The 144,179-nt window shown below is 36.6% G+C and overlaps 2 protein-coding genes and 2 pseudogenes across 3 annotated transcripts in view; 1 reads left to right on the top strand and 3 right to left on the bottom strand.

Moving 5' to 3' along the window:
- Window positions 1-20,676: 20,676 nt before the first annotated feature.
- Window positions 20,677-21,990, bottom strand: LOC109442108 (septin-10 pseudogene; annotated as a pseudogene).
- An 18,800-nt stretch (window positions 21,991-40,790) lies between these two features.
- Window positions 40,791-108,821, bottom strand: SLC30A9 (solute carrier family 30 member 9). 2 transcript variants are annotated; one of them, XM_019751918.3, is made up of 18 exons: window positions 108,560-108,821; window positions 98,588-98,737; window positions 88,437-88,499; window positions 85,494-85,593; window positions 83,091-83,183; window positions 82,629-82,711; window positions 77,228-77,286; window positions 72,886-72,953; window positions 70,603-70,705; window positions 64,205-64,260; window positions 60,673-60,808; window positions 59,047-59,086; window positions 58,151-58,222; window positions 57,615-57,722; window positions 55,170-55,335; window positions 51,085-51,214; window positions 49,141-49,254; window positions 40,791-42,231 (listed from the first exon to the last, which is right to left on the bottom strand). In XM_019751918.3, the coding sequence occupies exons 1-18, from the start codon at window positions 108,669-108,671 to the stop codon at window positions 42,187-42,189; spliced, it is 1,698 nt and encodes a 565-aa protein (XP_019607477.2). In that variant the 5' UTR covers window positions 108,672-108,821; the 3' UTR covers window positions 40,791-42,186. The 2 variants fall into 2 exon arrangements, with proteins under 2 accessions (XP_019607477.2, XP_074180719.2); XM_074324618.2 differs by lacking the exon at window positions 88,437-88,499 and having other exon boundaries at window positions 108,560-108,809.
- Window positions 68,368-69,316, top strand: LOC109458361 (glycolipid transfer protein pseudogene; annotated as a pseudogene).
- A 21,390-nt stretch (window positions 108,822-130,211) lies between the features above and the next one.
- The window catches only part of TMEM33 (transmembrane protein 33), an 18,590-nt gene continuing 4,622 nt past the window's right edge, over window positions 130,212-144,179 (bottom strand). The window contains exons 5-8 of the mRNA XM_019751919.3: window positions 143,613-143,680; window positions 142,525-142,658; window positions 137,483-137,566; window positions 130,212-132,958 (exon numbers count right to left, since the gene is read on the bottom strand). Of these exons, the coding sequence (XP_019607478.1) occupies window positions 132,829-132,958; window positions 137,483-137,566; window positions 142,525-142,658; window positions 143,613-143,680 (416 nt within the window). The 3' untranslated portion in view covers window positions 130,212-132,828. The remainder of the gene's footprint in view (window positions 132,959-137,482; window positions 137,567-142,524; window positions 142,659-143,612; window positions 143,681-144,179) is intronic.

Consider the following 144,179-nt stretch of genomic DNA (forward strand, 5'->3'; position numbering starts at 1 on the left):
CAGGCTTTTAAGTAGTTATCTGAAGCAGGGGTGAGAAACATTTTGTGATACAGGCTAGGAGTAATCTTGAGTTTAGGATTGAGACACTGGTTAGAAGAGTAATTAAAACCAGGAGCTAAGGAGCTAAGAAACAAGGGAAACGGAGACCTAAAATTGTTATATTGAGGGGACTTAAAATTTCTCTAATGATGGAGACTTTAAACTTCTGTAGTAAGGGAGCTCTCCCGTATCAAAAGTACATGCCAGTTCAGGAAAAGAATTATTCATACCTGATTTTGTGTACTCCTAAATCCTCACTGAATCATACATTTTTCTTTTCATGTTTTCCCCCTCTTAAATCTGTGGTTCAGACCTCCCATGGTTGTCTGTGTCCCATAGACACAGTTAGTGAAAACATACCTGGTGTCTCAGCCACTTTGTCAGGAAACAGATGGCACAGTTGATTTGAGAAGAGTTTAATAAAGACACTTGGAACAAAGGTGTGGGCAGGGTGGCCTGAAACTATAAGGGTGAATATAGTATCCAGACTAGTGCCAGCAAGCACTGTCATCAGCCTGAAGGGGTGAGGTGAGTGAGTGGTTGGTAGCACTGGAGTTAGAGACAGCTGCCTGCCAGGAAATGAGATCCACATGTGAAGAACAGACTGCAGAGCCTGCAGGGAGGGAGCCAGGGCAATCAATACTCTGACTTCCCTCCTCCCTCCTATCTCCTTCTGATGCTCCCCTTTAGCCCAAAGCAAGCAGAAACCAGAGGACAAGAGAACCCACTGATGTCCATACAGGTCAGCCCCCTAGGACATGAGCAAGGTGAAGAAGGGAAAGAGGGAAGCTAGTAGGCACAACTGATCATGGAGATGACCTCTGGTTCCACCTCCCTGAAATCCTGAGCGTTGATTTCTTTACATAAATGACCTCTTAATTCTTAATAACTTGAATAGTTAACATTTAAGTCAGTAGGTTAAATGCTTCACTGTCATTATTGCATTGAATCTTCTTAATGAGCCAAGAAGATAAACTAATATTATCCCCACTCTACAGATGAGTAAACTGATGCTTAGACACATGCCCAAGGTCACAGAGCTAGTACTAGTAGTGGTGAAGGGGTGAAGCCAAGATACTAATCCAGGTTGTCCAATTCCAGGCGAAAAGCCCATGTTTTATCGACTCCAGTAAAACATACATTTGAAGGCATTATCTATAAGACTTTCAAGACTGAAGGAAAAGTTACAACAGTGAGGCTGAAGTGTACTTGAAGTGTACTTTTTCTTCTAATAAAATGCTTTTTCACTACTTCGGTATCTCGTTCAATTCTTTGCTCGAGACGCCAAGAACCTGGACATCGTGCCGAGAAGGGCCCACTCTCCGGTAACATTATTAAAAGAGAAAGTACACTCCAAAGAGTTTGGAGCGGGCCCTGAGCAAAAGCAAGGCTCAAAAGGGCCAAAGGGCTCAATGGCTCAAGGTGGCATTATCAGGAGAAAAAGTACATTCCAAAGGGTTTGGAGCGGACCCAAGCAAAGGCAAGGCTCAAGAAGTTACTATCTTTTAAGTCTACCCAGCTCTGGCTAAGAAAACTAGAATTTTTCTCTCAATTTGGCCTGAGAAGACTGCTGCTAAAAATCCTGGAAAAATGCACAGATGAATATTAGTGCAATTCCTGGGTTCCAGGTGAGTCTTGGTTCTGATTCAGTCCTAAAGCTCCACATAGACATATAGTCTCAATGCCCTCACCAATAGTGCTCTGTATTCATTGGTCTTGATTTTTAGAAACATTCTTGTTTCTAGGAGTGAATGAATGAATGAATGAATGAAGTGGGATAAAATACATCTAAAATAAAGTATCTTGGTCCTTGTACTTATCAATTATCAGATTTTAAGAAATTGTTAAATCATGGTTTTCAAATAGTTTTAAGGTAAACATTCATGGGAGACAACCAAGATGGCACCGTAGGTAAACGCTGTGCTTACCTTCTCTCACAACAACATCAAAATTACAACTAATTTACAAAACAACCATCAATGAGAATCGCCTAAAATCAAGCTGAACTGAAGCTTTTCAACTAAGGACGTGCAGAAGCAGCCACCTCCAGACTGGTAGGAATGTCAGAGACACGGAACAGACTGGTCCCACACCCGCGTGCAACCTTTAAAGATTGGGAGAGCTATTTCGGCTTTGGGTGTCGCCCCGCACCCTCTAGAGGAGCGAGAGATCCCAGCCCCACCCCAACCCAGTGTTCCAGTGCCAGAGAAAGACATTCCCATAAATTTTGGTTGTGAAAACCAGCAGACATTGTGACTGAGTGAGACTGAGTGTGGCTGCACTCACAGGGGCTCCTCTTAAAGGGACCGCATGCGGACTTACCCACCAACAGAATCACTCACTCTGAGCGCCAGCACTAGGGCAGCAACTGGAAAGGTGGCAGGGACATATGGTGGGGAACTGAGTGGTCTGGCTTGGGACGGGGGCTGGAGAGGCGGCTTTCTCCTGGATGGAGGAGCTGGTGGAGGCCGTTGTTTTGTTATTAAACCACCCCCCCTTCCCGGTGTGCGAACAAAGGTGGCCACTATTTCTGAGTCTCTGCCATTTGTTCCCCCACCCTGGCGATTTTAGACCTGGTCCCGCCCAACTTTTGGGCCAATGCAGGCTGCTTTCAGTGGCTTTTTCATGCAGACCACCTGCTTTGGCTCAAGCTGCAGACTTTCCTTTTCCTGTTTTGCAGGACCCAGACAACCAGCATCTGGCTTGAGTGTGTCCTGTACCTCTGGCTGAGCAGCCATACGTCGGCACTAGCAGCAGGCAGCTTTGGTTCGCGGCTTGGCCTCTCAAGGCTCTTCCAAGCACAGCATGGATGGCAGACATCTGTGGATTTCTTTCTGGCTCCCACTGGATGGCCCCGGGTGAGGCACAGGCTGTGGCTGAAGTAGACTTATAGTGGGTCCTCTCCAAGGTGATCCTGGGGCTGGTGCCCCCAGTGGCCAGCTTCAAAATGAGCTGGGGCATCACCAAGCTGTCTCCAAGTACAACACAACCAAGGCGTGGATTGGACAGGCACCAGGGTCTTGCAGAGGCAGATCCTGCTCCGTAGGGTTAGCCCCTGCACAACAATTCTTCCACTGTAGTCAAGGCCAGTCCTAACAACCAGTGAGCCCAAGGATCAGTCCCTCACACTGATGTACAATTATCAACCAAGGCTCAACTATGAGAGGGGGGCACACACAACCCACACAGGGATGCACCTGGAGCACGTGGCTTCAGTGACCAGAAAGACTGCGCCACTGAACCCCACAGCACACCTACTACATAAGGCCACTCTACTAAGACTGGAAGACATGGCAGTCCTACCTAATACACAGAAACAAACACAGGGCAGTGAAAATAGGGAGACAAAAAAAAACATGTCCCAAATAAAAGAACAGAACAAAGCTTCAGAAAAAGAACTGTGTAAAACGGAGATAAGCAATCTATCAGATGAAGAGTTCCAAACCCTGGTAATAAGAATGCTCAGTGATCTCAGGGAGAATGTCAACAGAGAGATGAAAACCATAAAAGACCAGTCAGAAATAAAGGATATAATAATGGAAATGAAGAATATATTACAGGGAATCAACAGATTAGATGAAGCAGAGGATCCAACCAGCGATGTAGAAGATAAGGTAGCAGAAAACACCCAACCAGAACAGCAAAAAGAAAAAAGAATCCAAACAATTGAGGAGAGCTTAAGAGGCCTGCGGGACTCTATCAAGCATACCAACATTTGCATTATAGGGGTACCAGAAGGAGAAGAGAGAGAGCAAGGAATTGAAAACCTATTTGAAGAAATAATGACAGAAAACTTCCCTAACCTGGTGAAGGAAATAGACATACAAGCCCAGGAAGCACAGAGAGTCCCAAACATGATAAATCCAAAGACACCAACACCAAGACACATCATAATTAAAATGTCAAAGATTAAATACAAAGAGAGACTCTTAAAAGCAGCAAGAGAAAGGCAGTTAGTTACCTACAAGGGAGCCCCCATAAGACTGTCAGCTGATGTCTCAACAGAAACTTTGCTGGCAAGAAGGGAGTGGCAGGAAATATTCCAAGTGATGAAAAGCAACAACATACAACCAAGATTGCTCTACCCAGGAAGTCTGTCATTTAGAATTGAAGGACAGATAAGGAGCTTCCCAGACAAGAAAAAGCTGAAGGAGTTCATCACCACCAAACCAGTATTACAAGGGATCTTAGAGGGACTTCTTTAAGATGGGAGAGGGGGTAAAGGATGGGTGAAAGGGGAAGGGATTAAGAAGTACAAATTGGTTGTTGTACAGTAGTCATGGGTATGTAGGGTATAGCATAAGGAATATAGTCAATAATATTGTAATAACTATGTATGGTGCCAGATAGGCACTAGATCTATCAGAGTGATAGATGGGAATGAGGTTTGGGGGCAGGGTGGGAAAAGGTGAAGTATAGTCACGGGATGTGGAGCACAGCATAGGGAATATAGTCAATGGTATTGTAGCAGCTGTATAAGATGTCAGAGAGGTAGTAGCTTTTGGGGGTGGGTTATCACTGTACGAGGGTTTTAAATGTCTAACTATTACATTGCTTTGTACATCTGAAACAAACAAAAAGATAAACATTCATTCTCATTTCATAAAAATGTTAGGGCTCAGGTTAATCTTGATTTTTTTTTTACCATCTTTACTATTAAAAATCAAATTTCATCATGGCTCAATAATATTTAAGAATACCACTAATGAAAATGAAATATAATGAAGAGTAGGCTGCTTGGATGAATAGAAGCAAAGGGAATGTAATGATAAATAAAGACATTTTTTAAAACCTAGGATCCACTTTCCAGCAATAAGTAAGACTTAAAAGACAAACTCTTGGGGGAGCTGGTTAGCTCAGTTGGTTAGAGCGTGATGCTCTTAACAAGGTTGCTGGTTCGATCCCTTGGGCCACTGTGAGCTGCACCCTCCACAACTAGATTGAAACAACTACTTGACTTGGAGCTGATGGGTCCTGGCAAAACACACTTAAATAAATAAAAGTTTAAAAAAAAAATGCAAACTCTTTTCACACTCCATAGATTCTAGAAAGAAACTCAGGCCCTGTCAAGATATGAGGAACAGGGATATGAAAATGTCTTCTAGTCTGTCTCTTTTTTTGTGCCAGTGACAAAATTCTTTCTCCTTCCTGACAACACAGAAGCATTTTCAATTCAACTGATAAAACATAATTGTGTTTGATTGTGTTGTGTTTTCTATTAACATTTTGAGCTAAATAATTACCCTTTCAGTTTCTGGTATATTTTTGGATAGACCATTTTTTCTGTGACTGCAGAAAAATGTCAAAGCCAAAACAAGACATGTGATGTATGAAACACGTGATAAAATAAAAATTGGTTGATTGGGTAATGCTGTCACCTTTCTCTTTAAGTGTACTTAATGGGGGAAATCTCATGAATCTACAGTTAACTACAAACATTCAATTATGAAAAAGTGTACAATCTTAGTGAAAGGTTTAAAGGAAGCCATTACTTTGAAGTGTCATTAATAATTGAGAAATTATGGATAAAAGGAATTTAAAGATCTTCTAATTCATCAGGCAATTACCATCACTTACAGGAAAGTAAGGCCCAGAAAATTCTAGTAACTTGCTCAAGTTCATGAAGCTATTTACTAACAGTACCTAAATGGATATCAAAAAAGTACTGTACCCTAGAACTATAAGGTTTTTATAACCACTTGTCCAAATTTCTTATTGGTGTCTCCCTTTTTTCCTTGGCTGGCAGGAAGTTCAGTGTTAAGTTCTATCTCAATTACAGCTTCCCTTAGCTCATCTTTTCTGGTATGCTTATTCTCTACCACCATCATTCTGTTCTTGTCTTTGCATTTATTCTTGAAAGTTTATTGTAATAGTGCTTTATTATTAGGAGCTGTCTATTTCTACCTGGAAATAGGTGAAGTACAGATAATAAGTATATTAGAGTGCTTCCCGGAACATAAATTGTAGTGTTCAAAAGCTAACCTCAGAAATAAGACATCTCCTTCACCCCTCTCTGCCACCTACTCCCCCGTTCTCCAACACCAACAAAAACATTTCAAGCTATTTGTCCAACATATGGAATCTACCTTCTCAACCCCACCAGGGTTCCATCTCCTCTTTGTCTATGTGAAGATAAGAATCTGATGGATAAGGAAAACTTAGGAACTTGCCCAGAAGTAAGTTCATGAGATGTCTAGGGCATCCGACCCCTCCCTCTCTGGGATCTTAGTCAGGAGCCTTGAGCAGAGCAAGCTCTGAACAAATATCTGTTGTCTGAGAAGCGTTGGAAGAGGAAGTAATTTAAGGAGTAAGAAGCAACTGTGGTTTTAAGTTACTGAGGTCTCGGAGTTAACTTGTTACCGCAGCATAACTGAGTCTATTATTGACTCATATTACAGAAGCGATTCTAACTTTTGGGTCAAGACCACTTTGAGAGTCTTATGAGAACTGTGTACTCTCCCTTGGTGAACATACACTCAGAATTTTCCAGAAAATTTCAAGAAAATTTCAAAATTTCAAATTTCCCTAAAGCTTATCCAGGGTTCCCATGTTAAGAACTCCTAATCTGGAAACTTCTCCTCTGCTCAGAATCACTTTTTATCTGACAGATTATCTTAGTTTTGTTTCTTTTATAGCATTTGTTGGCTACATAGAAAGGTTTTGGAGTATAATATACTGCTTTAAAATGTAATATGAATTGCTCAAATTATTAGTCTAGAAAGAGGGTATTGGAAAGACAAATGGATGAGCCTGTTCTGAAAAATGAAAAGTTTACTATTAAAAAAGCATTGTGCTACAATCATTGAAACAAAGCATCTTTGCTCCCCTAAATACTAGAGCATATATTTCTCAAAATTATGCCAAGTCTTAATCTGGTGGGTTCTTTCATATTAAAATCTTTATGGTATACTAATAAAAATATTTATAAGGAAACATTTTTAACGACAATTATTCCAGTCTAGAAACAATACTTCCCATTTCGTTAGCCAGACAAGCCTGCCCATTTATATTACAGGCAGGCACACACCCCAGACTCAGCCACCCACACCATTCCCTGCATGTTCCTGCCCTACCCTCCCTCCCCTTTGCTCTAATCAGAAAAGCAAAAGGAATTGTTTGAGTGCCTTTACTCTGTGCAATGATGTCTGTTCAGCAAGCAGATGTTTCTGTTGCCTAGGTACTTAGTGCCTAGCCATGAAAATACTTGGGGAGAATATTTGAAATCTGGCCACTTAAATTTGTTCCTAAAATGAAGCTACTTTTACTAACAAGTAACCAGATAACGATCGTGCTTTTCTAAAGTAACTTTAAAATCATTGTTTCTTGTCTCTTCCTGTTCTGGTTCTTAGCCAACAACTAACAAAAACCAATTTTAGTTCTCGTCTCCCTTTTGAGCTCTCTGAAGACAAACACCCATTTTATTTTATATATTTTTTTCCTTTTTTTTTCTTTCTTAAGCATTTATTAAGAGTTTAATTTGCTAGGTACTATGTAAGTGGTCAGTCCTGGGCCCTGTCCTTGGGTCTCCAGTTCCCTATCACCGGAAAAAAGATGGGATATGGAGGAAGAGTATTATGATCTTTTCAGGTGACACTTGGGCGCCTTTCACACCAGCTGCAGCTGTCACTGGGCTCTCACCAATAGGCTCTGCAAGAGTTGCTCTTGTTGAGACAGGGAAGTGGGCTCCTCCAGGTACCATACCTGGCTCAGTTTCTCCCAGGACACAGGTTGTGATCAGGACACAGGTTGTGATGAATGCAGTAGGATCTGGGTGTGCCCTGGACATTCCACAGGTTCCACAAGTTACCCCTTATCTTAACAGCTTTTTTCAAATCATCCCCACCCATTTTTTAATTTTTTTTTTTAAAGATTTTATTGGGGAAAGGGAACAGGACTTCATTGGGGAACAGTGTGTACTTTCAGGACTTTTTTCCAAGTCAAGTTGTCCTTTCAGTCTTAGTTGTGGAGGGCGCAGCTCAGCTCCAGGTTCAGTTGCCGTTGCTAGTTGCAGGGGGCGCAGCCCACCATCCCTTGCGGGAGTCAAACCGGCAACCTTATGGTTGAGAGGACGTGCTCCAACTGAGCCATCCAGGAGCTCAGCGGCAGCTCAGCTCAAGGTGTTGTGTTCAATCTTAGTTGCAGGGGGCAGAGCCCACCATCCCTTGCGGGACTCGAGGAATCAAACTGGCAACCTTGTGGTTGAGAGTCCACTGGCCCATGTGGGAATTGAACCAGCAGCCTTCAGAGTTAGGAGCACGGAGCTCCAACCGCCTGAGCCACTGGGCCGAGCTGGGCCGCCCCCTCCCCCGCCCCCCGCCATTTTTAAATGTCCTGACGAAGTGAAGAGTTTTCTTCTGAAGTCCTATGGTTAACGCCTGTGTTACAATGAAAAATTCCTAGTTAAATCTTTATTCTTAAAAAGATTTAGTAGAGTGGAAAGGATGAATAACTTTCAAAGTAATTGAAGGCGGCAGTCCTTCCTACTTAAGAGACTACACTAGAAATATCTTGTGAAAAATAAATCACTTGGGTCCAAATGTGCTAAAGGTGAAAGAATTGTTTTATTACTAAACTATACTACTTATTGTCAACTTTTAGCTTGGTGATGTTGTGATAGTTTCAAAGTCTTCATTATGTTGGTAAAGGAAGAAAATGGCTATTCCTGTTGAATTTGTGGATAACAGTGAATAGCCAAAGGAATATCCTGGAAATTTAAAGGGAAGCAACATTACCATAGCAATAATTCTCAGGGAAAGGCAGGGTAGTTCCTATTTTGCCTTAAATTGCTCCAAATGGGTCATCCTACTATCTACTATGGTATTCTATTGCTTTCACAGCACTTATGACAATATTATAATTGTATATATATATATATTACTCTGTATAAAGTTTGTATGCCTCATGAAATTTTTACCTCTGTAATGTCAGGGGACGTAATTCATTCTTTCATCTTTTTATATCTTTTACCTAGCACAGATACTGGCATATTGTATGGAGCTCCAAAATGTTTTTTAACATGTTAGTATACTGTGCGCATATGCATGTATGTATATACATGGGTGATGCACACAGCAAGAAACTTGAAAACTTGAAGAGATCTGTGGTAGGTGATGTAGGTTGTCCCCATTGGGGTCAGTGAGACAATACCATACCATACAGCAGTGTTTCTGGTTGCTCACACCATCTCATCTCACTCCCTCAATTATAATCTCCTGACCTGTGAGGAAGAGTGAAGATAGTTGGGAAAACACTCAAGAAATAATTGTGTATCTTCACTGTAATTTGAAAAGTGAGACTATAATTTAGTTATATAGGCCTGCAGAAATTTAAATGCCAATCATATGCACAACTAGTGAAGACCGGTTTAGTTCTCCAAATTATTCTATACATACAAGTAGCTAGAATGCATACACACACATAATACTACAATACCTTAGCATTAAATAAAGTGCATAGACGTTGGAAAGACACATGGAATCTGAGTTGAAATCCCAGCCCCCAATACATACTGAGTGTGTCACAGTGGGCAAGTTATTTAAAGCTCTCGGAGTCTCAGTTTCCTTATCTGTAAAATGATATTTACCTCTTCAACTTGATACAAGAATTAAAGCTAACATCTTGCTTTTTTTTATTTTTTGTCTTGTGTTTTCTTTGTTCCTTGTTTACCGCCTTGTTTTGGATTAGTTGAGTATTTATTGAATCCACTGTATCTCCACTGTTGGCTTTTTAGCTATTCCTCTTTATGTGTGTACATGTGTGTGTGTTTTAATGGCTGCTCTATGATTTACAATATACATCTTTAACTTATCACAGTCTGCCTTGAAAGAAAGTTATGCCCACTTCATTTGTGTAAGAATTTTACAACAATGCACTTTAATTTCTCCCTTCTGTCCTTTATGCTATTGTTGTCATGTATTTTAATTCTACATTTTATGGGTTTTTAATTCAACTCCATTTTGGTCAAAGAACATACTTTGTATGATTTAAATCCTTTTAAATCTATTGACACATGTTTTACGGCCAAGCATATTGTCTTTATTGGTAAATATTCCGAGTGCCCTTCAAAAGAATGTACATTTCTTTTTGGGGGTGGAATGTACTATACATGTCAAATAGGTCAAGTTAGTTGATAAGTTGTTCACATCTTCTATATACTTACTGATTTTTCAGTCTACTTCGGTTGATTATTGAGAGAAGGCTGTTGTGTGGATTTATCTATTTGTCCTTTCAGTTCTATCAGTTTTGCTTCATGTATTTTAAAGCTCTGTTTTTAAATACATAAATACTTAGGATTGTTTTGACCTCTTGAAGAATTAGCCCTTTTATCATTATGAAAACGCTTCTTTATCCCTGGTAATACTTTTTATTCTGAAATCTACTTTGTCTGATATTAATGTATCTATTCCAGCTTTCTTTTGAGTGCTATTGGTATGGTATATAGCCCATTCCATCCTACTATGCTTAACCTATGTGAATTTTTATAATTACAGTGGATTTCTTATAGGAATCATATAGTTGGGTTTCACTTTATCTAATCTGACAATCTCTGCCTTTTAGTAAAATTGAAGTGTTTAAACCATTTTACTTACTTTGATTAATTGATTTTAAATCTGCCATATTGCTCTTGGTTTTCTGTACGTCCCAACCCTTATTTCCTTTTTCCTCTTTTTTGACCCTGTTTTGGATGTTATATTTTTATGATTCCATTTTATGTCTTTTGTAGGCTTATTAACTGTAGCTCTTTCTTTTCTTTTTTTCTTTCTTTTTTTTAGTGGTTGCTTTATAGGTTAGAGAATATATCTTCAACGTATCACAACTAATATCCTTCAAGTAACTTATCACAAGTAATATGCCTTCAAGTAATATCATACCACCACAGATATAAGAACCTCATAGCAATATACTATTTCTTCTTGGCTAATATTTGTGCTATTGTTGTTGTACATTTCAGTTCTACACTTGATATATACCACATACTATATTATTTTTGCTTTAAACAGTCAACTATCCATTTAAGTAATTTTTAAAATAAAATAAAAATTTTGTATTTAATCACTTCCCTCACTGCGTTTAATTCCTTTGTGTAGATCCAGATTTCCATCTGCTTTAATTTTCCTTTTGCCTGAAGGACTTGCTTTAACATCTCTTGTAGTAGAGGCCTCCTGGTGATTAATTCTTCCAGTTTTGTATGTTTGAAAACATCTTTATTTTACCTTCATTTTTGTAAGATATTTTCACTGAGTATAAAATTCTAGTTTGAGAATTTTTCTTTTTTAGCATTTTAAAGGTGTCAGTTCATTTTCTTCTGGCTTGCATCATTTCTGATGTTAAGTTTCCCAAATTTCTTATCTAAGTATCTCTGTAACTGTATGTCATTTTTTCCTCTGACTGCTTTTAAGATTCTTTATCACTGTTATTTTAAATTTGACTGTGATGTGCCTTGGTGTGGTTTTCTTTATATTTATTCTGCTTGGGGTGTGTTGAACTTCTTGGATCTATGGGTTTATATTTTTCATCATATTTGGAAATTTTTTTGAGTCGTTTCTTCAAATATTGTTAGGCACGGCCAGAATGAGTCACGGGAGACCAAAGTTGGTCTATTAGAATTTATTTGGTGTATTTGAGCTGCAGGAGGTCAGGCTAGAAAAGACCATAAACTCCTCAAGCAAAGAGGGGTATGGAGCTTTATAGGAGGGGGTAAACGAGGCTGTTCCCCCTTCAATGACAAAGGGTTTCAGGGCATGACTAAGCCCTCCAGCTCCACACCCTGGGCCCGGGCCCACTGATCACAGGCCCCAAGGAGATAAAGCAAGACGGAATCAAGACAAGATGGCTTTTAACATAAGGTTTCTGCTCCTGGCCTAAATATGACTTAACAAATATATTTTCTGTCCTCCCTTCTTCTCTCCTTCTGGCACTCCCATTATATGTTTGGACAGCAGAATAATAGCTCTTCAAAGATGTCTACATCCTAACCTCCATAATCTGTAAATATGTTAGGTTACATAACAAATGGACCTTAAAACAGGGAGCTTACTCTGGATCCCCTAGGTGGGCCAGTGTAATTGCAAAGTTCCTTAAAAGTGAAAGAGGGAAGCATGAGAGAAAGAGTGATGCAATGTGAGGACGTGACTCACTGTTGCCAGTTTTGAAGATGGATGAAGGAGGCCACAGTTAAGAAATGCTAGGAGATGATCCTTCTCCAGAGCCTCAAGAAAGAAATGCAGCCCTGTCACAACTGTGAGACCCCAGTTAAATTTATAACTTACAGAACTGTAAGGTAATAAATTTGTGTGGTGTTGTTTCAAGCCACAAGCTTGTGGTAATTTGTTATAGCTGCCATAGCAAACAAATACACACATATATTGGACAGTTTGATATTGTTCCACTGGTCACATGGGCTCTTTTTTTTTTTTTTGGCTGTGCTTTACTTTGGATAGTGCATATTGCGTCAAGTTCACTAATCTTGTCGTTTGCAGTGCCTAATCTGCTATTAATCCCATTTAGTGTATTTTTCTTTTCAAATATGGTATTACTTATTTCTTAAAGTTCCATTTATTATAAATATATACATATATGGGTATATATATATATACGAACACACATAAATATATGTATATATATATATATATGTGTGTGTGTGTGTGTGTTCATTCACATCTGTCTTCATTAGGTTCATGTTGTCAATGTAAGAAACATCAAACACGTAGAGAATTTTTATAAGAGTTTATTTGAGCCAAACTGATGAGATGTGCTGGGGAGCAAGATCTCAAATGCTCTGGAGAACAACAGTTTTGCAGTTTCTTTAATGCATTTGAAATGAAGGAGGGAATGTAAGGAAGATTACATGAGGGTGAGAGAAAGCAAGGCAGGGATCAGATTACAGGACAGTTAAGATCATGTCTCTCTTGAGGGTGATCTGCTTTAGAAGGAGGGATCTGAAAGGGGCATTTCAAAGATGTGTTAACCTAGATACACAGAAACAATGGACAGGGCTTGCTTAAGGCAAAGATCAACCATTTACTAAAGAAGGTATATGCCTGGGGTGTGACTGCCCGCCATGATCTGCCCAGTTAGGAATTCAGGGTCAGATCACCCTGTGAGGTTACCTTCCACAGAACCCCTTTTCATCCACAATGTTTTCATTTACATTCTTGAGCAAATCTATATTTATATAGCTGTCTGTATGTCCTTGTCTGCTAATTTCTTCCTCTCTGTCCTTTCTGGGTCTGTGTGTATTTATTGATCGCTTATTCTCCTAGTTATGGGTCTTTGCCTGCTGTGAATTATTGATCAGATGCTAAATAATGTGAATTTTATGTTGTTGACTGCTGGATTTTGTTGTATTCTTTTATAAAGAGCTGGGTTTTGTGCTAGTATGCCGTTACTTGCAGATCAGTTTGACTCTTGCGAGGCTTGCATTAAGCTGTGTTAGGGCAGACCCAGACAAGGTTTCCTCTGAGGCTAACTTAACTGCACTACTGTGTGATCATTCCAAGGGCTCTGCCAAATGTCCTGTGCATTATAGGGTCTCTCCCTTCTGACTAATGGAAAAATGAACTACGCCCGGCTTCCTGTGAGCTCTGGGAATTGTTAGGTTTACTGATTTCCAATTATCGTTTCCTCAGTTTTGAGGAATTTCACCACATACATGCACAGATCAGTACTTAACCAAAGACTCAAGGGACTCTCTTAAACATACACAGAGCTTTCTCTTTCTGTACCTCCCTCCTCTCTTATAATACACGCAACAAATTCTATCTTCCTTGACCTTCAGTTTCCTCTCCAGGCTCTGTTTGTGTTACCCTTATCTGTGCTGGAGGCAGTAAGCAGGGCAATAGTCAAGGCCACTTCTATTTGAAATACCTTCAAAAATGATAGTAATAATATCAGCTAAAGTTAATTAGGCTCTTACTGGGAATAAAACAGTATAGTATTTTACATCTGATGTTTTATTTAATCCACCTGAGGTTGCATAATTCTGTTGCCTTCACTTAATAGGTAAGAAAACTGAAGCAGGTGAGTAAAGCAACTTGCCTAAGGTCACGCTTACACTGTGAAGCAGAGTCAGAATTTGAACCCAAATGTGCCTCCAAAGCACTAGCTACATAACCTCAAGTATTGTCCTTTTTCATTAGGTAAGAATACTTAAAAGGAGGCAAGATGATAAAATAATGAGACTATTTTCTTTAACCAAGAATCCAGAATTTATATCTACAGGCATTGTTCTTCAAATTAATGCAGTAAGTATATTTAAAGGATGATAACTTATTTTAACAATGTTCATAGCATAGTTAGGGCTCCTCCTGTAAAATGAATTGATGAGCCACAAACAGAAAATAGATTTTGTGATAGTGTTCCTTATTTTTAACCCAAAATAATAATAACCCAGCTCCCATCCACCATTCTTGGGTCCAACTAGTTTTGACTGTTTCCAAAAAAGTCAAATTTATCCTCAGAGGATGAAGATAGCCATCATTTCACCCAACCTATTATTACAAATTGGTCACATATACTCTTTAAATCCCAAGCAGGTGTTCCAAACATAACCTGAAGATGGCAGCATTGTCAGAATAAGATGATAGACTCACAAGGGATTAGTTTTAAAGGAACACTTAGTTGATCTTTAATGTTTATTAAACATACCATTGACATTATTTTATGGTCATACTTTGGATGCAATTCCAAAGTGTTTCAATTTTACAACCCCAATAACTACCTATATGTTTTTAGAGATACATCTCTTGTAAAAGCTGAGATATTCCTGTGCCAGTAGACTGCATAACCAAATATCTGAAGATAATCTTATCCTTAGATAGTCAAAGTGTGGTTCATGGACTAGCACCTTCAGAATTACCTATGAGCTTGTTAGGAATGCAAAATCTCAGCCCCACTCCAGACCTACTGAATCAGGAAATCTGCATTTAAGCAAGGTTCCCATGTGATTTGTATGCAGGTGAAAATTTGAGAAATACATTCTAGCTGATCATATAAAGAGACGACATAATTTACAGTACCAATGCAACAACTAATGAGAACAAATGAATTCTTTTCTGATAGAATAGTCAGTGGTGACCACTTTTAAAAGGAGAAAGTTAATTCTACAGTTAAGTTTTAGGAATGTTAATCTTCAAGAGGACTTTAGCCAAATTGTGTTGGACTAAAGATGAGTATCAAAAATTAAGTAACTAAACCGTAAAAGTCCTCAAAGAAAACATAGGACGTAAGCTCCTTACATGGGCCTTGGTGATGATTTTATGGATTTGATGCCAAAAGCAAGAGCAACAAAAGAAAAAATGAACATGTGGAACTATATCACACTTAAAAGCTTCTGTACAGCAAAGGAAACCATTAACAAAATGAAAAGGGAACTTACTAAATGAGAGAAAATATTTGCATATCATATATCTGATAAAGGGTTAATATTCAAAATATATAAAGAACTCATACAATCAAACAGCAAAAGCAAGCTAATTAAAAAATAAGTCATGGAGATGTAATGTACAGCATGGTGACTATAGTTAATAATACCGTATTGCATATTTGAAAGTTGCTAAAAGAATAAATCTTAAAAGTTCTCATCACAAGACAAAAAAAAAATTGTAACTATGTATGGTGATGGATGTTAACTAGACTTATTATGGTAATCATTCTGCAATATATGAAAGTATTGAATCATTATGTTGTACACCTGAAACTAATATAATGTTGTATGTCAGTTAAACTTCAGTTTTAAAAAACAGACTGCTTGCGTTACAAAAAATGGGCAAAGGATCTAAATAGACATTTTTCCAAAGAAGACATACGGGTGGCCAATAGGTACAAGAATAGGCACTCAACAACGCTAATCATCATGGAAATAAAAATGAAAACCACAAGATACCACCTCATACCTGTTAGAATGGCTATTAACAAAAAGACAAGAAATAACAAGTGTTGGCAAGGATGTGGAGAAAAGGGAACCCTTGTGCAGTGTTAGTGGGAATGTAAACTGGTGCATGAAAAACAGTATGGAGGCCCCGCAAAAAATTAAAAATAGAACTACCTTGTGATCCAGCAATTCCACTTTGAGGTATTTATCCAAAGAAAACAAAAACACTAACTTGAAAAGATATGTGCAATCTCATGTTCATTGCAGCATTATTTTCAATAGCCAAGACATGGAAACAACCTGAGTGTCCATCAATGTATGAATAAAAAATGTGTGTGTGTGTATGGAGGAGTATTACTCAGCCATAACAAAGAAGAAAATCTTGCCATTTGTGAACAACATGGATGGATCTTGAAGGTATTATGTTAAGTGAAATAAGTCAGACAGAGAAAGACAAATACTGTATGATCTCATATGTGGAATCTTAAAAAAATAAAAAAGCTACACGCTGGTGGGAATGTAAATTGGTGCAGCCACTATGGAAAACACTATGGAGGTTCCTTGAACAATTAAGAATAGAATTACCATATGACCCAGCAATCCCTCTTCTGGGTATCTACCCGAAAAAGTTGAAAACATGTATTTGTAAAGATATATGTACCCCTATGTTGACTGCAGCATTATTCACAGTAGCCAAGACATGGAAACAACCCAAATGTCCTTTGATGGATGATTTAATAAAGAAGATGTGGGACATATATACAATAGAATAATATTCAAAAATAAGAAAGGGTAAAATACTGCCATTTGCGACAACATGGATGGATCCTGAGAGTATCACATTAAGCAAAAAAAGTCAGATGGAAAACTAAAAGAACCATATGGTTTCACTCATGAGGGATGTAAAACATAAAGCGACAGACAAACAAACAAAACAAACAAATTCATAGACACAGTGGTTACCAGCGAGGAAAGGGGTAGGGAAAAGATGAAAAGGGTAAGGGGGTCAAATACATGGTGATGGAAGTAAACATTGTGTGGTAAACACACAATGCAATATATAGATTACATACAAATTTACACTTGAAATATATATACAGTATTGTTATTAACCAATGCCAACCCAACAAATTTAATAAAAAAGAAAATCGTAAGAGAAAATATATTTACAGTACTGTATGTGTTTATTGAAAAAAATCTATATATAAGTGGACATAGGCAGGTCAAACCCATGTTGTTCAAGTGTCAACGGTACTCAGTAATCCGTTCTCCCCCATACCTTCAGAGCACCCTTACCTATTCAATGTAAATCATATTTACAAGGTAGGTATTGTTGTTATTGTTTTGTTGATTATTTGCTGTTCAATATCTGAAGTATAATTGAGATAAAATGTGGGTCACTGAATAAAAGGCCTGACACTTGTATTTTTCCTTCAACAAGCAGTCTTTGATCTACTTAAATTCATCAATAATAGATTAAGCACATTAGCATTTTATCTACTTCCCACAACCTCAAATCAGTTTGAAACTTAAAAAACAAAACAAAACAAAAACCCATAAAATTATACCTGTGTGTTTGTATGTCTATCAAATAGTATGAATTTGACAGGTTGGCCTTTCTTTAGAATTCAGATATGAGGGAAATTGTGTTTAATTGATGTGATAAAAACAAAGGGAAGGAACAGAGTTGAATAGCCAAATAAAAACGATTTGCTTCTCTTTTACGTAAGAAGCCTGGAAGTTATATCAACAGTTGTAATTCTCAGTTCACTTTGTTTCTCTTTCCCCCTCTCTGACTCCAATCTAGCTTATTTTGGCATTAAATAATTCAGCTCCTTTCCCTTTGTAATAGTCTGTATTTGGGGAGATGAAGACAAACTGCTTAGACCTTGAAAAACACATAGACTCCTCGGGTAGATGGCATCTGCGAGGACTCAGAACTCCCTCCACATTCTATAGGGAAAAAACAGAGCCAGGTGCATTTCTTCCCAAATCAAATTAGCTGCAAGATGCCACATCCAATTGTGGCAAATTGATGTGAGAGTTTGTGATGTCTGCAGCAGCTCTCCCAGCAAAGGTCACCACGAAAAGACACAGACACCAGGCGGGGGTGCAGCAACTTGTGCTAAAGCCGCTCTGACAATAGCAGGAAGATGTAAAATGCCATCAGCTTTTTGAAAATTGCAAGCGAATCCAGTTGTAAGTATGTATTCTAATTGGATTTACTGTGCCATCATTTACCTTTTTAAGGATGTTAACATAACATTATGTTTAATTGAAAAAATGGGTAGTTAACTATTCAGGAGAGACTCTCCAGCCCCCCATGTAAGCCACAGTCTAATCAGCCACAAAATATAGGATGCCCTAATCACATCGCCAGACAGTTTTCTCATTTCTTAAATAAAATTTGCTTATTTACCACCCAAAATTAACTAAAAATGTTGACATGTGACAAATTTGCTCGTCTTGATCGTTGTTTTTAAAGATCTCCCCTGACATTAACAAGTTTACATCATGCTTTCTGACATTTAATTAGTCATATTTTATTTAATTAGCATGGTAAGACATCTAAAGCAATCCAAATGTTTTCTGAAATGCCCAAACAGGAGACGGCAGTTCCATACATTGTGAAAGACCAGGCATATCCCTACTCAGACTGCTTACCCAGTTTGCTGAGAAAGGAGAGTATGCTCTGGTTTCAACAGATTATTTCAGGACCCTCGTCAAAATCTGTCTATAAAGTACATATACTTTCTAAGCCAACTTAACCCAGGACACGTCTCTGCTTGAAGGTAAAAAAGCTATCCACTTCACCTGGCAATCTCATTCTATAACTATATTTATTGAATAATGAATGGATGAATTAGAACATTGTCTTGGAAAAGATCATTTTATGCGATTGAAATTCTTTCCTCTCACAACTTTCTTCTCAACTTCTCATGTACTTTCTTTATACAACTACTGATGATTTTCAGGGCACCAAGACTGCTATCAAAGCAGGTCTTAAATACAATATAGACATCTATTGAGCACTTATTATGTCCAGGCATCATGCCAAGCACTTTCATGCATTTAATCTCTCCCCAAACACTAGGAGGTAGGAGCCATTATCACTTCCACTTTTTAAGCTGATGAAACCAAAGCTTAGAGATGGTTACTAACACCTGGCAAACAACTGGCCAAGTTCAAGATCAAACCCACAACTTCTTGGAGCAGATCAGAGCCCCTGTAAAAAATCACCTGCCCCTCAGAGGGCAGATTTATGCTCAGAGGCAGTTCCTCAACTCTGTTCACACTCAGGCTACACTATTACAAATTCAAGCCTGAGCACTTAACCAGTCCACAGCTCAGCCTAACTCTTTGGTGGTTAGTCCCACTCTTTTTGTGGCTGGTCCTACTCTTAAAAAAAATATATATATATATATATATATGCAAGCAATTCAAAGTACTATGGAATATCCATAATAAAAAGTACAAAAAAAGAAAAAGAAAATGAAAAAAACCACAATGGAAATTTTATTTCTAATTCTAGAATGTAAATTCTGCTCCTTTCATACTGTACCATGGAAATGGTAACAAAACCCTGCCCTAGTTTACCTAGTAAGATTTCATTTTGTTTATTTTTAATTTTTTTGGTAAATATGTAGATATATTTTATTAGTCCAGAGTAAATGGCAGTTTTATTTACAATATTCAAGTACAAAAAAAAGTAAAAAAATACATACCTATGACTGTTAAGAAAAAATTAATTGTTCTGAGAATACTACAAAGGCACTCAATTGAAACATCCCTTGAGATATGACTTATCTAAATGTTTATATGTTTAATATTTAGATTTTCAGTTATTTTCTTAAGAAATATATTTTTTTGTACACCTGAAATCTATGTAATTTTACTAACAATTGTCACCCCAATAAATTAAAAAAAAAAAAACAAACCTAAAAAAATATATATATATATATTTTTTTAATAAGACGATTCAACCTTCTTATTTTTTTCCCTGAAAGACAGAGTTTAAGCAACAAGCATGTAATACCCTAATGAAAATACTGTGATAACACCCAGGTTTAAAGGTATGTATCACTAGAAAAGGGTTTATATACCTGGATGTTTTTACTTTTAAACATATTTTGTTTCCTCATAATAACACACCAACCACAATAAGACACACTAAAGCATGGAAGCCATCATTTTGTATAAAATTTGATACCAAAGCTTAGGATCATGTCACCAATTGCTCACATCAAAAATTAAAAAGTTCTATAAAACTGTTGAGAGGTCAGTATCAGGTACATAATACATTTTAAAACACATTCCCAAAATTTTGCTTTTAGTATGTACCAAAAAAAAGGTTCATCTTGGAATACAAATGCAATCCGTTAGCCATATCTGAATGAGTTCTGTACTTTCAGTGGCACTGACACTGCTCTGTGGTACAGTGCTCTGCAAAGTGACAATAGGTGGGCAGCAGGAGGAACCATCTAGATTCATCACAAACCAGCGACTTAAAAACTTCTAACAACAGTGACTATGTAAGTGCTATTGTTCATTCTGGCTAATGTATTGACCTTATACTTAAAAGTATTTTTTCATAAATGGCAGTCACTAATTGGCCATTTGTGTGACTGGCAGTCACATAAATTGGACATTTGTCAGATACAGAATAAGTGATGCAGCAAATAAAAACAGCCAGAAAATCACAGCATACTTGTAACATTTTAATACATTTTGCTTGTGATGACCGTCTGTGATCTGGAAGCTTTGTTTTACATAAAATTGGAGTTCTTATGGTCCTTGTCGTTCCTCATTCAGGTTGCCGCCCGTTGCCATAAAAGTCTGGTTCTGGTATATCTCAGAGGTAGCTTTCTTGAAAGAGAAAGAGATTATTTCTTCTTTTAAAGTCTTCTCTTTTCTTCAAGCTTCTTTGTGTCTTCTTGGTGAACTCTTTTGGTGCTCAAATATGGTCGGTAGCTCTCTCTCGGCTTCTTTCAGAATGGCTTCTTTCTGTTTTTGCTACAAAACATCTGCTTCATTTTTTCTTTGTTCCTCTGACATTCACCATAAAATTTGTGGTTTTTCCTTCATAGGTTCTTGAAGACTGAGTGGCTTATGCTCTGGGCCCATATCAGTAAAGCCCGTTTCCTCCAGTTTGTTTGCAACCCCTGGAAAGTTCATCGTGTAGAGCCGAGTGTGTGTCCATTCTGGCAGATCCTCCATGTTTGTACAAATGAGCAATTCCTGGAGTTTTACAAAGTCACAGTGGTTTTCATTTTCCTCTTGTACAACGCTCCAAGGTTACTGGTGGGATGTGACCATTTTATTTCTAACTTTTACCTCATCCATACTTCCTACAACAGCAAATGGCAAGTGTCCATTCATTGATGCATGGATTTTAGCAGTAGATTCAAAACCTGTTGAACTGGTATATCTTGAGGCCACTGCTGACCAATTCACTCATGAGCTTGATCTTAAACTTCTGTAATTCAGTTTTAGAAATTCCATCTGCTTTGGCAATCACCAGTGTAATGTTCACCTTGCTGTGAAGACTCTTCACAGCCAAGAGATCCAGTGTCTTCAGAGAATGGCCTGTTGGTGAGAGGAAGTCGAGGCAGCATGGATACGAGAACCGTGGTAGTTAAAGAGAGAGAGCGCTTAACCTTAGGTTCTTCTTGGAGACAGGCCTCAAACTGAGCATCTGTGTAGTCAACTACTGGTTGTTAGTTCTTGTGATTGTTTATTTGGTCACCAAATCCCACTGTATATTCACAATGTTGAATTTCAATCGAACTTTACTTCCTTGGCATTCATATGTCCGAGCTTTAAGTCTAACATGTGGGTAAAAACGTGGAGATTCACTGTCTTCAAAATTAGTATTAAAGAATGTATTAATCAGCGTTGATTTTCCAATTCCAGTCTTCCCAACAGAAAATATTAAAACAGAAGACTGCTGAACGGATCAACTAACCAGTAGATTTGCAAACTCTCAAAACCAACATGGCCACATAGTTAAGGAACAAATATTTTGTTGGTCTCTGGTCATCATCAGATACTTGGGAGGATGTACAAGGTTTTGTTGCCATGTGAGACTGAAAGAGGTCAGGTTCTGGAGTAGGAGCTGAGCTAAGCAGGCTGGGGTCCAGCGAAGCGACAGTCTCAGCCCCGGTCGCCTGAGCGGTGTGTCCCAATAGCAGAAGGAGCCAAGGGGGCCAAAGAGGCTTAATGAGCTGGGCGGCCTCTGCTGGAGGTCTGGGAAAGGGAGGGGCTGAGCCTGGTGGCCTCAGTGACCCATGGATACAGGAGCGCCTCTCCATGTTTTACAGAACAAGTCAGTGCAGGGGGAGGGTGACTGGAGGACACTGGGGAACGTCAAGATTTCATTTTAAATGGCGCTGTAAATCTGAATGTGCCTCCAAACTGAATGAATTTCTTTCTGTACGTAAGTTAGTTCAACTTTTTAAAATTCCAGTAAGTAAAAGAATTACGTTTATTTTGTGCAGGTGAGTAAGCTAAGATGTCGGAAGGAAGGGGGCAATAATAAGAGAGCAATCAGAGATTTACTCTCTGCCTTCACCTTGACCATACAAAATCTCAGGGGAGATTTCTAAAAACACCCAACAAATCTGTTTCAGATTTAAATGTCTTCTATGTGAAAGTGAGATAAATATAACTTTAAAGCATTTACTTAAATATTTCATGGATACAAATCCCCCATATCTGTGGTTACACCATCCACTTTCAAATTTTTCCTTCCTTCAAATAGGGAATACAGATGTAGATTTTATGCTAAAATAGTAGAGCTCTAAGTGCATTGAGAACATCATTTCAATATGGCTTTTACTAATGCAGACGATTTTAAAAAAATGAAACGAGGCAGATACAATAGCAGAGGCGCCACAGATTGAACAAATATCACTTAACCAATTACCAATTATCCGTGCTAATGAAGGATGAGGCACAGACCTGATAAATTAAAACCCCAAATAAACCGAATGTTGGTTTAACCAATGATCCATCCCCTTTTGCAAGTGTCTGAGGAACAGCCTCTAAAATGACTGATCTGAACTTTACATCCTCACCCTTCCTCCACCTGCCCACCCTCTGACTGTGGCTCTGATGGGCAGGAAACCGGTCAAAGGGCAGACAGCTGGAGGGAACTCAAAGGGAGTAGGGGGGACTCACAGAGTGGAGACTCTGCCCTTGGATAATTGAGAGTTGATTGGATACACAATGGCCTGGTATTGTCCACTTCTCATTTTGGATGAGGGGCCAAAGCCAAGCCTGACATAAGTAGCTCTTTCCTGGACCTTCCTCTCCTGGGCCATCTGTGAGCATTCATGGGTGACAGCCATATTTGGCACATTCCTTGCTTCACTTCTCTCTCCTCCCGAGTGATCAGGGACTGAGCTAGGCAACTCCAGCCATACCAGAAGTCTGGTTCTTGTCATTTTGCAAAACCTCAGCCTGGGTTAAACACTGGGAAGGACTGAAGGGGCTGCAGAGGAACAACTTCAAATCATTTGATGCCAGGGGGCTCCAAGCTACAGGATTTCATGGGCCTCTGTTTTGTTCCTGAGTTCTGCGATGCCTTCCTTTCTTCTGGTACTCTTGTCCCGTGTTTCTTCGTCTGATTTCTTCTCCTACTCTGCTAACACCTTAGTCTTCCATCTTGCCACCCATGTCTTTCACCTTATGTTTACTTCGTTGGTGGCCTCACTCACCTCAGCATCACACATCCTGCATGTGACTGGGGTAATAGCTGGTTTTCTGATGCTCCATGAGGCACCTCGCCCAGGGCTAACATAAAGCTAGTATGCAACTGAATGGTCATATCATTTGCTAAAATGTCTGAGCCTCCAGAGTGCATCTCTGCTAGCCTGGCCTTGTCAGCCCAACACTTAGGTACCTCTCCCCCCCACACCTCTCCATGTTTCTCTAAGTAAAGGGTTAAAGTTGGACACAGGAAGGGATCTACTTGGCTTCCATTCTCTTTGGCTGCTGCCCTTGCAATGCCATCAGAAAGACATTCTGCCTCATCACCCCATAGCTCAGATGCACTCACGGTACCCCTAGGAACCTACAAGGCCAAGTGTTTATAGGCAGCAGCAGGCAAATCAGTACAAAATGTTAAATATTTAGTCATTTGCAGATCAGAAGTTGCTCTCAGATACTATGAGCAGGTCTCTGACTCATTTATGACCAATCACATGTTAGACGCTCGTATAATTTAGGGAAAAGAATTCTACTTATCTTAGAATTTCAAAAACGGTTCACAGGTGCATGCTTTTGTACATACTCCTTAGTCTACCTGGAATGCCCATCCCAGCTGTGCTCACCTGACAAATTGCCACTCATCTTCTAAGACTGTTCAAGTGTCACCTCTTTTGTGCAGTCTCTGAGGACCCTTGTCTATTTAAGGAGTCACATGCTCCCCTGTGTTCCCACAGAGGTTTGTACCTTTCTCTATCAGAGCAGATATTGCCTTGTGTTGGAGCTTTTAGTTAACCCATCTCTCTCTCCCACTGAGCCAGTATTTCTCAACCTTGGCAGCACATTGGAAGCACCCAGAGAGTTTGAAGACACAGCAATAATTGGGTCTCACACTCAGAGATTCTGATTTAATTGAGAAGAGGTGAGACCTTGTCACTGAGAGATTTAATACTTCCTCAGGGGACTCTAACATGGAGGCAAGTTTGAGCTCCACTGCACTAGACTGTGAGCTACTCAAGGGTAGTTATTATGTCTCCTTCATCTTTATAACCTCTACCCTTGGCACATCCATGGCAAATAGTAGGTGCTCAGTGAATGAATGTATATCTGCCTCAGCTGGCCTAGGTGATCAGTTAAGGGCCCTGTGGCAGAGGCCGCCAACTTTCCATCAATATTCTTTTTCCCCCTTGTGGGAGAAGTGGTAAAATTGTTGGCTGCCGTTACAGGACTGCCGAGGAGAAAGACCACATTTCTTGGTTCCCCTTGTAGATAGGAGAGCCTAAGAAAGTAATTCTGGTCAATGGGATGTGAGCGAAAATAGTGTGTGCAACTTCTAGGTTATGCCCTTATGAAAAATGGTCATATCCTTCTATTTCCTCTTTTCTTCTTTCCTGCTGGGGGGAATGCTGACCTGGTGATGGTGGGCCATCATGGACCATGCGGATGAGAGTAACAGGATCGAAGGGACCTGACCCCTGATGTGGAGCCACCCTGTTGGCCCTAGAGAAAGATATAAACTGAAGTCACCATTATTTGTGGTCTGTTACTGCTTTCTACTGTTAGTGCCTAACTAATTCAAAAAACAATTTATATTTTACTACTATACTTGAGCTCGATAACTCTAGAAAAACTTGTCATAACTCCACTCAAGTCTGGCAACCAAGATGTTGCTCCACAGTGATGACACTTACTTGGGTGTCTGATGGCTCCCATCATTCTTAGAGTAAAGGCCAAAATCCATGACATGGCCATCTGCCTCTCCAATCTCACTCTGCCCTCTACTTCGCTTGGTCTCTCTGCCCTAGTCTCACTGGCCTTCTCTGGGTTCCTCCAAGGAGCCATACGTTTCCACCGCAAGGTCATGGTATGAGCTATTTCTTCTCTCAAGAATGATTTTGCTCCATGTTTTCATCTAGTTAACTTTAACTCATCCTGCTGTCCTTCAGATCTCAGCTTGATTGTCACATCTTCAGGTCTCTCCTGACCTGTCTCACAAGGTAAACCCCATATTACACATCTTGAAATTCTCTGCATTCATCACAGTTGTGATCTTGCATTTGCTGATATGATCATCTAATGAGCAATTGTCTGCATCACTAGACTATTAGCTCCACAAGAGCAAAGCCTGTGGTTGTTTTTATTCACCATTGACTCCTAGTGCGTAGCATAGAGATGACCGTTTAGTAGCTCCTCAATAAATATTTGTTGAATGAACAGATAAATAACTAAACCCAAGAGGATAGTCTTTCCCTTCTATTGCAGATCCAAGCAGAGATGGGGAAGATGGAAAGCATATGGTTAAAACACTAAGAAAAGAAGGACTTTATGTCATAACACTCTTGCCAGAGAGCATCAGCCAGCCATGATCTTGCTAGAGGAAAATTAGCCAAGTGTGACCTCACTAGCCTCAACCCCAAATTAAGTTGTTCTTGGCACATTAGCCACCAGATCACAAATAGGTAGCCTGGCTCAGCTCTGGGTAGCAGCAGTTCTTCCTTGAGCTCTCATAAGTACTTACTCTTTCTTCTCTTGTTTGTAGGCCCATCTGCCTAAAAGCTCCTTGGTCTGAGCTCCCCTAAATGGTTATGAGCTCTTACCCAACATGGTTCCTCTTGCCTGGCATCACCTCCCCCTGCCCCTCTCCATAGTATCCAAGTCCTACACACCCTTCAAAGCCAGAGCTTATTTTGTCTCCTTCGGGAAGATTTGATGAGCTACACTGACTTGTGAGAACTCCCCTCACCCCGCCCCCAATTTCAGGAGTTTTCTTAGGAGCATTCAATAGGCCCTCATGATAAATTGCCTAGGTATGTTATTTATTGTTATGTAACTATATCATCACCCCAAGTAGAATATAAATTCATTGAGGGCTGGAATATGGAGCTTTTATTCTTAGCACCCAAAACAGGGATGCTTTCTAAGCATGCAGTGAAGTGTGTAGTGTTTGTTTAGGAGATGACGACGATGACATGGGAAGTATGTATTCTCTTCCAAAGACTGTTGGCACCATGCTAACCTATAATTCTCTACGCCAGAATCAGGGCAAGAATGGAGTGCAGATGGGTCTTAACTCTTTCATTATGTTAACTGATTTCAAGTTTTCTTTCAAAATGTGTCAGAAATCCATGAAAAACCAAAAAGTTGATATTTTGACAATTTTACACATTTAATAATAATTTGTGCTGCTTTGTATATAAATGACACTATTTTTATGTATAAAATTTTCCTATTGTTATTCATTCTTGAAAAACACAAAAATATAGAAAAATGTACATCTGCTTTGCTAAATTCCTTTCTGGAACTTTCCATCCACACTTAGCAGATGGAAATATTCATTTGGATACATCTGACTGTCACCGCAAAAGGGTTAAGAAAAGATTTCTCTCCAGGAGTTAAAGTTAAGTTCCTTTCACACCATGAGGGCTCTAACTTACACACCGCCAAGTAAAATAACTGAGATCTAAATCTCAAAATTGCCCAAGGCAGTGAAAACCTTGAGTTAATTGAAGACGTCTCTTTAAACTTTGATGGCAGTAAAAGAGAAAAAATTGAACCAGTTAAAAGAACATTTATCTTGGGTGCTAGCCCTCTCTTTTGTTGTATTCACCTGATACCTCAAAGCCCTCCACACCTGACCGCCTGATTAATTAATCAGAGAGAAACTTATGGTTTCTTTTCTGAGAAATACTAAAGTATTTTTTCAAAATATGGATTGGTCTGTTTGCTTTTATCCGTCCATGTGTCCCTCCCTTTCTTTCCTCTTTCCTTCCTTTCTTTCTCTCTCCGTCTTTCCTTCCTTCCTTCCTTCCTTCCTTCCTTCCTTCCTTCCTTCCTTCCTTCCATCCATTCAGCCAGTCAGCAAAGATATATTGAGAGTTACCCATATACTAGGCCGTATTCTAGGCATGTGATATATGAAAACACACGAATAATGGCAGCAACCAAAATAATGGCCAATGCTTTTTTGAGTGTTTATCACATGATAGATACATACAACGCTGCATTTAATCCTTCCAACAACAATTGATGTACAGAAAAACCATTGTGGTGCCTTACCCTCTGAAGCTGGCTGAAAGCTGGATCCCTGTAAGGTCAGTCCACAATATTATTTTTGATTCTCCTACCTTGTTGCCCAGAGTGAACTCAGATGAATTCTCTGCAGGAAGGCCTCCCTCGGTTCTGGAGCATACTCTAGGTTGCCACTAAAGTAAGACATTCTGTCTCTGAACCTCAGGGAGGGAATGTATTGTAGACTCAAGGGTTCCTGAAGGCATGCCCTATATAAAAATATAGACTCCACCAAATGTGGCAGGGGACCTACTAGAAGTATATGGTACTCCACTCTAGAATGCAAATAAAGGGACAATAAGAAGTAGGAATGTACGCAGGAACAAGCAAGGAGTTTCACTGGGTTCATTTGATGGTGGATATTAACTCCTTAACTACAACCTTTCTAATTTGGTCATTAAGTGATAACATAGGCATAAAAAAATCCCTAACCATTACCACTTACATTAAATGTTTCACTCCTCCAATACTTCTGGGGTTACCTCCTCCTCTCACACACAGTTTAGCCCTGAAAAAATACTTGGGTAATATTACCAGGTAACCATATGTGATTCTTCTTAGGGTACTGGGCTGGCACTTCTGCTGCTCTTTTATTTGATAAAACTTTTCAAATACCTCCTGCCAAACATGGGAAAAGTTCTGGGGATACAGAGATGACACATAAAATCATTGACCTCAGGGTGTTCACAATCCAGGTGGCAAGACAGATGAATATACAATACTTACAAAATACTACTAAAGGCACGCGCACGGTGGTATGGGAGGAGAGAGGCAGCACACCCAGCTTGGTACAGGAAAGCTTAGAGAAAGGCACTTGGAACAGGAGACACTGTGCTGAGTCTTAAAGGGGTGACCCAGGTGGAAAAGGAAGACAGAGAGGGGGGGTGTGGAGGACAGGCACAGGGAAGCACGTCCTAGTCAGTTCGGGCTGCTACAACAAAGCACCATAGGTTGGGTGGCTTAAACAACAAACATTTATTCCTCACAGTCTGGTGGCTTGGAAATCCAAGACGAAGGCACCAGCAGATTCGTTGTCTGGTGAGAACCCTCTTCCTGCTTTGCACATGGCCACCTTCTTGCTATACTGTCTTGTGGAGGAGAGAGAGAGAAGTCTCTGGTCTCTTCCTCTTCTTCTAAGGGCACTAATCACATCCTGGGAGCTCTACCCTCGTGGCCTCGTCTTCTCTAATTCACTCCCAAAGGCCCCACCTCTGAATACCAACAGTGGGGTTAGGGCTTCAACATATGAATTTGAGGGGGACACAAACATTTAGTGACCAGCACGAGTACAAAGGCAACGATGTGAGAGTATGAGAGAGTAAGGCGAGAACAAGAGAGAATACCTAGGATTTGGGATGCACTTGGTGTTGTTGGAGCTCAGGGTACTGTGCGTGCAGCGGGAGAGGCAAGCATTGAAGCCTTAAATGCCATGTTGAAGTTAGACTTTATTATGAATGTAATGGGGAGTCATTGAAGGAGTTTAAGTCAGCAGTGACATGATCAGATTTACCTTTTTAAATGATCATGATGGCATCAGTGTGTAGAATATATTTGAGTGAGGCCTGACTGGAGACAGAGAGGCCAGTTAGGGAACTATGGCAGTGATCCAGGTGAGAGATGATGAAATGGGGATGACAATAGGGGACAGATACAAGAGCAATTTAGGATATAGAATTAGAGGAGGAGTTGGCCACAGATACGCATTGGAAGCTGAGGGCTGAGCGAGTACTTGAGGATGACTTCCAGACTTCCAGCTTGTACAAGTTGGAAAATGAGTAAGAAGATCTGGGGAAGGTGGGAAAGAATGAACTGAATTGAGGATATTCTGAATCTAAGAATATTCTCGATCATCCCAAGTGGAGATGTTTGGTAGGCAGGTTATTCAGAAATCCATTCTTGACCCTCTTTTCATTTCAGTCAATTCTCTTTCCTTGAGTAGTATCATTGCTCACACACATCAGCTACCACCTAATTGCTAGTAACTCTCAATTACAGTGGTACCTCGGTTTTCAAATGTTTCCATTGACGAATATTTTGGTTTACGAACACCGTAAATTTTATGGATCTATGGTATCACTAGATAGTAAAATTCATGCTAAATTTGCAGATTTAGGGGTTGATTTTAAAGGTCTGGAATGGATTAATCCGTTTTGCATTACTTTCTATGGGGAAACCACACCTCGGTTTTCAAATGTTTCATAACTCGGTCTTCTGGAACGGATTACATTCGAAAACCGAGGTACCACTGTATTTAAGTTCTACATTAATCCTTCTTCTCAGCTCTAACTTCCTGGATCCAACCACTAATTAGGTATTTCCTCTTGGATGTCTCATCTCAGAGGTAGAGTGACTGCATCCTATCACCAGGGTAATCTATCTAAATCTGTGCTGTCAAATACAGTAGCTGCTAGTACTATTGAGTATTATTACTACTGAATACTACTGAGTACTTGAAATCTGGCTAGTCTGTCAAGAAATAAGAATACAAGTCACAGACCAGGACAAAAATGTTTGCAAAAAACATATGTAGATAAAGTACTGTTATCTAAATCTCTTAAAACCCAACAATAAGATGAACAACCCAATTATAAAATGAGTAAAAGACATGAACAGACACCTTAATAAAGAAGATATGCAGATGAAAATAAGCACATGAAAAGTTGCTCAACATCATATGTCATCAGGGAATTGGAGGTTAAAACAACAAGTTATCACTACACACCTATTAAAATGTCTAAAATTCAACATTGAGAACATGCTGGTGAGGTTGTAGGGAAACTCTACAACGAGAGCTCTCATTCATTGCTGGTGGGAATGAAAAATGATATATAACCAGTTGGGAAGACAGTTTGGTAGTTTCTTACAAAACAAAACAACATGATCAAGCAGTTGTGCTTCTTGGTATTTATCCAAATGAGCTGAAAACTTATGTCCATACAAACACCTGTACACAATGTTTACAAAAGCTTTATTCATAACTGCCAAAACTTGGAAGCAACCAAGATGTCCTTCAGTAGGTGAATAGATATACAAATTGTACTCCATTCAAACAAGGGAATATAATTCAGCACTCTAAAGAAATGAGCTGTCAAGCTGTGAAAAGACATGGAGGAAGCTTAAATGCATGTTATTAAGTGAAAGAAGCCAATTTGAAAAGGCTACATACTCTATGACTCCAATTGTATGAGATTCTGGAAAAGGCAAAACTATGGAGATAGTAAAGGATCAGTGGTTCCCAGGGGTTAGTGGGGAGAGAAGGATGAATAGGCAGAGCACAGAGGATTTTTAGGGCAGTCAAACTACTCTGTGTGGTCCTCTCATGGTGCATGTATGTCATTATTCTTTGTCAAAATCCACATAAGGTACAACACCAAGTATAAACCCTAATGTAAACTATAGACTTTGGGTGAGAACGATGAGTCATTGTAGGGTCATGGGTTGTAACGAATGCACCGCTCCGTGAGGGATGCTGATAGTAGAGGACGCTGTGCAGGAGGGGACAGATGGGAAATCTCTGCATTTTCTGCTTGATTTTAGTGAACCTGAAACTGCTCTAAAAATTAAAGTCTATGTTTTAAAAATTTGGGACAGCTCTGATGGCCATTCCAGAAAAAGAGTCCAAAATTGTTTTGAAGGGTGAACTAGGCACTGGCGTCGGTGCATAGCTTCCCAAGGGGAGTACTTTGAAGGTGGCCATAGTGATATTCAGCAATGAGGTGTGTGGCACTTTCTCTAGGATGAGTTCGCGAACTCAATTGTCAGACCTCGTATGCGGCTTGCATTCTCTTTCTACTGGACAGTCCTCGCTTAGACTATAAAGAAGCCAGCACACGAAACCAGGACTCCTGACTTCTAATCCAGGATGAGCCATTCACTCAGCAAACATATCTGAAGGACCTACGCTGTGATGAATGAGGCAGAGATGGTCCTTGCTCTTGCTCTTGGGAAGCTCAGTCTTTTTCTGCCTTATTATTGAGATCAGTGTAAGAAACAGTTTTGAAAAGTACACAGCACCTGAACAATACAAAGAATAACACAATTTCCAGGTAGAAAGAAGACATGCTCTGATTTCCGGATGAGAATTAGAGATATTAGAAATCCTTATGTAGGTAGAAAGCCGTGCAGTCCAATAATTATGACCAATTAAGTGACCTGGCTTTGGTATTGAGGTTATGCTTGAGGATAAAAAGAATTATGAGGTCTATACAAATTATAGTTTCTGGCAAATTAGTCCAGGCTGGGAATCCCTGAATTGTCCAGAACCAAAGGAGCTCTGCTAAGAGGGTTTTGCCTATCGACTAATCTTCGCCTTGGTAGTAAAAAAAGAGGTTGGATTTTAGTCAACGTTGCCTCTGCCAGTGCTGTTGGACAGAAGAAATCGTCAAACAAGGTCTGAAGGGAAGCTTAAATCACACATAAGGAAATGCCTTAAGCAGCAGCCACAGGGCAGAGGCAGCTATGTTTTGAAGGGCAGCTCAATTTGAACCAAGCCCTTGGGATGGCCGAGGAGCTCAATGACAGCTGATCAGAAGCCCCATTCTCTGCATGGATTGAAGGGTGGAGAAAGTGGGGGCTGGCACCAAGCTTTATGGTGCGCTTAGCAAATGTCTACCTCAGGGGCCTGTGCCCTGGAAGGAGCCCTTCCAAGACTAAGCCTCTCGTTTTACAGATGAAGGGGAAGGAGCAGCAGGGGGTGAACCGGGTGCTGGTTGAGCTCCTGCTTTGTGTCGGGCCCTGGGCGACTGTGGGAGCCCAAAGGCAATAAGATGGTCTCTTCTTATACCCTCATGATAAAAATTTTTAGTGAACACAAAACCCTGAAAATTGCCTGTGTACTTTTTAAATCATAAGATCCATGAATGTATATGTATTTTACCATCTGTGCAGAACAGAGGCAATATATATTATAATATATATATATATATATATATATATATATATATATATATATATGCATATATGCATTAAATAGCTATAAGAATACAGGACAAACTTGTAATAGTAGCTGTCTCTGGGAAAAGTCAATTGGTAACTAGGGGTCAAATACAATTTTAAAATATTTTTAAAATTTTTGATAAATGCTAACTTCCACATCTTTCCATTTTTCCTACGTGGTTCAAGTCAATAACTGACAGTTGAACTAAGTGTTATCTTCTGGATATGTCTCTCAGGTGCCTGTAAGTAATGCTTGCAACTAAATCTCAGAAGTGACAGACAACGCCTTGACTTCCATAAAACATCAGTGGCCCATCCCAGTCCCATCCCACCCTCCCCTTAGTCCCAAGCAATCCAAGTTAGATCCAGCCAGTTGTTCTGATCACTGAACATTAATTCGCGTGCTTATTTTATAACAAAATGAGTATTTCATTTCCATTTTTGATATAATGTTACTTTCCTTTGGCTCTTCTGCCAACTAGAGTGACATGTAGAGAGCCAGACTATCTGATTTCAAATCCTGACTCTGCTCCTTAACAGCTGAGTGTCCTCAGACACATGATGTATCTAGTGTATCTCACTTTCCTCATATGGAAAAATGTGAATAATTCTTACTTCACTGGCTGTTTGTAAGGATGAAATGGATCAATGTATCTAAAATAGTACCTGGTATTAAACAGCTCAAATTATCCTGTTAATAGATATGATAATATAAACAGGTATGTTTTTACTTTAAATTCTTTTTTTTTTTTTTTTTTTGCTTAGATACCCAGGACATAGATTGCTGGGTCATATGATAATTCTATTCATAATTTTTTTTTTAAGATTTTTTTTTTTTTAATTGGGGAAGGAGAACAGGACTTTATTGGGGAACAGTGTGTACTTCCAGGACTTTTTTTTTTTTTCCAAGTCAAGTTGTTGTCCTTTCAATCTTAGTTCAGCTTCAAATTGTTGTCCTTTCAGTCTTAGTTGTGGAGGGCGCAGCTCAGCTCCAGGTCCAGTTGCCCGTTGCTAGTTGCAGGGGGCGGAGCCCACCATCCCTTGCAGGACTCGAGGAATTGAACTGGCAACCTTGTGGTTGAGAGCCCACTGACCCATGTGAGAATCGAACCGGCAGCCTTCGGAGTTAGGAGCACGGCGCTGTAACTGCCTGAACCACAGGGCTGGCCCCTAAAGTCTATTTTTTAACCTCTAGAAGCTCTTAAAGACAAAGATATGATTCTGTAATTTCGTATGTAAATTCTAAGCTATAGTGCCTCCATTTTCAATACATTTTGATATTTGGGAAGAAACTCTATATACCCTCTCAAAATACCTAATTGCTGGTGTTTAGCTTCTTGTGAAAAAGAAAACTGGATGAGGCAGGCAGGACTTGATCTGAACCTTAAGGAAAGCACAGGAATTAGATGAATGGTGGCAAAGGAGAGAGACCTCTAGACCAAAGGCATCACATGAGCAAAGCAACACAGATGAAGTTCAAGGTGATTTATTAAAGGCTGTAAAATGTGCCTGATTGGAATTAAGGACAGGTTGTGGGAGAAATCGGAAAGAGTTCGACGTATAAATTGGAATGCGGTTAAAACACTTTAATTCATTAAAATATAAGGTACTTGAACTCCAAAAAAAAAGAAGAAAGAAAACTGAAATTCCTACAGGATTAGTATAGAATTCAACTTGGATCCCACTTCAGGCTGGTTCTAGATTGCAGCTTTTGGAATTTTCATGTTTTGTAATTTTTTTCTCTAAATATAGTATATAGATACATCTCAAAAGAAATCTAATTTTATCAAAATGTAATGATAATACCTATCACTAAGGGATTTTAGATTTGCACTTTACCATCCTAACAGTATATTAATAGTTCCCGTTATACTAAAAACTGATTACAAAATGATTAAGAGTTGTTATACTTCGGTAAAACCAGGAAAGCTACAAACTAACAAGCACACTCAATGAATAATAAACTCTGTTAAAAAACACGGGCATGAGAGGCGATTCAAGACGGCAGAGTAGTTAAACACTGTGCCTGCTTCCTTCCATGAACACATCAAAATTACAACTAAATTATAGAACAATCAACCTGGAAAACCATCTGAAGTTTGGCTGAACAGAAATTTTATAACCAAGGATATAAAGAAGCCACGTCGAGGCTGGTAGGAGGGGCAGAGATGCGGAGCTGGTTAACCCCAACCTGTGTGTGGCAGTTGAGAAATGGGAGGGATATCTCAGCTGCGGAGGTTCCCCCAGAAGGGTGAGGGACCCCAAACTCACACTGGCCTCCCCAGCCCAGAGGACTGGTGCCAGGAAGAGGAGCCCCCACAACATCTGGCTGTGAAAACCAGTGGGGATTCTGACCATCCAGGTAAGACAGAAGGTGGCAGGAAACTCAGACATCCTCTTAAAATGCCCATGCCCAGACGCTCTCCCAGGCACTTACCTCGGCTCCAGCGTTGGAAGAGTAACTCTGCGGGGTGTCAGAGACATACGGGGGCAGACTGAGTTGTGAGTTGTGTTGCTTTGGGCTGAGGGCTGGAGAACAGTTGCCATTTCCCTGTGAGGTCCTCCTCATATGTAGCCAGCCGGCAGGGGCCATCTTTCCTGTGTTGAGCCCGCCCCCACATGGCCAAATCTGAATCTGATTGGTCTGAGCTCCACAGCTCCACCCTGCTGACTCACTGGGACCCTGCCCCATCCAACTCCCCCAATGCCAGAGACACTTTCTCCAAGAGCAGCCAGCCCACCCATATTGCATTTTCTTGGAAAACTATCAAGAGTCTGACAAACCCCAGGCAGCAGCAACTGACCTCGGTGTGCTCTGAGACTTGCTGAATCACTCTAGGCTCATTATTGGCACCAAACCAGAGCCCACATTAACCTGCTGACCACAGCTCTTCCCACTCTAGTGACTCCCTGAGGCCCTACTTCACCCAACTTGTGTACCACAAGACTTTATCAGTGTCTGAACCTTAAGGGAGCCGACAGATGTCCTGGCATTTTGCATAGCTATCCTAGGTCTGGTACTGGCAGCAGATGTCCTTGATTCACAGCATGGCCTCTCCCATGCACTTCCAGGGTCAGCAGAGTCAGTGAACTACCACAGATCACTTTATAGCTCTTACCAAGTAGTCCCCAGCTGGTCACACAGTGGCTGACCTGGGCCTGCACCAGAGCCTGTCGCACAAGGCCCCAGAACCAATTAAGTTCACGAACTTGTTGCACTAATGTTGCTAACCTTTTTTCATATCAGAGGTATATTCATTATGAATTTGTACCAACTGGACAAAGAGTTAACCAAGTTTACTGTTTGGAAGTGCTGAAAAGGCTGCGTGAAAAAGTTAGACTACCTGAACTTTTCGCCAATTCATGGCTCTTGAATCATGACAATCAACAACACTGTGGGTTTTTAGCCAGTAAATAAAAAATTGTATTGGAACACCTTCTGTACTCATCGCTTGATCTGGCCCCCAAAGACTTCTTTTACCTGAAGATAAATATTGAAAGGAAAACATTTTGATGACATTCAGGACAAGGGTAATATGATGACAGCTCTGATGGCCATTCCAGAAAGAGTTGCAAAATTGCTTTGAAGGGTGGACTAGGTGCTGGCATCAGTGCATATCTTCCCAAGGGGAATACTTCAAAGGTGACCATAGTGATATTCAGCAATGAGGTATGTAGCAATTTTTCTAGGATGAGTTCACGAACTTGTCAGAACTTGTACTTGGAGGTTGGCTTCAAACCACAGCAGAGCACTAGCCAATTAGCCCCAAAAGCAGCACACTCAAAGGGCAGTCTCCACAGGCACCAGAGCCCGCTGGGGCAATTTCCACTCTGTGGGGTAAGTGTCCTGCACAGCAGCACGTAAGCTGTGGATGTGGCCAAACCTCACAGCCAATCGACCTGAGGATTATTCCAATCTACTGCCATGCCAATAGCAACCAAGGCTCAACTATAACAGGAGGGCACACATAACCTACACAAGGGACATTCCTGGAGCACCAGAGCAGGTGACAAGGGAGACTGTGCCACTGGGCCAAACAGGACACTTAGTACAGAAGGCCACCCGGCCAAGAAAGAAAGACACAGCAGATCTACCTAATACATAGAAACAGAGAGGCATCCAAAATGAGGAAACAAAGAAATACATCCTAAATGAAACAAGAGGAAAAATCTCCAGAAAAAGAACCAAACAGAAGGGAGTCAAGCAACCTACCAGACACAGAGTTCAAAGCAATGGTTATAAGAATGCTCAAGGAACTTAGTGAGAACTTCAACAAAGATAGCAAGTATAAGAAAAGATATAAAAACCATAAAAAAGAACCAGTCAGAAGTGAAGAATAACTAAAACGAAGACTACACTAGAAGGAATCACCAGCAAACTAAATGAAGCAGAGGATCAAATCAGCAACTTGGAAGACAAGGTAGCACAAAACACCCAATCAGAACAACAAACAGTAAAAAGAATCAAAAAAAAAAAAAAAAAAAAGAGGCGAGTTTAAGAGACCTCTGGAACATCAAGCATAACATTAGCATCATAGGGGTACCAAGAGAAGAGAGAAGGCAACTAGTAACTTATAAGGGCGTTCCCATTAGTTAGGTGATTTCTCTACAGAAACTTTGCAGGCCAGAAGGGATTGGCACAAAATATTCAATACAATGAAAAGCAAGGACCTACAACCAAGATTATTCTACCCAGCAAGGCTATGATTTAGAATCAAAGGACATACAAACAGGTTCCCAGACAAGAAAAAGCTATAGGAATTCATCACCACCAAATCAGTATTACAAGAAATGTTACAGTGATTTAAGATTTTTAAAAAAAGATCAAAATTATGAATAAAATGGCAGTAGTTACATACCTATAAACAATCACTTTACATGTAAATGTATTAAATACTACACTCAGAAGACATAGGAGGGTAGAATGGATAAGAACAAGACCCTTAAATATGCTGCCTACAAGAGACTCACTTCAGATTATAAAACACATAAAGTAAAGTGGAAAAAATATTTCATGAAAATGGAAATGAAAAATAAAAAACAAAAACAAAAGCTGGGGTAGCAATACTTATACCAGACAAAATAGACTTTAAAACAAAGGCTATAACAAGAGACAAAGAAGGAACCGGTAATCCCTCTTCAGCGTATTTATCAGACGAAACCCAAATGCTACTTCGAACATATGTGCATTCTTAAGTTCACTGCAGCACTGTTTACAACAGCCAAATTGTGGAGGCAGCCTGGGTATCTGTCGATGGAAGAATGGGTAAAGAGGAGGTTGTACATATCTACAATGCAATATTGCTCAGCCATGGAACAGGATGGGTTCTTGCCATCTGCAGCCGTGTGGATGGACCTGGGGTATACTGTGCTGAGTGGGGTGTCAGACAGAGAAAGACAGATGCAAGGTGATTTTGATTATACGTGGAATCTAAAGAACAAAATAAAACAGAAACAAACTCAGATACAGAGAACATATTGATGGTTGCCAGATGAGAGGAGGTTTGGGGGTAAGTGAAAAAGGGGAAGGGATTAAGAAGTACAAATTAGTTGTTACACAGTACTCATGAAAATGTGGAGTATAGCATAAGGAATACAGTCAATGATATTGTTATAATAACTATGTATGGTATCAGATGGGTACCAGATTTGTTGGGGTGATAGATGGGAGGGGGTTGAAAGACAGGGTGAAAACGGTGAAGGGAGTAAGAAGTACAAACTGATAGTTACAAAATAGTCATGGGAATGTAAAGCACAGGGAATATAGTGAATAGCATGGTAATAACTATATATAGTGCCAAGTGAGCACTAGTCAGGGGGATCATTTCTTAAATTACACAAATGTCTAACCACTATGCTGTACACCTGAAATTAATATAAAATAATATTAAATGTCAACTGTAATTGAAAATTTTAAAAATGGGGGAAATGTGAAGGGAAATAAGAGGTTCAAATTTCCAGGTATAAAACAAGTCATGGGGATGTAATGTACAGCATGGGGAATACAATCAATAATATTGTGATAGCGTGGTACAGTGTCAGATGGTTGCTGCACTTATGGTGATCACTTCTTTAGGTATATAAAGGTTGAATAACTATGGTGTACACCTGAAACTAATATAATATTGTATGTTACATATATTTTAATAAAAATCTTTAAAAAATAAATTGAAAAAAATGTACAAAACAAACCATGGGCATTATTTTTAAGATAAAATGTATCCAATTACACTGTTTAGTTCTTGACACATGAGGTAGAGAAGGATTTGTTTAAAAAACATTTATCACTGGGTAAAAAAATCCCAAACTAATAAGTGAACTGCTATTATTTACACATGACATTTATTAAGAAAAAAAACATCCTGAGGGACCAGGACCATCTTAACCTGCCAGCAAAATCAGCCAGTTGAATTATAATGTAATAGAAACAAAATTTTCTTTTCCCATAAAACCAAATCTACGAATGCTAGTAAACTTAATGCAAATATAAAGGCTGTCAGACCAATCTGCTATATAAATGCCTTCCAAATTTCCATTTAAGAGACAGGGATGAGGGATTTAGGGGAGACAATCTTTGAATCAACATTTTACCTTCAATTCTTTGCTTCACTGACTTTTGACAGTTTGGCAAATTGGGAGTCATCACATTTAAAGGAAATGCCAAAGCCTGACAAAAGCAATCTGAGCAAGATGGTATAAATTCCCAAAGTCTGTAATTTTCTGTAGTTCCCAGCATTCTACCTCAAAAAATTTATCAGATTTAAAACTTAAGCCATTTCCTTTAGATGGTATAATTTTAGCGAAAAGCATTGCCCAAATAATGGGATAATTGAGATAACACTAAAATCATATACCCTAACTTCAATCTTATGTCATTTTATTATTCTGGGTTATTTGGTGTGTGTGTAGGATGATATATGTAGAGATTAACTTTTGGTGGGGAGAACGTGAAAATTTTCCAATCTGATCCTACCTCACAGTTTCCTCTACATGTTCAGGAATCTCCCTCTTTGGAATTGGATATACTGGCCCCAGCAGGGTCTACTTAAAAATAGGTCTCCATCCCTCCTCCTCCCTCTGCCATAGTCTGAAAAATGTGCCACCTTACATAGTTTGGGGACTGATTAGATATTCATTCTCAGCCAAAGCTGACAACAAGTATACTTCACCTCTGATTGTTCCCAGATTTCAGCTTAGTACAAAGAGGAGTCATGGGCCCTTGACCGCCCGATTCTCTCTCCAACATTACTTCTGCAATTATTCTATTACAGAAGCTATTTTCCTTGAAACTATTAAGATTTACATACTTAAATATTCAAATGCTATGGATCAGGGCAAGACTTGAAGAAGTATTAATTGGAAAAAAAAACAAAACCAAGAAACCTGAACAACTACATATTATCTTAGTTTTAAAGAAAAGGGCCAAATTCCCTAATTTTAAAACTCAAATTTGACTCGTTTAAAAGGAAAAAAATATAAACCAGAGATGTCATGAATTTCCTGAGTCCACAGAAATATTCAAATTGCTTGATATACTGTAGTTTATGTCAATTTTTGCTTAAACAAACTTTAAATTATCAGTGAGGAACAGAACTAGAAATAAAAGACAGAAGCATAAGCCTTTAATTATTTAAGAATAGGTAAAACCTCAATGAAGTCAGATTAAAGAACTCACAGAAATAACAAGAATTGGCTTTTTTTCAGAAAGTCCTAAAATAACACAATTTGGAATAACTTCTGCCTATCAACTTTGAGGTTTTTTTTTAATGAGTTAATTATTCTTGTCTAGCTACGTGAAATTTTTCAGAGTAATTTTACTAGGAGGGAACTGGATATAATTTGGTGCCTTCCCATATGGCAGTGACATAGAAAAACAAATGTCAGGTGGGAAAGGGGAGGAAGAAGATAGAAAAAGTATATAGAGTGAATTACAACGGGTAAAAAAATGTTTCAGGAAAAAGTAAAGGTGAAGAATTTGAAACCATACAAAGAGAATCAAATTATATATATACATATATATAACAATTTTATATCTTAAAAAATCAAACTGGAATATTATTTCACTTAGAATGTACGGCATGCAAAATGTTCTATAATGGTAAAAAAAGTACACCAATGTAAATTTTCCAGTAAATGACATTTCTAGATAAAAAATTACCATTACAACCCCTTCAATCAAATGTTTATTTTCTGTTTCCAGCATTACAATTTGCTGTAGTTTATAAACTTCAATCTAAGTAAGTATTTAGACACGGACCTCACACAGGTAGTTAGGTGCTCATCTTAAGCACTCACTTATCCAGCAAGAGATCACCTAGCCACACCCTTGCACGGACAATGCTCACGGCTACCTGAACAATTTAAAGTGCGTGAGTTGTTTTGATGAATGGAGACAGAACTGTTGTTTTGCACTAAACTTTCAATTACTGAATTGCATGTTTTTTCACCGTGATACCTTATGATCATTAGAAAGCTACTTACATACAGTTATAGTCATATATTATACTAAATGCCCATGTGTAACTGTAAGAAACTCATGTTACAGACACACTATTTATGATATTATACAAAATCATGGCCACAAGTTTCTGCATAAGAGATTTACTTCTCTTTCTCTTAGAGCAAGAAATATCCCACAGTTCAGATTTACATAAGTAGTGCCTCTTTAAAAATAAATTAAAAATAAAATGCTGTTCTGTCTGTAAATTATAAATATTTCTTGTCCACTTTACAGAATGTCAAAGTACTTATAAATGCATCATCTCCTAGAAAATACACATTATGGCACTGAAGCCAGTTAAAAAGCAAAAACAAAAAAACCAGTCATTACACTGGCCCATGGAACTATCTAGGGTTATTTTACCATTAGAAAAATTAAACCAAGTAAAGAAAAAAAGTGAAAGAGAGATAAGGAATTTTAGAAAATAGCAACTACTATGACCTAAAAGAGTGTACTGAAGTGCCTTCCTTCAATTCAGTAACTAGGCCAATTCTGGAATGAACATTTATGGGTAACCAGTTTAAGAGAGTATTCCTCTTAGTGCTCAGGGCAAAATTACAAGGTATGTAGAAATCATTTCCACATTCTATAAGGAAAGACAGACTTTAAAATGGAGTGACTATTTAAAAACCACAAACCAAGATTTAGCCAGCATGTTCAAGATTGGCAGGTTTTGATGGAGTGAAATCTTCAGTGGAAACAAAATTAAAAATCATAAATCTATGGATGTTGCTTATTTTACCAAAGTGAAGAAAGGAAACATCATTGCAAGGTACAATATACCCGGACAGGGTAAAATGAGAAAGTAGATCAATTTAAGTAACAAAAGTGGTCCCTACTAAAACATAAAAACATGATTTCCAAATTGCTTCAACTTGTAACACATCTCTTAAAAGTACAAAGTAGTTTTTTTCTGTGGACCATTGAATTGCCCTTTACATAAAATATTTCCTTCATCTTAAAAACGAAAAATGGCTTCTGAACGGCGCTGACTCCTTCAGTGTGGGAGAGTAGGCTCGACAAACTTGTTTCCAAGCTCCCTCCAGGGTGATTCATTCCATCAAATCTATAATATCTCCAAATCTACATGTCGAACTTCAGGATTTCGTTTCTGGAAGGAAAAAAACACCACCACATTACTCAGTGAAACAGAATCTTCTGTTTCCTTTTATTCCTTTTGATCACCAAAGCCAATGAAAACATTTGGTCAAAGTATTTCCTTGTAGCATACTAGCAAGAGAAATATTTGCATAAGGAAGAAAATAAGATCAATAGATAAAAAGATCAAACACACTATAAATGACACAGTAAGTAGTCTCATACCCCTGAGTTTTGTTATATGTTCATTAATACAACAATGGATTAAGAATCTAGTATGTGCCAACCGTTGCAAAGCACTGGACATATGCTTGTTTGTGGTGAAAAGAAAATCACTGCAAAACAATAACAATCAGAAAAAATACACTGGGTGGGCCGGTTGGCGCAGTGGTTAGAGCACAGTGCTCATAACACCAAAGCTGCCAGTTCAATTCCCACATGGTCCAGTGAGCTACACCCTCCACAACTAGATGGAAAAAACGACGACTTGACATGTAGCTGATGGGTCCGAAAAAACACAGTTACCCAATATTCCCCAATTAAAAAAAGAAAAAAGAAAGAAAAAGAAAAAATACACTGATATTCACTCATTTTAGTAACAATCCATTTAGTCTTGGGCCAGGCTTTGTGCTAGGAAGTGGAACTATGATTATTAAGTAAGACTCTGTTCCTGACCCTGAGGGCCTCAGTTTAACCAGCAACACAAGTGCAGCAACAACCATCTACAAGCTTAAGTACTCACCATATAGCTAATAATAACAGTTAACATTTAATGAGCACTTATTCTTCTGTCAAGTACTATGCTAAGTAAAAGGCTTCACGTGCATGTACTTTTCAATCTTTCGTAATAACCCAATTATTTCCATTTTACATATGGGAAAACTGAAGTTTGAAGAAATAATCTAAACTGTCCAAAGTCACACAGCTAGTAAGTGATGGAGCCAGGATGGATTCCAGGCCTGGTTCCAGACCTCAAGCTCCTCACTATTACAATGTACTAAACAATAACTCTGGGAACAAAAATGTGCGATCTATTACTTATGCTCATGAGATCCAGAAGGACTTCACTGAGGACATAGTATCTAAGTAAGGTTTGAAGGCGCTGAGTTTTCCAGATAGGTGATGAAGAGGGTCTAGACAGATGAAAACAGCGTGACAAAGTCAGAGAGCCTGGAAAGTAAGTACTGACTGTATGGTATAGTTAGCACAGCAGCTATGGAAAGGGCAAGATGGTAATGAGGCTGGAAAGGGAGGCAGAAGCCAGGCTGTGAAAAATCTTAAATGCCAGCTTACAGAACTTCAATAACAACGAAGATATCTTTGTTACATGCCTGTCCTGTGCCAGGCACTGAAGCATACAACAGTTTACAGGAAACAAATAGTACCTGGTTCAATGAACTAGTGTCTAGTAAGGTGAGGAGACAGAGGTAAATAAGCAGGCAATTACAATATTCTGCTACTATAGAGCAAAGTAAAGGTTCTGGCTTTCCCCCCACAGGTATATAAAGGAAGGATGCCTAACTCAATTCTGGAGGAATTGAAAGTGTAATAAAATGTAATATAATGATATTGTCAGAATAGAGGATAGAAGAGAGTATATAAAATAACAAAATCTACACCTATCAAAAACAAAATAATGCTGAAATCAAGAGGGGCAGTATTAAGACTTTAAGTAAAAATACGGCAGTAAATATAAAAGATGCGAAAAGTATTAAAAGTGGTTATCTTTGAGAAATAGAATTAAGAATTGAGGAGGGTGAGGCAAGTGACACTTATTTCTGTTATAAGCTTTTCAGTTCTGTTTGACTTCATAAACTTTGTATATTACTTGACTAAAATTGTAGAAATCGCAAGGGAAAAAAGCTTCTCTAAGTGATTCTGATAACCAGTAAGGATCAATCGTTTCTAGCTTTAAAAATATCCGAGGAACATCTATATATTCCTCATATTAAAGGAATTCAGTCATAAAGACAAAACTTGGTATAATATTGGAGTTTAGCTCCAGTTAGAGCATTCTACTGAATATGCACTGGGATTTTTCTTATAACTTGTGTTGTTCAAGTGTAGCTGGGGATACTTTCTCCTGGATTCTAATGCAAGAATGGCCAGGGACCCCCAAACTTGGGGAAGGAGGCACACTTTTCTTTTCAATGTTTTCTTTATCTTAAAGTATATCTGAAACTCCTTAAGTTCAATATGGAATAAAAAAAGATTTCCTCAAAGAGAAATGAAACTGAATTTTATTTTCCCACTCCATTCAACTGTTACCCATTCCAGTATGACTTGAAAAATTTTAGTTTTCATGGAAAGTTTAAAGTTATTCTATCTAAAATCACTATATAACAAATGTGTGCTAATAACAATCTGATCTCAAGAAAAATAAACCAAATAGTCTGCTTTTTTAAAAAAAAATAATTTTCAGAGAGAAAACAAATCAAATTCCTAAAATATAATAAATATGCCAAATACAAAGTAGACATATAAGTATGTTTGCTAAGTGAATGAATGAATTAAAAAAATAGGATTAATATCCTTAAATTTTAATGTTTAGTGCCTAACAAGCTACTATGTACATAACAAACTGAAAAAATATTTGTTAAGTAGAATTGAACATCAATAATTGGTGTACAACTTGTAATTTTCATTCATTTATTCAACAAATACTTATTAATCTATTACGTCCCAGGCACTGCTCTATGCAAATTGGAACATTTTACATACCACAGATTTTATTCCAGTACTCATATTATGGAGAGATAAAAACCAAATTATGTAATTTATTTTGTAATGCTGCACTCTTGAGGTAAGAAAATGCTATGGGATTCAATTACAGAAGCAAAAGCTAAAGAGCAGTGTATTTAACTGGAACATTACTTATTAGGAATTTGCAAATGTTGTGACATCTTCCCACTGAATCAATTCCAATAGAATTATTTCCTCCCAAACACAAAAAAACTTCATGGAGGGAGAGAGAAGAGTCTATCCATAGACTGAAATATAGAGGTAGAACCAAAAAAAACCTTTTACGTTAACAGTTCAAAGAACTTCAAAATAATGTTTCTCACATTTGTAACATGGGACTTTATAAACAAGCTTCTATTATTTTTATCATCTTTACTAAAAATATCACTTATTCTAATTACTCAACACATTGCTATTCCAGTGCAGAATTTTATCACTGAGTGGGACGTTCCAAAGTAATTCAACAATTACTAAAATTTAAACTTCGAAGGCAACCATGCTTAGATACTAAAAGGGAGGGAATATGCCAGTGTACAATGTTTTGATTTTCAAAGAAAATCAGTTTATTTTCATGACAAGAAAGAAGAATTACATTCATGCATTCCCTTTGGTGTCTTAGAAGAACTTTCTTTGACTTAAGATTACTTATCCTCGTATACCTTATTACCTTAGTCAAAGATGTTTCCACCTGAAAACTTGGCATCCTGGTTTGAAAGACTTATATAAATCAAAAACACTTATGAGATAGTTCAAACTATTAATGATTAAATTGCTTCTAATTAAAACACAAAGCTAACAAAAACAATAAGCTTATCTGATTATGATAAGAGTACAGTTGAGAATGATCAATTTGGTATTTGTAAGGGTGAAATTCAGTAAATCAGTAGTAACACGGGCTGAGCTAGCTGCAGTCTGACTCACCACACAGCTTGCTATCTAGCCACGTGGAATTAGACTCAGTTTGTTTGCAGTTTGATCCATCCTGATATTCATCTGTTTTCTCTTTGTTTCTCTCCTTACCTACAGCAGCTATCAGACTGCTCTGGCAAACTCCTTTCTGCTACCATTTCTCTTACTCCTGTCTCAGCAGCTGTCCCTATCAGACTCTGGCCCGGCCCCCTCCCACCCCTACCCCCAGCACCAGTGTTTCTTTCCTTACTACCAGAGACAGCCGTCATCTTTGGACACTGTCATGGGCACTCCTCTCTGCCCTAACTTTAATAAAAACTTCCTTTACTCTCCCACTTTGCAGAGTCTGTGAATGCTTTCACCTTTTGCGAACAACCAGGGGTTAATTCCACGCCACAACAGTATTTATTCTTAAATCTGATTTCTGACTTATTGCTTCTATTAAAAAGTAAAACTAAAATATTTAGTTTAAAAGCTCATTATTTTCCTTGCTAGGGTGATAAGAACAGATAGAATGGAAAAGCAAAGTTTATTCATTCTTGTGTCACTCTGCACAAAAATAATCGCCTCACATTTTATTTAGAAGAGTGGTTCTCAAAGTAGTACGCTCCAAGGATAATTGGGGTCCTGAGACCTTTTCAGGAGGACCCCAAGGTCAAAACTATGTTCATAATAACAAACACTAAGATATTATTTGCTTTTTTTAGTATGCTGAAATTTCCTCGGATGGCATAAAAGCAATGGTGGATCAAACTGCTGGCACCTTCACAAAATTCAAGGCAAGTGGCACCAAACTATACTGGTAGTCATTTTGTTCCTTTACTGCCACTCACAGTTAAAAAAACAAAGAGGTAATTTCACTTTAAAATGCCCTTCTTAAAGTAGTAAAAAGTACTGGCTTATTAAACCTGAAACCCTGAGTACACTTTAAAAAATATTCTGTGACAAAATGGAAAGTATGTACAAGCCCTTCTGCTTCATACTGAAGTCTGATGTCACAAGGAGAAAGACTGTGATTGCTTGAGTTACGAGCTGAATCAGATGCTTTTTTATCTAAACACCGCTTTTACTTAAAAGAATAACCAAGAAACTACGGTTATTCAAATTTGGGAATTTCGCAGGCATCTGCTAAAAACTTAACAAAATGGGTCTGTTACTTCAAAGAAAATAACTAAAAGTATTTGTTGCTAATGATAAAACTCAGGCTTTCAAGTGAAAATTAGAATGTTAGAAAACTCATACCCACCACTGTGCACCTGACAGCTTTTACTTAGAAATGTAACATTTGAAAGACGTGCATAAATTGTTAACCAATTATTTTCCAAATGAACAATTCATAATGTGAAAGAATTGTTGCATGGGTAAAAGACTGATTCCGATTGACCACCAGATTGTAATATTAATAGTGTAGAGAATTAATCAGACCCAAAGAGAGCTCTGGCCTTTGCCTGCTGGCTACTGGGAGATGATCTTTAGGCCCTTGGGACATCCTATCCTGCCTGATAATTATGTCTTTGCTTATGTTTGGCCACAGTCTCTGCTCTACCTCCAGGAGGGGCTGAAGATGAAAGGTCATCTCAGGCAGTCAAGCCCAATAAAAATCTCTGGACACCAAGGCTTAGTTGAGAGTCCCTGATGGGCAACACTCCTTGCAAACTGCCAAACATTGTTACCAGGAAAGAAATACTGTCCATGACTCCATGGGGAGAGGACACATGAAGCTCTGTGTCTGTAACTCTGACCTATGTACCTCTTTCTTTGGCTGGTTTTAATATGTATCTTCTCATTGTAATAAAATGTAACTGTGAGTTTAATAGCATTCAGTGAGTTCTATGAGTCCTAGTGAATTTCCTAACTTCAGGGTGCTCTTAGGAACCCCTCTAACTCTGCAATTGGTGTTAGAAAAGAGGGTGGTCTTGTGGACTGTGCCCCCTACACGAACAGTATATAAAAAGGTCATTGATATAGTTTCAGATTCCACATTACAACTAAACTTTAAGATGCTGTCAGGTTTTAGTGTAATATTTAAAGAGAATATCACAATTATCTGAAAAGGCTACCAGAACACTTAAAAAGTCTCCTCCCTTTCTTCATATTCAACCCAAACAATATATGGCAGCAAACTGAAAGCAGAACAGATATGGGAGTCCATCTGTCTTAGATTTTTGCAAAAATACAAAACAATATCACTCTTCTCATTATTTTTCTCATTTTGGAAAATAGGTATTTTAGGTTAAATGTTATTTATACTAACATGAAATAGGTTTATTATGTTTTTAAATAATTATTTAAAAAATTTTTCAATTTTAATTTATGATTTGGTAAATATCAATAAATATAAATCAAATAAAAGCTGTTGGGATTCTCCAAAATTTTTAAGAATGTAAAGTGTCCTGAGACCAAAATTTTTGAGAGTTGCTCATCTACAAATTTCAAAATTAATGCCTGATAAAGCTTATGAATGATAATATTAACAAAATCATCTTATTTGAAATGATTCTATTAATCTGATCAGATATCTAGATTCTAAAAGAAAGGATAATAAAGCAGTGATAGAAATGTTTCCCCTCAATTTTTGTTCATGTTTCATTTTAATTTTAAGCAAAACTAAAGAATGGTCAACATCAACTGAAGAAAAGGCATTGCCTTCAATAAGCTATGTATGTTAAGATCATTTACAAGTTTTATTCACTACAAACAAATAGAACTCCAATGTCAATAAATGACAACTGGAGAGCACTGAGACATTTTTTTAAAGGCAGTCTGATCAAGTAGTATTTCAGTAAAATAACCAATAGGTTGTAATGATCACCAACTGAACAGAAACAAACAGAAAATATAAAGTAATGTCAGATGGACTAAAAGCAAGATGTATGTATATGTTTAAGGTCACATGTTATTTTTTCCTAACTTTTGAAAAGTCTATAGTTTTCTTTTCACCTTTCTCTAGAAACTTTCTAAATGCTTCTTATTTAAAAACAAATAAAAAACATTTGATTATTTTAGAAACGAAGCAAGTAGTACAGAATAGTGACTAGAAGTTCGGAATTTGGAATTGAACACATAGGTTCAAATCCCAATTCCTTTATTTCTTTGAGCAAATTATCCAAATTCTCGACCCCAATCATTTTCTCGCCCACAGCTACTAATACATTATGGGGTTACTGAGAAAATAAGGATAGATGTGATACAATTAGGATAGTGTCTGACACAGAGTAAATACTCAAGAAATAGACATTATTATATTATTATTATTATGCATATATCTTACTTTCAGTTCCTTCTCAAGTCTATCTACTTCAGCTCCCAAAGTATCAATAATATTTTCTCCATGTTTAAGCATAAAGGTCTCTAGTTCTTCAGGAGTTTTCACTTCTTGAATTTCCTATTAAAAAAATGATAGCAAGAAAACAAATACTTTTAAAAATCGCACCAGTAAGTTGATGATTTCTTGAAAAAAATTGTAACACCATTAAATTTAATGAAAAATGAAAAACATTCAAGCTATTGGCAATGAACCACCTATTTCTGAAAAACTTAAATTCAAGAAAAAACTGAGTACAAGGCTACACTATGGCAACATTACAAATTAGTGGGAAGAGAATAGACTATTCAATAAGTAGTGTCAGGGCAATTATTTTTCTATAAGAAAAAAATTTATATTAAATCTCTACCTCAAACCATTAAACAAAACAAACAATTTTAAGTGTACTAAAAACCTAAGGGTAAAAAAAACATAAAACTTCTAGAAAAAAAGTATTTTTATGATAATGGGATAAGCAAGCATTTCTCAAGCAAGATAATAAAACGCATAGAGAAAAAGATTACAAATCTGACGTTAAAATTACAAACCAGAAAAAGATATTTGCAGATACACAACTGAGGAAGGATTAGTATCTACCATATTAAAAGTATTTACAAATCTGTCAGAATAACAGAAATTAAACAAAGAAGTAGAGGGAATCCCAATGGTCAATGAATTTCAATGTTTATTAACCTCACTACTACCAGGGAAATATAAATTAAAACAAGATACTATTTCACACCTATTATAATGACAAAAATTTTAAAACTCTGTCAACAGTCTAGTAAGAAATTACTCTGTCAACAGGCTGGTAATAGAAATTTGATATACTAATGATAAAAGGTAAATTGACTCACTTTGGAGAAAAATTTACAAATGTCTAGAGAAGTTGAAGATATGTTTATCCAATGTATCGTCTATTTTAAATCTTTCTATACATTACCCTAAAGAAATTCTTGTACATGTGAACAAGGAAACATGTATGAGAATGCCATTGTGGCAGGTTTCTAACAGTTTAACACAGGAAACAATATAAATGTCCACCAACTGGAGACTGGATAAATCAATTGAAGACATTCACAAGATGGAAAATTACATAGTAATTAAAGTAAATTAACTAAAGGTATATATATTAACACGGAAGAATCTCAAAAATATGCTGTTAAGGAAATTGCAGAGGCAATCATACAATGATACCATTCATCTAAATTTTTAAACATCCAAAATGTTGTTATATATTATGCTAAAAAATATATTGAGAAGTATAAAAACCTAAATAGAAATGACAGGTACTAAACTCAGGATGATTGTTAGTTTTAGGGACGGAGGGAAGAGAATAGGATCTAGAATGAGAAAACAAGGACTTCAACCGTTTTTGTAATGATTTCTTTAAGATCTTAAACAGATACAGTAAGATAAAATATTAGAATTTGACAAAGGCAAGTGATAACCTCTGTGCTGTTCATTATATTATCCTCTGTAAATTCTCGTTTAAACTAGTCTTAATAAAAAAGCACGATTCTGGAGACACAGAGATCTGCATTCATATGAGCCTCCATATCATGGCTCTGTAATTTTAGGCAAGTTATTTAATCTCTCTGTGTCTCAATCTGCCCATACATAAAAATGGAAATATTATTTCTTTACCTCACAGGGTAGAGTAAGTAAGATAACATATATAAAATGCCTGGCACATATAACAAGTACTTTAATAATAAGTTTGCACTTCTGTTGTCTCCTCCAACCCACTCTACAGTAAATAAAAGGGTCTCTGTCAAATTTTGTAACCCTAAGAAGTTGAAAGCTGAAGTGACTTTATGAGCTATAAAAGAAAAGTTTTATCTCATTTACTTAAAAAGTAATTTTCTTTACTGTTGGCTTTGTAAAAAAACAATAAATATATAAACTTACTTGTAGCATTTGGTCAAAATCTTGTTTTTCCAAATATGATCTTGTAACAACTCGTCCATCAAAATCTACTTCTGCCTTAAATCTTACTTTACCTAATCCCAAATCTGTGGCTTTAACATCATGAATTGCCCTGCAATCAATAACAATGCTTATAAATTTATGCATACACACACAACATACGTATAAATTTTAATAACACAAAGTCTAGAATTGTTTTTTCTATCAGTGATGAAAATGGACTAAGATGGCTTTCAGAGTGTTCACCATTAAGTACCAACTATTATTTTTCCAAACAAATGTCCATTTAGCTCTGTTTATATGCCTTAGAAAGGTGTAAACTTAATTATTTTCTGGTAATCTGTATACATGTGAATTACAAAGTTGGTAGATTTAAAAAATCAACTTTAAATTGCTTTTCTACAATATGGTCATTCAGATGGTCTTTCCATTATACCATTTTGCCTCCCAGAATGGAAAGCAGATGCTCAAGCGTAACTGTTTTTCATCCTCCTGCCCTAACCCTCCGGAATCAATCTTTCCTAAAAAACCGTTGAGAAATTAGTATCTTTCATGGTAATCACCATAACATCTTCTCTTTATAGGATATATAAGAGAAAAGGAAAACACTGAATCCTGGGGACATAGAGAGCTACTGGGAAAACAAGCCTAAATGAGACTCCAAGTACTCTTAAAATATTGACCCTAATTTCTGAGTGACCTTGAGCAAGTTACTAAATATTGAGTCTAAAACGCTTTGTCCATATAAATAAAAAAGCATATTTATCAACTATCTGGGATGGAAATAAGAATTAATGATTCAATATTTATAGTTACATATGCCCAAGTTGAAATAAAACTAATCCAGATCGGCAAGAGGCTATATAATTTATTGATTTTTTTTTTAAAAAAAGCATATTTACTTCAATCCTCATAAAATATTAATAAACTTTATTATTTAGCTAATACTTGAATAGCAGCTAGTGAAAATATTCTAATATACTTTTCCCTTATTTTCTTATATAGAACTAACTGCCGATAAAAAAACCTGATACGCAGTTTCTGTCATGGCTCTTATGATCCCTGCCTCCTGTGTTCAAAGTCCTTGTGCAATGCTCTCTCCTTGAATGTGGGCTAGACCTAGTGACTTGCTCTTTACCAACAGAACATGGAAAGTGATGAGATGCCATTGCCGAGATGACTAATCTATGATTTTTATCTTGTTCATCCTCAATTTCTATTGCCTTCTCAGCTTGCATACTCTGATTAAGCAAGCTGCCATGTTGGAGAGGCCCATGTGGCAAAAATTACTAAATCCTGTCAATAATGAAATGCGTAAGCTTAGAAGCAGAGCCATCTCCAGAAGATGACTGTAGTCCCACCTAAAATCTCGATGGCAGTCTGGAAGAAATCTTAAAATAGAGGATCCAGGTAAACCATGCCCGGATTCCTGACCCACTGTGAGATAATAAATGTTGTTATAACTCATTGAGTTTTGGGATAATTTGTCACATAGCAATAGATAATTAATACATTGTCTAAAAACTATATGAACTTTCTGGATTATTAACATTTATTTTTTCCAACAACTTAATATACCGATCTTTACTCTTCCAGAAAATTGAAAATTTGCCACAATCTTTCCATTTGCAGCTCCTTTTTTAGGCTTTAATTATAAACAATATATGCAAAATTATACACATATACAGAGGGTACCCAAAAAATGTATATATAAATTTTAAGAAAGGAAAACTGTATTAAAATTCTAATACTTAATATATACCAAAAACAAAAGATGAATACAAATGAGGTTTGACTTCTGTAATTACAATAAGTGCTCAAAGTGGTTACCATCAGTGTCCAGAAACTTTTGATTACGGCAAACTACTGCTTGAGCAACGTTGACCGAAGTGTCTACTTGTATACATTTTTTTGGCACCCCCGGTATGTACCTAAAACAGGACACCAAAATACATGAAGCAAAAACTAACAGAAATGAAAGGAGAAATAGGCAATTCAACAATACTAGCTGGACACTTCCAAAATCCTACTTTCAATCATGGATAGAATAATTAAACAAGAACATCAACAGGGAAATAGAAGGCTTGAACGCTATAAAGCAACTAAACCTAATAGACATCTATATTATACTCCATGCAACAAAAACAGAATACACATTATTCTCAAGTGCACAAGGAACATTATCCAAGATAGATCATGTGCTAGGTCATAAGACAAACTCCAGTAAATTTGAAAGGATAGAAATAATACAAAGTATAATTTCTGACCACACTGGAATAAAATAAGAAATCAGTAACAGAAAGACATTTGGGAAACTCCAAAAACATGGAAATTAAACAACACACTCCTAAAAAACCAATGGCTAAAGAAGAAATTAAAAGTGAGATTAGACACCTGAAACTAATAATAAAAAATACGTAAGATTAGAAATTTCTTTGAAATGAATGAAAATGAAGATATAACATACCAAAACTTACAGGATGCGACAAAAGTAGAGCTTAGAGGGAAATTTATTAACTATAAAAGGCTACATTAAGAAGAAAGGTACCAAATCAAAAACTTAGCCTACCATCCTAAGACACTGGAAAAAGCAAAGTAAACCTAAAACAAGCAGAAGGAAGGAAAACTGTACAGATAGAGCAGAAATTCATGAAATAAAGAATAGAAAAACAGAAAATGAATTCAACCAAAAGCTGGTTCTCTGAAATGATCAACAAAATTGATAAACCTTTAGCTAGACTGACCAAGAAAAACAAGAGAGAAGACTCGAATTACTAGAATCAGAACTGAAAGGAGACATTACTACCAACACTAAAGAAACAGAAAGATCTACAAAGAACTACTATGAACTGTTGTATGGCAACAAATTGGATAACTTAGAAGTAATGGACAAATCCCTAGAAAGACACAAAGTACCAACACCAACTCAAGAAGAAAAAAATAATCTGAACAGACCTCTAACATATAGAGATAGAATTAGTAATCAAAAAACAACCCACACAGAAAAGTCCATGCCCAGATGGCACTGCCACGGAATTCTACTAAACATTTAAAGAAGAAATATTATCAATTCTTTACTAACTCTTCCAAAAAACAGAACAGGAGGGAACACTCTCAACTCATTCTATAAGGTCAGTATTACCTTGATTCCAAAATCAAAGACATCGCAAGGAAAGGATATTAATGTAGATTAATTTACATTAAGTTACTAAGCCTAATGCTGATTTTATGAATGCTCAACTTCTATTTTGATACAGCTAGGTAACTACTTTTCAAGATTAAACATAAAGGGCTTAGAATATAGATCTAGTAATCATTTACTCATTTGTTTTGCCAATTCAGATATACAGGTCATTCTTAAAAGATTTAACTTAAAGATTTTAATTGTAACAGAAGAAAAATACATTCTTATTTTAAAGTTTAAAATATAAATGTAGCTAGTGGAAAAATTGGGATTTTAAAGGTTGTTCCTTCCACTTCACCCTGAAACCACACGCTACTGAATTTCACTGAAAAGTACTATTAGAACTCTGTATTTCTTCTGATTATCTCCTAAATTTTCAGTACTTTATTCTTACATAATTTAAAAGATAAAGAGTATAAGGAAAAACTTTTAAAATAAGCTAAAACAATAAGTTTATTTTCAAAAGGAATATAAATTATACTTAATTTGGTAATCAATTCCCCATGAATAAAAGTCTTCTTAAATTGAATATATTCAATTTGTAATTATAATACAAATATAAGGCAAATATAAATATTAAAGTTCCACTTAACTGGTTCCACATTAAGTAGGCAACTACTTTGCAAACTTCTGTTCCAATTACATCATCTAACTGTTTTTTATTCTAAAAATTAGACATACAAAATTTAAAGGGAAACTTAAAGGAGTTTCCTAAATGTTTTCATACTTCCTTTCTTGTAAGGATGCAATTCTAAAAGTAATATATTTAAAAGTTCTGAAGGCTATAGGGCTCCAAAACTTCTTCTGCAAGTATTTACAAACCAAGCATTTCAATTTCTTAATGATTTTGTAAATGTTAACAGCATCATGGGATTTAGCTGACCTTACTGATGGATCATTCTCTAGGAGTTCAGTAAGCCGCTGCACTTGCTCTGGCTGGATCGATCGCCCTAAGAGTGCTTCTGTGTTAGTGTAGATGAGGAATGCTGAGACCACACCTAATAAGGTGCCCACACCCAAAGAACCGAGGCTGTCATACAGTGGATTGCCTAAATAAAGCAAGTAAGACGTGAGTAAATTAACATTTTCTATTAGCTCAATGAGCAAAAAACCAGAATCAGTAAAACAAGGGATTTGAAATTCATTCCAATTCCTTTAATGATGTTCTCTTAATAGTCTTACCATACTACAAAATGTGGATGATACAACTTGCTTCATATTACCTATGAGTATTATGGGGTTTAATTATTTAAAATGTTTTTTGCACCTGGTCATTACATGGGTGAGGGTGAGGGTGAGGTTCAGGGCACTTTCAGCTTAGAGAATTCATATACATGTTAATAATACAATAAAGAGTCCATTTCCTTTAGCAACATCAATAGCACTTTTCCTAGCCTAGGTTGACAAAATAATTGTGAGATCAAAAGCTGAAAGAAATAACCATTTTTGTGTCTTACTCTTACCAAGGTTCTGTGAGAGAATTAAGCCATATAAAAAATTATATGGGTCACTTTTTTCTTATTCAATCAAGGGTGATACATAGCTAATACCACTCTAGGTTAAGGAAAAAAAAGTTCATTCCTTGCATGCTCTGGGGACCTCAGAGCAGTAGTTCTCCAAGCGTGATCCCCTGATCAGTGGCCTCAGCATCACTTGAGAAATTAACAGAAATGCAGAAACTCTCAAGCCTCACCCCAGACCTCCTGAATCAAAACCTGTGGAGGTGGGGGTCTAGCATTCTGTGTCTTCCCAATCTCCAGGTGATTCTGATTTTAAAAATTGCCGTCAGTTATTAGGGCCTAATGCTCTCCCAGAACCAATGAGCAGAGCTGGTTTACGTACAGATTAATTTATATAACACATATCAATAGATATTACATTTTAAAACTTTGTAGTAAACTTTACACACAGGCTTTTATGATTAGAAGTCTTTTTATTCCAAAAATAAAATGTCAACATTATATTTAACTCTCTTAATGCTTAGTAAAACATACATTTTATTTAAAAATCATATTAGTTTTATTAACATTTAGTCAAAATAGAACACTAAAAAGTAAACTCACTTATCTGTACTAAAGTCTTAAAAATGATCTACATAAATATAATCCATTGAAACATAAACCACTAGGAGGTCTGTAATTATATATAGAGTTCAAACTTTAATATTGCTCCTAGAAAATCAAATTTAATTATTTTTAATTAATAATTTAATCCAAATTTTTAATTATTTTTATTTAAAAATATATATGTATAAACAATCCTACAGAAATCAAGGAATTAACTGGAAAATATTTTATTGATTTCTTAGCCTGTTATTTAAGTTAAATGAATTAATTTAACTACTTAAATAAATTTAATTCATGTGAAATACTCTTAAAACATAAAAATTTTATAAGTTTGATTTGACTGGCTAACATTATGCAAAAGAAAATAACTTATTAAAAGTTGACTTATTCATCAAGTCACACTTTTCTTAAGCCTAAAATTTTGCTAAGTAATAATTTATGTCCAAAAAATATATAAAACAATACAGTCAACCAGAAAAACAATAAAAACTTTCAGAAATATTCTGGATCACAGTGAACATAAGAGAATGCTCATTTAATCTTAAAATGTCTATTTAAAAATGAGAAAGTCCTATTCATATTTCTGACTATTTTAAGAAACAGTGCACAACTGTGAGAGCACACAACCTAAAATTATTTTAAATATAGAACAAATGGGTAAGAATGGAAGAAATTACATTCCAAGCGAATTCCAACCTCAGAAATTTGAGTCTTTGCTTACTAAATGGTTCTTTTGTTTTAGGAAAAAAATAATAAAAAGAGTTTTGTGTTTTCTTAGTCACCTGTATTGTACGAGCCTTCAAAACACTTAACTAGCTACCAAAATGAGGATGGAACCAACTTGAGAGTCAAGGAAATAGGAAAGCAATAGCACTTACTATTGGCACTAACAGTGAAAAAGACAAATGAACAAGAGCCACAATATATATTTATTTAGAACTTTAGAGTTTATTAACATTTCTGTCTTGTATATTATGTTAGTAAAGCTTTTGAGGTCACTAAGACAAATATCAATACTTCCACAGGTAAAAAAAAACTTAAAGCTCAGAATGATTGTGTAATTTATAAAGTCACAGTTACAAAAGTTTATAGAGCATTACAGAAATGCTCAATTAACAGCCATCTTTATTTCTAACTACGAAATTAGCATCCTACAATCTATTGGTTTAAAATTCTTCAATGATACAAAAGAAAATTCTCACATATAAGAGAATTATTTACATAGTACAAATAAATCACTTTGTAATTTAAGGAAGAGTTACCTGTTATAGACGTAAGGCCCATACAAGTGGCTGCTATTGTCACGCCCAAGACTGCTGCCGTATCCTCCAACAATATAACATTTGTACTTGGATCACGACTTTCCATTACTTATCATTGGGGGAGAGATAAGAAGGAAACTTTCTGAAACCTTGATACTCTCAGGAAACATTTTAATAAATGTCTATTTAAAATTAAGATAAATTAAGATTAAAAAATGTATGAGATCCTGATTTTAAAAAGCCTGCTCAATGCAAACATAATTTCTTGGCTTAAATGTTCAAATTGCTTTCTCAAGTTATATAAGCATATACAGAAATATTGTAGTTCACTTAAGTTAAACCCAAATATAAAGTATTCATGTTCAAACCACATTACATTCTCTTTTTAAAAGAGCTAATGTATATCAAAGAGCCACACATAAGGAAGACACTGAGACATATTTTGTACATATTGATAAAGAACAAAGTGATAGTAGTAGGCAATTTTAAGCAACTAGAGGAGATGAAATAATACATCCGGTTTCTAAAATACATACCGTACTTATAAAACGACATTCCTTTGGCCCGTGCACTCCTACGAAGTTCATTGACAGCAACAAGAAGTGTTGCTAAAAGAAAGGCATTCACATTAGCAAGGAAGAAACTTCATGCCTCTAAACTTCAAAGACAGTATCTCAAAAGATAAGTAAATATGCACAACATTCTAAGACCAGGGTTGGCAATAAGGAAAAGTTCTGTATTAATTAGTCATTATCAAGATCCCAATTAATCATCATTAATATAACGAATCCCATATTTCTTAAGATTAATAATTTAAATGTCATTACCGCGACAACCTTAACTTATTAGATAGCTACTATTTGGCAGGCCACACACTAAGCACAATCACTTGATCCTCCCAACCTTTTGAGGCGGGTGGTGTTATCACCCTTTTATAGACTGTCAAAGATGAAGGAAACACTGCATAGAAAGTGACAATGTTGCAGAAGCAAACATACTATGAGTAAAGCAGTAAATTAGGCAGTTTCATACATAACAGTAGCACTTCTGTCATAATACTACTATAGCTGAAACTTTCAGAAACTTTGAAATATTTGTATTGCAAGAAGAGACAGCCTTCTCTAATTAACACGCTACTAAAACTTGATTTTTAAAACTCAGTATATAGTTATATTTCAAATGGTCTTCATTTCAAATGTTGTAAGTTTTCTGATACTATATTCAAGAACAGAAAAATAGCTTTTCCCTTGCCCTCATACATTATAGGAACAACCATAGCACATTGTACACAGAATTATTCCCTAAGAGTAGACAAACCTTAGATTCCTATTCCCAGTTTTATTTAATCAATGGAACTCAGCAGTCTATAATAACGGACTGTTGAATATATATTACTAAATCAAGAATAAAGTGACACTATGACAGTACATACCTCCTTCCGATACCAATGATCCTGCTAAAATACAATATGCCTAGAAAATAAATATTAAAACAAAACATAAATTAATATTTCACTAAAGAATCACAACTGTTCATGTATAAAGTTGTAATGTTTAAAATGGAAACATAAATTTGATTCCAAGCCAGATAAGGATCTTGACGGAAACACCTCACATGAAGAAAACGAGATGGATGGTATCTTCATGAGGAAACAGATAAAAGCTTTAAAATTTAATGGCCATCTCACTTTTTAATACTTAGAAGAGATTTTATACATATATAGATAATATATATAAATATATATGCCTATATATAATACATATGTTATATATACAAATATATATATCTATATGTAATATATATATATCAATATATATTGATATATAGGTGTATATATTTTCTACAGAATGTTATACCATGGCCTAAGCTAAATTCATGATATAAAAGATAAAAGAGTTACTTAACTGGCATAAAATTTTTTTGGAAGTTCAAAATGAACACAAAGATTTAAAATCTGGGGTTGTGGATACCAGATGCAGTAAGATCCACATCCACACCCAAGTAAATTCTGAATTTGTTTGGATGCCCAGGACCAAGAGAATCCTTCCTGAATCTTAATTCAAAAGATAAGCAGCTATAAAAAGTAATCAATTTTTTTGGAACACCATTTTCTTTGCAGTCCCAGGACACTACTGAATTAAACAGTCAAGAGAAACTTTAATCCAAGGTACATAGAAAGAGTTAACCTGGTAACACAAATTTTTAAAAAATTTAAATGAAATTCAAACCAAACATCTGTAGAATTTTCAACATTACCTTTTTGGACCAAACACAAAGCAACCGCAGCAGAAACAGACTGGAATTACACCATGAGATGCAGAAGCTAAGAAGGGGTGCTACGTGACCAGTTTGTGCTTGTCAAGGGAGCAATAGTCAGAGTGGTGAAGTGAAGCAGGGTCATCTCCAGTAAGTGCCCATGACAGGAAAAAAAAAATCTTTAAATCTCTACAAAGGCCAGAGGAAACCAGTGCAAAACGACACTGATGCCAGTACTGCAGTACTTTCTTGTCCCCTATCCCTACCCTTCAATGCAGTTAGAAGCAACCTACCGGAAGGAAGTAGGAAATAAGGGTAGAAGCCCTGGATGGGAAAATACAGAATGCTCCCATCCTCCCATTCCTCCAGTGTAGGCTTCCTACCAGGACAAGGGAAAGGAGAAGCTTTAACTTTAAATACAATTCCAACGTGTTACTATCACATGGGACTGGATATTTTAATTACTGACAGATTATTCTTGGGACTAAAAGGGAATAGAAGCCTTCTTGTTCTTTAACAGGAACTACAGAAATTAATGGAACTGACCAATATTTTAACCAAGGAGACAGTGCTTACTAATTGTACCTACAGAGCTGTTCTTGTTCAACATCACTAAATCGTATGGATGTAGAGGTCATGTTCAGATGTTCTAAAAAACACAACTGCAGATACATACCCCTAAATGACACAGTCAAGAAAGTATACGTTAGCCCCATTCTTTAACATCAGTATTACGAAGGCATTCTACTGTGCTTCAACACTATTTTATATTACTTCAAAACTGAGGGGTTGGAAAGATTACCCAGAGAAGGGATTCCATTGGTTGAGGATTAAGCAATCCCATGACTCCATGGTACCACGACAATCCTGCACCCATCATGAAAATACCAACACCACTAATCAGTGAAGCAATGTAGCGCATATTTGAAAATCCGTACCTGAAATATAAAAATTACAGTTACAAGAAATACAAATGATTTCCTTTCAAAATGTTTACTAGGTCAATAAAAATCTTCTCACAGTATTAAGATATTATGGTTTTATATTTAAGTAAAGTGTAAATGCCAAATTCAAATCTAATCAGAAAATCAATATATAAAGTGGAAAAAACTGCAAGATCTTTGGAAATACATAAAAAAAGTAAATATGATTTAATCCAGGTATTTTCTAATCCTTTTTCCATATAGTCTGTTTTCATTTAGTAGTGCTATTTTATTATAAGACTCGGTCTTTATACTATAATGTAATGTAACATAACATAATATAATACTGGGTCTTACATTAATTTTTGCTCCAAAAGACGCATTAGAGCTGATTGTCCGGCTAGGTCTTATTTTCGGGGAAACGGGGTATTACATACTGCAAATGCTGATAAAATTAATCTTTTTAAAAAATGCATTCAGATGTTTAATGAACAGGATAACATTTAAATTTCCTTGTAATGCAGCCAATTGAATTATTTTGGTCTTCTTGTATAGACAATAAATGATTTACATTACCTATAATTTGACGTTGGATACTTGTTGCTGGTTCTGATTAGTTCAACAAACAGTAACTGACTACTATTATTAGGACTAAGAGCTTCCGTTTTTCAGGGAGTTTTATGACAATTTTTTTAAATCTCAATTCTTTTTTAAGCATCTTTGTTTATTATGTGCAATATTTTGTACTGCTGTATATACCAATAAAATACTGAGTATTAAGAAGTTCAAAAATATGACATACTATGATATAAAAAGAATCATTCACCAATAAAAGCATTTCCTGGGAAATTTACCCCCAAATCCAAATTCTATGGTACCCTCTGGCAGATGAAAATTTAAATAAGAATTCTTAATTAAAGTTGATTTTTACATTCTTTTTGCAAACATGTAATCTCGACATAGGGAATTCTTACTTGCTTTATAGATGTGACAATGTTCTACCAGCTTGATTTAGGAGGAAAATTTACTGTCTTCTAAAGTTTCCCCCAAGGTAATATAGGATACACACACACACACACACACACACACACACAAAATAAAATCCTGAAGTAAATTAAGATCTAAATTAAATGGCATGACTTTTAGGAATTTATAGGTTCTTATTGAAAATTTTAATTCTGTAGATCTGCACTGTCCAAAAGAACTCATTAGCCACATAAGACTATTTAAATTTAAATTAATTGAAACTAAATAAAATTTTAAATGTAGTTCAACTGCACTAACCACACTTCAAGTACTCAACAGCTACTTGTGCTAGTAACTATCATATTGGATAGAGTTTGTAGAAAATTCTACTGGGCAGCACTAATGTATAATAGATTATTGAGAAGAAATCTTGAAAAGAAACCTTTGTAACCTAAAATTCTACCCTGTTTTTAGATTTTTGGTGTATAAAACTACTCAGGAAAAAAAAAAGACTTTTTAAGAGAGTAAAATATTGTAATGATATGTAATTAGCAGACGAGAAAGCTAATTTTCTCTATACTAGCTTATTCATAGTTCTAGGACATTCAAAATATGTTATTATTTATAAGAAAACAGTAGTGTCTTGCTTTCAAGTAGAGAGAGGAATTTATATAAAGCACAGAAATAGACTCTTTTACAGAAATAAAAGCACATTTTTTTGGCCTTAAGATTGATCAAATTCTACTACTGAACTATGTTTTAAAAAATGATGCATGTGGAATTCAAGTTTTACCCGGTTATGTTAGAAGAAACAAACAAAAATCTCTGTATCAAATAACTGATATGATTCAAAATAATGTATTCTAAAAGGCACACTGATTTTACAAGTCAATAATTTGAAATATTAACAGAATACTATTTGTAAACCACTGCAGGAGGATTAAAATAAAGTATGGGTTTACTATAAATTATCACTAAGATTTTAGATTGAGTGGCCCATTAGTCTAAATATGGAATATACTTCCTCTGACCAAATAAAACAACTCTAAGATCAAAATATGTGCTGTTTTTAATTATCAAATATGAAAAAAATAAGATCTCTATGCTATGTTACAAAACATAAAAATAATTTAAACTCCATTTTCAAATTATGAGGTGTGATCAAAGTGAATGTTTAAGTTTTTAAAAATTATAGTAAAAGACACACTGCCATTAATCACCCTCAATATACTCCGTCTCGTTTCAAACACACTTATCCCACGTTCTTGCACTTTCTGAAGCAGTTCTGGAAATCCTCTTTTGTGATTTTCTTTACTGTGTTTTCCCAAAAGTAAGACCTAGCCGGACCATCAGCTCTAATGCATCTTTTGGAGCAAAAATTAATGTAAGACCCAGTCTTAAATTATATTATGTAATATAAGCAGTCTTATATTATATAAGACCCCCGGGTCTCATATTAATTTTTGCTCCAAAACACGCATTAGAGCTGATGGTCCGGCGAGGTCTTGCTTTCGGAGAAACATGGTAGTTGCGCTGTCATGGCTGCCTCCATGTCCTGAATGATTCTGACTTTAGGGAAAAGCCAGAAGTCGCACAGTGCCAGATCTGGTGAATAAGGTGCATGAAGACACACTGTAATATTTTTATTTGACAGAAATTGCCGCCTACCAGAAGCAATGCATGACATGGAGCATTGTCATGATGGACGATGATGTACAGCACACTTTAAAACACAGCTTCTCTCAACCGTAGCTCACACCCGACTGACTGCACTGAACCAGTTGAAACTTGTCACACACTGTTACTAAGGTTCGAGGCAACACTTCTTGTATTGATGATCCCTGTCTTTCCATTGGATGGCAGCAGAATTCACCCGTATTTCTTCATCACAATGGAAATGCTTCGTGTCACACATCGCTTCTGGTACCGCAATTTCTGTCAAATAAAAACATTATGGTGTGTCCTCATGCACCTTATTCACCAGATCTGGCACCGTGTGACTTCTGGTTCTGCCCCAAAGTCAAAATGACCATGAAAAGTAAATGTTTTGAATTGGTTCAGGACATCAAGGCAGCCACTACAGCGCCACTAAAGATGCTCATGAAGAGGACTTCCAGAGCTGCTTCAGGAAATGGCCAAGAATGATGGGATAAGTGTGTTTAAAGCAAGGGGGAGTATATTGAGGGGAATTAATGGCAATGTGTCTTTTACTGCAATAAATTCTTTTACAGTTAAACATTCATTATAGTTTTTAATCACACCTTGTGTACCTTAAATTTACTTCGATGCAGCAGTGAGTCCTACATTTGAGATACTTCAGTGGAACAAATTACCAAATCTTTAATATGAAACTACAGACATAGGAACACAGATTTCTAAAAGTCAGTGGCTTTTATTTCAATGACTTGCCACCAAAACAAACAAAAATAAAAGTAATGTACTTACGGATGAGTAGGATCTGGTGTTTGAACAGACTTACTGATGCCCAGTGCTAGTAAACCCTTTGAAGAAGGAAAAAGGTAAATAATCATTAGCAAGATAGGGAGTATAATGTGGTAAAAACTAATCTAGAGAGTACAATCTGACAATGACAAAGAAACAACATACGCATGTCCAACAGCCCAGCAATTCTGGTTTCTAATACTTAACCTGAGAGAAATAAAGATGAATCCAAGGGGTTCAAAACACCATTGCTTGTAAAGATGAAAAATGTGAAAGCTACCTAAAAATCCATTATGGAGGAATGGCAAAACAAATGATGGTATAGCCAAACCACAAATTACTTCTACAATAGTTTAAAAGAATGGAGATGAAATAGAGCTATCTGTGCTGACAGGCTAAAAGCTCCTAGACAAACCTAAGTGTAAGGGGGAAAAGAAAGTTTAGGAGCAGTATGTACAGCAGAACTTATGTTTTGTAGTTTTTGTGAACTACATACAATGTAAAGCACAGGAAAAGGTCTAGAAGAATGCATATTTGTATTTAGCTATATTTATACCTTTGAGGAGGGAAGTAGGATTAGGGTGGTCTGTAATATCTGATTTTTTATACGAAGAATAATTTGTATAGCACCAACTTAATACTTTATGGGACTCTACTGGGGCTTTTAGTCATGGCGTCCTCCTTCTCTGGCCACAGGATGGGCACATGTCCCAGACTGAACCAACCACAGTGTCTCTTCCTTTTTCTTTCTTTCTTTCTCTCTCTCTCTTTTTTTTTTTTAGATTTTATTGGGGACGGGGAACAGGACTTTATTGGGGAACAGTGTGTACTTCCAGGACTTTTTTTTTCTAAGTTGTTGTCCTTTTGGTCTTAGTTGTGGAGGGCGCAGCTCAGCTCCAGGTCCAGTTGCCATTGCTAGTTGCAAGGGGCGCAGCCCACCATTCCTTGCGGGAGTCGAACCGGCAACTTGTGGTTGAGAGGACGCGCTCCAACCAACTGAGCCATCCGGGAGCTCAGCGGCAGCTCAGCGCAAGGTACAGTGTTCAATCTTAATTGCAGGGGGCGGAGGCCCACCATCCCTTGCAGGACTTGAGGAATTGAACCGGCAACTTTGTGGTTGACAGCCCACTGGCCCATGTGGGAATCAAACCGGCAGCCTTTGGCGTTAGGAGCACGGAGCCACCTTTTTCTTAAGAATGCCTTTTAATAAGTTTTTAATTTTGATCAAGTTTAATTTGTAATTTCTTTCTTTTATGATTTTATTTCTGTGTCCTGTTTAAGAAATCTCTGTCTACCCAAAGGTCTAGAAGCCATTCTCCTAGGTTTTCTTCTAGAATCCTCATAGTTTTTGCTGTTACATTTGGGCCTATGACCACCTCAAATTTGTATATGGTCTGGGGGAGAGGATCAAGGTCCTTTTTTTTCCCCACAAGAATATCCAATTTTTCCAGCACCATTTGTTGAAGAGTGTTTCCTTTATTGAGTTGCTTTGGTGCTTTTGTCAAAAATCAACTGACCACATAACTGTGATTCTGTTGCTGGATCCTCTATTCATTTCCATTGATGTTAATCCTTTGGCCAATATCTCACTGTCTTAATTACTGTAGCTTTATGAAACTGTTTGAAGTACTCCAAACTGCTTTTTTTCCTTTTTCTTCATGATTGCTTTGAATACTCTGGGTTCTTTGCATTTCCATTTAATTTTAGAATTTATTCAATTTGTTGATTTCTACTTGATAAGTCTGCTGGGGTAATGATTGGGGTTGTAGTAAATCCACAGATCAATTTAGGGAGTTGTGGCATATGAACACACCATGTTATCCAATTCATGGACACAGTATCACATATCTCTCCATTTCTTTAGGTCTCCTTTAATTTCTCCCAGTCACATTTTAAGTTTTCAGTGTAAAGGTCTTACACATCTTTTGTTACAGTTACTATTTAGTATTATTTGGCATTATTGTAAACAGAATTTATTAAAAATTGCATTCTCCATTTGTTTGCTGACAGTAAAAATGCAACTGATTTTTGCATATTAGCTTTTCATACCTACTGAATGTTAAACTAACCTTATATTCCTAGCATAATACTCACCTGATTATGACATATTATCATTTTTATATATTTGCTAGATTCAATTAGATTCCATGAGGGATACTGGTCTGTATTTTTCTTTCTTTTAACATCATTTCAAGGTTTTGGTATCAGGGTTATGCTGGCCTTATTACAAGAGCTGAAAAGCCTTTCCTTTTTCTCTATCCTTAAAAGTCTGTGTATTATTGGTATTATTTCTTCCTTCGATGTTTGATAGTATCCTCTTGATACTGTCCCATAAGTCACTGAGGCTCCCTTCATTTCTTTCAGTCATTTTTCCTCAGTATGACTATTTTCTTCTACTATATATTTAAGTTCACTGATCGTTTTTCCATGTCTAATCTGCTCTTAACTCTAATTTTTCATATCAGATATATTTTCCAGCTCTACAAGCTCCATTTAGTTCTTTTTTTATATCTTCCATTTCTCTTGTTAAGATATTCATGTTTTCCTTTCAACACATGAATGTAGTTGTAATAACCCTTTAACATCCTTGTCTGCTAATTCTATCATATGCCAATTGAGTCTGTTTCTATTGACTGATTTTTCTCCTGGTTAGAGGTCAAATTTTCTGCTTCTTGGCTGTCTAGTACGTTTTTTTGTGTGTTTTTTAATTAAATGCTGAACACTGTGAACATTATACTGAGTGTCCGGATTTTGTTGTCTTCCTTATAGAGTGTGGGGCTTTGTTTTGGCAGGTTATTTATTGAGTTACCTGCAGATCAGCTTTTAGAACATTGTTAGGGGGGTTTTAGAATAGCCTTTGCACCAAAGATAATTTAACCCTCTACTAAGTTTTGACCCTTCTATTGGCCTGGGTTATTGATGAGTACTCTATTTCAAATGGTCAGAACTAGATGTATCCCAGCCCTGAGTGAGTGCTCTAGGAATTACTCGGCTTAATGCTCCCTGCTGGTTCTTTGCCCAGACTCAAGGGGCTTTACCCTGCACATATATAACTTAACTCTCAACAAAGCCTCAACTCAAGGAAAACCCTATGTAGACTTCCTTAGCTTTCTGTCTGCCTAGTTCCCTCCTCTGTGGAACTCTGCCTTGTTATTTCTAGCCTCCTCAGATTCACTAAACTCTAATTTCTGCTTTCTCAATTTAATAAGACCATTATCTCCACTCTGTTCCACTATCCCAAATGTGCCTCCAAGCAAAAATCCAGAGAGATCATAGAGTTCAACTTATTGGTTTTCTTTCTCTCAGTGATCATGGTCTTGTATGGCTATGTCCAACGTTTGAAAACATTGTTTCATATATTTTGTCTAGTTTTTTAGTTTTTACAGCAAAAGACTAAGTCTGGTCCCCATTAGTCCATGGTGGCTAGAAACAGAAGTTCTTTACGTAATGTTTTGCAATTTGATTTTTTTTTTACTCAAATTAACATGTTATTATTCCAGATCAGTACATAGTTATATTTGTCACATTCCCTTAAACCCCTGAATAGTATTTCAAAGTACAGACACTGAAAAACTGTCTTCAATGTTTTAAATAACAATTAATAAGGAAATTAATCATCTGTACATATCTCCTTGTCCATATGTACAAATATTTTTGCATTTTCACTTTCTTAAGTTCTGATAAGCTTTCAACAAAATTGGTACTATGCATTATGTGTCTCTTCTCACCCCTTCTCCACTCCACAACCGACTGGGAAAGTATTTTATCGACAGCATTAAGTATTTACTCTGTACAATTTTAATTCAAGGGGAAGATTTATTAGTATTGATAGCAAATGTTTTACTTCTTTCCTTACTTTTGCAAAGGGTTTTAATCCATTTGTCAATGAGTTAGGCAAGTTCTCAGGTTTAATTTTTAACTAAGATTGTTCTCTCTACTCCTTACAATTTTATTTTTAACCTTGTCTTAAATATTCTTATTGAATCTATCATCTTTTACTGTAAGCTCTCCCTAATTTGTTCTTACATAACAGTAGTATAAAAAAATAAATACTGAAAAGGCATTCTCTTAATACACCCCATTCTTTAAAATGTGAACTAGCGCACAGCTACGTGGGCGCATCGGAAGCTGAAGTGGCAACACTGACGTCCCGATCCCGCGGGGTTGGGGGTGGGGGTAGGGCTCCACAGTGACAGCCCCAGTGCTGACCGCTGTGGTCGGGGGATGGGGGTCCCTGGCGTGGTGGCCCCGTGGGGCTGGCTGGGGCATCACCGCGGGCCTCGACCCCAAAATGGCACTGCTGGAGGAACACCAGCTGAAGCCATTCGCCACGGACAAGCAGATGGAAACCGGGCGCTTCCTTGAGGCAGTGTCCCACCTGCTGTCCTTCTATTGCCCCGGGCCCCCAGTGTTTACTCCCATCAAGACGGACATATGTGCCAACATCACAAAAATCAAAGCTGCGTATGACACCAACCCGGCCAAGTTCCAGACCCTGCGGAACATCCCACAAGTAGAGAAGGAAATGTATGGAGCAGAGTGGCCCAAGGTGGGGGCCACGCTGGCACTGATGTGGCTGAAAAGAGGCCTCCACTTCATCCAGGTCTTGCTCCAGAGCATCTGTGATGCGGAGCGGGACGAGAACCACCTCAACCACATCCGCGACAACGCTACCAAGGCCTACGAGACCACCCTCAGAAGTACCATGGCTGCTCGTGCAGAAGACCTTCGGGGCAGCGCGGTACGCGGCACCCAATAATTTCCTGAAGGCGCTCTCTAAGGGCCAGAACGTGACAGGAGTGCCTGGAGAAGATCCGCCTCTTCCTGGTCAACTACACGGCCACCACCAACGTCATCTATGAGACGTACACCAATTTGAACGCCGAGCTCAACTACAAGGTGCAGGAGTACCCAGTGGTGGGAACGCCCAGGCCAACCGCCCCCGACATGCGGCCACTTCCAGAAACAGACAAACCTGAATCACGGTGAATCAAGCTGGCGACACCCCCCCCACACACACACACCTGAGCGGCCCAGAGTCTCACCAGGGTCTGCAGGAATCTGCTTCAGTGTTTTAAAAGTCATTTTTGGGGTCTATCCTAACGGAGCAATAAATAATGATCCCACTTCCGAATCGCCTCTGAATTTAACAACAGCACAGACTGGCTTCATTTCAGTGCGGTAAAAATCAATGCTTTTAATAAATCAACTCCTAGGGTTTTTTTGTCTCCCCTCTCCCCGATGTGGAGCATGACTCTGGGGGAGCCATGTCATACACCTCTCTTTAAAAATAAGCACTGTGTCCTGAGGACCTGGTTCAGTGATGTCGTGGGTATTTTAAGTACCAGAGGAGTCTGATTTTAAACATTTTTAAAAAGCAATCTGGTGTGTGTTCTCATGTGGTGCACTGCCGGCCTGACAGCACTATCACCACAGAGCCTGCTCTTTCTTATTGTCTCTTCCCAGTTTGTTTTGTTTTGTAGCTGAAAACAAGCAGCAAGCCTCTGATGACCATGACCAAGGGGATTTTATTTTAAAGCTATCAGGCACAAATAATTGACCAGAGATGACGACTGTATTTCAATTCTTCCGCATAGTTATTTTCTTCAGAGACAGCTTTTCCAACCTAAGAAACTACGTATCATGTGTATTTTCTCAAGAAGGAGACAATAAATCCTTCTAGAGTCTGAGACTGATGGAAACACCTAACTGCCTTAATTGTCCTTCCTGGTGCTAAAAAGAGCTGTATTCTTTAAAGTGTTGGGGTGAACAGAGGAACCCCCAAAGAAATAATATGTGTTAAAAACCCAATGAGAAACAACTGGTGATTTTTATGCAGAAACAAAATAATTCTTAATAAATAAATCTCTATTTTATAGGAATCAAAAAAATGTGAAATAACACAAATAGAAAGTTTTATTGTGTTCTTTAAAAAGGCTTAGGTTTGTAGTATACAAAATTTGAATCAAAGAATATATTTTAATTTTATAAAAATCTTCATTTGCAAATTCAGGAAAGGAATTCAAAATACTATTCTAATGTGAAAATTGTCTTAATCAATCACATGTGTCTAGCTTGTATCATTATTCAAAAAACTTAAATTCACAGTCATAAGAACTCATATTCAGAGATCAAATTTCCACCTAATGTAAGAATCTCTTCTACAAAAGCTTCTGCCCAAACACTTAGTGACTGATAATCTTATACTTCATATTCCACTGCTGGAAGTTCTTAAAGCCTAACAACCTGCTTTAAAAGACTATGATCATATTTCTATGTACTTCATCATTCAAAAGTAAAACATTTTTTTTCTTCCACATGCCAACTATAGGAATTACTCAGTTTTTAAACAGGCTCACTTTTAGATTAAAATTAGTAAGAAAAAAGCTTTAACCCCTCACCTGATTACAAGTATCAGATAAAGAGTGTATAGCTTCGGAGAACATACTTGCTGAACCCGTATAAATCCAAGCAAGAAATTTAAAGAAGCAATTTAATCCATTGCTAGGAGAGAAAGAGAAAACAATTTAGCATTGGTTTGGACAAAAATTTCCACGAAAAGCTTATTTAATTGACTATATATACCTATATATTAGATTCTGTTCAAACTAAATTAAAAAGAAGCCCTAGCCTTCAAGAACTTATGTTTTAGGTAGAAAAAGGGTACAAATTTGAAAAATACAGATTATGGTATCATTAAATACTCAAATGAAGAGGCATGATGTATGTAAGTAAATTAAGTGCATTTTGTGAATTGATGAGAAATTCATTTGGACAAAATGAAATTAGAAAGGAAATTACGTGTCTTAGGTAGGTAAAAGAAGATCTGTTCGTGACATTGTCCAGTAGACCAGTGTGAAAGGCAAGACTTTGGTGAAAGTCTGTTTACTGAAATAGGCAGATGCCAGAGGTGAAGACAAATCTAGACCAAGCAGTCTCTGGGTCATACTAGAAGACCATCGATGCTAAAATAAATACGATTAGCTCTGAGCGAGCCAGTTGCTCTGATTCCAACAGTAATGACTAGTATGATTTATCTCAAACACTATGTTTTACCATGTTTTATTATAACTCCATTATATAAATATTAACAAATATTAACATCCTCATTTTATAAATGAGGAAACTGTACATCCCCTTCCAGCTACCCTTTTCCCCGTCCTCCACTTCAGATGTCTTGAATGAAATCCTACCTGCTCTTGCTGTCTGTTTTCCTCACTTTGTACCGTCTTCAATATACTAAACAATGGCTCCTACCTCCAAGAGCTCGTTAGATTGTTCTTATCAATACTACCAATCGTCTCTTGCTATTAAGTTCCTAGAAATATTTTAATATTTTCCTTAATCTCACAGAAGCATTTGCCACTATTTTCTTAAAACACTGTCTTCCTTGGCTTCCCCTGATACTCTTAGTTTTCTTCCTACCTTCCTCCTTATTTTTCCTCAGTCTCCGCTGCAGGCTCTTTTTCTTCCACCCATTTCTTCAATGTTAGCATTCTTCCAGGTTTTTTCCTGAGGGCTTTCTCTTCCTCACACTATATACATTCTCCACATGATCCTAACTATGCCTCTGGCTTTAATTACCATCTGTATACTAGTAACTCTCAGCTCTAAATCTCTACTCCAGATCTCCCTCCTGAGCTTCAGATCAATATATAGTAACAGTAAGTATGAAGGACATGTTATGTACCAGGTACTATACTAAGCAGCTTACATAAATTCCATCCATTCCTCTGATGAAGAAAACTTTCAATTGCTAACCCCAGTTTTACTCACAGAAACAATTAATCCTGTTGACCAACTCCACTTGGGTGCCTACAGGAAACTCAAAATCAAAAATGAACTCATCATTCCCTTTGCTCCCACCCTGCCGTGCCTTCGAGTGTTCCTTCTCTCAATGATGGTACAGTATCTATCCAATTGTCCAGTAACCGAGGCAAATCCTTTTCCGTACTTCCTAAATACTTGTTGAACCTAATGTGTCTCCCCATCCCTACCACCACTGTCCTACGTTAGTGCATCATCATCTGTTTTCTGTCTTGTTACAAATGACTTCCTCTAGTCTAGTGCCCCTCCAATCCTTGACGGTAAGAATTTTATAGTTCTAGACCCTATCACAATTCCTGAGACTGTAATATATATATTTTGGAAATAAAAGAACAAACTAATGAATCATGGAATTAATGCATTTAAACATTTTAAAATAAATTATTCAAAAAAACGGAAAAAAGTAAACGAAACAACAGGAATCAAGATGACAGAGGGAAAAAGATGGCAAAAACATCAATTATGCTCTACAAAAGTAAGTGGGAGAAAAATAAGAGTGCAGATACACTTCAGTAGCTGTAGCCCAGCATGATTTAATTATGCTAAAAATAACCTTGACTAATTCAACTTTTTAAAAAAGACTTCTATCAACTTCAAAGAAAATAAGACAGAATTTTCAAATAGCAACTGTTCTTAGATCTTAACCATATCAAAAATATGTATATACAACACAAGCATGGGTATCCATATGGCTTCTATCCCCATCAATTTACTGACAAAAACAGACTTTTTCAACTTACTCCTAAAACAATAAAGATCTCTCTTTATTAGATACCAAGTAATAAATGCATATATTCCAGAATATACACATAAAATAATGCATTTCTATTTTCAAAGGTTTCTTTTTCAGTACTTACATGCAAATGGCAACCATCACCACTTTTCCTGGCCCCTTAAGAAAAACTGATGTCATTCTGGAACGTGGCTATGAAAAAACAAAACAAAACAAAAAACTTTAATCTCTGAAATTTCCCAGAGAAGCATTTTAACACTTATTAGTGACTCTAACACACCAGAAAATATCTCCTCTATCAATACCTCCAAACAACTCGGTTTACTTATTTAATTCTTTTTCTCCAGAATTTCCTCAATAAGTGGGAAGATGGAAATTCAAAGTGCATCTGGGTCTTTTTCCAGAGCCTTAATTGTTTATTTTGTTTCCTTGTAATTCATCTCCTGCTTACTTCCAGAAAGGATATGAGTTGGTTACATAAAAACCAGGGATAAAGTGATAAAAATGTATTGAATTAAAATCAACTCAAATTTTTCCATTCTTCCAAGAAACGTCTTAACTTTTAAACAAGGAGCAACCAAAGCCAACAAGTTTACTGCTCTAATTTAACTTCTGACTGTTCTCTAAAGATCAAAGACCTCAAGTGATAATCATGTGTTTAATTCCAAAACAGAAGGAAATAAAATAAGTAGAGAAACATATTCAGGGACAATATTTTTCTTGAGTTAAATGTTCTTTTGCTGGTTCCTTGAATATATACTTTCTGTTCCCCTGCTCTTTCTTCTCCCTGGAAGACTAGGATCTTTCATTGCAATCTGTCCAAGTTTTACCCATCCTCTTCCATGTCTGGCTGAGTGTCACCTCTGTATGTAAAGCCTTCCCTGGTCCCCCACTGAGAATACTCACTCTGCTACACATTAAGTCTTGCACTTTACATTTCTATTAAAGCATATTCTGCCTTATGTTATTTATTCAAGAAATATTTATTGTGCAGCTACTCTATGCCTGGCAAAGCTCTAGATGCTGAGGTATGCTGAGGCAGGACAGTAAATAAAACAAGAGTCCCTACATTCAGTCTAGTACAGAAGATAGATGACAAATCCATAAACAAATACATAATGTAAGAGAGTGATAAATATAATAAAGTAACATGGAAAACTGAGAGAATAATGCAGGGCAGACATATGGTGGAAAGGATTATTTTAGCTCTAGTAGTCAGGGAAAGCAGTGCAATGATGAGAAGGAGGCAACCATGAAAAAATCTGGAAGAATGTTTCAGGCAGAATATATATATAAAGCATTCAAAACTCTGAAACAGAAATAAGTTTGGTGTGTAGAAAGGACAAAATTAAGGCCGCTGTGGCTAAAGCACAGATAGCAGGGGAAATGGTAGGAGTTGAGGCCAGAAATTAAGGCAGGGGCCATGTTCCACAGGACTTTGTAGACTCTGGTAAAGAGTATAAATCTTATTCCAATGGCAAAAGAAGCCACTGGATGATTTTAAGCAGATCCTTGACACAGTGTGATTTATGTTTGAAAAAGCTGAGCTCAATTAGGAGGGTAGTCAAGGTAAGAGATGGTGATGGTTTAGACTAAGGTTTCAATAAGGGACATGGTGAGAAGCCGTCATACTAGGTATCTGTTTGAAGAAAATGTCAGTGAGACTTGCTAATGGATTTCAATGAAAAAAGGGCCTATAGTAAATCTCTAACATTTAAAGGGTGAAGAAAAAAGCAGGGTCTTTTACAAAGGCGACAGATGAGGAGGAAGAATTAATAAAGAAAGAGAAAAATTAGAACAAAGTTTGTCTTGGGCTTCTAGAGAACGAGGGATTCCAAGAAAAAGGAATACTTGGTACTGGTGGCAGGCAATTGACTTCTTTATTGTAAACTATAAATGCTAACCATGGCTCTAGATTTCTGAGTTCTACTGTTTACTGATAAACACAAAACAGAGTGTGTGTGTTTTATTATGAGAATATGCCATATCCTTAGGTTGAGTAGAGAGAAAAAAAATCAATGAAATTATTATAGGAACAGCAGGAAATGAATATCAAATAAATGAAAACATGAGGCTTAAAGTGGAAGATGAAAAAGATTTCTTTAGAAAAAAGGCCTGAGAAGTTACAGGATAAACAAGACAGATAGGGGAGAGAAATGAGATCTTTAAAACCAGAATAGAATGTCTTAATAAGAAAAAGGATTCACTGAGCTCAAACTGCTCTGATAAAGAAGGCTGTAGAAAAGGTGAGACTATGTTGGTGGTAATTAAGTCAGAAATAGTGAAAGGTCCAAGGAAATCTAGCAGAAAGAGAAGCAAAATCTGGAAAAGCAAGAGAGCCACAAGGAGAGGAGATTCACAACCCTCTAGGGAAAGCATCCTGTTACAGCCACCCATAAATTCCACAATAAAAGCAACTGGAGAACTACCCCTTAAAGTCAGAATGCCCAACATGTTAGTAATTAACGAACTGGACAATAAGCGTATCAAATATCTATTTTTCTATTTTTGTATATATTTGAAAATTTTCACAATAAACAAGTTTTTTTAGTACTGGAACAAAAATAGAAAATTTGGAGAGATTTCTGAGGACTACTGAGAAAATCAGCATAAACTACTCAAAGCACTACTGGTATATTTCAAAGTGATACTATCATTGCAAGTATAGATAAACGTACTTCCAATGCTCTGAAGAACTAGCCCCAGAAATTCACAGCATTAAGATTCTAAGGGAAGGCACAGTGAAGTGGAAATGTATGAAAGGGACAATGAGAAATCAGGTGTTGGTGGGCTGGATGTCATTCTGATGAGAGAAGGATTTTGGCAGAACACAGTTCGTGTATCTCACTATTGGAGTTCCCACAAGACGAAGAAGAATATAACAGAAGAACAAGTGTCTCCAAAAGGAAAAAAGAAGTAAAAATAAAGAAGGCATTTAATTCCAGTAAACAGGACTAGCCCCACATGTTTTAGAGAAGAAAAGCAACCATCTTTAGTAGGAGAGCAAGTGTTCCTAAAAGCAACATGGGAACAGTAGAGGAAAATTAAAAACTCAAGTCCCATCCTATTACTACAAAAAAGGGTGTAATAGAAAGAAATTCTATTCAAAACCTGAAACATTTCAAGGCTGACAAGTATTAATCTACAAAAGGCTTCTAGTGACACAGATTACAGAAGCCATAGGTACTATTCAAAAATCTGGTGAGGATGAGCTTTCCTGTGAAAGACATACAAGGCCAGGAAGGCATAAATCTTCACAAAAGGCGGGTCTCACCAGCCTAACTTGTATCATAGCAAGGTGCAGTGGCAGCAGCTGTCACAGTACAGAAGTAAAAATGCTGGTTCACAGGACATATTAAGTCTTTCCCGCTGAAGAGAGTGTAGCCTTTGGGTGCCAGAAACACAAGGCTCAAAGGGGAAATGGAAATGAAGAAGTTCTAAATATAATGAATGGGAAAGAAAAGCATTTCAAATAAGGTATGACCAGGCTTGTCATCATTGACAATTTTTAAATTTTGCAAGAAGGGAGCAATGTCTCAAACATAACTCAGAAGGAAGGAAACAATTGGCACGGTTAGCCTCGTCTCCAGGTATGACACTCACTTCTTGGTAGAACATACCTCCCAGCTAAGTTTAAATGCAAAGTTGACTCTGGGCATGACTACTTGGCACCTTGGTGGTTGGTGCTGGTGACTTTGCTAAGAGCCATTTCAGTGGAGTGGTAGGGACGAAAGCCCAACTGAAGAGAATTCAGGAGAGAATAAGAGGCGAGAGAGTAAAGATGAACTTTCTCTACTGGTCCCAACATTAATTTCTAGTAGGAAGGAAAACAGAGTATTTTGGCACACATGTAAGTAAGTAGCTAGTAAATTTGGTGATGGGAAGTGAGGTACTTTTTATCAGGTTACATCTCTTTTATCAGATTACATCTATTTTTTTTCAATGAAATATGAAACAAGGTCATCAGCTGAAGAGTAGAGAGTGAGGCTGTAGGAAGTTTGGGGAGAGAGGAAAAGATATTCAATAGCTATCTCAGAGTGGGAAAATGAATGTACCATGGAAGTTTCTAAGACTGTTAAATAATAGGGCTGAACTTCTGGGGTACAAGCAGAAAACTGGCAGTTTAAATGTTTAACCGGGTTATGAGTAGGAGAGAGGATAAAGGAAATGAAAGTTGGATATGAGAGAACTAAATCTTGCTAAAAACCTAAGAAAATAAAGTCTTCCCCCTCATCTATATCTATATACACTTATGGTTTACAACAGGTCTGAATTTAAAGACAACTTAAGTACCAATTTTTAAAATTTCAAATAAATCGAAGCAAACAGACCATAGCTCAGTAAATTACACTATGTTTAAGAAAATCTTGAATTAGGATCACAGACATGCTAGAATTTCACAGTGGACTGACACTGTGATTTCACCGTGCAACACATGCAAAACATTATCAGAAAGATATTCTTACCTTGGTGTTTCCCAGGAAGTCTCTATATTCTCTTAATATTTTTTGGTTTCTAAATAGCCCTATAAGAATTATAAAACACATTTAGCACATACATATTCTTATTCGTCACATTTTAGGCTAATACAATTATTCTCTTTAAGACTAAGTTAAATATGTTCTATTAAGCACCAGCAAAAATATCAGGTTATAAGAAATCTGGATTTGCAATCCAATTAAAAAATGGACAAAGGACTTGAATAAACCTTTTTCCAAAGATAATATACAAATGGCCAACAAGCACATGAAAAGATGTTCATATCACTAATCATCAGAGCAATGCAACTCAAAACCACAATGAGGTATCACCTCACACCTATTAGAGTGGCTGCTATCCAAAAACATAAGTAACAAGTGTTCGTGAGGATGTGAAGAAATTGGAAACCTTGTGCACTGCTGGTGGAATTATAAAGTGGTACAGCTGCCATGGAAAAACATTATGGAGGTTCCTCAAAAAATCAAAAACTCCCATGTGATCTAGCAATCCCACTTGTGGGTATACAGCCGAAAAAAGAAAAAGAAAAAGAAAGCAGCGTCTCAAAGAAATATTTATACACTCATGTTCATGGCAGCACTATTCACAATAACCAGGAAGTGAAAGCAACCAAAATGTCCAAGGATGGGTGAATGGATAAACAAAATGTGGTATATAAATACAACGTAATATTATTCAGACTTAAAAAGTAAATCCTGTCACATAAACCTTGAGAACATTATGCTAAGTAAAACAACTCAGTCAAAAAGACAAATGCTGTATGATCCTATTTATAAGAGGTATCTATAGTAATCAAATTCATAGAAACATTAAGTAGAACAGTGGCTACCAGGGGCTGGGGGAGAGGGAAAGGGAAGTTGTTTAAAGGGTATAGTTTCAGTTTTGTAAGATGAAAAAGTTCTGGAAAAGAAAAATTTCTGGAGATCTGTTTCATAACAATGTCAATATACTTAACAGTTCTGAACTGTACACTTAAAAATTGTTAAAATGATAAATTTTATGTTGCATTTTTTACCACAATAAAAAAAAAAAAAGATGGGGAGAAATCTGGATTTGCAATGAGGTAAAAGGCAATTTGATAAGATGCTCTTCTCAAAAGTATCTAAAAAATATGAATTATTTAAGCTTGATATAAGAACCAATTCTTCATTTTTAACTCAAAGCTTTAAAATACTGGAAGAAATATTTTCCCGTTACTGTGTTTCCCGAAATTTGTTACTTTAAATAGTCGTTAATATATGTACAAAGCTATTCGTGGTATCAATATTTTCACAGCAGAAGACTGGAAATGACCTATGAGGAAAATGACTGAATAAACTATGGTATGCCCCCCAAAATGGAGTATTATAAAAGGAACAAAGAAATGTCTCTATTTACTGCTAGGGAATGCTTCCCAGGACATACTGTCAGGTAAAAAAAGCAAGGACAGAAAGTATATATAGTATGTCTTGTTTATGAAAAGCAGAGCAGGAGAGGGCTAATACCATAATGCATGATACTTTATTATATATTTCTTATTATATATTTTTAAATGGAAAAAATAACCCCCAAACTTATTTTTTAAATGGTTACCTACGTGAGAAAGAGGGAATAGAGTGGAGATGACAGGAATGAAGCTAAATTTCTCTCAAGTATTTTGTCTCCAAGATGTGACTTTGGAATCATGTAAATGTTTTAAAAATTATAAAATAAAAATGGATCAAGGGCCGGCCCGGTGGCTCAGGTGGTTAGAGCTCCATGCTCCTAACTCTGAAGGCTGCCGCTTCGATTCCTACATGGGCCAGTGGGCTCTCAACCACAAGGCTGCCGGTTCAACTCCTCGAGTCCTGCAAGGGATGGTAGGCAGCGCCCCCTGCAACTAAAGATTGAACATGGCACCTTGAGCTGAACTGCCACTGAGCTCCCAGATGGCTCAGTTGGTTGGAGCGCGTCCTCTCAACCACAAGGTTGCCGGTAGTACCGATTCCTCAACTCCCGCAAGGGATGGTGGGCTGCACCCCCTGCAACTAGCAGCGGCAACTGGACCTGGAGCTGAGCTGCGCCCTCCACAACTAAGACTGAAAGGACAACAACTTGAAGTTGAACGGCACCCTCCACAACTAAGATTGAAAGGACAACTTGACTTGGAAAAAAGTCCTGGAATTACACACTGTTCCGCAATAAAGTCCTGTTCCCCTTCCCCAATAAAATCTTTAAAAAACAAACAAACAAACAAAAATAGATCAAAATTATTTCTAAAAGTCCAAAGCAAAAATGAATAAATAAACCTCATTTTATATCTATTTGATGGTTTAGCAGAGAGAAATTTCAAGTGACTTTAAAAGAGAAAGTTGACTATACATCCCTAGTGGGATACATACTAAAGATAAAAAGAAAAGCAAAGACATCTTAACTCACCCGATAGCAATAATATTGATACTGTTATTTTGACACTACACTGTATTCTCTCTATATGTGTACACACATAAGAGTAAAACAAAAATGTAATTATATTAATAGATTAAGACATTAAGATTTTCAGTGTAAGATATAAAAACCAAAAAAAGAAAAAAACAACAGTAAGTTTATCAGAATAACCTATGTATTTTCTCTCTTAAGGAAAAAATGCTTCCTAGCCATGTCCACTGAGAAGACCTTAAAAATATGTCAACCTATTAAAAATGAGTACCTCTAAAGCTCAGAGTGTGTCTCTCAATTTTATTTCCCAGTAAAAGGCAAAGGGCTTCCTTTTAGAAATGGCCAATTCCCAGTCTGGGGCAGGAAATGTACAAGATGAACCTTAAACACTGTATTGTACCTAAAAAGCAAGGATGCTTTATTGTACTAGAGTTGTGACAAAAGGGCTCAGAAATCGACTTGAGGTGCTTCCGCTGGCAACAATGGGACAACCTGAGTGCTGCTACTCTGCCTACTTTGTTCTTCCCTTCCTTGCATGTCTTCTCCACTCTCTTCCCCTTCTCACTGATTTCCTTCCTATCCACTGCTCCCCTTCTTGGTACTGACCCTCATACTCTCAAGAAATGTTCTCTACCCCTTTTCTTTCAATGTTACTAATCATTAATTGTCTCACAATTTCCACTTAGGAATTCTGCCAACTCATCAGGAGAAGGAAATATTGTCACCTTTAAGCCTTGATCCTACTCAGAACTTAAATATATAGTTAAATAATTCAGAATTCTCCTAAATAAAGCTTGTCTAAGAAATATGTGTATATTTTTTGCAGATATTAGCACCTCTAACTCTACTTTAATCGTGCTACATTTCCACATCAGTTCCCCAGAATAAGAGAACCATAAGTATCTAATTCCCCAACAGAATATACCCTATTCCGACAAAATTTGATCATATCCTATATTAGCACCTGTATTACCTAAAAGAAACCCAATGGAAGCCATTGACGGAACAGTAATGCCAAAATTCTGGGGCTCCCTGACCCCAATATGTATTTCATTCATTGAAAATAAACATTTCACTCCTGTGGATTTAAGGGCAGCTCTCTTTAGCGTTATCTGTGGATATAAAGATAGTCAACAACTGTTTGCTTCTTCTGCGAGGCCAAAACCGCTTAGATACTAGGATTCAGTGACTCTCCTTCATATTTTTCAAAATGTTAAACCAATGATTTAAAGGACTTGGATTTTGCAAGGAAATCTATACTTACTCAGTATGCAGTAACTTAATATTATAGCTAAAAGAGAAATCATGTTTTCAATTTTGTCAAGCAAAGAAATCATCAGCAGAAGTCATTCACTTTCTTCCAGAATTAAAGCTACATAAGAACATCCTAGACCTTCAACCAAGGACAACTGAGAGGATTATCAAGGCTGACAGGCTGCTACAGGCAGTGGATAGTGAACTTTTCTAAAACAGTTCAACCATCACAATCACATGAACCAACTAAAACAAACATCCATTATTTTAGAGATATCCACTAAAATATTTACAGAAGAAATGATGTAATTCCTGGACTGGTTTCAAAGTAATTCAGTAGAGTAAGGGTTAGTGAGGGGGATCTAGATGAAACAAGATTGGCCACGTGTTAATAATTATAAAGCTGCATGATGGGTACTTGGGGGAATTATTAAACTTTCCTCTATACTACCGAATATATTTGAAATTTCTCTACTACAAGGGAAGGGGTGGGAACAAAACAAAATTTGAAGAAATGTTATATTACATTATACAATAGTATTAATGTTTAAAAAGAAAAAGTATGAGGACATTCACTAATGTATTCTTTGTAATGATAAAAAATTGGAGAACATAAAGCTTGCCACATCGTAAAACAGAATACAATGCAGCTGTTAAAAAGAATGAGGCAGAAGTAGATTTCTGTATGTAGACAGGGAAAGGTGTTTATGATTACACTGCTAAGTATAAAGACCAAGATGCAAAACAATATGTATAGTGTCATCCAATTTATGTTTAAGTGAAAAATCAGGGTATATAAATTCGAAAAGCATCAGAAGTATTCTGGAAGGATATACATTAAACTGTCAACAACAGTTAATCTCTACAAAGAAAAATGAGGCAACATTAGAGGAAATGAAAGAAGACTCTTTATTCTTCATATTTTTGTATCCTTTTTAAAATCGCAAGTATGTACCACTTTCGTTATTAATACATACATATGTAAATCAAAAAATTATCTATGTAATGTGAATATTATGTAATGTGAATATTTCACATTACATAAATCCTAATTCTGTTAAGGTGGCTTTGTCACTAAACCACTGGATTGTTAAATTCCCTGACAGTCTTATTTGCATCTAAATCTCAAGCACCAAGCACAGCTTCTAGTTCATAGATGTTTGATAAATATCTGCTGAATGAATTAAACTAAAAATGTAACTGAATTAACAGATTTTTCTGTAGGAAAGTACTTTCTATTCTGTCGCTTTTAGAATAAGTATAATCTTCAAATAAAACCACTGGTTTTAATATTCATGTCTTATGAAAACCACAAACTAGTTTCACTTCCTCTGATCATCTTTTAAAAGCTATAGAGGAGAAAACAAAAAAATAGATACTGTTTTTATAAAATAAATGAATCCCAAAATGGAGATTGCTATATGCTAGACCAACACAGCCAAAGCCAAAAGGTATGCAACCACCAGGGGGCGCCTAATTGGAGGCACGATACTTAGCTAAGAGTTAGAGGCACACATCGTTTTATTGCGCTTCACTTCACTATGCTTCACAGATGTGTTTTTTTACACATTGAAGGCAAGCCCTTACACCAGCAAAAACACTGTAACTCATTTTATTGCAATACTCGCTTTATTGTGGTGGTCTAGAACTGAAACTGTAATGTCTCTGAAGTATGCCTGTACTTTCCAATTAACTCAGCTTTAAGTTGAATATACTTACTTTCCCTGTATTCTATTTCTGCTTCCTTACGCAGTTTTCTCTCTCTGGCGAGAGCTTCGAGGCTTCCCCAAACTTCCAAAGATCTGTGCATAAACACACGACCAAGAACAGAGGACAATTTTAATGACTTTATTTTAATCATATTTAAATCTAGATGAACCATATAACTATGTGACAATCTTACAACAATGCATTAGGTCCTTTAGGAAAAATATAAAGCACTGAAGGAACTTTTCTACACTAAATCTAAACAAAAGAGTAAATTCAACAGCAAGTTTGTTTTCTAAATTAGAACAGATTTTTAGTTAAGTACTACATAGTACAAAAGTAACTCCCAAATTTGCAAATAAAAAAATTCTACTTTTAAAATGTCATTTAAAAAATTCTAGCTCTCTCTGAAATGTGTTTTTATTACTCTCAAATTCAGCTTGCACTTTCATTCTAAAAGAACTATGTACTTACTTTGCCTCCACATCTGATCTCAAGTATACAGTAAAGGACTCAGTATCTTCATGGGGACTTCGTTGTCTGATTTTTCGAAGTTGTTCCAGATCACTGAAGAACAAAATATGTTGAATTTATTCAGAAAAGGTTCATACAATTTATGTACTTAAAACAATTATTAAGAGCAGATAAAAGCCACTATATTAATCCTCATCTTAAAAGACTATAGATCTGTGTAGCTTTTGAAGATCAGTTTATAAAGATTACATTTTGTACACAAAAGTTGGTCTAGAGACTCAAAAAAAAATTATTCTTGATGCTCAATATAGATACCATAACATAATACATAGAGATTAAATTCCTTCATAAGTGCTTACATTTTATCTGCTATGGACACACCACTGCAATGTCTGGTGTACAAAAAAAATTGAAAACTGGAAAGAACATGGATTAGAGTATCATCCCTCTATTTAAGAATTTAAATTTAAAATTTACAGTCCTAGTTATTTATATCCAGATTAATACTGTGTTAATATCATTCAAAGATATCAAGTCACAATGATTATGTGTCAATTCCATGCTATTTAACAATTTTTCTCTTCTCTTAAATTCTGAAAAGTTTATATACTCATCAAGTCTCCGCTAAATAGCCATACTACATTTGATTACTGGTGTTCCTAAGAAAATTCTGTAACAGTGATGAAAAGACCTATAAATAAAAATGTGGTAACTAAGGAATGTTACTAAGTTCTAGAAATTAAACCTGGAATTTAAAAAAATCAACAACCAACTATATCACATGTTAGTAAAAAAGTTTGGACCAGGTATCAAAAGATTATTTAACTTTTCTCTCTGTCACTGACTCACTACATGAGCTGAGCCATCACTAACATATTTACTGTGTTTCCTGGCCTTTAATATGGAGACAGGAATACCTACCAGACTTAATTCACAAAAATTTTGTGAGAACTAAATGAAATACTCTATGTGAAACAGAATATAGTTTTACATCAATGTTATAATTGATTATTGTTTTAATAGTTATATAAGTTATAAAACTGATTATAGGATTCCTTACTTTTTGATATTACACCACAAAGGAGGTGACCATGAGGGAGAGGGGGAAAAAAAGGTCAATCATATCTGACATCTCTAAAAACCCAAGAAGGCTTCCACATAAATATGGCTTTTGTAGGCAAACACATAAAGGAAGGGAAACTTTTTAAATATGTGACAATATAATGTCAATAAATCTTTACGATTATAAGAAAATTAGTAAAAGATAACAGAAAGAAGTAAAAGTAATTTATACTTAACAGAAACCACATATTGAATATAAACCTAAATGTACTACCTAAATTAAGCACTACTCAATTCTGCTAGCCCAAAAAACAAAACTTTAAAAAGTCAAACATAGGGGCCGGCCGGATGGCTCAGGTGGTTGGAGCTCGGTGCTCCTAACTCCGAAGGCTGCCGGTTCGATTCCCACATGGGCCAGTGGGCTCTCAACCACAAGGTTGCCTGTTCAACTCCCAGAGTCCCGCAAGGGATGGTGGGCTCCGCCCCCTGCAACTAAGATTGAACACAGCACCTTGAACTGAGTTGCCGCTGAGCTCCCGGATGGCTCAGTTGGTGGGAGCGCGGAATCTCAAACACAAGGTTGCCAGTTCAATTCCTCGACTCCTACAAGGGATGGTGGGCTGCGCCCCCTGCAACTAGCAACGGCAACTGGACCTGGAGCTGAGCTGCGCCCTCCACATCTAAGACTGAAAGGACAACAACTTGAAGCTGAACGGCACCCTCCACAACTAAGATTGAAAGGACAACAACTTGACTTGGAAAAAAGTCCTGGAAGTACACACCGTTCTCCAATAAAGTCCTGTTTCCCTTCCTCAATAAAAACCTTTAAAAAAAAAAAATAACATAAAAATATGCAAATATTATTAGATAATTCTGCCACGTGACTCTAACAATAAAACTCCTACTAAAATCATGTGTAATACAAAGGTTTTGCAAAATTTGCCTTTTGAATTTAAGTAGCCCAGAAAGACTGAAGTTGCTCATGCCAGAGCAGAATTCAATTAGTAAGCAAACAATTTTACATTTTTTTCAACTGAATAAAAATATTTCTTCCGTTAGCCGTGAGACAACAAAACCGCTGACACTTTGACCTTGGGCTTCCAGCTTCCAGAATTGTGAGAAATAAATTTCTTTTGTTTATAAACAAAAACAAAACAAAACAAACAAAATATATGTGTGTGTGTGTGTGTGTGTGTGTACACACATATGTATTTCTTCAATCTGGAAGAAGCCATGGGAAAGTTTTGCACATGGATGGTAGCAGGCAACACATTCTAAGAATTAAATAAATGGTCATTTAGATTAGGTAAACTGCCACATTTTTTTAAAAAATTACTGTACCTGGATTTAAGGCAGAACTCATTCATTGCTCTGACTCCAGTGATGAAATTATTCTGAGTGTACTTTGGTCCATATTCCCTCTTCTTAAGGACTGCTTTGACTAAAACCAAAATTATAGGAAAACATAAAAAATATGTACAACAAGTCACATTTAAAGATGAACATATGCTGAATGCTGAAGCTTTGCTAATGAATTCCATAAAATACTGCTCTTTTTCCTGATGCACTAAATGCCTTCAGAAAAGAAAATTCTCCCAAGTGCAGAATAGACATTTGTAGCCATCTAGCTTTTATCTCCATAGTTCATCTTTAACTGATGCCAAAAGGCCAAACCTCTGTCTAATGGACACCTTGTATAGGTATCACAATTTAAAATGCTTAGGGTCTAAATAAAAATGAATTTAAGTTTCAGTTACAAATTATAGGCTAATTCAGTGTTTTCAAACTGTGGGGTAAAAACAGCATTTTACAAAAATGAAAATAAAAAGTAATTAAAGAGTGCTGATTGTAATTAAGAATAAGTACTTGTGAAAACTTTTGTTTTTCAGTTACATATTATATATATACATATAACGTGTATATATATATATGTATATACACACACACATATATATATGTGTGTGTATATATACAGAGGGTTCCAAAAATTATACACATTTTAAGAAAGGAAAACACTATATTAAAATTATGCTGATGGTGACCACTTTGAACACCTATTGTAATTGCAGAAGTCAAACGTGACTTGTATTCATCTTTTATCAGTATATACTGAGCATTACAATTTTAACAGTTAATACGTATAGCATACATATATATGTATACACACACACACATATATATACACTAAATCATTAAGTAGTATTTCTTCTGTGGGTTGCAGTCAAAATGGTTTGAAAACTACTGGACTGTTTCACATAATGAAACAAAAGGAACATTTTTATCAGTTAAAAATTATAGGGGGCCGGCCCGGTGGCTCACACGGTTGGAGGTCCGTGCTCCTAACTCCGAAGGCTGCCGGTTCGATTCCCACATCGGCCAGTGGGCTCTCAACCACAAGGTTGCCGGTTAGGCTCCTGGAGTCCCACAAGGGATGATGGGCAGTGCCCTCTGCAACTGGGATTGAATACGGCACCTTGAGCTGAGCTGCCGCTGAGCTCCCGGATGGTTCAGTTGGTTAGAGCGCATCCTCTCAACCATAGGATTGCCAGCTCCCGTAGGGGATGGTGGGCTGTGTCCCCTGCAACTAGCAGGGCGGCTGGACCTGGAGCTGAGCTGCGCCCTCCACAACTAAGACTGAAAGGACAGCAACTTGAAGCTGAATGGCACCCTCCACGACTAGGATTGAAGGGACAACAGCTTGACTTGGAAAAAGGTCCTGGAAGTACACACTGTTCCCCAATAAAATCCTGTTCCCCTTCCCCAATAAAATATTTTTTTAAAAAAATTATAGGAAATTTATTATGGGTTATAGGTAAAATACTATATTCTATTAAATTATTTTCCTATTGCTAAGTATCAAAGTGGTCAAAAAAAGCCAGACCAAAAAAAAAAAAAAAAAGGCCAGGGATGACAACAACAAAATACTAATTTGGCATCAATTATAATCTGTGAATTAAAAAGTACATTCAATCATGGTCTATGTTTATAAGTCATATTATAAAGTGAGACTTTTGGTCACGATACAGGTAAATAACATAAGCAAATACCTGAAGAGCAAGAGCAAAACAAAAGAAGAAACTCAAGTGTTCTGTTCCAAATTGTCACCTAGTCACTTCATATTCTATTCTCATGTATACTAATTCATAAGTTTTCTGTTCTACTTCCCAGTTGAAAGAGCATATTAAGACTAAAATTATCATCCATCATCACAGTAGATTAAAAGATTCTTAACTATTAAAATCCAATGCACAAATACCTAACATTTCAAAACATTTCAAAAATAAAGTTCAGTATGAAAATCAAAACCTTATTTGAAAAAAAAGTATATGAAGAAGTTCAAGTTTCTCTTTGTGTGAGTTCAAATCTCTGAAATGTCTTACTCCAATAATCCTAAAACTTAAAAATCCAGATGAGTTTCTCTGGAGCAAAGAGGAGAATTAAATCTCTCTTTTAAAAGATTAGGTGTTTTTTTTTTTAATTACTTTTAAAAAATTTCCTCAAAGTAGCTAGAAATCCCTGTTGGCCTGTCCTGGCCCAGATTATTGATGATAATGACTGCTATGACAACATTAATTATGACTGCACACTGTGTATCATCTTCACAATTATCCTACAAAAGAAGTCCCATTTTTAGCACCATCTTCTAGGAAAGAAAACTGGCCCAGAGAAGTCAAGTAAACTGCCCAAAGCCATACAATTGGTACATGGTGGGGCCAAAAATTGAATCCGGTTTTGTCTGACGCCAAAGCCACAGCTCCTAATCACAGTTACTGCCTCCACGAAACCCGTTGCTGTGGAAATGGGATCCATAGCTCATTGGGCGCCCCTGCTCCTTATAAAGAACAGAGCTGCAAACAAAAATTCCTTCATTATACGATTTCTCCTAGAAGAGAAAGTCAGACAAGAATATTCAAACTCTACCTGGATTTGAAAAAGCTGTAGCTGAAAGTTGTTGGCCTCTTATTCTTTAATCACATTACTTTTCTAAAATGATAAAGCACTTAATGATTTTTTCATTACTCCTTTCTTTGGGCTTTTGAAAAAACAATTACCACAAAATTTGTGACCAAAATGTAAAGTAAACTTTAATAGAAGTTTAGCTCATAAATAGGAGAATAAATCCTTACGGTCAATACATTTAAAGGAAAATAAAATATATCCTTATAGTAATATCACTATAAAAGCTCTATTTTATATGTAAATATTATACATATATAACACTAATTTTATATATTTATTTCAAAACACCATTATAATACAAAAACAGAATAAAAATATATTTACCTCTTACTTGGAGAGGATCTTGCTTAATAAGTGGAGCTTTGAGTTCCTCACCCATATTTTCTGCTGTAAAGTTTATTTAAAAAGTTTACATTAAGAAGTAGCTTTCTTACAAACCTATGAACTTATTATTAGCTAACAATCTGGCAATGTATAAAAAAGATAATATATCATAGACAAGTTGGATTTATCCTAAGAATGTTAAGAGTAATTAAACATTAAAAAGGCCACTAAATCCCCTCATTAAGAGATTAAAGAGAAAGACTATAGAATCACAGAATCATTTCAGGAGCTAAAGAAGACGCACTTAATAAAGTAAAACATTCATGCAAGTTTCAAACGCTTTTTAAAAATTAGGACAAAAAGGAATTTCCTTAGAGGATAAAACAAACCGAAAATTGTAATATAGTCAATGGGGAAATTTTCCATGCATTCCTTTAAAATGAGGAACAAAACAAGGACACACACTCTTGATTTTTCTACTTGAAACTGCTCTAGAGATACTATTCAATGAAGAAAAATGACTATTAAGTAGTTACTGAAACTACTGTACAACCCCCAACCAAAAAAGTTAAATAAAAGGAAACTAGAATCTACCTCACACCATCAATAACCAGGTAGATTAATAACTTTAATGGGAAGACATTTACCTGCCTAACAGACAATGATATAGACTATATTTATAGTGGAGTCAGATTTCTTAACAAAATACAAACAACACAAGAAAAAAATGGACAAATTCTGCTAAATTAAAATTCGGAACATCTGTTCATCAAAAGATCCCATAGAAAAATAAAGAAAAGCCTCAAACTGGGAAAGCGTATTTCCAACAAATAGAATCAAAAAAGGAGTATCAAGTACATTTAAGAATTCTTTCAGATCAATGAAAGACAATCAACCCACTAGGAAAAAAAAGGAGAAAAGACAAGAACAAATTTGCACAGAAGGAAATACAAATAGCCAATAAATATATGAAGAGATAATTGCTTCATTATTAACAGAATCAAAATGAAAACACAAGATGCCATTTTACAATCTGCAGATTAGGAAAAATGAAAAATTATAACAATACATAATATTGGCAAGGTTGCATATCAACAAGGCAAGGTTGCAGCAATAGGAACTCATACACTGCTGGTAGAAACAAACAGGCACAAGATAAAAAAAATCGCTTTGGTAAACAAGTTGGCATTATCTAATATAGTGAACACAGCATAATTTATGACATAGCAATTCTACTTCTAGGTACTTAGCTTAGAGAAACTTGCCTGAGGGCACAAGAGGTAAATCAATGTTCAGAGCAGCAAAATGTTCTGTTGTTTCAAACTGTAAACAACCCAAATGAACATAAGCAAGAGAATAAACTAACCATGATCTATTCATGTATCTCATACAGCAGTGAATAATAAATGTAATAATGGCTATCTATCTTTAAGCCCTTACTATGTGCCAAGCACTATTCTAAGCACTTTACATGTACCAACTCATTGAATTCACACAACAGCCCTAAAAAGTACATGCTATAATTATCTCCATGAAAATTAATGAACCAGACATATATACCATTAGGATAAATCTTAGCAACAAAACTTAGTGAAAAAAGTAAATCACCAAAGAATATATACAATAAGCTATCACAATGATGTACAAACACAAGCTAAACTAACAATTAGGGATACATACACAAATGTCTAAATCTATATATGTATTTTGTTTTTCCCCTTCTTCCGCCTTCCCCCCTCCCACACTCTGGTTCAAGCAGTTGTTTCTCAGTCTAGTTGTGTAGGACACAGACAGCTCTTTGGCCCATGTAGGAATCGAACCGGCGACCTCAGCGTTAGGGGCATGACGCTCCAACCACCTGAGCCACCAGGCTGGCCCTATATATGTATTTTTAAGTCAGGAGACAAAAACAAAATTCAGAATAGTGACACTGGATGCATAGGGTGAATGGAGATACGAAGAGAATGATAAAAAATGTAAGGTTCTTAGGCTAGGTGGAAAATTCCTGGGTATTGATTTTATTATGTTGCCTAACTTACATATACATTGCATATATTCTTTCATAAGTAACAAATATTTTATAATAACAATCTCACCCTTGAAACATTTTCCTTTATATTTATACCCTCATTCAATCACAAAATAGTATTTCAGAGTTTATTAATAGCTGACATTTACTAAGCATTTACCATATGCCACATACCATACAATGTGCCATATGTGTATTATTTCATTTAATCCTCCCAAAGCTGCTCTGAAGTACTTTTATCTTCATCTTACAGATGAGGAAACTGAGGCGCAGAGAAATTGTATAATTTCCCTCAAAGACACACAGCTAGTGTTACATGGAGTCACTGTAAGGATTGAAACGGAAGTCATTTTGATCAATCTATGTCTTAACCACTTTCCTATACTGCCTCTACGTTTAAAATAATGTTTGATTTATGAGTAGATATTTGTGTAATTTTCATGGGAGGGAAAAGAGGATAGAAGTGAATACTGGATTAGCAACATGGAGATCACTTTCGGGGAAGAGCAGGATGGAGGCAACAGGTTGAGGTAAGAATGGGAGATGAGGAAGTAAAAGCAGTATTTGGACTTTTCAGCAGCAGCTGGAAAGGAGAATGGAAACAAGAAAAGAGTAATTGTATTTTACAGAGAAATGGGAATGATGAAGTAAAGGGAGAAATTGTTGATGTAGTAGATTTAGAAGATAATCACAAGAGCAAAATCCTTGAACAAATGATATAGTAGAATTTCTAGAACACACATCTCTGAAAACATGTAATGAAACAGAAATGACTATTTCCACATATTTAGAATACTAATGTATTTAAATGATATGCAACACCATGAAATCTGACTACTTAATTAGTGGTACATTTGGACATCAGAAGTCTTATTGTCTGTTTTCAGTTTACCACCCTTTTTTCTTTGCTTTTATTTTTATTTTGCCTTTCCTGCCATCTGTTAGATTGGTAGTTTTCTATATCCTCCTCCCACTCCATCTCCCATGCTGGTTTGGAATTTATAATATTCTATTTCTACTGTTTTAATGATTTCACTCAAAAATTTTACATAATCTTTCTAACCATCTATAAAGTTCTTCAGTATCTCTATCTTCCTCTAGAACCACTGAATAATTCTATCTATTACTACTTCTAACTAAAATTTTAGCATCTAGTATTTTTAAAAGTTTATTATTTTTTACTATTACTAGTTAATTTTACAAACACATTTTATCCATTTCCTGCTTGTCACTGTCTTTTTTTTTTATATCCCAACCCTTCTGTACCTCTGGGTTTACTCTGCACCTTATAGAAATACATACTTTAATAGTTTTTTTTTATGTGTGTAGGTTAGTAATAAGTGACATTTATCGTTATACACAGAGGGTGCCAAAAAAATGTATACACATTTTTAAGAAAGGAAAAACCTGTATTAAAATTGTAATTATATATACCAATAACAAAAGATGAATACAAGTCACATTTGACTTCTGCAATTACATATTGCTACCGTAATTCAATTCAACTTCGAAAAGTAATACATAGATAACATCTCTGAAAATGTGTATACATTTTTTTGGGAACCACTGGTATATGAAAATGTTTTTATTTTGTCTTCACTCTAGAATCATTAATTAGACCAGTGAAAAATTATAGGGTAACATTTTTCCTGTAAGTAAGAGGGCTTAATTATTTTGAATAAAGATTATTTAATTAAAAAAAAATTCTAGGTTAACCTTTATTTTTCCTTTTACCATTTCATGGATAATACACCAAGGCACTTCTCCCTTTGTTTTCTGCATATTGTTACAGATAAAAAGTCTACTTCAAAACAGTAACAAGTGGACTGATGGCATTCTGACTTTTCTTTTTAGAAGTTTTAGAGCTGGGATGCTTCTTGTTTGTTTTTTTTCACGTGTGGATTTCTTTTCACTTATCCTGCTTAATACTCCAAGTGTACTTTTGATCTGAAGATTCTTGTTTTTCTCAAATTCTGAAAAATTCTCATCCATTATCTTTTAATATACTTCCCCACAATTTCTGTATTTTCTTTTTCTCTGAAATGCTTATTAAATGTAGGCTAGAGCTCCATGCCTCTTCAAATGCTTTTTTATTTTTTTGAAAAATTTTTTGCTTTCCTTTGTGCTTTCAAGCTGAATTCCAATGTGACTTCCCTACGTCAATATGAATGATCAGTTAGATTTTTATTTTAGTGACTACACTTCCATTTCTAAGATATTTAGTTGGTTCTTTTCCAGATTTATGTGTTCTGGTTTCATGTCTGCCAGTTTTTGTTTCAAAATATCTGAGTCCTTCATTTAATGAATTCTTTTGAGGAAATTAAACTTTAAAAAAATTCAGGCTTTTTTTTAAATATCATCTGGAGTTAATTCATATTTGATTGTTGATTTTTTGGCTTTCTTAGCATTAGGATTCTTCATATATTTTTTACTGAGATATAACTGACATATAACGTGTAAATTTAAGGTGTACAATGTGTTGATTTGATATACATATATAGCAACATAATCTTTCCTGTATTTTAAAATTTTGGAATTTGCAATCTTATTCTGAATAGGATATATCTTTCCACTCTCTTCTTCATGCTCTAATGCTCAATCTGATGCTTCTATCCTGAACCAAATCTCATATGGCAGTTTTAAATTCCTATCCCTCAATCTAGTCTCCAAGCCAGTAAATCGCAGGTTTCAGTTCTGGTTCTTCCTCTTGCCTCCCTACCCTACAGCTTCCCACAAGACAGAGCCTCAGGTAACAGAAGGAAGAGGCTCCGCTCCTTTCATCCTCCTGTACGGTGGGTGAGTAACTTCAAACAGAGTCTGACTCTAACACCTGGCTATGCATGCAGCATCTGTAAATCCATTACCCCAAACAAGCCAAACTCCTGGCTGCCAGTGCCTTCTTACAGACCCAGAGCCCGGCACTATCTGTTCCATTTCTTGGACATAGCATGTCTTTTTTTGAATATAGCTGTTTCTTCAATTTTTCTGTATTTTATCTATTACTCCAATGAGTGAGAAGTAGAATGGGTACTTCAAAGCATCTATTCACAATGCCATCCTGTTCAAAATTTCTGCCTATCTACTGATTCACCTTCTTTCAAGGCTTTTACGGATAAATTAAACTCCAATAGACTAGGCACTAACAATGACAAAACTCTCTTTGAAATAAAGGAAAAAATATTTTATTAACTTTTAGTGTATTTCTTAATTATATTATTTCAGTGAAAACCACTGGGGAAATGATTTAACATGGTATATTATGTTTTGATAACTAAAACATGCACAGAAACTCCAAAATGGCTTTATTTTAACTATCCACCAAAACCTAAGTAGGTTATGATGGCACACTGGTAAGTTAAAGATAGGCTTAAAAACACTTCTGTTTAAATAATAACCACAGTTTGTGACATTTAACAATTAAATGATTATGATTTTATTTATGTGTCTAGCTACACAGCAAGCAAATTCTAAATCACCTTTGTAGAATATATACATCAATTTCCTAAAATTTTGCTTTGGGGAACAGACAGAAGGGTAGAGGAAAGTGAAAGCAAAGCAGTGGTGGAATAATAAACTTTCAACACTTTGAAAACTCTGAACAACTGAAATGTACTGTCAAAAATGTCAGAGACAGCCCTGCTTTCCACAATGAGCAGTCACTCAACCAAATCAAATAAAATGAATTACACTGAGACTGATAATTTTGGATATTCTTCTCCCTACAAACTATCTAGATGTTACTAATTATATAGTGTTAAGAATCACAAACAAGAAATGCTACTAAATGGCTCCAACACATGTATAAATACTTACTGTGCACACTGCCATCTTAATAAACTTACACTATCACTGGAGTAGAATCTTTATGATTTCAGTAAGTAACCAGACAGTCTATCTGTGAATATCTCTAGAGATTTGGTTTAAACTCAAGCCTTGGCTGTTTGCCACACACCTTGTCATTAGCAAAATTAAAACTAATTTTACTGAAATTTAAAATATCTGAATGCTCCTTAAAAACTTCTCTGCCTCTTTATGAGCTGTTCCTGACTTCATCATGTGATTTGAATTATTCAAAAGTCAATTTCAAACCCTTAAATATACAAATTATCTTTGAATCAATCAATTACTTGCTGTCTGTCTGATAGCTAACAATGTCTGATTTGGTCTAAGCAAATTCTGAAAAATTAAGTCCAAAATAAAACCATCAGTACACAATGTATTTCTAATATAAGAAAATAAGTGAACATTTTTATTCCAGTCAGCAGAGAAAAAAGGAGCACAGATTTCGATTTCAAGCATTTTACATAGTGGAACCAATATTAAATATTTTTGCCTGAGTCTATGTTCACCTCAGAAGAGCATAACATAGTTTACCCTTAATTACATTATTTCATCACTTGTTTCTTCTCCCATTTCTATGATCTAATAAATATGCTTATTTCTGGAACTTAGGGACTCACTGCACTCTCCAATCCCTCATCCTCTAATATCAAAACTCTCAATCAATATTTATCCCAGCAGTTCTCTATCACAAGGGAAAGAAAAAGAAATTGGTTAAAAGTGTACAGGAAGCCTGAGAGCAGGATAATGCTTAGGGAAAAGGATGAAAAACAGGCATCATAAACACGAATACAGGTTTCTCAAGGAATCTGTACTATCTTCCGCTGCCAAAGACATCCAACTAAAGGAAAGGTAGTCTTGAAATGTTTATTATTCTTCAAACACTATATTCTCCCGACACTATACCTTCCTTGGTTTTTCTCCTACCTTTCGGGTGTGCTCCTCCTCAAGTATTCTTTGCAGGCTCCTCTTCTTCCACCTGTCCTTACTCACTGGGGTTTAGTACTAGAAGATTTTATCTCCTAACTCTAAACACTCTCCCTGCACAGTCTCAAACACACCCAATGACTTCAGTTTCCACGACGGGTACAGCTAATATTTCTTAAATCTGTATCTCCAGGTTAGAACTCTACACATTTATTCATTTACAAATACTTATTAAACCCCCTGCTAGATGCAAACCACTGCTCTAGGCACTGAGCTTCCCGCTATCATTGGGCTTGCAAACAAACAGGAGATGAAGAAATAAACACTGAAAAATGTCAGTCAATAATAAGTACAACGTACACAGAGAACAGAAATTAGGGTAATATTAAAGACTGACTGGGTGGCTACTTAGGTTAAGTGACTGAGGAATGACTGCACAGAGCTGACCTTTGAAATGGATGTAAATGACCAGCAGAGGACAGCCATGTGAAGCACGCCTTGGAAAGAGGAAGCAACTGGAGCAAAGGCCCTATAATGAGAACAGGCTTGGTATTTTCGAAGAACCAAAAGGAGACTGGTTTGCCTGAAACATAATGAGCAAGTAAGAGAGTGAAGCAGGGAGCCCAGGAAGAAGGTTATTGTGGTGACCCAGCCAAGAGGTGACGATGCCTCCCAGAAGAGCACAGACACACCTCATTTTATTGTGCTTCGCCTTATTGCACTATACAGGTACTGCACTTTCATCAACTTCGAGGGAAGCCCCTCCACCAAAAAAAGATTACAACTTACTGAAGGCAGAGTATTTGATGCTTAGAAATTTTTAGCAATAAAGTATTTTTTAATTAAGGTATGTACATTTTTAGACAATGCTACTGCACACTCAACAGACTACACATAGTGTATACATGTCTTTTACATGCACTTGGAAACCAAAACATTTGTGTGACTCGCTTTGTTGTGGGGTCTGCACTGAATCCACAATATCTCTGAAGTATGTCTGTAGTATACCCACCCGCCTACCAGTCATCTGTTAAGATGTCCCAGAGGCACCTACAATTTAGATGTCCAAAACTGAATCATCATCTTCTCATTCGAGTATACTCTATCTAGCTTTGGTATTCCTAATTTTAGAAGCCAATGAAATTATCTACACAATTGCCCATCCCAGTAACCAGATACTGTCCTCTTCTTGATCCTCTCCTTCATTCCCCCAAATTCAATCACCAACCTCCATTACTGAGCTCCTGAATCTCGTGAGTTCATCTACTCCTTTTAAGAAACTCATTGCCGTTAGCATGGTTTAGACCAGGGGTGTCCAAACTTTTTTCAACGGTTTTCATCAAGGGTCATATGCGGTAAAATACACAAAAAGCTGGGCCACTCACTCAAGGTGAAGTACGTATTGCCTCACCTGGTTTATTTAAGTAAACTAAATATATTTTTGTAATTTGCTGCGGGCCAATAAAATATGGATCGCAAGCCGCAGTTGCCCCGTGGGCCGCAGTTTGCACACCCCTGGTCTAGACCCTCATTTGTATCACCACCTCCTTTGCAATCTGTTTTCCAGTCTGCAACTAGTTATCTTTCTAAAATCTTAAATCTGATCAAATACTTCCTCTACTTAAAATACTCCACTAGATTCCCACTGCCTGCAAAACCAAGTCCAAACTCCTGAACAAGACCCTGATCTGACTACTGTTTACCTCTTGAGTTTCAGCCCTTGGACTTTTAAAACTACCAACCCCACCACCAGGTCCTTCACTGACTAGTCCAATCACACTATGTTACTTGCAATCTTACCTTTCTCCACCATTCATCACACCAGTACCTACTTTTCTTTCAGGTCCCTAATCAGGTATCATTTCCTTATGGAAACCCTTCCCAAACACTAAAGACTCGTTAGGTGTCCCTCCCATATGCTCCTGCAGCACACAGTGTTCCCCCATCACAGCACTTAATCTACCGTATTATACTGATTTGCTTAATTTTTTGTTTTAGCAATAAAGAGACTATAAACTCAGAGTCATTCTCATTTGCTACCATATAAAAAGTATTCAATAAATACTTCTTGACTAACTTAATGAATAAATGAATAAAGGACTTCTTTTTAACGCTGCACAGCTAACTAGATAACCTGAACAAAATCTTTTCAAATGCATTGCTAAACTAGCAAAAAATGTCCGAAGAGGGTATAAACAAAGGAAAAGCAGGACCTCTATAGAATAAGTGAGCACACCAAAGCCAGCTTTTTCTCTGATGATATCTATTGACACTTATACTCTTTGAGCTTCTACCATCATGGCTGCAAGGGGCATGGGAGACCAGAGAATAAGACTAGCTCTGCTCAAGATGGAGAATCTAACAGGAGACACTCAGGAAAAGAGCTACGTACATACGTAGTGTAACTGTGAACTCGAACTAATACACACAGAAGGGAAGCACGCCTGCCTTTACTGTTAAGCAGTGGGAAGAAAAGAACTCCCCTGAAAATCATAAGACTAGTCAGCCCTCATACAAGTTTGTCGTCTGAATTCATGCTATCAATGTGATCTAAAAAATGGAAAGCAGGGAATTTAATTTAATGTGACCCCAATTTGTGTTCCCAGAATCTAATAATAGAGGCAAAAGCAAACTCTCTATGCAAAACCATATTTTCAACCCGGAAACATCAAACAGTCCTAAGATATAAAACTGCATGGAAAACGAACAACTCTCAGTTAAAAAAACACAGATATGGCATCATGAATGACAGCAAAAAACAGAAAAAAGATAATATAGTGGGAACTGAAAAAATATCAGACAGCATGATTTTCCGTCATAGAATATAAAACAGCTATACTTAATATCGCTAAGTATAAAAGGGAAGTTTGAAAGTATAAGCAAGGAACATGAGACAAACCAAGTAAGGTGAAAAATACTTTCTAGAAATGAAAAATATAATCATTAAAATTAGAAGCCCAGCATATGTATCGACCAGCAGATCAGAGGTAACTACAGAGGGAATGAGTAAACTAGGCAGACCTAAGGAAATAATCCAGAATTCAGGCCAGAAAATATGACAGAAATAGAAATTAAAATTCAGAAATAGAAAATATGACAGAGAAGTTTAGAGACATGGAAAATAAAGCAAGAAGACGTAACATGTTTCTAATTAGAGTTCCAAAAGGAGATAATAGAGAAATGGGAAAAGACATCTGAAGGGATAGTTGCAGAGAATTGTATAATTCTTGAATTGTAGGAAAACAAAAATAAGATAGTTTTACAGGCAAGTTCTAGCAAATATTTAAGGAACAAATATTCTTACACAAACTATTCCAGTATACAGAAAAAATGATTTTGAAAGATTTATACATACCTGCTTCATCCAATGATGGTATTTTTTCCACTCTGAGAGTTTTTGATCCCTGTCCTTCTTTCTGAACATTTGTAGAGTACAGCTTTACTTGACTCAGTGTACAGGGAACCATGTTTGAAAAGCTTCCAAATGTCACTAAATTCTGCCATTCTAAAAGAAAAAAGTTTACTTTAATTTCAAACAAATTCACAAGAATTTTTATACCCAATAAAAGATTCTACTGTGATTAGAAAGAGAATGATTTTACTGAGTAACAGTAAAACTTTGATACTGCAAGACACCCAAATGTACAAGGCCAAGCCATCCTCTCCTCTCCAGGTGTTTCACTGATCCTTGGGGAGACAGGGACTAAATCTTACAAAGAAAAAATAAGGAGAATATTCCTGTTTTCTCTAGTTTATAAATTTATTCATATGGAAACTTTAAAAATACATAAAATCAAATGAAACATTCATATTATTTAGCTATTCTGAAAGAAGTTCGTCATATAACACTCTTTTTTATTTTGTATGCTGATTGCATGTCCAAAAAAATACTGGCATAGTGTACTTTTCAGAATAAAGAACTTGAGGTAGGAGGAGGTCAGGGCTTCCTACTCAAAATTCCCACATACTGAACTACTCAAAATTACCCTGTGTCCTCTTTCTGCTAGCTAGAGATTTATTCCTCTTTCATTTCACAATCAATAAGTGAATTATATTAATCAGTCATTCATACTGTTACTGATTTTTTAAAATCAGATTAGATCAACATTTGATGAAATGCCTTAGTATATGGGAATGTTAATTGAGGGAAGAATAGATTAATTATGAAGCACTTCAGCTGCTCCATCTGGGTTCACTGTGGACTTTAGGGGGCTGATATACAGAAGAAAAACATATTCCACACTTGCACAGATGTGGTAGAAAAGCAAATCTGTCTGTCTATACTCTCATGTGATCTTTGTTCTCTTTTATGTTTTATATGCACACTTAGAATTCTCCCTTCTAAAAGAACTCGAAAACCCTTTTGGATATAATTTATGCATTTTCTAAAGTTTTAAGTGTAATAATAAAATTATATCATTAGAGATAGTGAAGTTTTTCCAAGAGTAGCGGGTTAAACATTTAAGAGTTGAGACTTTTCTAAATGCTTAATAATGATTTTACAAAAATACTAGTTCATGTACAGAAATATGCCTTCAAAAATAAATAAGCCTTTTCTTAATACCTCAGAGAATTCAACAGGAACCTAAGCTATTGCAAATGCTAAAGACAATTTGAAAAGCATGAGGGACATAAGGCAGCATAAATATGCACTCAAATTTCAGGCTTGGGACTTGTTTTCTTAACAAACTTCCTGATGTCAACCTACTCTTTCATTAATCTGGCAAATAACTGTTGAAGACCCAGTATGTTTTCTGTCATTTGCCTCTATTTCTTAAAGGCTAAGCAAAGCAAACATAACAGTGTATCTTCTTGCACATTAAAATATATAGGATACTCCTGAAGAGACATTTCTCCAAAGAGGACATACAAATGGCAAATAGACACTTGAAAAAATGCTCAACATCACTAATCATCAGAGAAATGCAAATAAAAACCACAATGAGATATCACCTCACCCCAGTCAGAATGGCTATCATCAACAAGACAAATAGTAACAAGTGTTGCAGAGGCTGTGGAGAAAAAGGAACCCTCATTCACTGTTGGTGGGAATGCAGACTGGTGCAGCCGCTATGGAAGGCAGTGTGGAGGTTCCTCAAAAAAATTACGAATAGAATTACCGTATAACCCAGCAATCCCTCTCCTGGGTATCTACCCCAAAATCTGAAAACATTTACACATAAAGACACGTGTGCTCCAATGTTCACTGCAGCTTTATTTACAGTGGCCAAGACATGGAAACCAAAAGGTCCTTTGATAGATGAATGGATAAAGAAGTTGTGGTATATATACACAATGGAATACTATTCGGCGGTAAGAAAAGATGAAATAGGACCATTTGTGACAACATGGATGGATCTGGAGATTATAATGCTAAGTGAAATAAGTCAGACAGAAAACGCAGAGAATCATATGATTTCACTGATATGTGGTATATAAACCAAAAACAACAAAAGAACAAGACAAACAAATGAGACACAAAAACTCAGACGCAGACAATAGTTTAGTGGTTACCAGAGGTTAAAGGGGGAGCGGGGGCGGGAGATGAGGGTAAAGGGGAACAAATATATGGTGATGGAAGGAGAACTGACTCTGGGTGGTGAACACACAATGTGATTTACAGATGATGTAATACAGAATTGTACACCTGAAATCTATGTAACTTTACTAATAACAATTGTCACCCCAATAAACTTTTATTAAAAAAATAAATAAATATACATATATATAAGCTACTAGCAAAATTAGTTAGTGAAGCAAAGGCTACTGCAAATTCTTCCAAGAAACCTAACCGGTAGGAAAAAATCTTCACCATGGCCACTGGTGTTCTGACCTGTCAACCCTATTCAAAATATCTTTTGTGATTAATAGATAACAAAGACAACATGCCACAACACCTTTTTTCACCCACTAATCAAATACTTTTATAGAGACTGTGCTAAAGTGTTTAAAGAGGGATTACTCCACAGTCTAGGAGTTCTCCTTAGATTTTAAAACATTTTATTAAAGAAAATTTCAAACATATGCAAAGGTGGGATAAAACAGTACAGTAAACGTCCATGTACCTATTGCCTACCTTCAATAATTATCAACTCATGGTCAATCTCTACCCACACCATTATCTCCTCACCTCTATATTAATTTGATGCAAATCTCAGACATAAAATAATTTCATTCACTAACATTTCAGTATGTATTCTGAGACAAGAACGTCTTTAAATATAGCCACATCATTACAAATAAAAATTTAAACAATACCTTAATATCATCAATTTCCAGTTGTTACCTGTGTTGTAATTTTTGTGTGTGAACAGATCCTAGTAAGATCCACATACTGCAATTGGTTAAGATGTCTGTTAAGTCTCTTTTAAGCTATAGAAAGCCTTTTTTGGGGCAATTTTTAAGTTGAAGAAATTAAGTTGCCCTAAAATTTTGTTCTGGTAGTTTTCCAGATTGAATTCATTGGTATAGTTTATCCTGTTCTTCTATATGTCCTATAAATTGATGGATGTAAAGGCTTAATCCAAATTCTATTCTTTTTATTAGGACACTACCACTTGTTAGATGGTGATAGTTCTTTCAGGAACCACATAATATTTGGTTGTCTTTCCTTTTTGTGACAGAACCATTCATTCATTAGGTGGTTACAAAATGGTGGTATTTTAACATTATTGCTTTATTAGTCACAATACTCTACAAAGAGAACATTCTCTTCATGTATTTAACCAGCAGTATAGTTCATAGAGGAAAATAGGCTAAACGCTTAATTGTCCCCTTTATTTATTAGTTCTCAAAATAATGAGTTCATTACCTACCGTCTGCAGTAGTGACATGTTAATTTGTGTGTATGCATGTATCATTATGATTTCATAGATTTAAACATTATTTGATGTATTTCAATCCATTTTAGTCATTATCCTGATCATTACTCAAACAGTCCCATTTTTGGCTCATAGTCTCTTCAAATTGACTCCTGTGTCCTTTTGACAGTTTCCTAGTAATCTGATAGCTTTCTTGCTGGCTGTTTTGCAAAGTCCTTAATTTTTAACTTCAGTAGAATTTCAGGTATCAGCAACTTTAAAAGTACACATTTGACATTAAAACAAGATCAAAAATTGCACAGAACTTACAGAACACATTACCGCCTTCAACATTTTCTATTCTAAAAATATACAGGACAACATTTGGGCCAATAAAACAAATAATACCTAACACTCTGCAGTAGAAACACAACCATCTGCTGAATAAATTACTGAATTAATTATTTAAGTCTAGGAGGCAGAAGAAAATATCACCCACCATTAATACTGTTTCTTCGAGGTGCCTTCGTACAGATTAATCTTACCTTTGGTGCTCACTGTTCTACAGGCCTGGCCAGGGACCTCACTGCTGTACACATAAGGGATGTTTCTTCATCAAGACTGCAGAGCTGCTGGTATCTCTGTCAGTCCAGTCACAACAATCACTCGTCTCTGCTTTTATTTTACTGTCTGTGCCTTCGAAGCTCCTAATGACTACCATTACTGATCACTTGCCCTCTCTCCAATCTGATTTGCTACCTACCACTTCCTGTGGCTTTCAGAGTAAATTTGGCCTTTTTTTTCAGGCTACAACAACGAACAAAATTAGAAACACTTTCTCCCATGTAAACTGACAATTTTGCCTACTATGTATGTTGCTTAGGTAATAACAATTACTAAAAACAAAAAATTTCTTGCCGTTTGGAATGTTTTATTTCTGCATAATTTCAGGCCAGAGTCAAACTTGTAGCCTAAGTCTTCCAGAGGTCAGTCTCTGCTTGAGAGATGATTTCAGTCATTTTTTCCCAAAAGTTCTAAAGCACTGACATATTAAAAACTAAATCATTGTTATACTTATTTTTAAAGAGGTTAGTGTGGATTTAAAGTACATAATAAGCAGAGTAGCACAGTGGAAGCTTCCTGGACCCACAAAATACACAATAATATAGAATGCAAAAACTATTCTTCATGGTATTATTTATAATAGCAAAAATTGCAAACAACATAAATGTTCCTCAATAGAATGATTAAGTTATGAAAGGTCCCTATATTTTCATTGCATATTCATTTAAAACTTTTAATAACACAGGAAAACACTCATAACATTGCATGAAAAAAGCAGGAGACAAAATAATACACTGATTTCAACAAACGTGACTGGTGAAATATCTGGAATATGCGCTACTTTTACTCTATACTTTATACTTTTGCTTATTTTCAAAAAATGCCTACAATTTAAAAACTAAGAATATTTCCATTGCAAAGTTACTTTTAGTACTATTACTGCTAATGTTAACACACTATCCCTAGCTTGTTCTCAGTTGGCCAAAAATGCGGGGAAAGTCACCTTTATGTCTAATCATCAAGTTAAGCAAAAGCGTGACCCAGACTCGGTAGCTCAACCCGGAAGACGACCGCTGATACGACTTTTCTCCACAACACAGTAAGCAACAGGGAATCCTTTTTTTTTTTAAAGTAAAGAATATGAAATGCTGACAACTTCCTGCACTGCCTCGTGGCATACATTTCTCCTGCCTTGTTTAATTCTTCTTAATATTTGTTTAGAAAAAGTAAAAACAGCAATGCAATAACAATATCTAATACATTAAGGACTTACCAAATTCAACTGTCCTACATGATTTACCAGTTATAAATGAGCACATTTTATCATTTATATTCCAAAACATGTACCAAAGCCATCTACTACTCTCCACGTCCCCTGCCGACTACCATAGCCCAGCCACCATCTTGGTCCCCTAGATCACGATAATGTAACAGCCACCTAATGATCTCCTTATTCACCTTCCCCTTTCCAATCCATGCTTCACAAAGTAGTCAGAGGGATATTTTTTAAAACTTTGCCCTTTTTTTAACCTATGGCCTGAAAGGCTCTGAAACCTTTCAAACCTCATTTCATACCCCACCAGCCTGGCCCCCACAGCCGACCCCGGCCATGGCAGGTTTCTTTCTGCTCATGGATACCACTAGTCTGGCCTTCAGGGCTCCTATTTGCTCTGCCTAAATTGCTTTGCCCCAGTCTTCACCTGGCCTGCTCATTTTCATTTTTCATACCTTGGCTCAGTAACCACCTCCACAGAAAAGCTAGAGCTCCAGGCCAGCATATCTGGCCCCTGCTGGCCACTTGCCAGTCCATCACCCTGCTTATTGCTTGTACAGCACTTAGCTATGTTTTCTCATTCCTAGCGTGTGCCCAATGAAGCCAGAAACTATGTCTGTGTCGTTCAGCACTACACTACAACTATGTCTGTGTCGTTCAGCACAGACAATGCCTGGCATCTCTTTATTAAATGATCCTCCCTTGCAAAAGCCTTATGAGGCACATACTATAGTTACCCTCACTTTCCAGTTATAAATTCTATCATTAACTTGAACTACATAGAATCATGCTGTCAAGTCTGCCAAAATGCTCTTTTATAACTGTCAATGTTCCTATTAGTTAAAATTGTTAAAATTCCTACTCTTCTTATGGTAATAAAGATGACCACAGTAGAGACAGGAATAAATACAAAGGTTTAATTTCTTTTTATTTAAAAACCACACTTTCATTAATCTCAGACTGAAGCAAAAGCATGTATCTGTTAATTTAGTATGTGGTACTTAAAGGAGCATCCTACCACCTCAAATTTTTGTCAAATGAAGCAAGGCATAAATACATGGAAAACTAAGAACGTGCTTTATGCAAAAACCAAAGAAACTTAAAACAAAAAGGATATATTTACTATAGAAAGTAAGTAGCATTTTTATTATTTGAAAGTGTATGTTCATTGTAGATCATTTGAAAAATAAAATTTAAAAATTTTTCTAGAGAAACTCACTGTTAATATCACGGTATACATTCTTACTAAATATTTTTCTAGTTTTACCTAAAAGTACATTAAGACATTTTCCCATGTCACTAAATATTTTTCTAAATTATTTTTTAAATGGTTGCATATATCACCAGCCCATAATAAACGTACCATAAGAATATTTCAGTTTCCAACTTTTCATAACGTTACCAATTTATTACTATAAATAACGAACTTGTGCACTTAGTATGTAGCCGATTGTTTTGTTAAAGTAAATCCTTTTAAGTAGAATCGCCGGATCAGAAGGCATCAACTTTTAAAGTTCTTCTCATATAAAAATAACTGGCTCTTTCCATAAGCAGCCTGAGGTGACCTCTAAAAATAGTTCGCTATTCACTTGACCCAGAGAACGCCACAAAATCATGTAAATCAAGGGGTTCAAATCTTTGTGTGTTCACTTTAAGAACACTCGTGAAACTGCCCAGGCCATAAAGGACATGCATATCCGAAAAGCCACCAAGTACCTAAAGGATGTCACGTTACAGAAGCAGTGTGTGCCATTCCGTCATTAGAGTGGTGGAGTTGGTAGGTAAGCCCAGGTGAAACAGTGAGGCTGGATGAAGGGTCAATGGCCCAAAACAAGAGCAGAATTTTTGCTGCACATGCTTAAAAATGCAGAGAGGAATGCTGCACTTAAGGGTTTAGATGTAGACTCTGCTCACTGAGCACATCCAGGTGACCAAAGCTCCCAGGATGCAGCGCAGAACTTACGGAGATCACGGGCGGATTAACCCATACGTGAGCTCTCCCTGCCACACTGACGTGATCCTGAAAAAGAGCAGATTGTTCCTAAACCAGAAGAGAAGGTTGCGCAGAAGAAAAAGATCTCCCAGAAGAGACTGAAGAAACAAAATCTTATGGCCTGAGAGTAAATTCTGCATCAAATAAATGCTAATAAAAGTTAAAAAAAAAAAATAACTGACCTCCAAAAACACTGTTCAACTATATGTCCCAATCAGTAGTAAGAGAGTTCCTGCTTTCCTGCACCCTAATTATGTGGTATCATTAGGAAAAACTTAGCCAATAGATGCAGGCAATGAGTAGTAAATCCTTTAAATTATATCCCTACTCTTATTAGTAAGTATAAAACATTTTGGCATTTTTATCGGCCATTTGAACTCCTTTATGAACTTCTTATTCATTTCCTTTGCCCACTTTTCTACTGGAATGTACACTGGTTTGTAAAACTTCTTTAAGAAGTAGAGATACTAACTCTATAACTCCAATACAGTAGTCACTGTTTATTGAGCAGTTGAAATGTGGCTAGTCTGAACTAAGACATGTTGTAAGTGTAAAATACACACTGGAAAGCAAAATTTAGTACAAAAAATAATGTAAAATATCTCAATAATTTTTATACTGATTACATGTTGAAACATTTTGAATACACTGGATAAAAATTATTATTAAAATGAATTACAAGTTTTTACTTTATAAAATACAGCTATCAGACAACTCAAAATTACATACATGGCTCTCATTATATTTCTTTTGGCCAATGCTGCTCTCAATTATTGTTTTCATTTTCTCCTTTAAATGTTTTCAGTATTAGTTTGACAAACAGGCATTTCATTTTTAAGTATGCAAATAAAGCAACTGTTTCCCTCAAGGTTTCCTACTTTGCTTGTTTTTTGTAAGTTTTTCTCAGCCCCAAATTCTCCCACACAGGAATTTTAGAAGCATAAACTAAACTATTTCTTGACAAAGAAAAACATGTTTTTAGAATTTTCCCCCAAAGTTCTTCAACTATTGTTCTTACATGCATCCAACTTAAATAGTACTTTTTTAAAAAATGATTTTTAAATTTTACCACAATTAATGGTTGTCCTTTTAAAAACTGTTTCAGTATTACTAAAACTAAGTTTTCACAAACAAGATTATTTTTAAAACCTACTGTCTGTAAGTGTAAACATTCCAAAGAACTTTGCAACCTCATTCTGAGTGGTGAGATAGGTAATTGTTATCTGTGGTTCACAGACGGATGAGACAAAGAGCACATAATTTTTGACATAATGACAGCTACAGAGAATTTGGATTACAAATTACACTATTTCAACTCCTTTTTACCAACACTTACAGGGCAGGTTAGCCTAAATTCAACAGCCACTATATCTAATTGAAGTGTAAAATGCTGGAATTGCTTGGTCAATAGAAGCAATTGTGCTAGAAGTTCATTTGAGTATTATGGAGTACAGCATAACCACATAATTCATTTTGTTCACATGAGAACCAGGTATACTGCCAATACAGGCAAATACAAAAATTATACTTCTCCATCACCACCAAAAAGCCCCAAGAACAGTGCTGTTAAAATAAACGCTTCTTAAATTTTAAGAGCCAGTTTTTACATTTCCTGCAAATAAATTAATATACTCTTATTTGCATAACAGGTGTTAACACAGCATATATTACTTATAAACTTGAATGACTTGACTACAACTTCCAACTTCTACTGCAAGGTCACACACGTGCTACAAGTTTTTTCAAACATGGATTTTTGAGAAGTTTTTCTGTAAACACTCTTTACATCCCCAAGAATCTGGGGGATTAGATTAGAGGTGTTTGGTTCAGTTTTCTTCCTCATTGTTCCTATCAGTTCTCAAGTGTCAAGCTATGGCATCCCCAGCTATGGCCAAAACGGAGGTAAGCCTGATTACAACTTACAAGTTCAATGTTATTTTGGGAACTGTCGGACAATTTAAATTTGAGTCAGAAAAGGATGTTTAAGTAGCGGGATAAAAATTCTCGTCAATCACCTTTTTCTGGGTTACAGCTCCGGTAGACACTTTTTCACCAAAAAGATCGTTCAACGGAACTTGAGGTGTCTTGGGTTTTTTTGTGTGTTTTTTCGGTACAAAACTGGGCTCATTCAATGACTGTGGGATGGTCATACTCTCAACACGTATGATTCGTAAATGCTGAATAGCAAACCACTCCCAAAACCACCGCCTTCCTCTTCTTTTAGAAAATTTAAGAACACAAGTTGGGAATGAGAAGGGGGCAGGGCAAGAAAATCTACTCGGCCAAAACTACTCAGTGAAGGTGAGTCGGTGAGCTCAAAAGACCCAGTTTGTGGAGTCTCATTTCCCACTGCGGGGGGGCGGAGAGGGGTCACCGCCAGACACTGCGATGCGCACGTAACGTTTTATTTGGTACAAAGCGATCGCTCCATTGGATGCGACCCGGCCCGCTGGGGGCCCGCAACTTTTCTCGGGGGGCTGTGCTAGAATCATAGGCAAGAACAGGGTCAGAAAGGCCTGTCAGGAAGCCCCGCGGGCTGAGCGGGCCGAACCGCAAAGGCGGAGAGCGGAAAGGAAGGTTCCGGGGTTGGGGAAAGGCAAGCGGGCTTACTGCCCGAATCGAAGGGCCGAGCGCCGAACCCGGCCTGGTCCTCCAGTCTGGCGTCCGCGGTGTCAGCGGCCGGGGCGGGACACTCACCCTGTGGCTCACTGGAGACGCGGGCCGCCGCCCTGCAGCGCAGACGGAGCCGGCACAGAGAGGACCAGCTACATCTGTGGGCCGCAGCGGCGGCGGCCAAGCCCGGTAACATCCTGGCGGGGCAAAGGCGCCTACTCGGACACCGCCTCCTGCCTCCGCGCCGCAGCCGGCACCAACTGACTCCATACACAGGTCACCAGCGAACACACACGCCTGCGCCGCGGCAGGCGGCCTAAGTGACCCGGAAGTGCTAACGTCACTTAGCGACACCTGCCGAGGAGGCAGCGGAAGTGACATAGCGCGGAGCGCAAATCGCAAGGCTTTGCGTCCGCGGACCTGGACCCGGCTGCGTGGGGAGGGCGTGGGTGCAAATGTCGTTTGGTGGGGGTCCTTCCTGTCTCCCTCCGCACCGGCACTTTCACATCTTGCTTTGAAATCGTCGCGTAAATCGTTTGCCTCTTAACAGCCAAGAAAGCCTTAGGGGAAGTGACAGCTTCGGGGGGCCTCTGCGTGCTTCTCTTTTGCGGGCTGGAAACCTGGGCCGTGTGTTGGGAATAGGAGGAAAGGTGGGAAGGAAGGACGCTGGTCTTCTGAGTCTCTCTCTCCGGAGACTTTCCGGATGAGCCCAAACGGAGGCCAGCGTGTCCTCGGTTCTCTCCGAACCTTTACCAAAGTGCGTCGTTCTTCGCCTGTAACAGCGCTGTGTACCCGATACCCTGACGGCAAGTACCCACTTCGGAATCAGTTACTTGCCCTACTAACCTCTGAACCTCGGGTTCTCGTCTGTAATACAACAGAATAAGACTTTCATAAATTAAAGATTTGTCTGCGTAATCGAAGATGTGCAGACCTCGAAACAGGAGTCAGTCCGGTCCTAGAGTGAGAACAGAACCGTATTCACCGGGAAGTTAATTGTGTTTGTCGCTGACAGGCTCATTCCCCTCTTGGCTCAAACTCGGGAGAGTTGGCCTTTCTTGACCAGCCTTGCTTCGTTATTCTCTGCCTTGTGGCCTTGTATACATTTCTCCAAGACGCTTATCACTATTTGAAATTATCTGTTATTTTATTTTCTGTCTCTCAGAATAGAAAATAAGCATCCTGGTGTTGGAATCTTGTGTTTTGTACATTGCTGTTTGCCAAAGGCTAAAACAGTGTCTGGCACAAATAAATTAATTGAATGGTTTGTTTTAAAGTTAATCTGAGTCCCTTAACTACGGTATATTACTACACAATAACTTTCAAGGGGAAATAAATTAGCATGTTCCTAATTTTAAGAGAATCAATAGAGTCTTTTATGCTGATTGAGATAAGTACAACCAGCTTAATGAAGTCATGGTGATTAAATTATCACAAAATTGGTAAATTTAACTTCCTAAGACAAACGTAAACATTAAGTGGTTAAACTTAATGCTGTTCCATAAGTATTCATAACCTCAAGATGAGTTAAATCTGATTACTATTAAGAGATTTTAAGAAAGTCAACTTTATGATATAAAATACAAAAGGCTTAACTCTTAATTTCATGGTAACTGTAAGTTACCATATCATTAACTTTTGTTATAATGCTAATCTAAATGCTTTGGATTCTTAAAGTAGCCCCTGGTTTCAACAATCATTTTAATCAAAACTGGTCAAAGCTTCGTACAGTTTATTAGGTACAACAGGATTTTAATTTTCCTTTTGTTTATATGTATTTTTTAATCATTTTAGAGGAATATTCATTTTGTGATTAAAAAAATTTTTCTAAATACAGTTTTTGCCGGGGGTTAAAATAATTTTAATAACACAGCTGTGTGATGTGTGTAACATACTGGTACATAGTACATTTTCACCACATGTTAGTTTTGTCCTACCTTTCTTTCCCCTGATATAGCTGGGCTATCACTTGACTTAGACACTATTAATTTTGATAAACCTCCAAAAGTCTTGACTTGCTAAAAAAGTTTGAAGAATAAAGTGGATCATGCTGTTATCTTGTTTAACCTTCATAATGCTGTATCCCATAATAAGGTCTCCAGGGACTTGGATTAAAATAACTCCTGCAGTTGTCTGTGTTTTACCTATATTGTCCTCATATATACTTGTCCTACTGGATAGTTTTCAAATTTTCCCCAAGTGCTGAAAATAAGGCAATGTCAGTTTTAGAGTTCTTTAGGGAAGTTTTCTTTGACCCTAAATTCTTTGAGAAATCCCATCTTTACCAAGAGACTGCTTTAATGTTCCACTTGAGAGACATTCAGCAGCTACCTGTATGTTCTAAGTAGGTAAGATTCCAGCATCTATTGGAGGAGACAGAAAATTTTAAAGTAAACACACATCATTTCAAATAGTGATGTTAGTAGTAATATTGATCATTGACTAATTGCCACACCCTCTATGTGCATTATCTCTTAACACCTTAGCAAGTGTAGGCGTAGATGAGGAAACTAAGGCACAAAGATCTTGCTCTTAACCACCACACTTTGTAAGTCAGTGGGCCTGTCCTTTGGAAGAAAATATGAGATCTTTCAAGAGATGTGAATGCCAATGTGGCCTTTCATTGTTTCCTGAAATATACGTCAAGAGAGAGCATTTCCCCAGATTTTTTTACACCATTTTATGTGTGATCAACATATTAAATTGCCTGAATTTCATGAGGATTTGTGATACAAATAGATGCCTAAATATAGTTAACTATTAAGTCAGATAGATGGAAATAGAAGAAGGAAAGGGGTGAAGTGTCATTTGATGACTACCATACACCATAACTCAGGCAAGGTTTTCTATTAACTCTGAAGTTCCAACGTCTTTTGAAAATTCACTTCTATAACTGACGTGACAATTGCTTAGTTTCATCTTGCGTATAGCTTTGGGAAAAGAATGATTCTGATCATGAGACAAACTTGACTGTTTATCTGGAAAATTGACTTAAATAATCCATTAGTTAAAGTGAGCGGCTCTGTCATGAGCCTTACCAAACAAATTAATTTTGAACATAAATACTTGTTAGCATCATGTTGTTTTGCCTGCGGGATAGGGGAAGGAGGGAGCTTGCCCACCTGAAAACTTCAAAAAGAAAATGGCTTACACATGGATAAAAGGGAAAATACCTAGCCACAGCAGGATGATTCCCTGCTGTTGAACCATGATCAGAAGCAGTGTGGGTTTGTATGGACATATTTTGTATGTGTACAGGCAAACCTCTCCTAAATAAGCAAAGGAAGTGAAATGGGGGGGTGATATGGTTTCTGACCAGGTTACTAATCCTCACCTGTATTTTTGAGAGAAGTTGAGGGATTTTCCTGAGACCACTCAGCACGGTTGTGCTGAGTAGAACAAGGAGTTAGACTCAGGTCCTCTGGTTCCAAACCTGTGTATATACTTGAGTGAGCATAGCCGGGGGCAAGGGGAAGGCAGCGGTTGGTTTCTGATGGAATTTCCCTCCACATTCTGTGAAGTTACTTGTGGGAATTTTATCACAATTATGTGACATAACCATATAGTACTCCATTACCATTAAACTAAGCTTCACTTTGTCACTTCCAGCCAGGAATAAAATCAAGAACGATTTCTCCAATAGTGACCACATTCCTGGGTCCTAGCGATCTTATTCAACTCTTCTTAGCTTCTTCAATAGCTCCTCCTCCTAAAATTCACCCTGTAAAGTGGAGAATTTATATATAAATGTATTTCACCACACACACCCTTTCCTCAGAGGTCAGTGAACAAGATTTGGATTACAGTTATTACAGCTGGGAAAATCAACTTACTAAATACTCCTGGGAGCAAAAGAGAACTGTTTGATAACCTTTATCCTTGAGAGAAGCTGGGGACTTGAAAGCATGTAGATTTGGTACTTTTAGGGAGGGCAGCATTTGAGAAGAGAGTTTTTTCCCCCAAAGCCACAGGTTGGGGCACCAAGAGAAATTCTCATTAAGTTTCCCAAAATTTAACTTTTTATTGAAGTATAATACACAGAAGGCACAAGTCTTAAGGGCACAGCTCTAAGAATTTTAACTAGTGAACAAGACTGTAACCAGTATCCAACATTACCAGCTTCCCAGAAGCCTCTCTTCTAGTCACTACCCTCCCACCCCTCAAGAGTACCATTTTATCCTGCTTCGAACAACATAGATTAATTTTACCTGTTTGAGGACTTTTATTTGCATGAATTATATACTCTGTACTCTTTAATAGTCCATATGCAAAAGTCCAGGTTTATTTCAACATTGTTTGTGGGACTCATTCATATTGTTGTGTTCATTCTCATTGCTATAAAGGATCCTGGTGTGATATCCCCCAGTTTATCCTTTCTACTGGTGATTAGCATTTGTAGTTTTCTTTTTTTGGAGCTATTACAAATTGTCGTGGACATATGTATGCATTTCTGATGGATATATTCCTAGGACTGAATTTATTGGTCATAGGATATGCAAACTTCCTACTTTTCCAAAGTAGTTGTACTAATACACACTCCCCACAGCAGTGTGTGAAAGTTCTGTTTGCTCACAACTGCACCAACATTTGCTACTATCTTTTATTATTTTAGCCATTATGGGGGTATGGAGTAGTATGGCATTCTGATTTTAATTTGCATTTCCTTGATGATAAATGAAGTTGGATGCCTTTTCAAATGTATATTGGCCATTTGGATATCCTGTTTATATCCTATTGCTCGCCTTTCTTTTAGGTTGTGTTTTTCTTATTGATTTGTAGGAGCTCTTAATATATTCTGGAAACAAGTCCTTTGTTGGATATATGTACTACAAATATCTTCTTCCACTCTGTCCGTGGTCTTATCATTTTCTTAGTAGTGTCTTTTGATGAAAAGAAGTTCTTAATGTTAAATTATCAATTTGTCGAAATTATCAATTTGTTTCATTAATAGTTAATATCTTTTGTGTTCTGTTTAGGAAATTTGTACCTAATCCATGTTACTTGTAAAGTTTTGCAGTGTCTTGAAGAAGAGGAGACTGATCTCTCCACCCCCATTTGGATGTTTTCTTAGCCACCAAGCTTGCTGACCTGTCGCAGTGCTGTGAATTTGGAGGAAATTTTGAGCACTGGGGAGAGATGGTACAGGGACCAGAGAGAATTCCTGTGATCTATATAGACTTTGGATCCTGTCTGATGCTACAGACCTCAGAGTTGGCATCACGGAGAGTAAATGAGGCTGAGGCCTGTAGACTGGCCATGAAACACCATAGCATCGGGCAAGAGGTATGTATGTATCCAAAAAATGTAGTTCACCACTGTCACATGAGAGTCAGCTGCCAGATACAGCAAGTCTTGCAAAGAGCTAGCTACCAAAGCATAGGGGGCTGCTTGGGACCGAGTTTCTCCTCAGTGGGGCCTGTTGGGGTCCCCATACATCCTCACTGACAATGAGCTAGATAAACCACAATGCACTACAGAAAGGGGACAGCCCCTCACCATAGTCAGGCACTTAAGGTAGTGCCTATTTTTCCTTCCTGACCTGACCCCACCATCAAAAGAGCAAGCAGGCCTTCCCCTTAAATGTTAAATGACTTTTGATCTACATTCCTAAAAGGCTATTTCAGCCTCTAGGATCCTTTCCCTCTCTTTATAAATCTCCATGCTCTATCCCCAGCATTCCACTCAGTTTCCTTATCCATTTCCTCTCATTTTTCCGTGTGTACCCTCACAATGCTGCCCCTCCCGCCTTCCAGCCTGCCTGCCCCAGCCCCAAGTCTCATGTTCCCCAGCATAACCACATCATGTTGCCTTTGAAGCAGGGGTTCTCAACCAGTGGCAACTTTTGGCACTGTCTGGAGACATTTTGGTTGTCACAGCTAGACACTTCTGGCATCTAGTTAGTAGAGGCTAAAGACGCTACTTAACATCCTACAGTGCCCACGGTAGCCTGTCACGGTAAAAAATTACACCCCCCGAAATGTCAGTATTGCCACTATTCTGAAACCCTGCCTCAGAGTCACAATTCAGAACTACATGTTAAAGGCAATGTCCACCAGCTTCTACCAAGTGTGTGTGTGTGTGTGTGTGTGTGTGTGTGTGTGAATTTTTAAAAATTCCTTCATCCTTACACATGTATCTTAATACTGAGTTTTTCTCATCCACCAACTCTGTTCACATCTGAAGCCACTTCCTCACTTCAGCATCACTGTTGGGAATCAGGGAGAGGACAGGAGGTAATATCCCTCATCTTCTTGCCTTAAATATCTATATAAGTGGAGATAGAAAAGTAAAAAGATAAATGGCTGGATTCTTTCTCTATTTTATTCTCAGCCTCTTGCGAACCCATCTTCCAACTATTTCAGCAGCATGGACATGCTTCATTATAACTTCTTTGCTCCCACCAACTTGACTACACTTTCTCCTAATACCTCGTATGTTCCTTTTCTTTGGGTTGCTTGCTGGAAATATTTTGCTCTGACTATATATATCCATCAGATTTCTGTGAAATTTTACACTAATTATTTGCTCTTTCTAAAAATATCCAGGCCTTTTTAGCCCCCCCCCCCTTTTTTTTTTAAAGAGGTGAATTGAGTCAGTTCTGGTATTAATTACTTCTGGACACAAGCAGCTATATAGAAATTGAAATGGGAGGAAAGGAATCCTGTCCCTGCCCTGTTTCCTGGTTTAAAAGGAGTCAACTTTGGAGAAGGGAGACCAAAGTATGGTTTGTAACAAGCTGAAAATACACCCTTGAAAGCCGAGGCCTAAATGGTGCCCATGAAATGGTAAACAAGCTTGACTGTGGCTTTGGCTTATTTACAGTATCAAATGAATCAATTGAAGAATTTTCACATTTCTCTTTATATTTAAACAAAAGTAGACCTTTAAGAGCCATAAGACTTTCCAAAGAATAGAGGTAAATGGAGGAATTTAATAAATAGAAAAGAACTAAACAAAAAAATTTAAAAATAAGCAGCAAAAATGGTTTTTAAAATTTTGGCAAGTGTCAAAAGAATAATTACTAAACCCACATGGCTGACAAATGAATCGCAATCAGAGGCCAGAGTACAAAAAATATAATTATTCATTAACTTGCACCGTAGCATCTGCTCCCTGTTATTTCAGCAACTGAATTATGCAGTGATGCCAGTGAATTCTAAACTTGAAACACATAATAATTTAGTAGAGTCATTCCTGTTCCATGCTTGCAGAAAGGAAAAAACGAGAAAGGGAGGGAGTAGGGGTAGGATAGAAAGAAGGAATGAAGGTATAGAAAAAATGGTTTAGTGGCGTCCAGACTAGTCATAGAATCTAATACACCATGTGAACTTGGCAGCAGGCTGCTCACTGACCTAGCTGTTGAATACAGTGGTTTTTATGGTACCAGATGAGAAGCTCTGAGACAACCCAGTATTTTACACCCCTGCTGCCTTTTTTGATAATGGGCTCATACTCTTATTCCTTTTCCATAAGAAAGCGTCAAGTTATTTAGTCACTCTACGCCCCCAACCAAGAAGTACAAGTCCATGATGGAAAGAAACCATACTCCAGGCAGTGGGTTTTGGCTATTATTTATCAGGATGTCAAAAGAGAAAATATGCAACTGATAAGACTTAGAGCCAAGATCAGGAATGAAGAAATATAAATTTAAGATTGTTTAACAGTTGCTATTGGAAACAAATTCTGGATTAAACAAAGTTTTTAACTAAATTCAGGTCTCCTGGAATTTTTTTTTTTTTTCTAATGGTAGAACTTAGTGCCAGTGAAGGACATTTATATTTTGTGGCTGCCCAGCATATTTTGAACATACTTGCAATATCTGGGGAATTTCCTATCTTGTCCCACCTTTCCTTTACCACTCCCCCCACCCAAAGTAGACACTGGAACTTACTTTTCCAGGTTCCTTTGCAGCTAGGGCCCACAGATGTGACAGAGGCTCTAAGCAACCATCAGAAATTTATGAGAGGCTTCAATTTGAAAGAAAAAAAATGGGAAAGCAAGGCATCTCATGGAATATAGTTTGGCAAGGGAAGAGATGTAAGGCAGATACATCTGGTTTTCGGAGGTAATAGGGACAGACGTCAGCACTAGTGATGACTGCCTCCAGTGGAAACTGCAATAAGAAGCGCCATTGTTCCTGGTTATATACCTTCTAAGCCTGATCTCCCCTCCTTCTAGATTTTGTCAGCTACCTGATAGCCTTTGAAAAAAATTCCTTTTCTGTTTAACTAACTAGGATGGAGTTTGTTCAAGCATTCAGTGTGTATTCATTGAGTTCCTACTGTGTTCTAGGAACTGGCCTTTAGCAATGAAAAACCAACATGATTCTTCTCCTACTGAATCTTACACACTGGTGGGGGAGACAGGTGAGCACTATAAAAAAAGATAAATAATATAGAGAAAAATAAAGCAGGGGAGGAGGAGAAGAAATGCCAGCGTAGAGGTAGAGTGTAGCATATTTAAATAGGATGGTCAGGAAGGGTCTCACCAAAGGAACATTTGAATAAAGATCTGAAAGAGGCTAAAGGAATGACGTATGGTTATCTAGGACAACGTTCTAGGGAGAAGGGACACAAGGAGTATTTGTGTGCTTGGCGCATTCAAGGAAGAGCAAGGAAGCCAGTGTGGCTAGAACAGTGAACGAGGGGAAAAGTAGGAGGTGAGGACCCAGAGGAGAGTGATCAAGCAGGTGCTCGTCACTGCAAGGGCTTCAAGAATGAAAGCCACTGAAGGATTCCGAGCAGAGGAGGCGTGTTCTGCTATATGATTTAACAGGATCATTGAGATTGCTGCATTGGGAACAAATCGGACCAGGGGTGGGCAAAAGCTGTAGAAAGAGAAAAATGAAGAAGCTATTGTAACAGTCTAGGTAAAAGATGAAGGTGTTTTGGCGCATGGTGCTAACTGAGGTGGGTGAAGAAAAATAGTCCCAATTCTGGATATATTTTGGAGGTGTAACAGTCTGTTGACAGATTGGTTGGAGGACATTCTGATGACCTAATACTTCTGACAACCAGAATTAGCATATGTAATTGAATGTGTTTTATAAGAATCAGAAGGCAGAAATGTATGTAGTCTCAACATTAATAGATAAGCTCTCTCACATTGAGATAGACCTTTAAAGTTAACACTATCTGATACAGATAATGACGTAGCTCATTACTCTGCTGAAGTCATTTAAAAAATATTTTCAGTGCTTCCTATGTGCAAGACATGGTAATTTGGTAACTTTGCCAAAAATTTAAATAGCGCTAGAGTTTACAGAGCACCTTAACATTCATTATTAAACTCAAAACCACCTTAAAAGTTAGGTATTACCTATTTCACAGATAAGGAAACAGACCTACAAATGGAAGTGACTTGCCTCAGGTCACCTACTAGTAAGTGTCAGAGTATAACAGGGCAAAAACTTCACTTCTTTAAAATGACTTTCTCTTGACTCAAACTGGCCTTGTTAGTCTAATAGCTCCATGACTCACTTGCTTCTTTCCTCATCCTTCCACCGGTGCACACACTGCAGGACCACTCCCTTAATTAAGCCCTTAGGACATCAGATATTGGTCAGCATTAAACAGTCTTAGGACCACAGCCTCAGGACTGTTGACCCAGAGTTTCAGTCAAACTAAAGATAACGTCTTGACCTCAGCTGTGTCTCAGCTCTAGACCCATGAAGGTGGGATGAGCCTCCTTCGAGACCAGACAGAACACCACCATGACTGATATCAGGCCTTCATGCAATGATCAAATGCCTCCTACCCTATCCCTGACCAATCAGTAGAGCCCACGACCCCAACTCCCTTAGCTGCCAATGACTAATGATATTTCCCCTAGAGACCATGGGGAGCCAGGTCTTTGAGCACTGGCATCATTTCCTTAAATCTTTACTTTGCTGCAGCCCCGTTCCTATCTCATTTGGCTTTGATGCACATAGGCAAACAAGCCCCTTTTCAGTTTGGTTAGGAGAGCCAGCCTTGAACAAAGCCAGATCCTTTAACTCACTGCTGAAAATGCCATATCATTGCCACACTCTAATGTGACATTACACCATCTCCTAAATTTCCCTTTTATTTCTTAGTTATCAAATACTTTGTACATATTTATCTCGAACACTAAGCCCATATACTGTGTATGGAATTGTGTCCCCTCCGCCAAATTCTTATGTTGAAGTTGTGGTGCGGGGAATTAATTTTCCTATGTTTCTAAGTTTTTCTGGCTGGACTAATCAAATTAACATAAGAGAGATTAACAGGAGAAAATGTCGAAATTTATTACATATGTACATACAGGGGTTCCATAAGAATGTGAGACCCAAGGACAGACAGTGCTGGTAAGGCTTATATGCCATTTTGAGCTAAGGAGGGAAGGGGAGGTTGTGGTTTGGGACTTCCAAGAGCAGAAAGGCAATTCACATGGAGATGGCAAAGCAAATGCTTGGTAAATAAACGTTTGCAGGGCCTTCATTAACAATGGGACACAGAGAGGGCTGATTAAATGGGTCTTGCTATGTTCTTCCCTATCACACACTAGTTCTTATTAAACTATAGTTATCTATGGTAATAGTGCCCTTCCCGGAGCAGATCTGTATCTAAATTCTTTTAGGCAATTAGGGGGAAGGTCAAAGGTCTCTCCTGATTCTTTTCTTAAAAATAACCAGTTTAAAATAATCAATATCCCAAAAGGCATGTTTCGGGGTGGCAAACTCTACTTCCCCTCAAAGTCCTCCTAACCCCCAATGTGACTATATTTGAACATAGGCCTTCATGAGGTCTTTATGTTTAAATGACGTCATAAAAGTAGTATTCTAAGCCAATAGGATGGGCGGCCTTTTAAGAGGAGGAAGAGAGAAATAGCTTTCTCCCTCTCTCCACATACATGTACCTGAACATACAGTGAGGTGCTGGCTACCTACAAGGCAAGAGAAGAGGCCTGAGAATGAAATCTACCCTGCTGGCACCTTGATCTTGGACTTCCAGTCTCCAGAAGTGTGAGAAAATTAGTCACCCAGTCTACGGTATTCTGTTATGGTAGCCCAGGCAAACTAATATACTGTATTACAGAAGAGAAAGGTGGTTTAATCTATAACAAAACAGTCTTAATGTTAGCCAATTTAATGTACATACAAAGTCCCAAAGACTGTTAAATTATAACTTCCTTTTTCAGGCTAAGTAATCCAAACTACACAAAGTCCACAAATCCATAAGCCAGCGGAGACTAGTCTCTCACTGTTTTAAATCCATTCAACTTACCCCTAAACTCCATTCACAGCCATGGAGTCTCAGTCCTACGCTCTGGAGGAATAACATGGTAACACCAAGGTCACCAGAGAATCTCCAGCAATCTCCATACCTTCAGTATCTGCATTGTCCAATATATTAGTCACTAGTCATGTGGAGAGGAATGTTTAATCTATGGCTAGTCTGCACTGAGATGTTCTGTAAGAATAAAATACCAGATTTTGAAGACTTAATATGAAAAAAAGAATGTTAAATATATTAATTGTTGAAAAGATAATATTTTGGATATAGTGGGTTAAATAAAACATTAAACAAATATTCCACCAGTTTCTTTTTACTGTTTTTAAGGTGCTACTAGAAGTTTTTTAATTACATATGTGGCTCACATTTGTGTCGTGCATTGTATTTCCATTGGACTGCTCTGAACACACACAGTCTCAGTTTTTTGATGTACTCACTCTTTCCTTGAAGTCCCACCTCCAGCTCTTCTTGGGTCTTGCCTCCAAAGGATGTTGTCAATCTTTCTCTGTGCCAAGTGGTTCTGTTATTGATAGCGGGCAGCTTTCGGAACTTGAGTGTGCATGAGGCAAGGGGGAAAGTCCTCATGGGATGATGACCCCCAGATAAAATATCTAATGCAATGAGATCTTTCCTTATTGCACTGATACTTTTTTTCTCCTTCAATACCTTAGGTAACATCACTTTAACGACACCTCTGGAATTACTCAAGCATTCTAGAAAATGGAAGGGAATGGCAGGGAAGAAAACCCCATCCCATCATACAGACATTAATTATTTTGATTCTATAGTACTGTTTTTCAAAAGACAAAACAGACATGAAGAGAGGTTAAATGCCATTACCCAGGGTCACAGATCTGTATGACGAAGGAACAACTGAAACTTGGGTTCTGACCTTTATGCTCTTAAAATTATATCACAATGTCATGTAATCTCTAAAATTTAAACTTTGACGATTTAAAAATTTACAGTATCTGGGTAGGGAAGAAAATGGGAGATGGTCATCATTACAAATATCAATTATTACTAAACAGAACCTGGAAAATAATTAGTTATTTTCTTACTGTTCTTACTGTTATATAGATAAGTGGGAAATTATATTAACTATTCAATTTATTCAATAAAGCACTCCACAGAATTGTTCTAAATTACAGCCAAAATGTTTTCAGCCCTTTTATAGGAAGCACTATATTAAGCACTCTGTGCTTAAGCTCATTTTATCACCTTGCAATGTACGGGGTACTATTACCCGCATTTTATAGGATAAACAGAGATCACACAGCTAAACAGTGACTGAAACCAGGTCTGTCAGACTTCAGAGCCCTAAAACTTGGCCAAGCTCTCCTGCCTTCCAATGATAATGGTCTCATCTCCACTATCTCCTAGGTGTCTCACTTACGATAAAAATTAAGTCTCCCAATTTCTGGCAGATTCCCTAAAGAAGCTAGAATTGTAATTCTGGGCCTCATTCTTTGCACATTACAGATCAGTTTAGTTTCGAGCATTTCATGCACTATTTTTGCATCCTTATGCATTCATTTGGGATAGTTTAGAAAGAGCATGTTTTGGAGAGGACTTAATCATTTACTGATTTTGAAGATGTACTTCTAGAACTCTTATAAGTTAGAGGCTGATCTGATTTTACTAAGTAATAGCATTTTTGTTTTCTGTCCCTTGCATAAGCCTTTATGTTCCTGGAATTTACCTAAGTATAAAAAACCCAACTGTCAACATAAAGTTGTGTACTTTACTGAGGAAAAAGGGGGGAAAAAATTATCTTAACAGGTCCAAAGTTTCTTTTTTGCCCAGAAAGGTGTTGACAGAAAACACGGTAATGTAAGTTTTAACAATATTGATTCATCCAGTAGGATGTTGAGGGAAGTTCTTTAAATTTCGAGAGTCCCAGAATCTCCTAAGGTAAAAATCAGAAGCATAACATAAAACGTAGCTATTTGTACAAACCTTTACAGCGTACAAATATGTTCACCTCAAACAATCCTCCACATAATTCTCTACCGGCCACATTCTACAAATGAGGAAATTGAGGCCCAGGGAAATGAAGAGAATGTCTCCAGGTTGGAAGCACCATTTGTGGACTTTGTGACATTATCCTGATATTGTATGTATTTGTAACTCAAGAGCCCGGAGAATGTGGTGAAACATTTATTTACTTTTCTCATGGAGTCTCTTATCAGATTATACCACACAGTCCAGGTCAAATAGACAGTAGTTCCATTTCTATCTTGGCTCCTTGCCTCTTCACCATCTCCTTCCTTCTATCCACCCGTTCTCCCCAATCTTTTCTTGCTCCCTGCTTTCCATGAGGTTCCCATCTCTATCTTGGATGGGCAATAAAGGATCTTTCAAGTCTCATCCATCTTTGGAGAAAGCTTTGGGTCCTTCAAATTCTTCAGAATAAAACTGTAACAAACAAACTTTTCTCTGCTGAACTGGTTCTCAAATCTCAAAGCCTAACTTTGGACTGATTTGTTTCTGGTAGTGTGGTCAACTAGACACACCCAATTATCTTTCAGCTAAAATCAAACCTAAAAATAAAGTAGGAAGAAAACGCAAACACTCTCCCTCCCAACACACCATAAAAGCAACCCCAAGATGGCAAAATACAAAGAATTTTCAGAATGAGCGAATACACATAAGTAATCTATTCTAGCTCCTAGTTAAACTTAGTTTGGGACACTGAATGCAGGAGATAAAGAAGAGGGCCCACCCAAGAAGGGGAATCTAATAGGATATGTTTGCATAACAAACCACTGCACTTGAAGTCCAAAGCAACAGCTAGTAAAGTGCCCTTTTTCTACTTTGGTGCCAAGTGGAGAGAAGAAAACCACAAGTCATAACCACAAGTCAGTACTCGTAACAATGTGCACCAAATTTCTATTTCCTGTAAAAAAACAAAATCTAGAGCTAAAAATTTAAAGTAGTTCCAGTTTGCTAAGTGCCCCAATGCACCTGGCAGAAGCAAATTTAAATCCTTTTAACCTCAAACTTACCAAGTATGCATGTTCAAATTTCTGAAGTTTAATGAAAAAAAAAAAGAAAAATAGTAGCAAGTGTGTATAAATTGGTGGATCAGGGAAATGGGATGGAAAAGCATCTAATCAAGTAAAAAACAAAACACAAAGATTATACAGAAATGACACTAAAATAACCAGTATTAAGTTCTATTGATGTCTGTGATTGATAAGGTATTAATTCAAAGAAAATAATTTGAATATTTGGTGTAAATGGTAACGCAATACTTTTTTTTCTTGGCATGGAAGTTAGGAGATCCATTTATAAAGAACCTTTATTGATAACCAAAAAAAAAAAAAAAAAAAATGTTCATTTACATAAGAGTTATCTCCTCTTATCCTTGCTCAAATCTTTGAAGACATGTGAATGTCTAAGATGACCTGAGGTTCGGCTAACAGCAAATATATGGAGGATCTCCTAAGTATTGAATCATTTATTCTACAAATTTCAAAAAAGAATTACGTGAATATCCATTACGATGATATCCCAAAGTACATCCATGTGAGACAGCACAGGGAATTGGGCCAAGGGCCCAAGGAATGCCAGATGGTGAGGAGGGACGCGGGGTACGCTGACCACAAGAATGCCACCACTCCATCACCCCTTACACAAAAATGCAGAAATAGTTGATTATTTTCTCCCTGCTAACCATTTACTTCCATACAGATGTAAAACCACTATTACACATGCGCAGTTGATCAAGGTTTGACCGCTATACGACCTTCCTCGGATGGCGATAGTGAGCAGTCCGCCATCTTGCCTCACGGCGCAGGCCGAACATGGTTACAACGGAACGGTTACAGCGGAACGGGTAAAGCAAGCCGGCCCGTTCCCACCAGACCACTTTGTCCTCAGCTTATAGAAGCTGCCAAGCAGAGCCAGCCACCGAGTGGGTTCGGAGGACCTTTCCTCTGTGCTGCCTCCCTCGTGCTTTACCATAAGCTTAATAAAAATCTGTCTGGAAATATTTCTGGGGTTTCCTCTTGATTTCTATCATGGGGAACCCAAGTACTCCAACAGTGGTAATACATGGGCTGCTGTTTCTAAGAGTCACTTAGACTATAAAAATGCCCACTCACTCAGTGAACATGGTCTGAAAGAGGGTTGTAGTATGATTTCCTTCATAAATTGTTAGGAATTACCGCTGACTTGCCCGTGGAATTTTGGTTTCTCAGTCTTAAAATATCCGAGATAAAGTCTCTACTTGTCTCATAAATGGAAAAAATTATTAGCTTACGTAGGCATCTTGAAAACTGATACTAATTATTAACCAATGATAATGGCCTAAAAACTTATAACATTAAAAGGTTGAAATCATTAGCCCTTTATAACCTTTATTAGGTGTTCAATGTAAAAAACAACAGGAAATAAAATCAAGAGCCAAGCTAAGTTTCTTTCCCCCTCCACCCCCATGGTTTCTCAATACATGCAAAATGACAGCCACTAGAATTATGTTTCAGAAAACTTGCCACCCGGGTGTCAGGTTTGCTTGTAATTAAAATAAGATTCTAATGTCTTAAAATTTGAGAATCTGGTAACTAACAGTATATAGAAAATAAACTAAAAAAGATTTTATAAACCTGCTTCAGGTTATTTGTACATTTTAATGTCAAAAGTTTAAAAGATATTGATGCTACTGAAAGCATATTAGTACTATATAACTATTATATAATTATAGCTGCCACAAAACCATTTTAGAAAAGTATAATGAAGATAAAAAACCAGGTATGTAAGCCTTACATATTCTTTGACTTCACCACAATATTAAAGACAAAGAAAAAAAAACTCCCCTGTATGTTCCACTTATTAGGGTAAATACTTACTTTGAAAACATTTTATTCCCAGCAATATATCCATAACTAAAAATACGAAAGGGCCCAAATTAAAATATATTTCTAACAAATGTTCTAATATTTTTGTAAGAAATGTTCTTTTATTTTGAAATTGAGGATTGTCTTCAGAAAAAGGAAATACAAAGTTCATACAAAAAACACTGACTCAAAATAAGCCCAACAGTACAAGCCCAAAAAGGAAGTTTTAGCCTTTTAAAGGGGCAAAAAGGAAATTTCTAAATATTTCAAATGATGAACTATATGCTTTGGATATTACTAAATTGTACTACAAAATATGAACTCGATAATTCATAGTATCAAGGATCATTACTTCCTATAGGAGAATCCTGCATATATAATTGTATCCTCTATGAGTTGAAAAAAAAGATAACCTATTTTATTCTGAATCACTGCAAGTTTCTTTTCTTTGTCCTGAGGGTTTTTGGTTTGTTACTTAAATGAAATGGCCTATTACACTTGGAGCTCCAGGTAATAATGATTGTAGAGCTCCAAATTTGAAGAATTTAATGAAAAAAAATATTACATACTGGATATTTTATATTTTAAAAATAAACTGGGACTAAATTGACCTGAATCTCACAATTTGGAATTTAGTTTTAAAGGCAATTTAACAAGAACAATGTTTCTAATATTAATTTAGTGGCATAGCCCCAGATTATTTACCTCCTTCTTTGGTTAACAGCACTCCGTTTGAAGAACTGACCTGCCCCTAGTTTCTGGTGAGACCGCCAAAGTCCCATACTCCCATGTTGTGAATGAAAAATCATTAGATACACACACTATCTCCTTTAGAAAGTATAGAGTAGGAAGGCAAAATCTCCCTTCCTATCACTGTGACAAGAGGGTGGTAGTCTCTCTTTCTCTGAGGGCAGCAATATAGGGAGAAAGGTCTTCCTTTAACTGAAAAATGCTAGAATTTCCCCCTCCCTTCATTTTATGGTTATTGTTATAAAATCGGGTAAACCTTTTTCGTATCAGGCAGAGCGTTATTTTTTAGTCAATCACGTTTAGTCATCCAGTCTAAAAGACCTATGTTAATTATTTTTTATATTGATCTTAGAAAGGGTTCTTATCTTTCAGAAAACATAATGAAAATTTTACTAAGTGATATAAAAGAATGTGAAATTATTTAAACCAGAAGGGAAAGTGCAAGGGGTTAGGCTAGGCAGGGTTGGTCATGGTGGAGGATCGTTAAGGCTGGGTGACAGTAATATGGAGGTTCATTATATCTATTTCTATGTATGTTCAGAGCTCCCCATAATAACATAAATTCTAAAAAGAACTTTGTTGACAAATCACCTGCTTAAACTGATTAACTCTCAAGGATCTCAGGGAACCACTTCTTTGATGAGTCTCTCCATTCAACGAGCCTTGAGGAATGAGATTATCTTTCCCTTCCCAAAGCACAAAACTATTTTATAAACAGATCCATGTATTCCCATATGCTAAAGGAAACAGCATTATGAGTCAACAATGTATAGGTTCCTAAGACCCTACACCATTATAGCTTTAGGAAATCTATTTTTCTGATACTCTCTATTTACTGGGCTACTATACACTTGTCCCCTTATGTGGACAGCTCATTTACTAATTCAATATTTATTCACCGATAAGAATTGCCTTTAGACAACTGATTTCCATAATGCCTCTTAAGATTATAATCTCTAAATGAACAAGGATTTAACTTGCTTGTACTGTTTTAATTAGTACAAGTTGTTAAAATTGCCACAGAAAATATCTGCCAACTCTAAACAACCAGAAGAGAAATATATTCCTCTATATTATCTCATGCTGATTTATGACTTTGGATATACTGTATATTGTGAATCATTTTAGGGTTATAATAATTCATCCACTAGGCTATAAATTTCACTGAACAAAAAAGTACAGAAGTAAGCAGGCAAAGAAACAGCAGAAAGATCCACTATAATTTACCTTAGACCATATTTTTTCCAGTTTCGTATTAGACCAAAAATTACACCATTTCTATTATTTGCGACGAACTGAGGACAATGGAAGTATTCAAATTCACCTTATTCTAACAATACGGCAATGAAGTGTAATGGAAAGCTGAATTCTAAAGGTAAATGTTTTCTGCAACATAACATTTTCAAATCTGCTTAAATCCAGAGAGGTTTTTATTACACAATTTGATTTTTACATCAATAAATTCTTAGATATAACAATACAGATGAAGGAACAACAATTTAATTTGTATTGAAATAAATATTAGATATACAAAGCATACAGTGAAAAAGGGGCACAATAAATTATAAGTGGAGACATTATTTTGCTCAATCACCAAAGAAAGCCCTTGACACTTCCAATTTCACACCATCAAATTTATCATTCTTGCTGATTTAAGCAGAACACAAAACAAATATGGATCCCAGGGCTTACTTTCACAGGTACCAGCATAGATAATTTACTACAGTGATCCAATTTGGAAATCAGTAGGGACCAGTAAATCGCTACATAAAAGAAAGAGCAAATAAGGTCCTTTTTCCTTAGTGTCAGCAGGCTATGATTATTATGTTTATTAGATTTTCTTGAAAGGACTTCACATTTTCTCAAATATTCAAGAGAAATATATTTCCCCTCTGAGCCCTACATTAGCATTTATGTGCTTTGGTCTTGAGTACAGGGGAATGATGAATTTTTCAATTTATTTTATAAATTTATATAGTCTGGATAGTATTGGCCTGAAGAGTGTAACTCCCCAACTTGTACAATATTAGATATTAAAAATGGATTCAAGAGAAGTTACTAAGAAATGCTGACATACTGTGTATACACATTTTTTAGTTCAATATATCCCATTATATAGAGCACCAGAAGTAATGCATTTAGAAATCAAGCAGTTTTTTTATAACCCTAATCCTTGCGACCCTTTTACAATTGTTCCAATATATTCACATCACAAATATTACCTGCTCAAGACTTAGCCCATTTGGCCTCAACTTATAAATATATACATAAGCAAAAATTCATGTCAAAAGCAACTGTTCTATTTTGAAGTTACCAAAAGAAAGTTCGGAATTAAACTGTCATGAACCAAGAAAAAAAGGTTAATTTAAAAGCACTGAGCCACTGGCCAGTGGATCAGGTGGTTGGAACACTGTGCTCCTAACGCCAAGGTCGCAGGTTTGATTCCCACATGGGCTAATGAGTTGTGCCCTCTACAGCTAAGATTGTGAACAACAGTTCTCCCTGGAGCTGGGCTGCCATGCGCAGCGAAGTGAGCAGCCAGAAGTTGGCGAGGTTGGCGTGGGCTGCCGTGGGCTGCCGTGGCTACCGTGTGCCGCCACAACCCCTCAGCAGGGGTGGGGTGGCGGGGGGAGAGGGCACACTCATAATACCAGCATGGGCCAGGGAGCTCTGTCCTACACAACTAGACTGAGAAACAACGGCTTGAACCAGAGTGTGGAGGGGAGGCGAAAGACGGAAGAAAAAATAAAAGTAATAAAAGCACTGAGTATATCAAAAAAGTAGCTTCAGAAGGCAAGGAAGGAAAAAGTGAAATGATTCTTGGGCCTTTCTTTCTCTTGTTGTATGAGCTAATTTTTAGATTACAGAAAAGATATCCATTAATAATTTTGTATTATTACTTTCTAAGAAAAAGCATCTGCTTTAGATTAAAAAAATATTATACTTGATTCTCTTGTCACATCAACTTAAAATCAGTGCAACTTAAAATCAGGTCAGTTTTCCTATTTGCACTGCACAAGAGAAAGACTAGGCTAAAGTTAACTCATCACACAGGAACAACGTTGTTCCATCTACCATGTTTCCCCAAAAATAAGACCTAGCCAGATAATCAGCTCTCATACATCTTTTGGAGCAAAAATTAATATAAGATCCAGTATTATATTTATATTATATTATACCTGGTATTATATTATATATTATATCATATTATATTATATTACATTACATTATATTATATATTATACCCAGTCTTATATTATAAGACCCGGTCTTATATAAGACCCGGTCTTATTTTACTAATATTAATTTTTGCTCCAAAAGACGCATTAGAGCTGATTGTCCAGCTAGGTCTTATTTTCCAGGAAACTCAGTAAGAACCCAACCTGAATATCACCTTAGGAGATAAACATGCCCTAGAATATTTACCACTACCTGGAAACCTCCCAAAATTTTAGCAGCTCCTTTCTAATACCAGATACAGTAACAACTTTCCACCCAGAATATAAGAGGACTGCTCATTGAAACAATCTCTGGAAACAACTCCTAGATATATAACCAGTATGGTATAATACTATCTGTTGAGCTACACTATCATAAAGCCTTTCAGAATTCTCCTAATCCTAGAGAAATTCCAATGAGTTGTTAGAGAAACTAGTCTCTGCAACTTAAACGGACTTTACAAATCTAGATACCATTCCTGATACAATATCCAAAATTTTCAATATGCTTTTGTATTTCTATGAAAGTAGAAATTTTAAGAGGTTGAACTGCCTGTACCTCAAATACCCACAAAATGACCACAAGAAATTTTTAAGTACTATTTTCCTATACACCTAAAAAGGAGAAAACAATTTTACAATTGATGTGTTTTTAGGCACTTATAATGAAAAAAAAAAGAATAAAAAAACAGAGACCATGATCTGAATAATGCCATTCCCAGTTGTGGCTATTTTACTGTTTACCTAGAAAACAGATATTAACAGCGTACTTCTTCCAGCTTTTGAACATTTCAGTATTTTAAAAATGTACTTAAATACTTACTAAATAGTTGTTAGATATGGAGTACATATTTTAAAAGGTCATAGAATCAGGATCCTTACCTTTGTGGCTGATAGCCCTTTTAGTAACTTAACCTTCCAACGCGGCATGTGAAATTGGGGGGCTACTTGAGGAAAGAGTGCCACCTACTGATCAGAAACACAGCTATCTGGTCACTCGCTGAGGTTTTGATTACAGCATAGGTAGTAAAATTAGTCTAAATTTGGGTGATAGCTTTCAGGCTAGCAGATCCTAAGGGGATTTGGGCAGGGTAGACGCTTCAGAATAACTATTATTAATCAAAATAAATTCCTTAGCATTAAATAAGGGTCTTTACCACAGTCCCTCAAAATCAATTTTCATTCATTCTGATCTCAAACTTAAAAAAATCTAAGTCAGTTGTGAGGGGTGTAAATGTCTAGTCATTACACTGTTTTGTACACCTGAAACTAATAATAAAAAAATTTTAAAAACACCAACAACACTAAGTCCGTTCTATTTGTATTATTACATATACACTCATTTTCTTTTCCAGGATGAATATTATTCATGTCCTACACTTACAAACCTAATCTGAATTTGTGATCCTGACTTTTAGGAAGAAGTTATTCTGACGGCTTTACAATTCTTAGTTATACAAAAGACCTCATAAATCTTACATAATTTCTGGTTTATTATTAACATGCCTTGATTTTCCATGTAAGGGAGGTTCCTAAATACCTAAATTTTATTTTATTTAAGAAAGCTAACTTTTTTTCTTGCTAACCACACCAGGAGCATCTACCTTGATGAATTTTATCCCCCCAAATCTAAGTACAAATTGTTATTTAAGAAATGTCTCTTGGACTGATGTTAAATAAGAGTTTAAATTTATGAGGAATCAAGTATACAAAAGGAATACAGAATCCTTGTTAAAGTAGGTTTTGTATGAGGATGCCACCTATCCAAGAGGGTGTAATATCTAAAAGTGCTAGAACAGCAGCATTATATCACTTCCTAAAAAATTAGATATTCTAATGTTAAGTAAACGTTTTTTAAACCTGTAAGTAAAAGGTCAGCTACGCTGCTATTTCTCCTGTATTCATTCTATATACTGCTATTATATTTCCTTAATTTTAATTTGATAGGTGTACATGTTACACTATAATTTCAGATGCCAAATAACTGGTTGTACATATTTGTATTGCAGAACTTCTAACTGCAAGTTCATGCAAACTAAACATCTAGTAATGCTCCAATTGTAAAACATACGCTTTCATGAGTGTAGGAGTATTTTATTTATAAATCAAGCCTTCCTTTAAAGAACAGTCAAACGAGCATGTCAGAAATAAAATCCTGTTATGTGATATTAAAAGCCTGGACTTTTAAAGCACAGTGTTTTAAACTGTGAAAGCCTAAATGTTAAAATTCTTTTCTTAAAATCAACATGAATTATTTCCTTTGATAAAATCTTCTTGACCAACAGTAATTCTAAAAATGAAGAAAAATTCAAAACAGCGGCATACTTATAGGTCATTAATAGTAAACGATGATCATGGTAAAAACAGAACACACAAAAATATTAACAAATGGAAAAACTGGTGAAATATGAATAAGTTCTATACTTTAGTTAACAGTATTGTTCCAGGGTAATTTCTTAGTTTTGACTGCTATATAGTTATGTAAGATGCGAACATAAGGGCAAGCTGAGTAAAGGATATACAGGAACTGTACTATGTTTGTAACTCTTCAATAAATCTAAAATTATCTCAGGATTTAAAAAATTATAGGCAACAAAAAATAAACTAGCAACTTAAAAATAAATAGACCTTCAGCTGCCAAAATTTCTTGATATAATTCAAGACTTAATTTTTAAAAACATCATTAGAAATCATATATGTTGTTTACCTAACATTACAGTCACTTTATTGCTCTAGAAAATTCAGTTCTTAAAATCATCAGACTGCATATAATGATAATGAGGCTTGCAACACACACACGCACACAAAATCAACTGCATTATTATGAGGCTGCTTCTCTAACTTAGTAAAAAAATAATACAAAAATAGTTGGTTATAGTTGAGCTATCAAGTAGGTATCACATTTCTATAGATCAGGAAGTTGACGAACAAAACGAAAACTGATGTTACTGATAAGTTACCAATGAATGCATCTGAGAAATCCAAATTACATGCAGACAGAAGAAAATTGGTTACAAAAACCATTACATTACACTGTACTAAAATTTTTGCAATGTTTTAAACATTTTCAATCATGCAACAGTAATAAAGATCAAGATAAATTTTATAAAGGAACTGATGGAAACTCAACAGGATTTAACATATTATACAACTCAAATTGCAGTTGTGTAATACATCCAATTCCCCCAAATTTATCAATGCATTATGAAATTGAAATGTACACTATTCCCCCTGAACTCGTCCTCCGGCCCCATTCCAATCAATTACCTTACCTATAAACCTTTCCATTTAACCTTTTAAATCAGATTTGATGGGCCTGTAATCTACAGGATAATTTCAGAACAGGTAACAAATATAGTTATGTGCTCAATCTTCAGGTACATGCCTTTCAAAAAGTATTTGAACTGCTGCAATTGTCTATGAAAATTCAAGCCTAAGAAACCGAGAAAACTGATAGTCAAGAAACTGATCTAGGTAATTCTATAAACTATAATATTAATGTTAATAACCTGCGTGTCCACACTTTTAAAGAAGGATTTCCTATTTGAGAAATGTTACTCAAGGGGTCTCTGAAAGGAAAGTTTATGACTACTGCTTTCTGATGTAAAACAGTTAGATGATCCTAAATATTTACCCAATTGGCTAACAAGTTTACAGTTGAGCATTTTAAAAAAATATTCAAAGCCACAGAAGTAATTTTGGAAATAAAATTGTGCATAAGACACATATAGATTTCCTCTTATAATGGAACATCCAAAATAAATCTGTCCTAACAAAGCAGAAAAAAATCAATTTAATTAACAATTTGAAATCAAATACAATGGGAAGTGCTTCTGTTAAAATCATCAACCAAAATTAATGAAGGCAAAAGAATACTGTCTCAAAAAATACTGAATTAATTTATGTTAATGTTGCAATAATGGACACATAACTAGATATAAATTCAGGTTACCAATTAGGTTGAAACAAATTTTAGAGCTGTTTTTACAAGAGAAATAAATGTACTTCATGATAAAAGCACAGCAGCATCTAAAAAAAATTTGATACATTTATCACAAGATACAAAATTCCTTAACCATTAATAACAGCAAAATAAAAGGTTCTTGGTAACTTTTTAAAAGGCTTGATTTAACATGCCAGGAAAATTATTTTTCTATTAAGATGCATTTATGTAAATTATGTAAGTTGGATTGAGGTCAGTTTTACACCTGGAATTAACAACCCCCAGCAGAAGTACCAGCTGCAAATAATGCTTATTTACATTATATATAACTTAACTGTATGTTAAACTACGCAACTGTTGGTGCCAGTCTGCTTATAAAGGCAATGCTCTGGAGACAAAGTCTTCTCACAAACAGCGGGCAAGCAGGTTTCATTATTATATGTTCAACAATAATCCTTAGCTCATTAAACAAGGTCCTGCAAGATAAAATAGTTTTCCTTCAGAAACACAAGGGAAAAAGCAACATAATGCAAAGCAAATGCTGATGAAGGAATTTCCCACAGCCATTAAAGAATTTGAAGAAGTATTCATCAAAGAAATCACTAGAATGCATTAACTGTAGGGAATATACAAAACAAAATTCTCAAAATCAACACCTGCCTTTTTCTGGGAGGAAAAGTTCATGTAACAAAAGCATTTAATAAATGGCTATCTCCGAGGACTAAGATTAGGGATGACTTATATCGTTTTTTACAGTAGAGTCACATCATTTTCATATTTAACTTAGACTAATTCCACTAGTTCTAAAAAAGAGAGCAAGCAAGTGAAAATTACGTAATACGCGCAATCCTACTTTTTCCTTAAATGAACATACTGCCTCTTTAGCGCTTTCATCTGTAAACTAGGCATATGTACTTCACGGAGTCAGTCAGGTTTAAATGAGATACATAAAAGACACTCAATGAATATTACTTCCCAGTTGGATCTTTCCACTGATGAAACTGGCGCTTGTTTGCCTTCAGGTTAAAGCCCAATTCCTTAACATCCAATGCCCTTCAGAATCTGGTCTCAGTTTTCTGTTTCATTTCCTGCCCCTGTCTGCCATGACACCTATGTTTCAGTTACGTTGCATGTTTGTGCCCAAAACATGTTGCAGACTTTGCCTTTGCCGTAACTGTGCTCATGGCCTACAAAGTACTGTTACACACTGTGCACATCACATGTACATTGTACAGGTAGTAGGCACAAAATCATGCATCTTGTACTGTAACTTATAAGTGATTTGAAGGATCATCAAAGGTAATTTTGACTGTTCACTATTTTCACCTTATGTGCTGCCTCATCCTGGATAAAGACACAACTCCCAGTCTACCTTTCCATATTCTCCGTTATTTTTATGGTGAGGGAAAAGCAGTAATGTACTATTTTTTAATAGGATGTAATATGGTCTCACACAAAGGAAATTTGGAAAGATGCACATTTATCCAAAAACCTGCCCTTCTTCTTCTACCTCCTATCTCTATGACAGCCCCATTACTTATAACTCTCGTAGGTTTCCAGGCCAGAAACTTGTAGGTCTTCTTTATGTCATTCTTCTTCCCCAGACCCTAAGCTCCTACACTCCTAAATATCTTTCAAAGATATCCTTTTTCCTTTACCAGTAAATTAATTCAGGCTCCAAATTTCTCTAACAGTCTCCAAATTGTTCTTTTTCTCCTCTTGATGCGTCTGCAATCCATCTTCTGGAATGGTATTTCTAAGTCAGAATTCATCACATTCTCAACCTCTCAGTATGAACTTCAAATGCTCTTTCTACCTTCAAATAACATTCAAACCTTTTCATGATCTAGGAGGTCTGACAATTAAGATCGCAAACTTGTTGCAACCATGTTGCTAACCTTTTTTTTTGATATCAGAGGGATTATTCATTATGAATTTGTACCAACTGGACAAACAGTTACCAAGTTTACTATTTGGAAGTGCTGAAAAGGCTGCATGAAAAAGTTAAGACGACCTGAACTTTTCACAAACAATTCAATCTTGTATCACAACAATGCACCAGCTCACACCACACTGTCTGTGAGGGCGTGTTTAGCCAGTAAACAAATAACTGTATTGGAGCACCTTCCCTACTCACCTGATCAGGCCCCCAATGACTTCTTTCTTTACCCAAAGGTAAAGGAAATATTGAAAGGAAGACATTTTCATGACATTCAGGACATCAAGGATAATACGACGACAGCTCTGATGGCCATTCCAGAAAAAATCCCAAAATTGCTTTGAAGGGTGGACTAGGCGCTGGCATTGGTGCATAGTTTCCCAAGGGGAGTACTTTGAAGGTGACCGTAGTGATATTCAGCAATGAGGTATGTAACACTTTTTCTAGATAAGTTCACGAACTCAACAGTCAGACCTCGTACTACTCTCTACCTTCCTCGGCACGGATCCTTATCACTTCCCTATAAGCTTCTCCTCAGCTCAAGCAACACGTAACTACTGCTATGCCAAGCACTTTCAGGCACCCATGTGCGAGAACTCAGACTTCAAAGGTTTGGCTTGTATTACCACCTGCGTGAGTTCTCATCTGTCTCCCTCCGCTCTCCGCACGTTCACAGCACACATACTCACACTGCCTTCCACAGCTGTCTAACTGGCTTAGCTCTGAGTCCCCAGAAAACAGGTATTTCAATACTACAAAAACTTGCTATCACAAACACACAATCACTGTCTTCTGAATAAATGTGTAATGAGTATAGCTAGAAGGCACATTGAAAATACTCTAATCCAACCCTCTCAGGTTACAGATGAGGCTTAAAGAGGTCAATGACTTGCCAAAGTCACGTGACCAGGTCTTTTCTCCTCGGCTCTGTCCTTGACAGACCCGTATCTAAACAGGCCACAGTTCCTTTGGAGCGGCAATGACAACAGAACTTGCAGTGAGGATGGAAATGTTTATCTTTGCTGTCCAATACAGTGGCCATCAGCCACGCATAGCTTTTGAGCACCTGAAATGGGATGAGTGTGACTCAGGAACTGAGTTTTAAATTTCATGAATTTTAATTAATTTAAATTTAAATGACCAAATGCAGCTAGTGGTTGTGGTATTATACAGCACAGCTCTAGATAATCTACACTAGATATCTACAAAGTAGTGATACCACCTTGAAAATAAATAACATGCTAAGTGAAAATGGTACAAACTGGCGATACAGACTGTCTCAAAACCACTAACAAAAAAGGCAGTGTAGAAAATGTAATTTTATAGCTGTATATCAGTATTTGTAAGCTCATATATTTTCCATTACCTTTTCACTGTTTTGATTAAAATGTGTGCTTATGTGTTATCTTTGAAGAAACTTATTAGCATGTATTTGTGTTATTTTCATCTATTGCTATCCTTTCATTTTTATTCCAATGGACACGTCTAAATTTCTGTTTGTCCTGATGTTCTTTAAGGAGATGTGGAGAAAACTTGAGAAGAGAAGAAGAAGGTATAAAGAAGCAGAAAAAGACAAATCTGCTGATGAAAAATGGATGCCAAGGCCGGGGACCAGAAGATGTCTGAAATGAATACATGGACAAGAAAGAAAAGGGGCAAAAAACTCATGGACTCAAGTAAAATTGAAGGCTTTTTGTAATTAGGGATTAATTAAGAACCGACGGCTAAAGTAAACAAGCTCTACTTTAGAAAATAGTATAAAGACATTGTCTGAAAAAGCACAAAGCCCCTCAAAGAAGAATCAGAATGATAGAAAAAGGAAAATAAACTATTAGGAACATACGAGAATTTAAGCATTTTTAAAAACATTACTTCATTTCACCCCCCAGAAGGAGGTTTTCTCCTTTACCAATGAAGAAATTAAGATTTAAATAATTTGCCTAAAGTCACACACCCAGCCAAGTGAGGGGACATCATACAAATTCAATTTTTACTTTGTGTGTGAAACTGCAATAGAGGTCCTGCTACTACATAACTCACTGGATTTCTGGCTGACTTCTACTACATGATCAATTTATTTTAAACTAGAAAAACAAAAACTTAGTATCAGAGTAACATTTAAGAAGCTATTAAAAACAGCTATCATTTTAGTTTTACTCTAACTTTTGAGATCAGCATGCATAATTTACTGTAAAACAATTTAAGCCTCCATTCCTGGACACTACAGTAATTTACTAAAATATTCTTCTTCCTTAGTTTTCAAATCCAAAATATTCTGCAAAAGGCTATCAGAAAATACTATGATCATGTCAACACCATCATTCCCGTACATCTGAAAGATAAATTCCAAACTCCCTACCCTGAAACTCAAGAAATTTTAGGATATGACTCCAATATACCTTTTTAATTATCACTCCAACCACCCATTATTCAGAATTTTCGTTACGGTCAAACAGGTCTACTCAATGCCCCTTAAACATGGCTCGTACCTTCTTGCCTCTGAACTTGTACTCCTTACGGTCTTCATACCTAAAATGCTTTTACCTATTCTCACTGACTATTCAAAAGCTTTACTCCTTCCAGAAAAAATCAAATTCTCTACTTTGTGAAACTTTCCTGAATTCTATCTTCTGGCTCAATTATTTCTCCCTCCTGTGAACTACAGTACTGATATGATTCAAGTAAACATGAAAATTCATCATATGTTGACTTGTGAATACTGTATCCTAAACTATTGTTTTCTTATTTTTTGACATGTATTTTGCTTCCTCAACTAGGAAAGTTCCTTAAGGGTGGGAATTACGTCTTACACATATGTAAATTCCTTAAGTTTCAGTAGTCTTTTAGAGGTGATCAAGATAACTCATCTGTTTCTGAAAAGAAATACAACCACCTCCTCACCAGCCCTAGGTAGTTCCAAGGCCTAGAATGCAAGTGTACAAAAACATCCCTTGCCTATAAATTCTAACATAAAAGCCAAATAACTTAGAAGTTACAAATACTATACGTGTATTTACAATACTCAACAAATAAAGCAAATTTAAAGTAATCACCAGCTTACCGACAATAAGGATTTCTTCGAGATGAATATCGAAGAGTGAGAAATCTATAGTATATAAAAGGCTGGAGCAAACTTCCTTGACCACTGAAATAAACAAATACAAAGGTAATAAATACACATTATCAATTCATATACATACTCTCAAAACTTGAAGGCAATAACTGAGAATATGCGTCTTCATTCATCAAATGGTCACAGTAATAGCTGTCATATCTAAATCCAAGTTATTCTTACAAAGGAAATAAAAGAATGTATATGATTGGTAAAGAGTAAAATGTTACTGTTTAAATTTTTATGAACATGTATTCATGCATGCATTACTTTTCCAATTTTTAAAAGCTACTAAATAAATCAGAAAATATATATATCCTTCCATTATTAGTAATTGATAATCAAGTTTTAAAACTTTGTAACATTAAAATAAAAACTGGTTCATTTTATATATACAACTAAATAAAACCACTTAAAACAATCACACGGAGCTCACTTGTAAATTTATATAGCTTATTCTAATTATTTTTCTTGGTTAAAAAGCACGATTTTATTAATAATACCCAAGAGTCATACCATGCTTCCCCGAAAAGAAGACCTAGCCAGACAATCAGCTCTAATGAGTCTTTGGAGCAAAAATATAAGACCCGTTCTTATTATAAGACTACAAGTAAAATAAGACCAGGTCTTATATTAGACTGGGTATAATATATAATACCAGGTAAAATAGAGTAGAGGAGAAGAGAGGAGATGAGAGAAGAGAAGAGAGGAGAAGAGAAGAGAACACAATACAATACAATACAATACAATACAATACAATACAATACAACACAACACAACACAACACAACACAACACCAGGCCTTATATTAATTTTTGCTCCAAAAGACGCATTAGAGCTGACTGTCCGGCTAGGTCTTATTTTCGGGGAAACACAGTATATATGTTTATGAAATTCTAAGTCTATAATTCTTTCCTAGGAAAAACTATCTGGATTAAGATATTCACTGAAATAACTACAAATAAAATACAGCTAGGTAGCAGGGCTAAGTATATTGTTTTTATTTGATGGCCTTAGTATGCAAGTATTTAAAATCTTGATTATGAAACCTATACAGCAACTTTGAAGCAGAATATAAAACTATACATATTACTATATTGTCTTTTTTTGAGGAAATATATTACGATGCTAAATGTTTCTTAGGTTAATTTTTTTAGCCTTTTCTTCTAAATTATGTTATTACTTTCATAATAAAAATAACGTACACGATTAGAAACTTAACACAAAATGTTACATCCATTTTCCCCAAAAAATCATGTGACAAATCTTTCACTTTTTATTTATTTTTTTAATTTAAGGAGGGCGCAGCTCACAGTGGCCCATGCAGGGATCAAATCAGCAACCTTGGTGTTATTAGCACCATGCTCTAACTAACTGAGCTAATCTGCCACCTCAAATCTTTTTTAGCTTTTTAAATGGAAAAATACACAAAGTACAGAAAATATGGATATAATATTCAATGAAAATCAAATTCCCCATCATCCAAGTTCAACACCTTCCTCAAAGTTATAACACCATCTCTAATATATCCTTCCAGAAATTTATATACACAAGCATATATAGTGACTAACACTAATAGAGTGCACACATTATATAATTCACTTAATCCATTTAACAATTCTAGGAGGGAAATGGTATTATCATTTCCATTTTAAGATGAAGAAACTGAGGCAGAAACATATATATGCCCTCAAATGCATAAACATACCCCAAAATATAAATGCAGTCTTAAACAAACTTTTAAACTTATTGTATCTTGGAAATTATCCCCTACCATAGCACACAAATTTACCCTTCTCCTTACAGCTTCAAATATATCATTGTATGCATGTACTACTATTAAGCTCTCTACTAATGAATAAGTAAAGCTACTATGATCATTCTTTTATCTGCGCATGAGTACATGTATAAGGGAAACCCATACTTTATATTCATTTTTAAATACAGAGCTTTAAACATTATTGCTACAAAACAACTTAATAAAACCTTCTAATATGAGAAAGTGCTTCTACCATGAAAGGTATCATTCAAAGAATAATAGGGCGCGCCAGGTCGCTCAGGCGGTTGGGAGCTCTGTGCTCCTAACTCCAAAGGCTGCCGGTTTGATTCCCACATGGGCCAGTGGGTGCTCAACCACACGGTTGCCGGTTCGGCCCCCTGAAACTAGCAACGGCAACTGGACCTGGAGCTGAGCTGCGCCCTCCACAACTAAGATGGAAAGGACAACAACTTGAAGCTGAACAGCACCCTCCACAACTAAGATGGAAAGGACAACTTTTTATTTTTATAATTTGTGTTATATTCAATACTTACAGCATTAATAGCTTTTCCTATTAGGGATTTAATTAAACTTCATAACCTTAATTTTTTAGAATAACATTATTTCTCTATTTAAATATTTCTGGTAAATTCTTATCTCCTTTATAGTAATCGAATCCTGAAAATTAAAATCACTTTGTACATAATAAGTGTTCAAGTAAAACATTAAGTAGCACAACTGAATTATGTACCAGTAGTCAAAACCTGGCGCTCCAACAAAATATTCACTGTAGTTTCCAAAATGAGGTTTTTGTTTTAAGTGTGCACAGCATCTCAGCATTTCATTATAATTATCTTAAGCTGATTCAAGAGAATAAATTATTTTGCTTATTAAACAGAACATGGAGGTTTAGATGTACGTAGATATCAATTATTTTCATATAAAGAACTAGTTTGGGTATCTCCATTTTAACTTTCATCTAGTTACATGAAACAAGTCACAGAACCTGGTGTGACCCAAGACCAGGATTAGATGACCCAAAAAACACAAGAATGAGTAAGAAAGTTAAGTGGGCAAAAAAAATTCCCTTTACTAATTAATCTGGTCAAGTGTCTGATCAGAATCACAAAAGAGAGAGACGAACTAACTTTTAGGGTGCAAGTTTTAGAGCGGAATAACAAACAAATACAGCCGCATCAAATCCTACATTCAACATTCATCTGGAAGGATTTTAGGCAATTATTTATTTTGACTACTGCTAGTTTTTTAAATGTGGAACATCAAGGCTCAGAAGGCTAAGTTAATGGCCAAATCAACTAGAATCCTGGTCCCTAACACCCAGGAAGAAGTATTCCCACTGCATCATTCCAGAACTTAATTCAAGTTATACTGTCTATTTGGGACCCCACCACTTAAGCAATATGTGGTGATCCTGGAGTTTTCAGAGGAAAATATTACTTAAAAGAATGGAACACATGCATTTAGGAGGCAATCTGTAAAACTCTTACTACCTTGAAGACAGACTGCTAAAGAAAGGAATAACTGTCAGATATATCAAAATAAAAACCTCAGGCAATGAACATTAAAATGAAGTATTTCATAAACAAAAAAGAAGGTTTTATCAAATTAATGAGATTATGGAAAACAGGTAATACAGACCTTTTAGATGACAATCTGGCATGGTCTATTAAATATAAAATATACCTAGCTTAGACTCAGCAAAATAAATTCGGGTGCTTATGTTAGAGAAAACACTGGCAAGAAAGTGTAAGCAAACAGGTAAAAAGATGTCTGCTGCATCCATATTTAGAAAAGTAAATATCTGGCAACAAAAGCACACCAACAGGGAAATGAGTAACACAGCCAATAAATGAAACAAATCAGAACTCTGCATGTCAACATAAATAGGTCACAAAAACATATTGTATGAGTGAAAAAAGATGCAAACAACTGATGAATTATGATTACTTTGTGATGTAAAATAGAAACTAAACAAATAAACAAAACCCATAATAATATATATTTTCTATATATCTGCATAAGTATTTTTTTTTTTTTACAGGACTTTATTGGGGAACAATGTGTACTTCCAGGCCTTTTTTCCAAGTCAAGTTGTTGTCCTTTCAATCTTAGTTGTGGGGGGTTATGTTCAGCTTCAAGTTGTTGTTGTCCTTTCAGTCTTAGTTGTGGAGGGCACAGCTCAGCTCCAGGTCCAGTTGTTGTTGCTAGTTGCAGGGGGCACAGCCCACCATCCCTTGCGGGAGTCGAACCGGCAACCTTGTGGTTGAGAGGACGCGCTCCAACCAACTGAGCCATCTGGGAGCTCAGCAGCAGCTCAGCTCAAGGTGCCGTGCTCAATTTTAGTTGCAGGGGGCAGAGACCACCATCCCTTGCGGGACTAGAGGAATTAACTGGCAACCTTGTGGTTGAGAGCCCACTGGCCCATGTGGGAATTGAACCAGCAGCCTTCAGAGTTAGGAGCATGGAGCTCTAACCGCCTGAGCCACCAGGCCAGCCCTGCGTAAGTATTTTTAAGGACTACCGTACATTCATGTACATATTATCCAACTCCTTAGAAGTTGAAGGAAGAGGACAAAATTACTCTGAGAAGGAGAGGACAAAATTACTACTAGGATTCATAGTCAAATGATATTTTTGCTTTTACCTGTAGTGTCCTATTACTTGTGAAATTAAAAAATTGAAAAGGCAATAATCCGGGTAGAAATGTAGTTTTAAAACTTAAATGCAAGAGTATCAATAGAGAGCTCAATGCTCTACTTTTCTAATATTCTAATTTTGTTTAAAAAGGCTTTCTTTGTTCATGCATTACTTCTAGAATTAAGATACAAACAATGGAGGTGGTAGTAAGCAACTATTAATACCAGACCACAATTTTTCAGATTTTTCTCTAGTACAAGAAAAATCATCTCAATAATGGAAGAATGGACTAAACTAGACTTCCCAAGATTCTTTCAAAGGCAGTAATTCTGAAATTAATTTTTTAAATGTTAAATGATAAATCACAAAGAACGATAAATAAGACATGTTCTTAGGTTTACTATAATGTCTCAGGTTCTCCACTAAAATGTTAAAAGGTAATCGCTAAAATCCATCCAGCTCTGCGTATCAGTATCTACTTCAACAGATTTAAGCAGGATAACATTTGAGTTAATATATTTATTATGTTAACTTAGTCATCAGCCTTTCAAAACAAATTTATTTTTATTCTTACCTAAAAAGCATAAAAACTGTAGCAGGCATCAAGAATATTTCATGACAAGCAATGAATTTCAGAATATTCTGTTGATTAGCACTTAATTTATCCAAGATAGATCTTAGCAGAGGTAAACTATTTGAACCCTTTGCCTAAAACATAAAAAAACAAACATTAGAAATAACAAAACATTTCTGATTACGCAATTATTTTCATTTTTCAGATACAGCATATCTAACAGGTGATACAACCAAACGACAATGATTTGGAAATGATGATATGAAAGTGTAGAAACTATTTAAGGCCAAAAGTTAGTGTATTTTCCTACTTTACTGTATTTTGTGTATTTGAAGAGCCAAAAAGAAAAACAGCTTTAAACAAATCCTTGTCATTCTTAGATACCTCACTTTTCTTAAGAAAAATTAGATTTATTTCACACAAAAAATGGTAATTATTTCTCTCTGACCATAACAAAACCTGACTATTCAGCAAAACAGTTAAATTATCTGTGACTCCTTAGCTAACTAAAGGTAGAAATTAAGAGCCCAATTGCTGCTGTGATCAAAGAACTACAGGGATTAAGAAAAAGGCCAACATAAGGCAAATTTGGGTATTTTTAACTCAACTTTCAGTGCATCTTCAGTCAAACTGCCTGGCACACTAAAGTTAGGCTTAATGTTCCAACCCACAAATAAAAAATTTTAGGAAAGTAGTTCTGAATATTAGTGTAAAAGAAATTCAATATACTCTACTTACTTGGTATGTTAGAATTACATATTGACAGAATGAGATCTGTCAACTTATCAAACGTAAAAGATACAATTTTTTAAGACAAAAGACCTATTTCAAACTTCAGAAATTCCTCTGAGAACTGGAGGATAATTTTAAATAAAATTTTTAATCTACAAAATATATTATTTTGTGAAATGTAAACAACAAAATAGTCCAAACTTAAAACTTTCAAATCACTAAATAATTTACAAGTTTGTAAGGAATAAAGGAACTTTTTGTGACAAATTCCAAAATGTCTTAGAACCCAAATTCATGTCAACTATCTGAACCCAGGAGTCAAACAAACCAAAAAAAAAAAGTATAGTTTTACTTACATCAAGGATCTTTCTTGTGTATGTGGCAGCATGAAGCAAAGAGAATAACAAAACTGGGAAAATACTCACTGAAGAAAACGATTAAGGAAAACATTTAAAATTCATCAAGTACTTTGTAAAACAGGTTAAGTATTATATGCAAATATACATATCTGAAATAGCATCTGCAAGAATGAGTTCAGTGATAATTTTTTTTGGAGTGTTGCAAGGATTATTAAATACATCAAATCAGTATATACTGGCAACAGGTGCTCAAAAAATTCCATTTCCTCCTATTCTCTTTTCCTTAAGACTTATTATCTAAAAAGGTAATAGTCTTAAAGATATATTTTATTGTGCTTTCCATATGTATCATTGTATCATAAATATTTAAGAACTCTTAAGAGCAGCACTTCTCAAAGCACAAAATACTTTCCACAGGGGGGAAAACAATTAATTAAAACAATTAAGTTTAGGAAACACTAGTAATCTTAGTCTCACAATGCATATTAGCATATCAAAGGTACTGTAGTGAAGAAACCTACTTACCATTTAACCTAGTGCTTCCCAAACACAGTAAACAGCAGA

Source organism: Rhinolophus sinicus, chromosome 1 (assembly GCF_057876585.1).
Source record: "Rhinolophus sinicus isolate RSI-liver-muscle chromosome 1, RSI-T2T, whole genome shotgun sequence".
NCBI classification, from domain to species: domain Eukaryota; kingdom Metazoa; phylum Chordata; class Mammalia; order Chiroptera; family Rhinolophidae; genus Rhinolophus; species Rhinolophus sinicus.

What these genes read in the sequence shown, in the direction of transcription:
- SLC30A9 (XM_019751918.3), bottom strand. Translation starts at nt 108,671, where the DNA reads ATGTTACCGGGCTTGGCCGCCGCCGCTGCGGCCCACAGATGTAGCTGG. An exon ending in AGATCCTCTCCAAGTAAGAG is followed by an intron (nt 85,594 to 88,436) that starts GTAAATATATTT and finishes TTTTGGTTTTAG; the next exon opens with TCAAAGCAGTCCTTAAGAAG. An exon ending in GAGTTCTGCCTTAAATCCAG is followed by an intron (nt 83,184 to 85,493) that starts GTACAGTAATTT and finishes TTTGTTCTTCAG; the next exon opens with TGATCTGGAACAACTTCGAA.